Source organism: Hydra vulgaris, chromosome 14 (assembly GCF_038396675.1).
Source record: "Hydra vulgaris chromosome 14, alternate assembly HydraT2T_AEP".
NCBI lineage: Eukaryota > Metazoa > Cnidaria > Hydrozoa > Anthoathecata > Hydridae > Hydra > Hydra vulgaris.
In genome coordinates, this window is record NC_088933.1 from 40226665 (window position 1) to 40370843 (window position 144179).

The 144179-nt window shown below is 28.1% G+C and overlaps 3 protein-coding genes across 4 annotated transcripts; 1 reads left to right on the forward strand and 2 right to left on the reverse strand.

Moving 5' to 3' along the window:
• Positions 1-28591: 28591 nt before the first annotated feature.
• Positions 28592-29644, reverse strand: LOC136091116 (uncharacterized). Its single transcript, XM_065818102.1, has 2 exons — positions 29594-29644; positions 28592-29536 (listed from the first exon to the last, which is right to left on the reverse strand). Exons 1-2 carry the CDS (start codon positions 29642-29644, stop codon positions 28592-28594), a joined length of 996 nt encoding a protein of 331 aa, XP_065674174.1.
• Positions 29645-50824: 21180 nt separating this feature from the next.
• On the reverse strand, positions 50825-111100 carry LOC105845605 (solute carrier family 41 member 1). Of its 2 annotated transcripts, none has more exons than XM_065818400.1 (10): positions 110931-111100; positions 91007-91340; positions 78624-78731; positions 77572-77643; positions 76641-76932; positions 67678-67825; positions 64126-64199; positions 57227-57352; positions 56117-56265; positions 50825-51247 (listed from the first exon to the last, which is right to left on the reverse strand). In XM_065818400.1, exons 2-10 carry the CDS (start codon positions 91334-91336, stop codon positions 51086-51088), a joined length of 1461 nt encoding a protein of 486 aa, XP_065674472.1. In that variant the 5' UTR covers positions 91337-91340; positions 110931-111100; the 3' UTR covers positions 50825-51085. The 2 variants fall into 2 exon arrangements, with proteins under 2 accessions (XP_065674472.1, XP_065674471.1); XM_065818399.1 differs by having other exon boundaries at positions 110844-110978.
• Positions 111101-127334: 16234 nt separating this feature from the next.
• LOC136091239 (uncharacterized) lies at positions 127335-128123 on the forward strand. The gene is made up of 3 exons (XM_065818466.1): positions 127335-127492; positions 127595-127651; positions 127786-128123. The coding sequence occupies exons 1-3, from the start codon at positions 127483-127485 to the stop codon at positions 128121-128123; spliced, it is 405 nt and encodes a 134-aa protein (XP_065674538.1). The 5' UTR covers positions 127335-127482.
• Positions 128124-144179: the final 16056 nt, after the last annotated feature.

Below are 144179 nucleotides of genomic sequence, written 5' to 3' on the forward strand. Positions count from 1 at the left end.
AGGATATTGAATTATCCGGATAATTAAATTTATTTTGACTTTTCTGGTTTTCCGGGTATCCGGTTATTTTATCATTATATAGTTAAAAATATTTTTTTCGGTCAAACTTTATCTGAGTTTTTTACTTTGGAAAAAAACTTAATAATTCATGACCGAAAACCGCATTATGTAAATGTACATTTGGTAAAAAGTTTGTTTTAACATTAATATATTGTGGTTGTTTTCTGGGTATAAGCAACTACGGAAGTTTTCATAAATATTTCAAAAATTGAAAACTCCTAAAGGAAAATGTCTTAATATATATAATTTATATTTTTACATTGCACCATGCATCGTAAAACAAAGCTATTTAAACAATCGTATTCGTAAGAAACACGATGAATTTGAATGATAAAAATTTTTATGTACAAAAATGTGGTAAACTTTTCGTATTCGCTAAATTACTTATTATATTCGGACCTATAATAGGCGGCACTGATTACCAGCTACGGATCCAAGAATTTTTGGTTTGTGTGTGATGGAGGAGGAGAGGGGTTAAATGTTGAAATATTTTTGTATTTTGTACCATACTTGAAAAACAATAAAATATAATCATAATTATATTTTATATTCCTCCGTTCCGAAATACTGTTTCGATTTTTTTTGATCCAAAATACTATTCCAATTTGATTTTATTGCTAATTTTGATGAGAAAAAGATTTTTGCAAAAAGATCTTCTTTTTTTTTTAACAAATTACGTTTTTTGCGGTACTTTATTTATTAGTTTAGGTTTTTTTGGAGCAGTATATACCGAAGCCTTCGTCTTCGGTACGTGCATATACACACAATTACGTAGTTATATACCACAATAACACAACTATCTGTCTTATTTTTGTATATCTTTTTGTCTACACATGTTTTATATATGATAATATAATAAAAATCAAAAATTGAGATTATTTATTGGTGTAAGCTAAGTGTTCTTAAAACACTTAGTTTGACAAAAGGAGATATTGGTAAAATTTCTTGTCCACGATGCCAAAGATTTCTGATTGTATTAGTGCACACATTGAATTCTTCTACAGTATATTAAAGTAAGCCATTTTTTAGTTTTCCGTTTATGCTCATAATAAATCACTCTACGTTGCTCGTTTGTAAGTTCACGCGTATCTCTTTTATTCATTTTAAAATATTCAAAACACATTTAAATTCTTTTTAAACCAAAATGTTGTCTGTTTCTAAGTTTATTGTTATTGCAGTAAATACAATAAAATCACTAGCATTTAAACTCCTGACTTTATTTGTTACAGATTTAAAAACAATAAAGTCATCTATTAAGCATGAAGCATTTAAACTAAATGGTTTTAACCATTATTAAATAAATAAATACAAAATTAGAACTTTTCAAAAGCTACTACTATATGTATATTTTTTCCACTTGAAACGTTACAATGTTTTTAAATTTTTAAGTTTATTATTCATTTTTATCAAATCAGAACAGTATTTGGAACAAAATATTTCATAAAAAAAAACATTCTTTTTAGAAATTAATGGTGTGCACAGTGGGACAGAGTGTGCCAAAATACCAAAAAATCAATATCAGCATAGCACGGTGAAAATTTGTCATAATGGTGAAGACATGTACATTAGAGGAAATATCTAGTTAAAAAAACATTAAATGTTAATTTAAGCGTAATTTTATGCGGTTATTTACACGTTAATTTGACATGTGTTCCAAAACGCTATTTTGCATTTTTTTATCACTTGATAAAATCCTTTAACTTTGTTTAAATTTGTTTAACGAATAGACTATTTGGTATTAGCAACCAGACAATCTCTAATGGACTTATTATAAAAGGACAAAAATAGACTTCGACAAAGCACTAATTGCAACAATTTTAATTACAACTATCAAAAATGAATTGTCTATAAAAAATGTTTGTCTTTCTAGACAATCATTTTAAAAACGGACACTAAATGAACAATCTCGATTTTTTAATGAGGTATAGAAGATCTATTTAATATATAATTTGGACTTATAACGAGTAATTAAATTTTCACTGCAGCATCGTTTCAAAAACTGAAAACGAGCACAAAATTAAAAATACAATTTTTCTAACAGAAGTTCATTTTTTAATTGTCTATTTAAAAACCTCAAAATGGACTATTTTGTGCTCAATTGAAGTTCATTAATTACTCAGTTCAGTTGTTTTTCAATTCTCAGTGAATGTGCGTGAAAATTTATTTTTAAAATGCCCTCTCCAGTTTGGGATTACTTCAAAAAAGTTGAAGGTAAGTTTATCATTTAAAAAATTTTCCTTAGTCACTAAAATCTTTATCACCTTCAATAAAATTGTTTTAAAAATATGTGATCAAGGAGTTGTCCTTTATAAAATGTGGATTAGTAAGTAGAAGATTCCAATAGGTGTTAAAATTTATTTAGGTTTGTGAATAAAACAATAGTGAAAAAGAAAAATGTTTTTTACTTTCATTTTATTGATGAATATGTACGCAAGTTTTAAACAATAATTAATCATGGGCAATGATCGTCATTTGGAGTTTTGATGTCATTTCAATATTTTTTTAATATTATAAATTTACTACATAACAATCTTCAAATAATACGGTAATGAAAGATTTTTGGTTTTATGAAATCAAGTAAATTTAGACAAAATCATAGACACCAAATAGACAAAAAATTATGCTTTGTAGACTTATGAAGTGAAAATTATTTTTTAACTGAGCAATCTTAGGACACCATCAAAAATTTGATAGACACAACAAGGACAAAAAATTAAACATTTGTTGTGTCCATTACAACATACAGAATTGTCTATGTCTGTGTTGTAAGTCTATCCATAGACTAGTCTGGTTACTATTTGGTATAGACTATAACAATTATAGACTATTCGTTTAATGAATAGACTATTCGTTTAACGAATAGACTATTCGTTTAACGAATAGACTATTTGGTATAGACTATAGCAATTATAGACTATTCGTTTAACGAATAGACTATTCGTTTATCGAATGTTAACAATGCTCCACTTGGATTGTCTTCTGTAAGGGAAACTGATAAAAATGAGACACTTTTTATGCTAGTTCTTTTAAAACAATAAAGAAACAAAAAAATAATCTTAAAACGAATTGCCTATTTTTTATAACCGATATAACATTACACTTTTTTTTTATAGGAATTCATTTAGGTTTTTTTTCTATTTTTGGTCATAATAGTTTTTTTTTAAGTTCAAAATGTTATCAATCTCTTATTTTCTCCAAATGTTATCAATTCCTTATGACTTATTAATTTAACCCTCTTTACAATTGTGAATTAATAGTTATCGATGCCTTAACAACACTTGTGCCAAAGTGCCATTAACATTTTTTTTTTAAAGTTTTACTAAATTTGGACACAATATACAAGCAAATTTATAACATATTACTGATAAAATTATCAATTTAGTAAACAATTTTATTTTTAAATATATCCACAAAATGGACAAAAAAAAATAATTTAATGTTAATATGGTAAACATAGCAATATAATATATTATAATATATATGTATATAATATAAAAACCAATTTTCGAAATACTAGATAGTGATGTTCTATCTGCTGAAAGCATATCTGATACACTTAGCACATTTTATCAACATTTTTCACGTTTGCAAACTCTATCTAATATTGTGAAGAGTATATAACTGATGAGTATAACTGACGAGTGTTACAGTCGTATTATAACTGAAATGTACCACTTGAACATCTAAATATAGATTTTTATAAAGCAACTTATCCCAAAATATTAAAATCATAAGATTTTGGACGACATCATATTTTTTCGGCGACATGTAAAAGTCGTTATTCTTGTTGTTTGAGTCAGGTTATTCCTAAAACATTTGCACAAGTTAGAATGACTTCACAATCATTATAGTTTCAAAAATATACACATAATATAATTATATAACAGGAAAAAAATAGAATTGGTCGTTTATTTTGCAATTACATTTAAAGGCCGATACTTTTGTTACTAACAGGCGAAAGTATCAAGTCACCTCCATTATCAAAGTCACCGATACTTATTATAATGTTAATAATGATTTCAAAATAGTAATATCTTTATTATTATTTTTACCTTGTTTTTATTATTGTAACCATTGTTATATTTATTTACTTTTTTTTTTTTTACTAAATTTGCTTTGAGTATTTTTGTCTATTTGTTTATTTAAAATATTCTTATAATTATAAACTTTCTTATAATTAAATTTTATTCTAATTATTTCAACTATTTTATTTTTAATGTTTATATTTTTTTCCTCGCCATATTACTTTAAAAGTCTCTGTTCAAGAGAACCAATAATCTTTACTTAATAAACTTTTATTTATTAGAAAATTTAGCATTAAACTTTATGGATGACCCCGACATTAAAAAATTACCAATTTATAAAGTAAAAATTGATGACGTTAAAGAATTACTAATTATAAAGTAAAAATTGTGGCAGTTATTCTTTTCAACGATTTTTTCAACTCCACCGTGCTATAAAATAAATTTACAGTTGCTATTTTGATTTCTGTATATATTTATTTCGCGGAGAGCAATTAAATTTAAGAAATATTCTTTTATAAGTGGATGTCCTAAAGATAAACGAATCAAAAAACTTCTGAAAAACGTGCTATTACTTGGAAGACAATTATTTGAGAAAACATTTTTTTTTGAAATTCATTTTTGATTTTGCAATCTCTTTAAAAATACTATATTTCTTATTTATGCAATAAGAATTACAGTAATTTGAATAAGCGTTATGTCAGATTTTTTTTAACAAGCTAAGTTCCGTATTGGAATTTTATTGTTGCAGATGAACGTTCTTTTAAAACTTCGGCCGGTAAGGGTTTTGTAAAATTGTGTTCAAATCTTACTAATAAAAATTATAAATCTCCCCATCCATCTACGCTTTCACGTAAGATAAATGACTTAAAATAGTGTTGGAAAGTAAATTTAAAACATTATTATTTGCGGAAATGTCAAGTTGTAAATGTAACAAATAATAGTAAGTACTTAGTTTTAACGGTACATTATGTAACTCTAACAGAATGGAAGCTAAAATAACGTTGCTTATCTGTGGTAAATCAATGCAGATCATATTTCTCAAAAAATAAAAAGGTTATTGTTAATCATCAGCATAGTTCAAATACTGAAATAGAAAACGTTCTCTGTGCAACCACAGACACAACAAACGCAATGCCTGTCACTGCTTGTCTTTTAGGAATTACATGGCAGCCATATGCTGCACATGTTCTTTAACTTTGGGCAATTCTCGCGCTACGTGTGTGACTCTGGTACAAATATTTTCAAATGAAAGGGGCCATAAAAAGTAGTTTACTACAGATAAGCAAGATATGTATTGCAATTATTATAGTAGAAGATGTGTCTGATATAAAATAATATTTCTCTTAAAAATATGTTTATTGCACATACTAGTAAAAGAACTGATTAGTTGCGTTACGTGTGTGACGCGTACAAAACTACAAATTTCAATTTTAAACTTTGAATAAATATTTCTGCTAATTGGCTATGATTAGTTTAATGACTTTTTTTTTATCTTGATGTTTATAAAAAATACTTTTATTTTTCAAAATTTCAAAAACATAATATTTCAAAATAAATTATACATAACATTTCAAAAATAAATTATAATATTTAGTGTTACGTGTGTGACAAATTTTGTTACGCGTGTGACACTGTACGAACTTTTAATAATTTAATAAATTTGAAATAATTTTTTTTTTTAAATTTTTTTAACATAACTAAAATAAAAATTAAACTGAGTTGCACTTTTGTTATATATTTTTTTTAAAGTTTCATTTTTCTAGGCTTTATTATATCAGGGTACATAGTTTCATTGTTCTTCACAAGGCACCAATCATCAAAAGCCATTTCTGGAGATTGCAAAAATATTTCGGGAGCTTGCATGATATTAAAATAGTTTATTTGAAAATCGGATGACTTTGAGTCACCGGTTTTGAAAAATGATTTATATTCATTGAAAGCATTGACATGGTGAATTTTTCGTATTCCGGTGTTAAATAGACAGCATAGAAACTTCTAACCGAGTTTCTATGTTGTCTATTTTACTAATGATTTCATAATTGCTTATATAGGGAACATTAGAAGCCGTCATTAATGGTTTGAAAATAGTAAAAAAATCCTTAGACGTTTATACACACACTTTCTCATTCTTGTTCATACATTTCATTCAAACAAGAGACTTAACTCTTCCTCCAACACCATCTACAGCCCCTTTTCTATTTGAAGTTGCAAAAAATTTCCACTCAATAATTTTATTTCATTGCAAAGATAATTCGTTGAGTAATTTCATCATAAACTTATTTTAATACTCTGATAATGGGCCATCGGTGAAAAGAGTTTCAATATCATTATTACAGTTTTTAGACATAAGTATCATATGTATGAAAACTGTAATAATTAACCAACAAAGCAATACACACTCTCTTTGCCCTTGTCTCTAGTGTCTGAACAGATAGGATAAATTTTGCAATTATTTTGGTTAAAAACGATACCAGTAAACAATTGAGCAGTGTTCCTACTCCACAGTGCACTTTGTACTTCATTTGGATATTCGCAAATATATGTCATTGAAAAATCCACGTGAAGAACTCTTTCTTCTGCCCCCTTTTTCATGTTCAACTGCTTAAACTTTTTTTATATGAACGTGTTCTTGAAATCTTAGATAAAGTGAATAGTAATTCCTGGATTACTTCTCCTATGCACCATTTTTGGATTATAATTGAAGACACCCAGAATAAACTATTATAGTTGATGTCTATTGCTTTAAGTAATAAGCAAAAGTTCTCTTGCAGTTTTCACTTACACTGGTCTGTGGTTGTTTCTTCTGAAAAAAATTATATTTTTTGGCCTAAGCTTACAAAATGTAGAGAAATAAATTGCCTCCATAGGTTGATTGAAAAATAGAGTAAGGCTCTCTCAAAAACATTGTCAAAAAATATTTTCTCAGCTTTTTTCTCTTTCCCTTCTATCAAATCATTTAGTTGGTCTTTAAATTTTTGTCTTCTAATTTTTGTTTGTTTATTTTTCTATATGAATCCTTTTTTGTGCTGTTCATTTTGCAACTTTCATTTTTCACAGAAAAATTTCTTTCTTTGTCAGCTGTTCATTTTCCTCTAACGTTTTTCAATCTCTTAGCTCAAGATATTTTTATTTTTATTATATATTAACCTAAACTTAAAATAGGAAACTATTAAAGTTTACAAAGAATAAAATCAATAATTTATAGAATTATTTAATTCATCTTTTCAAGTTATTTCAAATACTACTATGGTTGTTTTCTTATTAAAATTTTAAAGAAATTGAGAATAACTTTTAAAAAAGTAATTTATATCAATTTTATATTCCTGTTAAAAGCATTTATATTCAAAAAACACGTTGGATGGCGGTTTTAAAACCACTTAATATGCCTTTCCTAAAAAAGTTATTTGATACCAGACAGGAGCATATCAAGGATGTAGCAATTGTCGTATCTGACACAGTCAGCTCAATTTTTTTCCCCTTTTTATTTGTTACATTTTTTTTTAATCCAAAAGAGAAAAATAATTTAAACAAGATATGGAGATTAAAAGTAGTCATGTGGCTCTTCAAATATTTGTTCAAAATCGGAGCTGAGCCAAGTTGACTATGTTACGGAAATATTTCATTCAAAAAAATGAAATGCTTTACTGAAAAACCCATGATTTTAACGGGTTTTGTCTCGCAAGTCCATAAATTTTCGAAATAATTTTAAACATTTTGAAGCGTACCAACTTAAATTGAACTGGGAGTTAAATAAAATGGCAAATCGACTGTAGCAGCTGTAACAAAAGTTAGTTTGCCATGTTTTTAAGCGACTCTATACACACCCCCGATAATTTGTTAAATATTTAAGCTATATAGCTGCAATCATTTTATTAACAAGAAGTTCTTATATAGTGTCTAAAAGTTATCAAGCGAGAAACTGTAGCAAAACAGACTTTGAGAAGCAATGACAGAAAATCTGTTAAATATCCACTCTCCGTTTATAAAACTTTTTTTAACGAAGTGAACAGTAATCATTAAATGAAAACGATAACTTTTTAATTGTTGATTCGCTTATTTAGTTTATTATAAAAATGGTGAAATCTGTTTATGTTTATGAATGGTGAAATGTGTTTATTGCTGTTCTACGAATTATTTATCATTCAAGGAATCAATCGATTTAAAAACGTTTTAAAAATTTATAGATTTCCCAGAGACAATAAGAGGAAAACACGTTGGATACAGTGTTTACCTTATGCGAGTTTTAAAACGTCTAGCAACACTTTAGTATATTATCTGGGTGGCATCAAAACATCAAAAATGTTAAACAAAAGAAATATTTTGCATAATTTTCCTCTTAGATAGATTTTTAGTTTATTCTAAAATTGCAAGGAACTTTCTACTGCTTTTTTTTCTTTTTTAAAAATTTCAACAAGGAACTAATATTCTCTGTCACAAGGTGTATGTTACAAAAATGTTGTTTTATCAGGAAGTTGCTGTTTTTGGAAAACCATTGACAGCAATTCCAAAGCATTTGACTTTTGACAAAAAAATGTAATTTTCATAAACTTTACTCTCTTATATCTTTTATTATAATAAAGCTAGAACCTTATAGTTTTTTGCATTAACACCTTTTTTCAAAAGTAGTTTTAAGGTAAGATTACCTAAGCACCAAAACACATCTAATTTGTATTGTACTTTCCATATAAGTTAAAAAGGGGACGTGGATTCTGGAACCTAATGGAATGAGGACTCTTTTTAACATTCATACATAGTTTTTTAGTTCTAAAGTACTTTCTTTAGTTCTCAGCGTTTAAAAACTTCAAGGTTGATTTATATAGAAAAACAGTGCTTTTCGAAAGAATCCATGTGGAAATGGCAATTAAAGTCTTTCCTCAATTTAACACAAGTATTTATTTATGTTTTCTTGAAGAAATGGTACTTAAGAATTTCGTTTAGAAATTATGTTTACAATGTTTTAATTCCTTTGCGCTTTTTGCGCTTTATTTTTGATGTTTTTTAATTTTATTTCAGTGCCATTTTACGCCAAATTTTCCATACATAGGGACGAGGCGTTTTGTCAAGAATTCATCAGTTTTTTAAAAAATGCATTAACTTTAGATCCAATTAACTTCTAAAGTTGAAAAACCTCTCATTTTTTATGTCTTTTAAAGCTCTATAGAATCTATGTTAATCATATATAAATATATTGACAAAAACAAAATCCTCTGGAATGGCTACCATTGATATGAATTCTTTTTCAAAAAGTGTTTTAGATGTTATGATAACTTTTAATACAAGTTATATGTTTGTTGGTCCCAAATTTCTTTTGAAATGTAGTGAAAACCTGTAAACAAATAAATTCCTAATTTTTATGTAAATATCAAATATCAAAGCAAAGGAAATTATATGTGATAAAAATCTAACTCTAACATTTTATGAAAAACCTTGTTTAACTACAGATGGAACTCATGTCGTTTGACTTTTGTCCACGTTATCAAAAAGATTCGAAATAATGGACTCAGAAAGAAAAGGTTTTTTTTCTAGCAATGCTTACAAGGCTCTACTTAATCACCTTTAACAAGAAGATTTTTTTAAACAGATAAAGTTATAAATATTCAATATTTTTATGCTTTACTGCATTACTTTATTAAAATTAAGTGTTATCATCACAATATACTTTCCGACATATTTTTATCAAAAACAATTGAAAACTCTCTACACCATCAAATCAAACAAAGAACTATGTTGTTTTATTTATTGACACTTTTGTCTTTATATTTTGCTGAGATTTGTTTATTGTATCGTTGTTAATTGTAAAATACCTGAGGTTTGCTGCTTTTGAATTTTAAAAGCATTTCTTATTTATTTGAAGCAATATATTTTTTATTTATTTGAAGCAATATATTTTTTATTTATTTGAAGCAATATATTTTTTGTTTAAAAAGTTTAGTTACTTTAGCTCTATTTTTATTTGATTTGAAACCTGTTTCTTTTTTCATTATTTGAAAAGAAGTTTATTGTAATGAAGTTTATTAGTAAAAATATGAAAATATTTATAAATTTATATAAATCGTTTCAGTGTCTATTTTAATTTTCAGATATTATATAAAGGAAGGCATTAAATAAAGCATAATGTGTTTTAAAACAAATTTAAATTAAATTAAAAAATTGAAATTTGAATTCTTTTTAATTTTAAATTTAGATTTAATGTCACTTTCAATTTCAAATATAATCCCCCACATTTTTTGCATGTTAAAACATATTTTAACAACCACAAGTATTTTATTGATTTAAATATATAGATAACTTGATATTAATATATTGATATAATGATAATTTTTTGCGTATTATTTAGCATAAATACAATAACTGGCAATAGGAGTACCAAAAATTAAATGTAAATACATCGACTGAGGATAAGGGTTCGGTCAGAGTTTTAGTCAAGATTAAAAGTCATAAAAGCAAAAAATATTTATGGAATTTTTGCTACAGTCAATAAAAATCTTGAATTCGCCCTTGCCAGATGATAAGCAAATTATGATGCTGTACGATTCTTAAAAGTTGTCTAAACACAAGTGAAGTCTACGCCGGATACCATGTGTCAAGATATGTCTTAAAACCAGAAACACGACTTGAAACGGCGAGATTAAAGATATAATGAGTCATCATGAAACATTCAAAATAGTTCAAACTTTGTCAAAACTTCTGAGTAGGTTCAATTTAAGTAGCAAGTACTTACAATCCATTGTGGTGTTGAGATATCAATCTCAACACCACTACGGAGCTGCTTTGTTTTTTGGGTGATTTTGTTTATTCTCTTTGGAGCCTATTTACAGCAATTGAAAAGGAAAGAAAAGATCTTGGTACCGATTCATACAAATGTGAAGCAAAGCAAATACGCAAGAGAAACCATAAATGGGATAATGATGACTCCGAAGACCTAAAGATGTTTCTTTCTGATTATTTTAAAGTAAAATATTTTTTGCCTATAGTTGTTAATTGATTGTGTTGAACTGCAAATGTACACATTTCTGGTTAAGAATAGTTTGACAGATACTTTTGTGTATGTCTACACTGTTTTGAGATTTTTTTCGTCTCATATGGTCACAAACTGTACTGGAGGAAATACTTTATCCGTTTTTAAAAGTGTTAAGAATGAACTTAGATCAACAATGGGTCAACGTCGCTTAATTAATTTGGCTTTATTTTGCATTGAAAGTGACGTAACTAGATCAAAAGATTTCTCAGTGTTGCTCAAGAGGTTGCTTCAGATAAGGCCATAAAAGTCAATATATAAAAAAAAAATATTTTTAAATTATTGAAATTACTAAATCGTACATAAATTACTGAATAGTACATAAACTATGTTATTAGTTTCTTTGTTTGTATACATTCAAAAAAAATGCGAGAGAAAAAACAACATATGTTGATACCAAAATGAAAAAAAAATCTGGTGGGGGAGGGGGGGGGGAGAAGTTATATACTCTTATCCCCCCCCCTCCCCCTCTTCCCCCTGGATCTATTATTGATCAGTTCTCTTCTATCAACATTATTCTTGACGCTGAAGATCCTGTAAGAAAAAATCTAAATAAGCTTCATAAATTTGCAACATGTCTAGATGATATTTGCATGATGTCAATAGCATTAACAGAAGAACAGTTTCATAAAGATTTTAATAAATTGTTGGCAAATTGCAAACAAAACAGTTAACAATTACACCAATTAACAGTTGTAAATCTGATGTCGACTTAAAAAGAGCTCGTCAATTGTGTAAAAACAATCCAAATACAAAACAAAATAATTAGAAACGACTAAAATTTATTACAAGGAAAATATGATGAGTTACTGGAAACGTGTAAAAAATTGAAAAAAATCAAAATACTTTACTTGTTAACGACTGCTATAAATAGCGCTTTTAAAACCGCCAAATACTGAAAAATCTTTTGTTTATGTTTAATAAAAATTCATTCCTCAAATACAAAAAATACGTTGAATTATAAACCTTCGCGTTTCCTTCATTTTAACCAGGGGAAGACTACTTTAAAGACATACGGTAACGAAAACCAAAGTAGAGTCACTTATGCTAAAAATTTCAAATAGTACCACAAAATTCTATTAAACTACACGAATAAAGAAATAGATATTACTTCTTTAGACATTAAACTTAATAGAGAAAACATGTACAACTGTTCTTTCGTAAAATTTAATAGTACTGAAAAAGGAATGGTACATACACCCGATGTTTGGGATAATAACATTATTGTTAAACCGCTTAGAATGCAACGAGAAGCACTAACAATTGAAAAACTACATCAAAATACCAAAAACCATTTGCCACAATTCCTACACCATTCTTCAGCATTCATGCGACAATCAAATTTTTAATCATAATGAGAAAAAAAGAACTAAATTTAACTAACACAAATATAACACTTTGTGCATAAAACTGTCAAAGCTTTAAATCGAATTTATATTATATTTTTAAGTTGTTAAAGTCTTTCGATATTATTTTTATATCAGGGCACTGGCTTTTAAATGTCGAGAGTTTTCTGTTAAATAACATTGCATTACTAACACAAAATTTTTTTTTCATGCAGCAGAAAAAAATACACACGGTAGACCATATGGAGGAATTGCTTTCATTGTACAAAAAAAAATTTCGTCTTTTTACATAATACATGAAGATGAAAACATTCTTGCTATTGAAGGCACACTTAACAATCGTAACTTAATTTTTATTGGTGTTTACCTTTCATTCTGTCGTAATAATAACGAAGCATACGCAAAATATTCTTCTCAGTTATAAACAATTACTTCAATCATAAATAACTATGAGGATGAAGGAGGTTGTATTCTTTCTGGAGACTTTCAGTCATTTTCATATAACATATATGGTTCAGAACTTCGTAAAAACAAAACAAGGAACAATCTCTCAAAACATCTCACTAATTTTATACAATCAAATCAGCTTGTTTTTGCCAAAATAATCAACGGGCCCACTTATACCTATCAACATAAAACTCTTTCTAATTCTTCTTACATTGACCATATTGCATCTTATAAACAGATAGAACTTTGTTTTACAAATTGTCAGGTTATGCCATCTTCACCGTTTAACCTTAGCGATCACATTACGGTATCTACGAGTACTACCTTTGAAGGTACGGCTGATCACACTAAATAAATAATATAATGCAAAAATATAATTCAACACCAAAACATGAATGAAAGAATGAAACGTTTATAGATTTTTATAATCTCAATCTATCTAAAGCATTTACCAGTTACGCATTTAAGGAAGAAAAAATAGAAGCAGATATTAAAAAAACATGTTTCTATATCAAAAATGCTGCTCTCTAGGCTGTTAAACAATGTTTCGGACAACAATAATTTTATAAGTATTCACAACCTTGGAGGATACCGGAGCTTAAAAAAATTAAAGATAATCTCTCCTTTCACTTTAGACAATGGCAAAAATCCGGTTATATTAAGTCAGCAGAATGTATAGTCTACAAAGATATATTTATTTCAAGATAAATTGCAAAACAAAAACGAAATTGTAGAAGAATTTAGCCATCATTTTCAAAAACTACTTAACACGCTACAATATACAAGTAACGAGTTCGATCCTCTCCTAATTCCACATTTAAGTAAAGGGTCTAATTCAATAGTTATCTCGACAGTTGATATTGAAAAATGTATTTTAAAGCTTAAAAATAAAAAATCTTTCGATTGCTGTGAAATAAGTGCTAAACATTTTAAAAACTTTCAACAATCTTCTTATGTTACTTTCGTCGTTTTATAACAGTATGTTAACAAATGGAAAGGTTCCACAATGTTTATCAACCGCCACAATTATTCCATTAGCCAAGTCTAATAAAACATCACTGGAAAATCCAAATAACTATCGAGGAATAAGTATTTTACCAATTTTTACAAAACTTCTCGAATATCTTATCATATACATATCGATGGCTCCGCGCAAAATCGGACTATCTGCTATCTCCGCCCATAACAAAATTGATCTATCTGCAATCTCCGCGTAAAACAAAATTGGCTTATCTGCGATCTCCGCGTAAAACAAAATTGGACTATCTGAATTTTTGCTAGATGCATTTTTGGACTATCTGCGTTTTTCGGGTGCATAAATTTTAGATGGTGTTTTTTTTAAATATTTGAAGTTTTTTATAAAATTCTAGAAATGTTTAAATAATAGCGATTATTTAAACCTTTATTAATAGCGATTATTTAAAAACAAAACCTTGATCATAACTTGATTAAGTTTGTGAGTAATCAAGTAGTTTTAATTAAGATAAATATGTTAAAAATACTTATGTTGTTAATAACAACATAGCATATGTAAACAAAACATGTTTGTTATGTTACATACTAATTGACAAATTCATAATATATACTTTATCAACTTTATTTAGTCTTGTTGTTGTGACTAGTAACTTTAGATCAAATAAAATTCTTCTTATGTTATGTTGCATCGTTGCTAAGTGGTCTTTATATGCAAGATCTGCATATGAAGTCCACTCCACTTTCTATAAATGGTATATTCTTATAAATGTATTTTCTAAAATTGAATTAAATTCCAGACGCTTTTAGGATTTTGCTGTAGTAATAAACATCCTCAGGAGGTTCACTACTACTGGAAATTCCAGAGAAATCAATCCTAGAATATTCTTCATGATTATACAAATATCTAAAAAAGATTCTAGAAAAGTCTTCAAAAATGCTATAGAATCTTGTATTACAATACTGCATTAATACTTTTTTATATGTTTGCAGTATTCCATAATTAATTTTTAATATTTTGGTGACCTGAAAATGTTATATATATATATATATATATATATATATATATATATATATATATATATATATATAATATATATATATATATATATATATATACAGGATGTCTGCCAAAGCAGGGAAAAGTCAGGGAATTCAGATATCTGCAAAAAAATCAGGGGGTTATCAGGGAAATTAGGTTAAATTTTAGAAAAATCAGGAAAGATGGCTCTTCATCAAGTTTACATAACTTAAATAAGTTGTATATGGTACACGTGATATAAAAGTTTATTTGGCAGATAGTTTTATGAACTTTTCTTGATATATTTAATGTTAGTTGTATTATTGTTTATATTCTTGCAGTTTAAGAGCATTTTTCTAAATGAATTTAGGTCAATTTTTGTGAAGTTGAGTTTGGGTAACTTTAAATTAAATGTCTATATATATATATATATATATATATATATATATATATATATATATATATATATATATATATATATATATATATATATATATATATAGACATTTGGGTAACTTTAAATTAAATGTATATATATATATATATATATATATGTATATATATATATGTATATATATATATATATGTATATGTGTATATATATATATATATATATATATATATATATATATATATATATATATATATATATATATATATATATATATGTATATGTATATATGTATATGTATATATATATATATATATAAATATATATATATATATATATATATATATATATATATATATATATATATATATATATATATATATATTTATGTTTGTATGAATATATTAGTATTTAAGCAAAGTATAACAGGTTTAGTAAACATAGTACAAACATTCTACATTTTTGCAATTAATATAACAATGATTAATTATTAGAATTGTTGTTTTTTTATCATCTTTCATTTTACTTGTTATTATTAGTTTAGTTCAGTATTTATTAAAAATTTATGTCATGTAATTTGTTTCAATTTAAGAAAAACTACAGACCAATGTTTGGCATGACCCACTGCAGTCTCTATCTATACTTATTAAAAGTTGCTGATATTGTCTAAAGAAAAGATTGTAATTCAAAAGTGATATATTTTGTGTTACAGCAAATTTAACATATCAAATGCAAAAATTATGCTCGCAGCACTTACATAATCCAACATAAAGTCAAGCTCTTCATTATTTTAGTAGTAAATAACTAATTTTGTGATAAAGATATAGAAACAGAAATACTTTGCGAAAAGTATTTAATAGATGGTATAAATAGGATTTTCAGTTTTGGAAAAACAGGGCAGGACAGGAAAATGTGACTAAACGTTGAATGTGTTAAACTTGTAGATTTACATAGAAATAGAAAATTAAGAGTACAACTTACTTTGCAAGTAATACTAATGTTTGGCTATCAGAAAACTGTCGATATATGTAGAAAACTTGTTTCAAGTTTTAAAATCAATAATATTTATAGTAAACTAATAACAAGTTTCAAGTTTTAAGTTCAATTGTTGAATATGTCTAATTTCTTATAAGTGATACAAACTTGTCTTTAGTTTATATTTGTTTGATATTTATTTTAATAAAGTTTTTTTCTCAATTTTACATTTCTTATTTGTGCAAGTTATACAGTTTTTGATTATATCATTTTTTTATTTTGCTATAGTAGTATTATATTAAAATATTTATTTATATTTACATCTTTAACCTCATGTAAATACAGGTTTCATATCTAAACTTTTTCCCTCAGATCATTAAGGACTAAGAAGCCAAATGCACAAATATTTTTCTCTTGTAGTAAATAAAATATTTTTTTAAATTAATTCCATAAATGTAAATATATGATTTTTTTTCAGTCATAAACCTTATCTACTTTCAAACATAAACATTTTCTTTCAGCATACAAACTTAAAGTTTTTAAAAAATAAGTTTTAATATTATAGAAACAGTATATTATTTTTCATTTACAACTTGTAAATGAAAAATAATTTTAGACTAACAAAGATAAAATTCTGTTTACTTTAAAATAAATTAATATACAATATTATAGTATATTAGTAAAAGAAAAAGAATTTCCTAGTAGGATGGGAATGACCCCTGGATTTTGAAAATAATCCTAAGCGTTACTAAAAACACAATTTTTACATAAAGTGACAAAAATAGTCAAAACTGAATAAACAATATAAATAATACTAAATTAATTTAGTATGCTAATTAACAGTGTCGGATTTGACATTGGCTTTAGGTATTTTTACACCCATTAGATATTGGTCAGCCATTGAAATTTTTTTTTATATCTAGAATAATTTAAGGGTTGATTCCTTACAAATCAAATTTCAAAAACCCCATTTTGGACTTTATTTTTTCTACTTTTTTTAAATCTGTTATTGGGCAAAAAAATCCAGCACTGTAAATATTACCATAAATATAATTTTTAAATATAACATCAAAAGTATATTATGCAGGAAATCATTTAAGTTGTTATTTTGGGGTTATAAGGCAAATCGGCGTAGAATTCCCAAGCAGTTTTTCTCACAAATGTTTTAAGATTCATCAAGTCTTTATATTTTGACTCTCCTATCGGAATTCTGGATTGATAAGTGTCAACAAGTTCAATTGACGTGTTAATGTTAAGATTTTGCGGAAGAGGTTTGTAATCTTCAGTGGAAGAGTAACTTAATTTATAAAATATTTTTGGCTCCGGAGTGTATTTCAGACATCTTATGTTTGTAACTGTTGCATCACCCTTTTTACTACCTGGTCTGATTTCTGTGTAATATTTAATATTTGAAAAACTTTTAAAAAAATCGTATTTGAGAAATTTTACTTTATACTTTGGAAAAGAAATTTTTGCATTTTCAATGAAAGCAATGTAGTCGCGAGGCTCGTGTACTGCTCTTCCTTTTAGATTTCTTTCAATATTAGCGTGTACACTGTCTCCTTCCATATGTGTATGTCCTTTTTCCAAATATTTCTGTTCAATTATTAAATTATTTTGAAAAGAAAACAAAAGAAGTGAATTTGCTATTACAGTACAACGATTTTGGTAGGTACAGCCGTCAGAATATATTGTCACTTTATTTAAGTTTTGATTTTTTTCTTTATATTCTAATAAGTGATAAAATAATATCGAAGCAAACACATCACTTTCCAGCCCCCCCTCGGTTTCATCCCATAAATAATTGGTTGCCTCTTTTGTGTGGAGGTTATAGATAGTTTGATTATGAATTTTGATCTTCTTTTTAAAGTACAAAGCACCAGCAGATAAAACTGGGCATAAAAGAGTTTGCTGGCAATCCATTGTTAAAACTAGTTCATTAAGGGCAACGTTTTTTTTATCAAAATCTTTTTGTGCTTTCCATTTTATTCCCGTTGAAAATCCAGATTTTAAGGCTCAAGCTTTTTTTTTTTTTTTGAATTGTTAGGGCTAGTGCATAATTGGTATTGATATTATTATTAATAATTAATACGTCTCTGATTACTCATTATGTTATTACTCAATGTTGTAATGATGATTTTTATAGTTACAACAGTGCATTGAGAATTTAAAAAACGTGGTACAATATTTTGAGCCCCGATCTCGAATTTCAAGTATCTTAAGCATGAATTCTTTCTAAGCAAACGTCAAAATCTTTTGTCAATCGCATTATTAAAAATGTATTGTATTGAAGTAAATGTAGGAAGTAATGTATCAAAAGTTAAAAATTTTCTTGCACCTATACTATAACACACTGACATACGCAACCCCCCCCCTCCCCACTCACTTTGAACATACGCATTATCAATAATCAAATTGTGGACCATAATATAAAATCAATTTTATATTATGGTCCACAGTTCAGATTACGGAACTTAGAATTGAAAGTTCAAATAAGACGCTAAACTTAATTAAACTTTGTGTAAAAGAATATATTGGCCCAACAGCTATAAACCCTTAATCAAAGTATATTGTACCTGAATGTTTCAGCCTTAGACGTCCAGTTATCAACAAGGTAGAGTCTTTTGGTGTCTTTTCGACAGTAATGAGACTCCAATTTTTCTAACGAATCAATAAACTCATCAGCATACTGCTTACTCAATTGAAAACTATCAAGACTAGTAAATAAATCTGGTTTAGATAATACGTAAGGATTTGCTTTTGGGAATTCTGTTAGACAAAAACGTCTTACAGTGCTATGAGACAATGCCAGAGTGTTTAAAAAAAATTGCTTGCATACAGGCTGTATAGTATTTTTAACTTTAAGGTGGTATGCATACTCATTATTTCTTGTGTATTTATCGTATGGGTTAAATACTGTTCTTCTTTTAGTATCGCTTATACAAACTAACAATTTAACCATTTCAATTTTCAGATTTTTATCAAGTAGACAGAACTCGGTTAAAATATGTTGTCTTGTCTCGTCATTAATGTCACAACACCGCAGATTTTTTTGAAAACACATAGTACTTTCGCATCTTGGACCAAGTTCTTTGGCATTTTTTTGAATTTTTTTTCGAACCCCATCAACTAGTTTAGTACCGGTATATTCTTTACCTTGCTCGCGCAGCCTTTTGTTTACGTTCACAAAAGTGCTTTTTTTTATACTTTTTTTTAATGCGTTGTTAAGATCATTCCTAATATTTAATGCATTACTTGATTTGTCAAAAATATTAGGTAGTTCAAAGTTATTTTGGAGTTAAAAACTGTTAAAAATGTTCTTTCTCTGTCCGATAAACCATCATCATTTACTATTTGAGCCATACTGCAATCAAAATACGTCATTTTAATAAGGTTATATGACATTAAACTTATGAAAACCGGATGCATTTAATACCTTGGTTGACTGTTTCTAGTCACTCTCCTTAATTTCCGTCAAATTTAATTGAACACAAGATTTTTACAAGGGTACTGCCGCGTATAGAGGTTAAGAGCCTCCCCCTCCCCCTAAAAGGCCTAAAAATTTTAAATGCTAAAAAAGCCCTTAACATTGTAAAACGACCCTTAAATTTGCAAGTGGGTCTCTAAATTCGTTAGAACCCCTAATTTGGGTGTGGGGCAGCCTAGTCACACCTCTATCCATAAGTATTATTATATGATACCTTTATTAAAAACTAATACTTTAATGTGTCCAAAGAAATTTGCTAAGGTACGAAAAATTGTTTTTACAACATTAAAATTATATAAAAATTTTAAATTTACTCACATAATAAATAGATTAAAATTATATTAAAAATAGATTGTATTAATTTCCATTAATTTCCTCAAATATATATATATATATATATATATATATATATATATATATATATATATATATATATATATATATATATATATATATACTTCTAAAAAATGTCACAGCCCAAGGACCCTGACAATATGGTGGTTTCCATAAATCACCAAAAATTATTTATCTCCGAAAGTATATTAACTTGGGTCTCAAAAGAAGTGGTTTCATATATATAAAAAGTTTGTTAAGAAGCGTATTAAAAAAATATAATAATTTTTATTAACATTTTTATTATTAGGCCTAGAGAAAAATTTTTATTATTAGGCCTAGAGATTTTTTTTTTTGATCAAGATAATAGTTAAGGTGACATCTGGTTGTAGTTTACTTTGGGTTGAGCTTCAAACTATAGTTTGAAGCTCAAACCAACTACAGCTCTAACCTAACTAAACCAAATGCGGAGAAACTGATTTTAAACCAGATAATTACTTATGCATGTGTTTGAAAGCAGTTTGTGTTTAGCAAAGTATCATCTACAAAAACAAAAGTTTATATATGGACAATAAGGAAAATTTACCATGGCCTGTTTCTTATGGAACCAAATTAGATTAACAATGATAATTTTGTTAGTTATGAGCTGGCCTCAAAAAAAAATTGTATGTAATTATTTCATTTTGTTTAATTCACTTGGAAAACTTGAGTATAAATATAAATTTTTTTATAGCTTTATACAAAAGATATGTCTCTCCATATATATATATATATATATATATATATATATATATATATATATATATATATATATACATATATATACATATAAATATATATATATTTATATATATATACATATGTATATATATATATTTATATATTTAAATAAATATATATATAAAGTTAGCGTATTGTATATAGTAACCCAGATCGTATAGTTACGATCTAGGTTACTATATATATATATATATATATATATATATATATATATATATATATATATATATATATATATATATATATATATATATATATATATATATATATATATATATATAGTAACCTTTATCATAACTAACGAAATTATTGTTATTAACTTATTTTAGTTCAATAAGCAATCAAACCAAGTGGAGTTTTCTTTGTTGTCTACTTAAAACCATTCTTTTTTGGAGATGCTATTTAACTAAACACAAACTAGTTAAAAACTCATGCATGAATATTAAACATTATTGTTACCAACTTTTCTTAAATTTGGTTTATCAATAATTAGAATCAAAATCAAACTGAACCTAAGGTTCAGTTGGATTTGAGCTCTAAACCATTAAACATTGGCTTAATCAGATGTCACGTCAACTGTAGTGATGATCAAAAAATATTATTTGATAATTTTTATATACCCAAGTCTTTGGGATAAAATGATATATAAAAAGGGTTGTTTTTTTTACTATGATAGTAATAACTATGATACTATCAAAAATAGCTGTATTTTTTCTATAAAAGAATAATTACAAAATAACAAAAAACTGCTGTTTTAAATAAACATATCCTTAACTTGTACATTGATCTGAATATCAGGCTTTTATTACTTTTACAGTATATCTAATATAATAAATCATCACATTTTTAATAGACAATATTATTTACTTGAATTTAAATTATAGTCACATTTAGGTAACTATTAGGTAGCTTTAGAAATTATAATTTAACATACTAACACAACTTATCTAAAACATCTATAACTTTGTAGTCCTAACATATTTTTAAGATCTACCATATTTTATTTGATGATAGCAATAATACACTTGAATTAATTAATTTTTGAAGCTAAACAAACCAACTTGTTATTTACACATTTAACCAAAACATGACTGACTGCTATATACTTTATAGTATACCATAAAAAATATAGATAACACAGTAACACTACTTGTTTTTTTTCTGTTGAAAATAGTCAAACTTGAAAAACACCAAACAATGTCTCGAATAAGCCTCGTAAAATTGTAAAACGCTTTCTTAATCCAGTAGCATTCTAATTTGAACACAAAAAGGTGGTTTGCGATCAGCTACACATTGATCAATTCATGATGTATACGCTTACTAATTAAGTTCAGAATTGAGATTAAAGTAGATGCAGACTGTTCTTATTTTAGGTGCTAAAATGACGTTTTAAAAGTATTGTAAATTTTTCATTTGCATTAACATACTATATGTCATATAACTATTTAAGATAATTACTTCTAAACAAAATCAAATGTGGCACGTTAAACTTTGTGTTAAAACTTAAACAGATTTATATCTCAGGAATAGATGGAAAATAATGCCATTACTGTTTTCTTATTAACAACTTTTATCATCAGATCTGCCATTTGTAGTGAAATCACAATTTGTCAAGGCGCAAAATTTCATGCAATAAAAACTTTAAACGCCCGGAGAATGCAGATAGTTCAAAAATGAAGCTGGCGGAAAATGCAGATAGTCCAATTTTGTTTTACGCGGAGATTGCAGATAGATCAATTTTGTAATGGGCGGAGATAGCAGATAGTCCGATTTTGCGCGGAGCCATCGATATGTCCAGATATAACAGTAAGTCATTCCCATCAATTCGGTTTTAAAGAAAATAGCCCTACCCTCCACGCAGAAATTCTTCTGAGCGAAACAATAAAGCACTACAAACATAATAACTCACCACTATATGTATGCAATCTAGACGCCAAGAAAACTTTTGACAGTAGTAATTGAGAATTACTATTTGAGAAACTTTATTACCAGAAAAAAATTCCATTATCTGTAGTTCATACAATGGATGTACATCAAAAAAATTTAGGCTATTTCAGGGAGTGCGTCAAGGATCCATATATGGATCAACTTTTGATTCTGAAACAATTCTCTCTAGAAGATTTTCAGTGTAGATATTGTAGAGATGAAGCAACAGTATACTGTTTACAATATCTACACTGAAAATCTTCTAGAGAGAATTGTTTCAGAATCAAAAGTTGGAACTTTAATAAATTGGGTATACACAGGTGTCATTAAGTATGCTGATGATATAGTTTTACAAAGTTTCACTATATCTGGTCTTCAGAGTCTTACTAACATTGTTCAAAAGTATGGAATATCAAACTTTATTAAACTAAATACAGAAGAAACTGAATTTTTAATATCTGGAATGAGCACGATTACAAATAGCATTATTTATATTAACGGTGCTCCTATCAAGTCTCAAAGAAATATAAAATATCTTGGTTTCCTTTGGGATAATAAGAACAAAAATATGATAGCAACACTCCAAAAAATAAACATAACTGAACGTGTAACGCAACTTTATCTGTCGCAAGAGCTCTTTTAAGAGATGGACTTTGCTTTTGCCAGCCAGCTACCATAATCCATTTATTTAATTCCTTAGCTGTTCCAACGTTGTTATAAGGGTTAAAACTGTGTAGAAGCAACAATAAGTTTCTAAATAGCATTGATATAGTTGGACAATCTGTCTTAAAATCGTTTTTTAATATTTCCAAGCAAAGTAGAAATTACCTGCATTCTTATTTCAAAGTAGACGCTATGTCAGCCATTCTTTTTCGCAACAAATTAAACCTATTTATCAGGCTTCTAAACAACCCCATATGTTACTCGACTATACGGATTCAGATGCCGTTATTGAACAATTAACGATCATTTGTGGGTAAGGTATTGACAATATGCAAGAAAGTTGATATATACATGCTCCAATGTATGATCGAGGGTAAATTAATTATAATTGCACGCCCTCAAAAAGTATTGGAGGCCAATGTTGCTTTTATGGTTAATGGTAAAAATAATGAAGCAATAAAAAACCCAAAAGAAAAGCCTAGAATAAAGCCTATTTTCAAAAACAAAGTTGTTTTTAACAGAAATTCAATTGTAGATAAACGTAGGGTGCGGAGATTTTATAACTTTGTAGGAGCAGTCTGTAATTCAATATGAGAAGAGATTCTGTCTAACCACATCAAAAAGGTATCGAACATGAAATAGGTATCGAACATGAAATAGGTATCGAACATGAAATAGGTATCGAACATGAAATCGAATTGATGTTAAGCTTAGCTGTTAGAGTTACACGCACAAGCTCTATTCTCCACAAGCTCTATCAGGAAAATCAAATCTAGTCATATTTGGTCTCCAGGAGTGGTTATAATTGCACAGGTAGGTGTGGTCATGGGTTGTCAAGATATTTTCGTGATTTTTATTTATTTTATGTACTTAATCTCTTTGATATTGTGAATATAAACAAATAACGTTCAACAAAGTTGAACTTTGGTAACATATTTATATATATATATATATATATATATATGAGAATCTAGGTGATGACATATATAATCCATTAGTACATCAAGAGTCCCTTGGCCTCCTGAGGTTGATTGGAGTCTTCGACTTTTACCTGACTCCTCCTTATTTTGGACGCCTTAGTAACGTAGCTGCATAGCATTTTCATCATAAGATCGTAATTTGTTTGAGGCCTGGAGAATTTTATTGTGTTGTGTGTTCTCTCTTGTTTTTTTTTAAACATTAATATTAGGGCGTATGAAATGACTATTTTTCACATTTAAAATACTGTTTTTCTATTTTATGGGCGTTATTTAAATAAATAAAACACATTTGATACATTTAAAGTAAAATTTTCTCGATGAAAACGCCATTTTAGAAAAGTTATTTAGACGACATTAAAACTAAAAGTACTAGATGATATAGTTTTCTCGCTCTTAACACAACGAGAAATTAAAAATTTTTTTTTTTCTCGTAAACAAGCTAATTTTAACTCTTGACTAAACTAAACTCTTCTTTTTACATAAATAAAAACTTTTTGCATACATAAATACAAATAATAAATATTTGCTTCAGTGACGGATCCAGCATTTTTTGGTGTTTGAGATGGAGCAAACTCCAAATATTTGTATTTTTATATTTATGTCAAATAATGATGCTTTGCAAAAAATTGCTATGATTGGAGGCTGGGAACAAATTTGGGAGGCTGGGAACAAATTTGAGGCTGGGAACAAACAAGCCCCAAAATTTCGTCAACTCCTCCCCCACCACCCACCCCAAACGTGAAGGCAACAAGTTGATAAAATATTTTTTGTACTATTCTTAACTAGACTTATATTCATCGATAAATTTTAAGTTTCATAGTATTATCTCTCAGTGCTCATGACCGTATAAAGTTCAAACCCCTCAATTTGAGGAGATTACAAATTTTATATGGTCATAAGTTTTGAACACTGAGAGATAATACTATGAAACTTGTGCGGCCATGGCGCAGTGGTTAGAGCGCTTGCTATAGAAGCAGGAGATCTAGGCTCAAAACGAGCTCTGGACATATGTTCGCGTCACGGTTAGGAAGGAGGCGTGAAATTCCTGGTTAAATGCACTTCCGCGGTGCTCTGTGACAAGACCATTAGGTCTTCTTGGAGCACCTAAATTCAAAAAAAAAAAAAAAAAAAAAAAAAAAAAAAAAAAATAAAATTTATGAATGAATATAAGTTTAGTTAAGAATAGTACAAAAAATATTTTATCAACTTGTTGCTCTCATGTTTGGGGTGAGGTAGGGATGAAATTTTGGGGCTTATTTGTTTCTAGCCTCCAAATCCTTATTTGTTCCCTCCTCTTTCATAAAAAGTTCCATAACTTTTCACAATAACATTAAAAATGACATTTAAAACAGATTTAGACAAGATTTGAATGATTAAAACTGTTCTTTATGTGTCTTCTTCAGTTTTAAAAGCAAGATCTACGATTGGGTATCATTTATAATAAAAAGCCTAGCACTCGCTGCGCTCAGCTGAGCTCAGAAAATTTGGTTGTAAACTTTTATCTATCTATAAGAGTGTAATATAAAGTAGATCACATGTGCAGCCTAGTGTTTTTCGGCATGTGTAAGGGTAAATGTTAAAAAAATGTTGCGCATTTTAAGGGGTTTTATTGAAAAACAATTGAAAAAAAGCAAGCACAAAAAATAAATTTTCATATTTCTTCTTCTTACTTGAATATATGATGTCAATGATATGATGTCAATGATATGATGTCAATGATATGATGTCAATGATATGATGTCAATGGACTAATATAAACTTTTAGGAAATTAAGATGTTGCAAAATTATCTTCCTGACCTCATATTTCATTTTTATAAGATTTTTTACATTTTCATCAATATTTGAAAAATAAAATATTGCTATTTTTGTAGTAAAATTGATATACTGAGCTCAAAAATTACAGTAGGGAAAAAATTATATCTGTTTTAGAGTGCTGGGGGTCTCTAGTTTACATTTAAAAAAAGAAATTACTCCAATATAAATGTTGGTTTTGAAGGGTTTTGCTCACCTCCAGCCCACTGTGCAGTGTTTGGTGTTTCAAGAAATAAACTTGTGATTTTTATGCACTAGACTTTAAAATGCAAATTGGGCCAAAGCCACCCCAATTTACAGTATTACAATAAAATTTTTGTTGAAACTTAAAAACCGCAAAAAAATAAGTAATGACATTAAAATTTATGATGAAACCAGATTTTATTGTCGTGAAACTATTAGCAATTAAACTAAATATTTTTTTTGTCTCAATCTGACCAATTAAAGCTGTAAATCTGTAATGTTGTTCTTTTTTTTAGATCATACTGATGATTAACTAACAAATTCACCAGCACCAGCAATTTTCAACTTTAAAAAAAAAAAATATTTCAATTAAAAATTCATGGGGAGTACCTTTATTAGACTATAAAACTATAATGTGCAAATTTTGAAAGTTGCAAGTCTTTCCAATTCTTATTATAATTTAATTTTTTTTACATATAATTCACTATGAAACATAATCTAGAATGAGTTATACTAAATGAATTTTTAAAACAAGTGTTGGTGTAAAACATTTTTCCGCTTATAATGAAACGTAAGCAATTTAATTTTTTTACATTTTACAACATTTATGACATGTTTGGGACCTGTAAAAATGGGTGGTTTTGCATAAAAGCCATATAATTAAATGAACTTATGAAAATGAAATATCTATAAAAAAACATGGTTTGAAATGTTGCAACTTATTTAAGTTTAGATTATTTTAAGTTAGAAAAAAAAAGTCATTTTTTAAGTTAAAAAACTTTAAATTAATACAGAAAAAGTAAATAAACCGCTTTAGTACTTTACTTTAAAGTTTTAGTTTTGTTGATGTTTACTTATTTTAATGATGCACAGTGGGGCCAAGGACGTAGGAACTGGTCCTGCAAGTCCGGCTTTCGCCGGACCTCTTTTGACCAGCTCATATTTTTATTTATTCATTTATATAAATTTGGGTCTATTCATTCTGCTATATACCAATATACCCATTATTACGATCGCGAATTGATTAATTTACGCAGTTGTTTAAATGAATTATAAAAAAAAGCGTAGTTATTTCTAGATCGTAACTATTATTTTGTGAGTGTCCGTGGTGTCATTTAGAAAGCTGTCCGTTTGCAACGATTGAACCAGTTCCTGATTCCTGTCATCTCCGATTGGCATTTGCTTTGATCCGATATGGCAAAATGTTATACTAGCTCTTCTGAGGGTTTACCTTCTCAATCTCATGTATCCAATCCACCTCACCAGCCATCAGTAGGTTTTAAGTTCCCTAAGCGTTTTTTGGAGTCAAAAAGGTAGAAGTTTTAAGCCACAATGGTTTGCTAAGTGGCCTTTTTTTCATTATGATGATGCAAAGGACGAAGTATTCTGCCATACATGTATTGAAGCCTGCAAGCTTAAATGAATTACTGCTAAGAAACCCGAGGTAGTATTTGTAAGTATTTTTGTATACTGTTTGTATATAACATTGCAATTAGACTAAAACAATTGACATTAACAAATCATCTTTTTTTACATACCCTGTAAAAAACTATTTTATTGTTAAAAATATCTTTGAATTCATAAACCGTCTATGAGTTTCATCGTTGTGATAGCTGGTGGTTGGCTTCTCTATTTGGAAAGATGCTACAGTATTGTTCAGGAGCCATGAATCGAGTTCTTTCCACAGAGAAGCAGTCATGGTGATGGTAACTATTCCTTCTACAACACCAGATATTGGGGTGCTTCTGTCAAAGCAACATGCTACTCAAAAAGAGAATAATCGGCACTGTTTGTTTGAAATCATTCAATGTATTCAGTTTTTGTGTAGACAAGGATTGGGTCTCAGAGATGATGATGATGACCAAGATGGAAATCTTAAATAAATTGTGTGTATGAAGGCTTACAGTAATACTCTGCTTAAAGACTGGCTTGTTAAAAAGGACAATGTTTACACCAGTGCATAAATACAAAATGAAATTATCCAAACAATGAGTCTCCAGGTGCTGAGAGAAATTATGGCTTAGCTCCAGTCTTCTTCTTTTCTGACCATTAACAGGTGATGCAGAAGTTATCGGACAAAATAAAAACGTCAATAACTTATTTATAAATAAAAAAACAAACTACTATTATATTTTTTTTAAATAAAGCATTTATCTTTTAATAAAAATATATTATTTTTTATATGAAAAAAAACCACCATCTGCAATTGATCTCAATTTTGCTCTGACGCCTTTCATATGCGACTGTAAAAAGTTTAAATCAATTTCTTGTAGTTTTCGTATAATGCGATCAATCAAAACTTGCTCTGTTGAAGCTTGCCAATCTCCCTCGTAAACCTTCTGTGCCAAATGTCCCCAAAAATTTTCAATTGGTCGTGCTGGAGGCACATTCGGGGGATTGGATTCTTTATCAACATAATAGACATATTGGTCCATCCAATTTAGAGAATCTTTAGAATAATGAGAACTTGCTAAATCTGGCCAAAATAAATAGTTAAAGTCTCCATGATACTTGTGAATAAATGGAAGAAGTCGTTTTTCTAAACATTCATTAATATAGATTGATGAATTGATCGCAACAGCCTTGGAAGTGCGAAACAATGGCTCGGACATACCACGGTCAGATATGGCTATCCACATTAATAGTTTTTTCGGAAATTTCTCTTTTCCTATAAAACGAACACTTTCTGGGCATGTCTTTTTGTTGTTTGTGTAGTATCCAGAATTTCCTGGCATGTTGTCCCCTGCAAAACAAAAGTATTTTTCGTCATCGATAACTAGAAGCGATTTTGTGTTATAGAGTTGGTTAACTAGTTTCCTGCTTCTTTTCTTTGCCTTTATTTGTTGTTCTACTGTGTATTTTTGAGTCTTCTTACGTTTTCTATATTTAATATTCATTTTTTTTAACTGACGACCAATTGTCGATTGATTTACACCAAATTTAATACCTATTTTTCTCGGACTGACCCCTTTTCGATTGTTGACAAGTCTCGTTAATTCGGCTTTCTTTTCTCTAGTCCAGGATGTCGGACGACCAGGGTGCTTTCTATCAGAAAACAATTGAACAGTTTCAAGTCTTTTTAGGTTATCATATATTGTACTTCGAGCATATCCTTCCTTTTCAAAATGATTCCAAATTTTTTTATTTTTATATTAGGTTTATTTACAAAAAACATTTTTTAGTCGCTTTCGAAAAGATTCTCGTTCAGCTGTATTTAACCTCATTTTAAATAATTGTGTTTCAAATAATAAAGTTTATATTTTATAAAACGTTTATGCCTGCGCATAAAACCACAAAAACTAACTATTATGCTCAAATAATGAAATTAGGATTTGTCCGATAACTTCCGCATCACCCGTTATGATAGATGAAACTACTGATTCATCCAACATGGAGCAAGTTATATGTGCTGTAAGACATATCACTGAAGTACTGGAAGTTTATAAAGAGTTTTTAGGTGTATATGCTGTGGATTCGACTAATGCAACAACTTTGGTATCTCTTATTAAGGATGTGATGATACGAATGAACCTTCATATAGCAAAACTACGAGAACAATGCTATGATGGGGCAAGTGTAATGAATGGGATAAGGAGTGGCGTTGCGAAACAAATTGCAGACATTGAACCAAGACCAATATACACTCATTGCTACGGTCATGCTTTAAATCTTGCTGTTGGCGACACTGTAAAATAACCCAAGATTGTGAATGCATTAGAAACTACATATGAAATCATAAAACTTATAAAGTATTCCCCAATGAGAGAGATAATGTTTAAAAACATTAAAGCAAACTTGTTTGATGCTCCTGCTGTTAGAATCAAAACACTATGTCCTACTAAATGGACAGTAAGAGCAGAATCACATGCTAGTATAATTAGCAACTATAAAGTTTTACAGATGATATGGGAAGAGGCAGTTGATGTAAGCAAGAATACTGAAATTAAGGCAAGAATTCATGGAGTATCAGCTCAAAAACTTTCAATTACTTGTATGGAGTTATTTTAGGTGAGACCATGTTGAGGCACTCAGATACACTTAGTTAGACTTTGCAATACAAGTCCATGTCTGCTATGAAAGGACATCAAATTGCTCTTATGACTATTGCTACATTAAAAAATCTCTTTAAAATGATGCATCTTTTGATCTTCTGTGGGGTAGGGTTAATTTTATGGCATCCAAATTAAATGTTGATGAACCTCAGGTTCCTAGAATCAGGAAAATATTTAAGAGGTTTGATATTGGTAACTCTGATGGTGATTATCATGCAGACCCTAAATCCTTATACAGGCAAAGTTATTATGAAGTAATAGATTTTATCATTGCTGCCATACAAGAACGCTTTGATCAAGCAGGATATAAAAAATATCAGTAATTGGAAGCTCTCTTGATAAAAGCAATTAAGCGTGAGACGTTGGAAGATGATGTAAATGGTATTTGCACCTTATATGGTGATGATTTAAACAAAGGTCTACTTCAGGCACAGCTTGTCACGTTTGGACATCATTTTCAGCATGTCCTTAAGGAGAAAAATGAGTCATTGAAAAATGATATAAATATCTTTGATTTTAAGGATTACTTCACCTCTCTCTCTCTCTCAGGGTCAACAAAGTATTATGTCTGAAGTGAAAAAAGTACTTCAACTTGCTTTAGTAATGCCAGCAACAAATGCAACATCAGAAAGACCATTCAGTGCTCTTAGGAGGCTTAAAACATATCTCAGGACAAAAATGTCTCAGAAACGGCTGAATCATTTATTAATACTTAATATTCACAAAGAAAGGACAGATACACTTGACCCGAAGGAAAAATTTAATAACTGTTAAGGGTTCACAACATCGGTCAAATTCCGTGATCAACAATATCGAATGCCTTAGAGAGATCGATAAATACTCCAAGGACTTGCTCCCCTTTATCAAAGGTCATGTAATCATAAATTCTATTAAAAATTACCTTTCCAAATATTTTTGAAAAAACAGGGAGTAGTGATATAGGGCAGTAATTGGAAACAGAAGAACAATCACCATTTTTAAAAACTGGGTGAAATTTAGCTAATTTTAATTTATCAGGAAATATACTATTCTCAAATGAAAATGCTATTAAATAAAATATGGTTTACTTATACTATCCATAACATAGATAGCTACATTGCTAGTAATGTCGTCATATCCACATGACTTGTTACGCTTTAGTTCAAATAGTGCTTTGTTAAACTCGTGTTTATTTATTTTTTCATTAGATATGCTGGTCGCGGGTTTATCTCCTAAGTATTCATCAAACACTTTAGCCGACTGAACAATATTAGATGCAAGAGAGGCGCCTACATTACCAAAATATTTGTTAAATTCTTGACATATATTTTTTTCACTTGTTATAGTTTTGTTGTTAATAATTACTTGTTTTGGTAAGCAAGAGAGTTTCTTTTTCTCTTTTCCAGTTACTTCATTTATAATAGACCAGGTTTTCTTGATATCAAACTTGTTTTTATCCAGCTGGTTAGAATAGTACTTTTTTTTAGCTTGTTTTAAGGTATTTTGATAAAACTTTTTATATGATTTGTACGCATTTTCGTCAATTTCCTTTTTAGATTTTAGAAATTTTATATAAAGCTTTTGTTTTCTTTTTAATGATTTTATCAAATTATTTGTCATCTATGGGTTTTTAAGTTGTTTATTTTTTATTTCAGTGTTAATTTTGGGCAGACATTGTCATAAACATTTTGAAAAGTATTCAAAAAGTTGTCAAACGCGCTATTGGGATCTGCAGAGGAATAGACATCTTCCCATCGCTCTTCGTACAACTTCTTTTTAAGTTTATCTAGGCTTTTAATACAAAGATTTCTTTTAGTAAAAAATACTTTTTTATTGCCGTTGTTAGATGAAACTCCGTGCGCAATGTGATAAATAGGAAAATGATCAGAGAAATCTGAAATAAAAATCTAAAAAATTATTAGTTAAAATATTATCAATTGAGGACGAAGTAGTTTTTGTAATACGCGTTGGCTTAAAAATGGTAGATATAATGTTAAATTTAAGTAGTAAATTAAAAAAGTTTTTTGTATTTACAAACTTTTCATAACACATAGCATCTAAGTTTAAATCACCAGCGAAAAAAATATGCTTATTCTGAATGCTCACTTGCGATATAATTGCTCTAAGGCTACTATGAAAGTTAATTTGCTTACCGCATGGTGGTCGATAAAGCGAGGAGATTAAAAAAGGCTTACCAGTTTTATTTAGATTTTCAATACACAAAGTTTCAATATGTTTGTTTGCTTTACAAAAAGTTTTTTTTGCTTTAAATACAAACTTGTCGAGAATATAGATTGCAACGCCGCCTCCCGTACTTCCAACACGTGGTTGACTTATTATTTTATAAGATGATAAATTGTACAAAGAATTTTCTGACAAAGGCATTTTTACATCTTCCCAAGTTTCTGAGATACATATAACATCAAAAAGATAGTTTATAGAGTAATAAAAATGTTTAAAAGCCTCAAAGTTTTTATTCATTGATCTTAAGATACTAAAATCTTTATTGTTTTTTTCTCTATTAAACTCGTCAGGTTTATAGTATGAGTTGGCGAGACAACTAATATTTATTTCAGCCAAAAAACTATATTCATTTTTGTTAGTTCTCAAAAAGTTTAAAACTGGAGACTCTAAGTTTTCAATATTAATTGTTATATTATTCTTGTTAGTTGAACTCATTTCTTAATAGATTGTTTAAAAAATTTTAATCAAAGTCAATTAGTAATATAAAAAATAAAAACAATAAAAATAAATTTGTTTTCACTCATCTTTGTTTGACGTCGCATTGCTTATACTCGGCATTTCTCTTACGATCAGGCGGTTGTATACTACCTTCGCATATTTTCCTTGACTTCAATGCATTTTTGCTTGTGCAAATAATTCTTTGCGGATTCTCATAGTTTCTTCACTAAAGTCTTCATAAATGAAAATATTTTTCCACTTAAGATTTCTTGCCCTAGCCAGAACGTTTTCTTTTTCCTGCCAGTTTAATAATTTGCAAATAATTGTCCTCGGCTTGTTTTCAAATTTTCCAACCCGATGGGCTTTTTCTATGGTTTTTGGTTCATTTATTTAAAGATCCTCTTTAATAAGCGTTTTCAGTTTTTTTAAAACTTCCTCGCTTGTCTCATTGGGTCCCTCTTCAACACCCACAATTCGCAAATTGTTTCGGCGATTTCGATCTTCCAAGTCAACTGTTTTTCTTTTATTCTCGGTAGATTCGCTGACATTTTTTCCTTGAAAAGATTTGATTCCGATTAACGAAGTTTTAATTTCGTCCATTTTTTTGTCAACTTTGCTTATCTTTGTCTCAAGTTGATCACCGTTAAAATTTAGGCCACGTTTAAGGTCTTCATCATCTCTTTCTGAGCTATCAATTTTTTCTTGAAAGCATCTGAAAGTTTCTTTAAAACACTTTAAAATTGTTTCAGATTGAATTGACATTAATTCCCTTAGCATTCCCATAGTAACTTCCTTTTCATTCTCCATAACAATAATCAAAAAAATATAAAAGTCAAATATATAAAAATATCTCTAACTTTCTTCGTTTACGCGTGCGCTCTGTAGCACTTGCGAAACGAGCTCTTACTCTTACTTGTTAGACTTGGGAAAATTACTCTATAGATTTTTAAACATTTATTTACATTTGCCAGACGTTTTTAATGCATTTTCGAGTAACTTCGAGTAAAGTTTTTTAAAAAACCTGGAAGTTGTAATAGAAAAAAGAAAAAAAAATCAAAAGATTGCATGAATAAATAATACTAAAACGTAATCTAATCAGTTCACTAAAATAAATTACAGTAATTGGAATTTAATGTAAAAAGTCACTCAAAAAAAGTTACTCAAAAACTCGATTAGTTTTGTTCGTTTAAATTTGCTCAAAACAAAGGTTAGCAGACTTTAACATCCCTCAAAATTAGGTCGTATTTTTCGGTTACCGGATTATTTTTTATTCTATATATTGTCGCAAAACTTTCGCGGACTCTATGTCTCTAAGTCCTAGGGATGTAAGAATTTTTTATTTATTTAATTTAAGTTACAAGTACTAACAACATTTTTTTAAATAAAGCGAGTACCATCACTTTCCCCATTTTTATTTTATATTGATTTTAATATTTTTAACTTTATTTTAAACTGGCTCATAGTCAATCCATTAACTCTATTTTTCTATTAGATCTAATAGATTTAATATAAACTTCTATATTTATATTTATAAAATTTCTTTCTATATTTCTGTTTATAAAATATCAACAGGGAAGTCGTGGCAAACAAGCTTTAACCTGGAAAAACTGCTCAAAAATGTTTAATTCAGATCTACTCTGATTAAATCTAAGTTTAATTCAGATCTACTCTGATTAAATCTAAGTTTAATTCAGATCTACTCTGATTAAATCTAAGTTTAATTCAGATCTACTCTGATTAAATCTAAGTTTAATTCAGATCTACTCTGATTAAATCTAAGTTTAATTCAGATCTACTCTGATTAAATCTAAGTTTAATTCAGATCTACTCTGATTAAACCTAAGTTTAATTCAGATCTACTCTGATTAAATCTAAGTTTAATTCAGATCTACTCTGATTAAATCTAAGTTTAATTCAGATCTACTCTGAACATTTTTGTATAAATAGGAGTCGGTCTAACTGTCTGCTCATACTCATAGTGCTTGATTTAACAACAATAACAAAAATTTTGATTTTAAGGCAAAAACAATAAGTAACAAAAAAAATTCTATATACTTCCAAAATATTCAAAATATATAGATGTTAACAATTTTTTTTACTTATTACAGTAGTTACTTGTTTAATCTTCGCTTCTGACAAGGCTGCAAGCAACTAGAGTTGGAAGTTACTGGAAGAGCCAAGATGAAGTTTATAAAGAAAGATAACGACTCACAGATGATTGACAGATTGCAAATTATATGAACCAGAAAAACAAGATGGAGGGAGAGAATTCCAAAGAACATATGTTCAAGTAAAAAAACTTATATTATAAGTTATTAATATATTTATATTGTCTTTATGATTCTATAAAGCTCTTACTTATTATAAGATTGTTCATTATAAGTTGAACTTTCTTATTATAAGACTGTTTGCTCATCATAAGTTGAACTTTTTTATTATAAGACTGTTTGTTCATTATAAGTTGAACTTTCTTACTTATTATATGATTGTTTACTCATTATAAGCTGAATTTTTTTACTTCATTTATGTGTGAACTCATCTAATAACTATAGTTTTTGAACATAATTATAGATTTGAATAAATTAATGTTAAGTGAATATTTTATTATATTTATAGTGTCAACTTTTTCCCGGATCAATGATGCGACAAAAGAAATTGAATCGAAAGTGGCTCCATGTTTTAACAAGGCAAGAGATCGCTATGATGGTCAAATGTGGTGAGGTATGTAAATAACTGATGTTTCAATCGATGAGAAAAATAACAATAGTTTGAAGGGGATTGAAGAGGATGGTGAAAACGATCCTCAACAAAAAATCGGCAGATTTTTTTAAATAAATATAAATATCATGTTTTAAATAAATATTTATATGAATACTTTAAATAAAAATTTCAATAAATAATAATATAAATTATTTAAATGATGTTTTTAAAACTTTATTAATAAAAAAAATTTCAAAAGAGCCACGCTATACTACTCATCTTTTGATTAGTAGCGTGTGGTGTTATTTTGTTGTCGCAATAGGACCATCCCTTAATGAACCCTTATATTTGGTGCAGACATTTTTATCAGGTTCCCTAAAGTATTTTTAAGGCGGATGGTGGTGCCGAATATAACTTTTTTTCTTTTTTTTTTTTTAATTCTGATTCACTCCCAACAAGGCTGCAAGCAACCACTACTAAGTTGAGATTTACTTTGCTGTTTGATGGACAACGCGTGATGTTGGTATGAGTTATCTGGGTTTATATGTTTCAGTGAAATAACATTTTTTAAATGAGCCATGGGTCTAAACTTTAGTTAGGGGCATATGGATTCTTTTTTAGTTTGATACAATGTTTATCACGTAAATAAACCTTAATCACGTAAATAAACCTTAATCACGTTAATATATCTCTTTCGCCAAGATGTTTTGTTTGGTTAAAGAAAACTTTTTTTATTGCATAGTATAGGTTTAAGTTTATGCATAAAAATAATTTGCTTTGCAACACAATAACTTCATTAAATGGTTTTCATGCACTTTTGAGATTCCCAAAAATAATGGAAATGCGCCAAAAAATATCTGTATTTTGAAGTAACTAAATCCTCAGCGATATGTTTACATATTCTTATTTTTTTTTAATATCTGAGCCTCCATATGCTTACATGTGTTACGCTTATGCAAAAAAAAAAAATATAATATGTTATAATATAAGTGTTATGCTTATGCAAAAAAAAAAAAAATCATGAATTTTCTAACAAAAATATTATTTTTATTGCCAACCTTTATATTACGTTGAATTTCCTGTAGACACCAGATTTAGAAGTGCATGTGCATTTTTTTTGGAACTAAAGAAGGCTATCCACGTCCACTATTTGTAGTATAGTTTTAATTGAAAGCCAGAGGAGTTTTTAGTAATTTCTCAGACAAAAACGAAATTACATATAATGTATATATACATTTTTTTTGTCTTACAAATTTCTCGAAGCATCTCTGATTTGCTTTATACTACACAAATTAGTGGATGCGAATAACCTACTTTAGTTCCAAAAATATTTACATGCACTTCTAAATCTGGTATTTACAGAAGATTAAACGTAATATAAAGGTTTGCCATGAGAAGAATATTTATTGTAGGAAATGTTTTTTTTTTGTAATGTGAGTTAAATCAATATACCAGCATATTGATAATATCAATATGCTAGTATATTGATTTGATTCACATTAATAAGCTACAAGCATTGCATCTGGTCTCACCGCAATATAAATAGATTAAGTTAATTTGAAGTTTTAAATTCCATGTTCGGTTTTGTCTTTCTTTTTTTTTTTAATTTTTATTTATATTTATTTTGTTTTTTTGCCTCCATAAAGCATCATTCATAGAGCACTGCGAAAAAGCATTTAACAAGAAGTTCGCGCGAATCACGGATCCCAATATTTAAATTGTGGAAGGTTTAAAGTTATATCGATTTAAAAGATATTTCTAAACAGTACTTTATAGAAGGTGGTAAATCATAAAAAATAATTTGTTTTATAATAAAATTATAGAGTATTTAAAATGTCAGTCAATTTATGTAAGAAAGAGAGAAAAGGTCATCAATAGAGACATTTTTAAATTGAAAAAAAGTAGTTATTGGGCGGGTCTGGACGGCATCAAAACCTATATTGGATTAAAAGGAGAAATGTTGAATTTTAGTCCTACGTATTTAGATTTTTACAGAAACATAAAGAAATTACTTAAAATCACATTCAAGTGAGCTATTATTTCTATGTCTAAAAAGTTACTTTTCCCTGCATTTTTAAGGTAAGAAACATAACTATATAAAATATTTTTCTTTTTACTCTGAAAGCTTGATTAATATTCTATTAATTGATTGGTGTACAATAGCTAAAACTGGTTTGTGATACACGTTAAAACGATAAAAGTTAAAAATTATCGTTTTTTTGCTAAAAGATTATTTATTTTTTTTAATGACAACTTTGAACAGCTGCCGTTTTTTGATTATTGGAAATAATCAAAAAACGGCATGAATTCCAAAAATGGAATTCATGCCGTTTTTTGTCTATTTCCAATAACTGTGAAACGGATATCTCCGTTAATTTAATGGGTTATTAATTCGACGGATTATATCCATTAGGGTAAAGTGTCCTAATTCCGGCCACATCTTTACAATTTCGTTTCTAAAAAAAATGCCACATCTTTGCAATTTTTTTTTCTAAAAATATGTTAACAAATAGGTCTTCAAGACAATCATACACTGTTAGAAAGATACACCTTTTAGCACTCGGGTCTTAATTTTATTTTTTATAATAAAAACTGCGTAGACAAACAAAGATAACAAAGGTAAAAGAATTCGACCAAATTACACCAAATTTGACGAAATATCAGCCTGGCTTTGAATTTTTTTCGATTCTATTTCATATCGAAAATAATACAAATGCTCATACTATAAACGATAACAAAGTTAATTCTTAAATATATTAATTAATTCAAAATATTAGATAATTTTAAATATTATAAAGCGAAAAATGTTTTTTAAGTTTTTGTTTTAAATATTCAGCGTTTATCATGCAAGTAACATAAACAATTTATATTAAATGATGTAACCTTATAACCATAAATATCTTACTTGCCACAGGTATTACATTTCAAGATTTCAAATTAAAGTTAAAATGGAACTTGGTAATTGACTTGAATTTGGTCGCTTTACCCTACACGATTGAAACATACCGTAAGTTTAACTGATACAAAGTTGAAGTCACAGGATCCTTCGTAGCATTGAAATAAAAAACTGTTTCGGTTATCCTGACCTAATTGCCATGATATTTAACAATTGCCCGTAATTTTTTTGTAACAAAATAAACATAAACAAAACATTTTGTAGTATTTATTTTAAAAGGAACAAATTATTTACAGTGATATTTATAGTGATACACTAAATATAAACTAAACTTTTAGCTTTATTTAGCGAGTGTTAACCTCTGCTCAACGACTCCGTAGTCAATTTATCGTACTGTAAGGCATGAACATCTTGCATAAACTGCCAGGATATGATTGTTGATAGATTGATAACCAATATATTCTACTTTATTATTGGGACTGAAACGGGTTTTAATGTCCTCCATACAGTCTGAACATTTAAGTAATTTCTCTTTAAATTTTATTAAATATGAATTTGAATAATGTTGAACAATGTGTCAATAAATGTGACGCTAAATTTTATGAAACATGAACAAACAATTATTATATAATACATTGAAATCTATGGAAACAAAAAAAAATTTCTACACGCGTCAACTCCGTGAACTTAACAAAAGTATTCCGATAATTTGTAGCAAAAGGAGTAATCCATTGTTCTATTCTCTCATTTCTTAATTAAATCCATATCTGTTACGAAGTTACTGTAAACTGTAATACTGGAGATACTCCGTTAACATTTTTAACAGTTTTTTTTAGAGTGTATTAGCATTGGAAAAAGAATCAAGTGTAAGAAAATAAAATAATTGTGACATTGCCTTGAAAATATAGTGCAATGACTTAACTGCTTTGACATTATAAAAGATAAATTTGGAAAAATCTAAACAGGTAACAATATCACTGACAATATTGCAAATATACAATAAAAAAACCTTACAACACACTTATCTTATCACAACGTTATTTTTTTGACTTCTTAAGACTATCAATCTATTTGCTGTGTGCAAAGGTAGACAATAGGGTGGAGCGATTTTCATAGCAAAAAAAAAGTTTAAAAACCAATATTACTGAGACACGAATCAATGTCTATTAATTATAAGATAAAAGTAAAAAAATATTTTTTGATTTTGATGAGATCTTGAGGGTCCTCTTTGGAATTTAAATTCTTGACAGGTCCTAATATTTTTGAATTTTTTTTTTTCTAAACCATATCAACCTTGGACTCAAAAAAAGCAGAAAAAAATGCTTGTTTCATAAATAATAATTTTATTAAAAAAATTTTTTAGTAAAAAAAATACTTGCAAAAATTTACCTTAAAACCTTCGTTTTGTTGAGGACGGGGGTTTTTAATGAAAAAAACAACTCTACTTTTTAATTTTAATTTTTTAATAAAAACAAATCAGCATATTATTTTGCTTCTTTTAAGTATCAAGTTGATATAGTTTAGAAAAAAAAAATTTAAACGATATTAGGACCCATCAAAAATTTAGAATCCAAAGAGGAACCTCAAGAACTCATCTAAACTAAAAAAAAAAAGAGTAAGGTTCTTTTTTCACCAAAAGATATTGATTTGCTGCTCAGGCAAATCAAATTTCAAAAATTTTCAAAATCGCTCCACCCTAGTAGACAAGCATCTAAAGAAAATATATTATTTAATATACATGTAAGCATCATATAATGATGAATTAAATGTATCTCATTATAAACTAATAAAAAATTTAACTTAACTTCTTTAATCTTACTATCCTTAGGCACTCTTATAAATTAACAGATGTTCAGCTCCTATAATGTTTTAAAAAAAATTTGGCTATGAAAATAGCCGTTTTTTGAAGTAGCATCGTTTATCATTTGTTTATTTTTCTCCCCCAACTCTGGAAAATGGTCTCTGATTTGCTTTGCTGAAATATAAGACTTTAATATGGTAATGGTAAGAGTTTAGTATGGTCTAAATATAATAGAAAATGCTATTAATAACTAATCAGTACATTAAATTTTGTGTAGAACTCAACTTAGTTCTAGTAAAGGTCATTGAAAAAGCTTTGTGTAATTATAAACTTATTAACCAAGTCATTAGTTATTTGCCAATCTTCTGTAGCAATCTTGACATTTCCAAAGTTCATTTTTATTATCAAAACAACTCTGCTTAATTTTTTCGCAATCTCGATGAAACCAATTTTATATTGATTTAGCAGGACACATGAACTTTTAATTATCTTGTAAATTAGTTCTTTTGAAAGCAGTGATCATCCATCTATAATCAAACAGTTATACAGTACATTTAAGGTGGATTATGCAACTTATTTTTCAAAATTTATTTTGATTTTAAAAGTTATGATACCAAAGATTTAAAAGTAATGCATTACGTTAGTTTTTCTTTTCTTTAGTTGATAACTTTTTTTTAATGAAATATTTCTGTTGAACCCATGATGACAATCTAAAACTTTACGTGAAACTATAATGAAAGGCATCCCAGAATAAGGAATAGCAAAATCGTCCCAAAGTACATTATGAGTCTTTGTAAGAATGTCTAAAGCATAACTTTTTTTTTATTAAAATATAAAAAAGTTGAAAATAAACTTACTTAAAATAATTTAAAATATATTATTTTGAACATTTTTTATATCAAAAAAACCAGCACACCAGTCCTTCCAAAATTATTATTTGCCTTAAACACCACAAATCACGTTGTTGTTGCTAACTCATATTTTTTTACATATTGAAGTGCTTCTTTGTGGGATTTACAATGATAAATCAGTTTTTTTTTCCATCTACATAAAATTATTAAACAATTATAAGAACATTTTAACATATATATAAATAAATAAATAAATAAATATATATATATATATATATATATATATATATATATATATATCTATCTGTATATATATTCAATGGTCTACCCTAAGTCAAACCCTTGATACATTTCTACAAATTCACACAAAAGGGTTCAATAAGTGCAAAAAAAAAACACGTGGATAAGATGGACCAGAGACTCTTTTATACATTACCACCAAAAAGGTTTTATAACGCCTTTTTTCATTTTTTTCAAATATCCAGATTTGAGACAATTCTGCCTCACACTGTGACGCATTTCTTTGTAATTCTACAAAAAATGGCGTCTTTAAAACGGTTTGTATATGTTGATTTTTCAAACTTATTTTTCAAATAAGATAGCTGCAAGTTAAATTTATTTAAACTTTTTTATTTTTGAGTTAACTCTTATTTTCTGATCAACTATCTACTCCAACTTGAAGCAACTTAATATCAAAAGTTGTTGCGACCTATTCTCCAGTTAACACGTAGCATCACTGACTTGTTGGAAAAAAATCGCTTGAATGTCCCTTTATTATTATGGAATACAGATACTGAACATAATCTGAGATATTCTAAATTTTATGCACATTTTCTTTTATGTTAGATCTTAGGTTTCATCAAAAAAATCGTCTGTTACTTTAGCCATTATGGTAATAACGACATTATTAATAGTTATAAAACAATAATAATAAAAATAGTAACACCAATAGCTTAGCGATAAAACTATTTTTGTCTTCTTTTTGCCCTGGCCATGTAATTATTTATTTATACAATGTGGTATTGTTGCATTTTTAAACGGCGAAATATATACATGAAAAAAAAAAAATAATAATGTTAAGAAGAAGAAGTATACAGCACTCATGGCCTACTATAAATACACGGCTTTGTTGGTTTTTACGGAAAAAATTAGGAGGCCAGTTTTATTTGCTGTAATAAACGATATCTTTAAACAGAAAGCTTTGTTTTTCTTGTTATATATAATATTTTTTGATTATATATGAATTTTATTATCAGTTTAGTTATGAAGAACTTATTAATTTTGATGTTTTAAATAAGATTTTAATTAAGTAACAATATAAATTCAATATTTAAATTAGACACATTTATAACAGCTTGTCGCTTTTGAGATATGATTATTTTTATTGTGCTTCAAAAATATAAGAATAACTTTTATTTTCAAACCTAGAATTCTTAATACAATGCCAAACAAGTGTGCAGTGATATACTTTTGCAGTGGATACAAAAGTAAATCATCAAATACAAATGTGAATACTCTAAAATTGACTTCAGAAACAACAGTTTAAAACAAAGAAAATAGTGTTTTTGCGTTTCCTGATGCTCTTAAATGACCTGAGTTAAGAAAAAATTAGGTTTGTTAATAGAAAAAATTGGTTTCCTACAGAACATTCAGGTGTTTGTAGTGCACACTTTGATCCAAAATTTCTAAAGCACGGTGTTAGAATGACTCTTATTTATGATCTTCATCCAATACCAACTATTTATTCAAATGATGCAACAAAAAAAATCCACCTTCTCTGTTATTATCTATTCCAGGTCCATCAAGAAAATCTCCAACTAGATGTATCACAAGCATTCAAGATGAATCAGATATTTTTATGGAAAAAGATTCTATCAAAGACCTAGAAATGTTAAATTCATCTTCAAGTCCTGTTGGCTTTATTTTTCAAAAATATGACTCCCATGTTTTGTATTATCGTATTTTTAATGTGGCATCTATTAATAATGCTCCCTGTATTAAATCAATACAAGTCGATTCTACTTTGCATGTAAATTTGCATCACAATGGATGTCAAATTCCTCTTCCAAAATGATTTAAGCAAAACCAATGTTTACTTAAAAATATTAGCATATTAGAAAACCTTGCCTCATATATGCGTATTTTTGTTGCAGAAAAAAAAAAATACTATTTTAGATGAAATTCATAGTATCCAATATTATAAACCGAAAGGCAGGAAACCATATTTATCTGAAGTTCTTCGTTTTTCATTATTACAACGCTATACTTCAAAGCAAGCATACATTCAATTACAAGAAAAAATACCTTTACCGTCATTGTCAGTTTTAAAAAAATTAGCAGCTGGAGGAATTGAACCCTTAAAAGCTATTAAGTTACTTTTGGAGGAAGGAAAAGTAGACCCAGACTGTATTTTAATGTTGGATGAAATGTATTTACAGAAATGTAGTGAGTATAGTAGCGGTAAATATGTTGGTTTTGATAAAAATGGTAACTTTTTCAAAAGTATTCTTGTTTTTATGGTTGTGAGTTTAAAAAAATCTATCCCTTATGTCATAAAGTCTTGTCCACAAACAAAAATAAATGGAGATACAGTTTTCCTTGAAATTAAAGAAAGTTTGTCTGTTTTGAAATTAGCAGGATTTAATGTACGTTCAATAGTTGCAGACAATCATTCGACAAATGTATTAGTATATGGACAGTTGATTAAATGCTTCGGAACTGGTAAATCTGAAGAAGATCATTTTACTGTGTACGAAGAAAAAAAAATTTACCTTATGATAGTGTTCATCTCTTAAAAAATATTCGAAATAATCTACTTAATTCTAAGCGATTTATGTTCCCTGTTTTCCATTTCGATGGCCTTTATGATCCTATTTCAGTTACTGCTGGTGAAATATCTTGGCATCTTCTCCATAAAAGTTACGAAAAAGATGAAAAACTTAGTGCTAATTTACGTAAGGCACATAAACTCACATTTCAAACTTTACATCCAGGAAATGATAAGCAAAGTGTTCCTCTTGCTTTGAATGTTTTTCATGAAACAACGTCAGCTGCCATTAAAAGTTATTTTTCACAAGATTTATCTGCAGCTGAATTTTTACGCCTTATTAATAGTTGGTGGTTAACATCGAATTCAAAGTCAAAATATTCAAATAACTATATTGGTTATGCAGTTGAGAGGGAAGATAAAAAACCTGAATTCTTACATTGTTTTTCGAAGTAGATTAATGAATTGCAAATAAAACAGTTAAAGGAGTGTGGAAAGTTTACTCTTAGCAAGCAAACAGCAAATGATATGATAAAAACATTAAAAAGTTCTGCTGATTTGTGTGATGATTTACTCAATGAAGGTTATACTTACATTTTAACAAGTCGTTTCCAAAGTGACCCTCTAGAACCTCGATTTTCAAAATACAGACAAATGAGTGGAGGTCGTTTTCTTGTTGGTTTACGTGAAGTTGAATCTTCTGAGAAAATACTTCAAATTAAATCTCTAATGAAAGAAGATATAAATTACTGGGATTTAAATCTTAAACCAGAGACAAGTCCAGATCTTTCATGTGAAATCGATTTTGAAAATGATTTTGAAGAGGTTGATTTAGACGATGACAGCAAGGAGGTGGCAACCTACATTGCAGGATTTATTATGAAAAAAGTCTCTAAAAATTTGTTTGTTCTGAATGTGAAGCGTTATTAAATCATGAGAAGGTCACCATTTGTGTTGAGTATACAAATTTGCTCTCTAAAGGATGGCTTCAATTACCTGGGAAACATCTTGCATCATATATATCCCATTGCTTTGCTAAACTAGATTTAGCTCAAGAAAATTTATTTTTAAATGCTGATAATATCAGATATGCTGCAAGAAAGCTCCTGAATCTGGGAAGAGGAGGGATCTTCATGTGTCCTCAGCATTTTAATAATGCTATAATATTTATTAATAATATAATTATAAACATATACTTTAACAACAAGCAAATAATTATCAATGGTGGAAAAAGAAAAGACGAGATTGTTGCTTTTAAATCAAAGAGAACAAAAAGAAAGCATAATGATTAATCTATTTCTTGTTGTTAGTTTCACAGTATTTTAAAATTTATTGTGATTTTATGAATGTTTATATTACTTTAAATAAAAAAGAATTTTAAACAGTTGTTTATTTGTTTTAATAATTTATATTTTTATTATTCCAGCATTTTCTATGAAAACTCAATAATTACAAAAAAAAAAAAAAAAAACTGGCCTCCTAATTTTTTCCGTAAAAACCAACAAACTCGGCCGTGTAGTAGGCCATGCAGCACTACAGCAAAATAACTTACGTTTAGAAAATAGCGAAGAGAAATTTGAACAAAAAGAGTTATTAACATAGTGACATCAAGCTAATTGATGTTTATTAATAGTTTTAATAAACAACAATAATAATAGCAACAGTAACAGTATTTAAAGATGATAAAAGAAAACTATTTAAAGAAAGTAATCAATGATAATAGTCAAACTAAATTAAGAAAACGAAATATAAATAAAGAACCAACAATAAAAACAACAACAACAATAAAAACAAAAAAAACAGCGATAGATACGAATTACTAAACAAAATTGTTATGATTTACTGTTTACTATATATATATATATATATATATATATATATATATATATATATATATATATATATATATATATATATATATATATATATATATATATATATATATATATATATATTTATATATATATATATGTATATATATATATATATATATATATATATATATATATATATATATATATATATATATATATATATATATATATATATATATATATATATATATATATATTAAGGCTGTTGACAACTTTTTTTGATGCTTGAGCTTAGCAACTTTGAAACATGAAAAAATTTTTTTTTTTTTTACTATTAAACTTTCTTTATATTCATCGACAAATTTCAAATTTAATGATCAAAATTTAATCTACTCTACTACATCTACTACAAAATATGCGGTAGTGGTAGAGCGCTCGCTTCATAAGTGAGAGGTTCCGAGTTCGATTCCCACCACGTCCCTGGTAGTACCGCGCTCAACTTATTTCTACGCGCAGCGTCCTTGTTCGTCAAGGTTCGTGTTTCGGAGTTATAGAGATGGGAGAGGGTTATAACCACGGTTATATAAGTAGCCTCCTCATCTGTAGTGGCCTTCTTGGCCTTAGGGGAAGTGAATTACAAAAAAAAAAAATAATCTACTACTACTACTACTACTACTACTACTACTACTACTACTACTACTACTACTACTACTACTACTACTACTACTACTACTACTACTACTACTACTACTACTACTACTACTACTACTACTACTACTACTACTACTACTACTACTACTACTACTACTACTACTACTACTACTACTACTACGGAGAAACAAGTTAAGCGCGGTACTAATTACTATGAAAATCTATTACTATTACCATTTATTTTTATCATAAATGATGAATAAACTTAAAAGAAAAGAAATATGACGCTTATTTTCTCAAAAAACTGATATAAACAGATTTTTTATCAAACTTTTTTTGTAATTTTTCACCGTGTTCCTATTTTGACATGTTGACGTCGTATTATATATATATTTCAAATACGTCGTATTTGAAAGCTTAGACGGAACAGTACCCGATCTTTAACTTTTTTTTAGTAATAGCAATATTCGACAAATAAAAGAAAAGAAAAAGCAAGATCAGGAATTATTTCAAGTTCTCCTTACAAGAATAGTATTCAAATAGCACAGTTTAAAAACTCCGATAAAAAGAACAGAATACAGAAAAAAAGGAGCACAATTGAAAAAAATGAACATTTGAATTCTAGTCTTCGTTCTATTTCTGGATATAACACAGACTAGTCCGCTGATATATAAAAAATGAGGTTGCAGTCACTACTAAGGAAAATGCCGACTATTTGTCTGCGGCAGAAAATATAGCGAAGATAAAAGAGGAGAGGTTAATGTATGAATTGTGGGTTCACGCTGCTTGTGTGGTTATGAAATTCGGTGCGTATATATGTGATAATTGTCAAAAATAATTATTAAAGGTTATTTTATCAAAAAGAATATTTAATTTATAAATAGTTTACTTATGAATGCCAATGAAAAAAAAGCTGAAATAGTATATTCTAAATTATATTAACCTGTACCTCAAGTAAAACCATACTTTTGGAGATTTTTGTTTCGATAGAAATTTTGGATAAGGTTCCTAATTTTTGTTTTATTTGATTTTTCAGATTATTAAAATGATATAACTTTTCCATAACTTAGTGTTTTTTTTTTATTAAACTAACCCATTAACTTTCCTATACATTCCAAAAAATAAGTATTCCAAATAAGCTGCACTTTCTCTATTAAAACATAAATTTTAACTAAAAATAAGCTAGTATTCCAAATAAGCTGCACTTTCTCTATTAAAACATAAATTTTAACTAAAAATAAGCTAGTATTCCAAATAAGCTGCACTTTCTCTATTAAAACATAAATTTTAACTAAAAATAAGCTAGTATTCCAAATAAGCTGCACTTTCTCTATTAAAACATAAATTTTAACTAAAAATAAGCTAGTATTCCAAATAACCTGCACTTTCTCTATTAAAACATAAATTTTAACTAAAAATAAGCTAGTATTCCAAATAAGCTGCACTTTCTCTATTAAATCATAAATTTTAACTAAAAATAGTTAGTTGCAACGTTTAATGATAAAAACCGGGCTGTTTAACGCAAAAAAATGTAGTGCTTTAACATGAGAGGCTGAATAAGTGCAAATTTTATAAGCGCGGAGCAGTTACAAAAACTGGCATAAGTGCAAACTAGGGGAGTCCCAGATAACATTTTTTGATTATCCGACCGGATATCGAATATCCAGATACTTAAAAATTATCCGAATATAAATATTGAATTACATTATGCGACCGGATAATGTAATTCATATCCTAAAATATATATTTTTTATGACAATATATTACCGTGATAAATCTTCAAAATGGCGAGTTTTGTTCGGAAGCTTTTCAAAATTAATGACAGCTGTAATTTCACAGCAATATGCATTCCATGTAATATGGGGATTCCATTTAATATGGGGATGTAATAAATCTGGTCAGAAGTCATTTTGTTCCTCTGCATAATCACGCAAAAAATTTTTTATTGTAAATTATATAAAGTGGAAAAAAAAAAAAAAAAATGAATTTTCTTTAGCCGCAAAAGGAAGTTCAAAATACATTAAACTCTGATCAAGGCTCCTTTTTAAAAGCTACTCAAGAAAATGTTTTCTTTAATCAATGGATTATAGAAAAAAATAATGACATTTTAAATTATTGGAAACATGAAGAGAAGTTTTCACTGCTAAAAAGAGTTAGCACTTAAGTTACTAGCACCACCTGCATCGTCTTTATTTTCGAAAGATTTTTTTCATTATTTATTAGAAAAAGCGATTGCGGCTAGAAATGTTAATTTCTCCACGTTCAGGTAAGAGAAATAGAAATAAGCGATAAACTGATGTATTTATTGCACAAATATAATTTTGGTAGTATTTTAATAATAATAATAACAAAGTTTAATGGAAACCATCAGCATTAGATTATTTAAAAATATAACATTTCTAGATTTCTTTCAATTTTCCAATTGCATTAACATGAAACATCCGATATATAAAAAACCGGATAAAGTTATTTTCCGACCGGATATCGAATACAAAATAATACTCATATCCGACCCGGATAGCTTATGCGGAACAACCATAAGTGCGAAGCATATTTGTGAAATATGTGCGCCGATAAAACTTGCAAAAATTGGCCCAATGCACCAAAAGAATTTGAAAACATTATCAAAGGATTCGCACCTATGCCAATCTTTGCAAATGCTTTCGGCGCACTTATGACAATTTGCACATACATCAATCATCTTTTCAAATTCTTTCGCCGCACCTATTTCCGTTTTCACAACTGCTTTGCACCTATGTCAATGTTTGCAAATTCTTTCAGCGTACTTATGCCAGATATTTACACGGGGTGAGGAATATTTTTGCCGACTAACGATTTAATGGCAAAAAAGCCATTTATTTATTTTTGTTTGCCGACTGGCGCCTAAAGATCTAAACTTGCTCACTCAGGGTTCCCACTATTAAAACTGAGGCTAAAAATAAGGATTTTAAGGAGATATTTTCCTAATATTCAAGGAGATTTGGTCACAAACGATGCTTTTTTTAAGAAAAAGTAAGGAGAATTAAGGTGAAAACATAAGAAACAGAACTTTTTTCAATAAATTTTAAATATACACAGAAAAATTATTATAAATTAATATATTACTTTACATATATATAAATATATATATAATAGAAATATAGGTTTGCAAACTATCAAAGAACTATATATTTTTTCTTTGTTAATAAGTATAATCCTTCACTTTAATAAAATTTCCTAGATGATTTAAAAAATAAATAAAAAATAAGGAGAAATTAAGGAGAGCAGTCAAATTTTATATATTGTTAAGGTTATTTAAGAACTTTTAAGGAGAATGTGTTTTTTAAGGATATTTAAGGTTTTTAAGAAGGAGTGGGAGCCCTGTCACTGCATGTCCAAATTTGCCGACTAATTTTTTAATGAAGTTTTCGTTGGGGGTTAGCCCTTAAAAAGCGGCCATGCAGGCACATCAATGTTTCCAACAATCACATTGACGTTATTTTAACGTTGGTGTGCTTGCAGGAAAAATGCTTGTTAAACAAAGAGATAACTAAAGTATTTGAAAAATTTAGAAAATTTTAGTCTTACTGCAATATTTTATTTCCGTCTGCTGATAATTGATTTTCATATATTGATATCATTTATTTATATTAGTTATAGAAAAAATAATTTAACAATCGCAAAAAATGTTCATATACTTGTAACTCTATGAGGTTTGTTAAATAGTTTGTTACACTTTAAAACAGAAAACTAAACTTCAAGTAAATCAAAAGATAAGTTTCACTTTATTTTTAGCCTCATATGACAAAAGTGATAAAAAATATATTTATAATTGATAATATATAATAGACTATAATATATATTATATATACGCATATAATACTACTAATAGTTATAATGTCATTAAATATATAATATCTTAATGAATTGAGCAATAGTATTGAAACTTTTTCACTAAATGTTATAAACACATTTTTTATAATAAAAGTACTAATTAAATTAATTATAAAAGTATTAATTATTAATAATTTAATATTGTTAATAAGTCTTTAACTTTTTAATATTTTTAGATCTATGACTAAGATACTACGACAGATTTTAAATTTCAAAACGTTGCAATACTTGTTGAAACGTTGCAATACTTGTTGAAACGTTGCAATACTTGTTGAAACGTTGCAATACTTGTGACTTTCAAAAAATTAATAACTGGATCTCTGCTTCTTTTCATCATCTCTTTGCCTCTAAAAATCTACCGTTGCTTAACCTCATCAGTCTAATTTCTTATTTAAAAAAAAAATGAAAAGACTCGAAAAAAAAAGCTAAAACAATTTTAATATAAAACCATAACCAAAAAATATAAAACTATAAATCATGAAAAAACGTTGTAATTTAAAACAAAATAAATTTAATTAAGTATGCCATTTAAAAACAATGTAAAAACACAAAAACGCTTCATGTAAAAAAAAACTGCCTAAAATATCAAAAAAATTATATTATTTTACTAAATTGCTTAGTTTGAATGCACCGGTCAAAAGAGCAGTTCCAAAAAGATCGCCTAATGCAGTCAAAATAGGTATTGCACAATTATCTGGATCGTGCTTTTTTTTCCATAAAAAATGAACACAAATATTACAAGTGAATAAAAGTATTCCAACCTAAAAGAAATAAAGTGTAAAAATACGAGCTTTTAGTAAATAAAAAAGTGAAGTAAAAAAAAATAAATAAATAGAGAATCAATATCGTTAGTCTATCTTGTAAACCTCAAAAATCCATTTCAAATATTTTTACAGAAGAAAGATAAAAACATTCATTTTTATTATAGGGTGAACTTGATTTTTGTGTTTTGATAATAATAATTCTTTCGTCTTCCTGGTGACAAATGTGCTTCTTACCTTACTTCCTGAATTCAGGCTGGCATGAAATTTCTTATTCGACTTGACGATTTCAACTCAAACCTCACTCTTCTACATGGTTTTCTCCTCATTGTGCTCCTGCAATTTCCAATCGTAACCATTAGTTTCATATCTATCAGCAAAACAATTCTCCAGAAAACTGATGTCTGTCTACTATTGCTAGAAACCATCGTAAAAAGGTTTTGTCTAACGCCAAAGCCCACGACTTTCAGGTCACCAAATCTTGTATGACATCTTGTGACTTCTTAAGAATCTTTAACAGTATCAATAATAAGGACATATCTGTTATTCAACCTCTCTTGTATGTTCAGACTTTGTCACCTCACCTAAAGACAAAACTGAATTGCTTGTTAAGAACTTCTCACCAACATCATCTCTTGATTCTACTAGTCGCATTCCGCATGATATAACCAACAAACAGATTGCTTGAGGTTCGTATCACTCCAGCTTCTGTATCTAAAGTGATTTCATGCTTAGACTCTTCTACAGATTGTGGTCCAGACAACATACTTGTTATAGTCTTACAGAAGTGTTCTTCGGAGCTGTCGTCTATACTTTCAAAACTATTTAATAAGTGCTTATTAGAGCTTCCAGTTCAAACATGTTCAGGTTCGAACGTTTAAACTTTTGTTATTTTTTAAGAGGTTCAAGTTCGAACTCTAAAAGTTCGAACATGTATATATATCAAAACTTTATAACCATTTTTAACAGCTAAACCAAAACCTTTTTTAAACTGTAACTTTTTTAGACTGTTTTCATTACTCTTTAATTTTGTTGTGCAATACTCTTCTCAAAAGTAACACTTTTAAAGTTTTAGTCACAAAGGAATATGTAACAAATGATTTAGAAAGTTACCTTTAAGTTTTAAGATTAAAATAGTTACGTCCATTACATATTTTTAATTGTTAAAGAAATCCCATGGTGATAACCATAAAAAAGATAGTAAAATTTCTGAATAAAAAAAAAAGACGAATAGCGTTGACGAGCTAATAAAAGTTTTAGTTGTACGAAATAAAAAATATAGATAAGTTTAATGATGTAAGTACAACTTAAAGATCAGAGGCATGGGGATATTTCGAATTTTCCGAAGAATTACAGAGTTCAAAGTGTAAACTCTGTAAAATTCTCAAAACACCTGGCTCAACAACAGCAGCTAATACAAGGCATTTAAAAACAAAACACAAAATTGAAATTCTTAAATGTAATAACTCTGGGCCCGAGGCTGCAGCAAACATTCCTGCTGCCAAAATACTGCAAATTGAAAGTTTTTTCAAAAATGAGCATAAAACTCTACCTGAAACTTGAGTCCAGTATCAGCTATTGATGGAATCAGCTTTCACACGATTGTTAAAAGTGAAACTTTGCAATCAGCATTTCGTACCCAGGGATACCAAATCCCTCGGTTCTCAAACCGTTCGTGATCTTGTCATTAAATACTTCACGTTAGTCAAGAAATATGTTATAAGTTCTTTGAAAGTGAAACTTGAAGATAAACGTAAATTTAGTCTTACATTTGATGAGTATACTTCAGTAAAAAACAGAAGATATATGAACTTAAATCTACATCATAATGAAGGATTTCAATCGCTTGGAATGATAAATATCCAAGGTACAATGCCAGCAACAAAAGCTATTAAGTTGATCAGCGATAAGCTTAATAAATTGATAAGATTTAATTTTGAACAAAGATATTGTAGCTTCTGTTACTGATGGTACTTGCTTAATGAAAAAAATTGGTCATGACACTAAACCTGAACATCAAATGTGCTACAACCTCATCTCATCTATGTGAGATTGAATTGCTCTTTACAAAAAACATAGTTAATGCACACATGTTAATAACCCTGTTGAAGGTGATATGGAAGCTTTAGATTATGATCAAGGTTACAGTGATGATGAAGATGGGACTGAAGTTGGTGATGATATCCAAACTGTTCATGAAGTTAGTGAAGATTCTATTCCATTATTGAAACTTGAATAGCAAGAAACTGTGGCAAAAATAAGAAAATTGATTAAACATTTCGTGGATCACCAGTGAGCAATGATGAACTTTAACCAAATATAATTAAAAAGCTTGGAAAAGAAAAAGCTTTGATTTGTGATTCACGGACAAGATGGAGCAGCACTACTGATACGCTTGAACTTTTTTTGGAGGTGCAAGCAGAAGTAAAAATAGCTCTGATTGGTATGAATATTGATTTTCTTCTAACTAAAAATGAACTTGATGTCATTACTGAACTATGTGTTGCTCTAAAACCACTAGAATTGGCCATTAATGCTCTTTCAAAAGAAGATGCTGATTTTTTGTATTCTGAAACTTTGATTGAATTTACAAGAAAAAAACTTTATGAAGCTAATACACCTATAAGTCAACTTGTTAAGCAGATATTTGAATATAGAATAATGAAAAAAGAAACATTCATTTAATTTATCTCATGAAATACTTGTCCAATCCGAATGTTTTAAATAAAAATGACCAGTTTGGCAACAAATTAAAAAGAATACAATTACTAATCTTGCTACTAATCTCATTCGGTGATTATTTCAGTCATCTGGCTATAGCTCTGATGATGACAAGGAAGTAAATAGTATAAATGATAACGTAAAAAGTGATAATCAAAAATGAATTGAATTTAGCTCAACAACTCACACTTTTTATTAAACAATCAGACACTGAAATAAAACTTGACCATCAGGAAATTGGAACAAACCTCATTCAAAAGGAAATGGCTGTTTTTGAAGCTAGCAAAGCTTGGCCCAAGCATTTAGATTTACTTTTCAAAGCTCTTCAAACAATTCCTTCTACATCCGTAGAAGCTGAGAAAGCTTTTTCTAGTCTTGGACTTTTTGCTACTAAAATAAGAAGTTCTTTAAATGACAAAACTTTAGATACACTAACTTTTTTGAAGCAAACTATGAAGAGTACTCATTGATGTTATTTATTTTAGTCCTAACTAATCATGATAAACAAACGAACACCTTTATGCATACTTTGTATTTCTTTTGTCTGATTTAACATAACTAAAATAAAGTGCAAAATAGTTCAAACTTTTTTCCGTAATAGTTTAAACATGTTCAAGTTCGAACTTATAAAAAAAAGTTATAACTGGAAGCTCTACTTCTAGTATTAACTTTTACTTTCGATCTTTCTTGGAAACCATATATCAAATCCATTGCAAAATTAGCATCTGCTTAGGTTGTAGCTTTTTATTGTGCTCGCCACTTTCTAACTTAGGATTCTATTCTTTATCTATATAAGTCTCATATCTGGGTTAGATCTTCCAATGAGGTCCTTTCTCTTTTAGACAAGGTGCAAAATGCATTGTAAACAAAGTGCAAAACGCATTGTAAACATAATGTCTTTTCTCTTTTAGAAAAGGTGCAAAAAAGCATTGTAAACATAGTTGGACCTGTACTTGCAGCTAACCTCCAACCATGTTCACATGGTAGTAATGCTGCTTCTATTTCTTATTTCTATAAATATTATAATGGGCACTCCTCTAAAGAGCTAGCATCTCTTGTACCATCTACTGAAATTCATTCTTGTGTTACTTGTCATTCAATCAAGTCAAATCTTTTTACTGTGACTGTTGCTAAGTGCTCCAAAAATTCTTATTTACCTAGTTTTATTTTTTAAACATCAGTTCTTTGGAATTCGTTCCCTTCACCTTGTTTTCCTGATTCATAAAACTTGCAATCTTTTAATTCGTCTGTCAATTGTTATCTTGCTCTATAAACTCTTTTTCTTCCAGTAATTTTGCAATAACTCTAATAGTGGTAGCTTGCAGCCTTGTTGGAAATGAAGATGCTAATATATATATATATATATATATATATATATATATATATATATATATATATATATATATATATATATATATATATATATATATATATATATACATTTATATATATATATATATATATATACATATGTATATATATATATATATACATATGTATATATATATATATATACATATGTATATATATATATATATACATATATATATATATATATATATATATATATATATATATATATATATATATATATATATATATATATATGTATATGCATATATATATTTAGCATATCATACTAAATTTAAATACATTGACAAGTTTTTTATTTTATTTACAACTTTCAAAATTTATGACCATGTAAAATTTCTGCCCTTCCAAAAAATGCAAATTTCACAAGTTTAGAACATTATAATAAAAGATTATAAAATGAAATTAAAAACCTGCTGATGATTTAAATTTATAATATGCTAAAAATACTTTATTTACTTGAGTGTTATATCTAAAATATAAACAAATCCAGCATACTGGATGGCATTAATATGAGCAACCAGAACTTATTTTACGTACAAAAACAGATTATATATATATATATATATATATATATATATATATATATATATATATATATATATATATATATACACATATATATATATATATATATATATATATATATATATATATATATATATATATATATATACATATACATATATATAAATATATATATATACATGTATATACATACATTTATTACTAATTTATAAAATTTATACCAGTAAAAAACCTGTTACAAAATAAAACCTGTATAAAGCATGCAAGCAGATAAAAACACATAAAGGCATATGTTGGGTGTGTACTGGCTGTGTTTAGATGCGAAAGCAATACTAAGAAAATAATATGACCAGGTATGCACATGGCTAACAAAACACGTGAAGTTTTTGATAAAACACCTAAAAATAAAAAAAGTATTTAAATGCAATTTCAATAAAAATTCTTTTTTTACATTACAAAGAAATTTTGACTTTTTTGCATTCATTTCAAAATTATTTTAACAAGTAATTGTGATTAATAATAACAAACTAATTTTTTTTTTTCTTTCATTTATACTTTTTTTTATAATTTTAGAACACCTTAGTTTATTTTTTGTTTATAAAATTTTTAACATATTACATCATTAATTCTATAACTAAATTCAACTAAACAACCAAATATAAAAAAGGAATTATCAACTTTTGTTTTAAAATGTTATTTTTTGTATAATTGAATTAATTGATTTTAATTTAAAAAAAGCTTTCGAAGCTTTTTCATACAGAAAACAAACTAAAAAGTACTTTACTTACACTTACTTTTGCTGATTAAGGTTGACACTGTCCTAATATGAAATGCGATAGTGGTGTAGTGGTAAATAAATGTGGTAGTGGTGTAGTGGTAGAGTGCTCGCTTCATAAGCGAGAGGTTCCAAGTTCGAATCCCACCACGCCCCTGGTAGTACCGCGCTCAACTTGTTTCTCCGCACAGCAGCCTTGTTTGTCAAGGTTTGTGTTTTGGAGTTATAGAGTTGAGAGAGGGTTATAACCACAAATAAGTAGCCTTCTTGTCTGTAGTGACCAGATCAGCATTGAGGAGGTGAATTAACAAAAAATATATATATATATATTTAGCATAATTGAAGTTTAAAAAAAACAATTGATGGCATATTTAACATACAATGATGACTAATATATCATATTGAAACATCCATTTTTTGAAGCTGTTTCAATATATTATAATATGTCATTAATCAAATATCTCACTTCTCTAATACTCAATACGTTATGCCTTCTTTAAAATTAAATATAAGCTTTCTCAGTGTCATCTGCTTGCTTTTTTTTATAAAATATTAATTTTAACTTTTAAAAAAAATTGACATACTACATGTGCAAAAAGTAGCAATAAATCCAAATTTAATTCCTTCTGGTAAGGTACCAAGTTCAGAACTGCGATGGAGATTTGTTGACAAACGACTTGCTTGAACAGCAACTAGATTTCCACCTACTCCTGTTTAATAAAAATTTTATAGGAAAAAGATGTTAAAATAGTATAAAAAAATAGTATGAATTCTTATATGGAATACAGTAAAAATCAAAGAGAATAGGATTAACAGTTTGACTCAAAAAACCAAACGTTTATTACATAAGTGTATTATCTATGTAGTTTCAAAAAAAATTCTAAAATTAAAGTGAAATCTAAATCTAAAATCTAAAGTGAAAACTAAAGTAAATCTAAAAATATCTTTCTAAAACTTAAGTGCCTTGCAATCAAACCTTATTAGCTATAAATATATTTTGAAATAATTTATATAGAAGATAAATCATTGTATTATAGTTATTCCTAAAAAATGTCTAAAATATGAAATAACCATTTGCAAAGGTTTCAGAACAGATATTAACTAAGGGTTGAGATTGACTTAAATCAAAAAACTCACTAAAACTTCAAAACCGATACCAACTGAAGGTAAAGGTTGATTCAAAACAAAAAAATTTGCTAGGGCTTCAAAACAGATATCAACATATTTCATTTGATAGTTGTTTTTTAACAGTTTTAGAGTCAACAATATATACTAGGAGATTCAAAAATGGTACCATTCTGTTAAAAAGTAAATTAAATCCATACACATCTTTAGTGACTTCTCATGTGATTCTATGTTTTGCTCCACAAATATTACAAGCTGAATCCATAAAGGAGAAACTCAAATTATTTAAAATCCAAAAAATTTCCATGCTTTTTAGTTAAGAAACGAACTTTGTGACTCTATGTTCAAGTAAGGATTACATACTGCAGCACTAAAGTCTAATATAGGACAAATGTGTATAACTTTAAAAAAATATTAGAATTCCAAAAAAAGAGTTATCTCAGCAGTTTTCAAGTGAATTATGTAATCCTGATGAATCCATCATAGTAAAAAAAAACATAGAAATATTAGGGTTATTACACACATATATATGTGTGTAATATATATATATATACACATATATATATGTGTGTGTGTAATATATATATATATATATATATATATATATATATATATATATATATATATATATATATATATATATATATATATATATATATATACATATATATATATATATATATATATATATATATATATATATATATATATATATATATATATATATACATATATATATATATATATATATATATATATATATATATATATATATATATATATATATATATATATGTAAATTATGTTAGTGTATTTTACAAATAGAGTGCTCAATGTTCTTAAAGAACAGAGCAATAATTAATTAGTAAAAAACACTTTTCTAACTTTTATCTTCGACTTGAAGTTTCACCATTGCTGGATCATCATTTCATTTAAATCAAGAAAATTTATTAAATAAAAAATCTGAATTAATTTCTAAATGTAGGCACGAAAATAAATACCTCTTAAAAAATTATAAAAACAAATGACCAAATTAAACTATCCCCATTCCAAAGAAAATTATTTCATAATTACTTTCTGTAACTTCCCGTTAACAAAAAAATATAGTAATTAAAAATTTTTTATAATAATTTATAACTTCCTGTAAAATATTTTTTTCTATAAATTGAATTTTTTTTTGAGATTTAGTAACTCTTCCTGATGATCCAGCAATGGTGAAACTTCAAGTCGAAGATAAAAGTTAGATAAGTGTTTTTTACTAATTATATATATATATATATATATATATATATATATATATATATATTATATATATATATATATATATATATATATATATATATATATGTATATATTAGGGTTATTAAAAAATGTCAAAATTTTGATAGGAGCCGCAGTTTATGACCTGCCTAGACTCCAAGTTTGTACATATAACTTTTTACAAAATATTTTTTGATCAATTGAATCTCAGTTTTTCCATGAACAAGCATGTCAAACTAAGCTAAGACTTCTCTGTAACTAGTGGAACTATGCTGGAAGCCCATCCGGTGAAAAGTTTAGGCTCACTAGAATGTCTTTATCCAATATCTGTCTTTCTAAATAATACTCCTCAATAGGAACTCATTTTAGACAACAATTGCTATAATCACTATGGATCAAGGTAAAAAGTAGGTAACATGGATTTAAAAATAGCTTGAAACCCAGCTTTATTCCATTCCTCAAACTTTTTTATCTCCCAGTATACTTCATATCCTAATAATTAAGGCTTAGATTTAAGTTTACTTCCTTATTGTTTAAATTAAAAATAAATAACATAACTAATTTATGTATTATGTATAAAAATAATTATTATGTTATTATAAAAAGAATAGTCAGATTGTGTATCTGAGCCAAAGCAGCTGAACTTTTTTTTTTTTTTTTTGTTAATTCATGTTCCCAAGGCTGAGAAGGCCACTACAGATGAGGAGGGTACTTAATTGTGGTTATAATCCTCTCTCAACTCTAAAACTCTGAAACACAAACTTTGACGAACAAGGCTACTGCGTGAAGAAACAAGTTGAGCACAGTACTACCAGGGATGTGGTGAGGATCGAACTCGGAACCTCTCGCTTATTAAGCAAGCGAACATAGCTGAACTTAGCAAAACTTAGCAGAATTATGAACTTAGCTGAACTTAGTAGAAAGGAACTTTGTCAATTCAGTGATTTAACCCTGCTTTCTTCATTAATTTTAAAGATTTTTTTCCAAAAGTAGAAACAGTTTTAAATAAAATAAATCCATAAATCGGACATGATGAACAGCTTTAGGATTATAAAGTTTAACTCTGTTGGTGGGTGATTAAAGCAAGTTCTAAACTTTTCACCCTCAAAAATTTTTTTTACTATGTTAAGATGAACTTAAATAACTTTTAAGTTATTTAAGTTCATCTTAACATAGTAAAAGAACAAAACTATTAACTGAATAAAACTAGAAAATTGCAAGTGAGGAAAGGGAAAACAAAGAATTTCACTAAAAACTTTCCTTCTTAAGAACCTTATTGCTAATTACGAATCTACAAAATTGAATAGCCTAATTACCTATGATGAATATAGCATCTATACATAGGATTTATAAATATGCACACACAGATATGTATACATATATACACACATAGATACCCATACAAATACAAATACACACACACACATATATATATACATATACACAAATATGAACATATACATACATACACACACATATATACATATACCTATATATATATATATATATATATATATATATATATATATATATATATATATATAAATATATATCTATATATATATATATATATATATATATATATATATATATATATATATATATATATATATATATACATACATATATATACATATATATATATATACATACACATATAAAAACCAACTAGGGAAAATAGAAAGATAATAAAAATATTGATGTTGTAAGATCGAATTGAAATTAAGCAGTGGACTAATGTAGGTAAAACTCCATCCTCAGGGCCGCAATATATTCACCAATGATGTTTCGGAATGAAAAATGGCTAACATTGTTTGTCAGGGATGCATCCTTGCTATCTTTATCATTGCCTATAGCCTACATCATATAAATCATTATTGCAATAAAACGGACCCCACAACAGAAAAGCCAATCACCCACACCCCTTCCAAATTTGGGCAACACCAATGCTTTTTAAAAAAAATGGGGATATGGAGACAAACTCCTAACCCATAATTTAATGGTAAAAATACTAAATGATATAAATATTAAAAAACTACATGATTGTCCAATACATAATCAATGAAACAACAGCAAATTAAAGTCATCTGTTCGTGTATGATTAAAGTAAGTTCTGCCGAATAAAACTAGAAAGGTGTAAGTGAGGAAAGGGAAAGCAAAGATATTCACTAAAAACCTTACCAAATTAAAAACCTTATTGCTAATTATGAATCAACAAAATTGAATAGCAATCAGCTTTTATTAATCCAAGTGTCAGTAAAAGTTGACAATTTTTTCATCATTTTAAATCCTAATGTACAGTATCCAGATCATTTCAACGGTTCTTAAGAACTTTAAATAATTTATTCTCTGGTCCTGAAACCCCTAAAAATGGGTAACATGATGCTTTAAATTATGGCAGTTAAGTATGCAACAACCTAAGGCACTATGATTTCAAAATAATTCTATTACAAACTTCTTTTGATTTACCTGTGTTTGCAAGTGGTAAAAAAAGAAAGTTTTTATTATTATTTTATTATTAAAGCTTGAAACTTTATCATCGAAAGTTAGATATGAGTTTTCATAACTTTCGGTTAGATGATAAATAGCAGAACTCAAACTTCAGCAATTGATTCAGGTTCTGAAGAATACCAAAAATAAGCTAAAGATTCTTTAATGCTAGCAAAAACAGCTAACCTATCCTTTAAAAACTGCTTTCATTCAAATCTTTTTTTTTCAAAAGTTTCAAAAGTTCTTTGACAACTTTTCCATTCCAAGATAAAAAAAATACTTTTACATGATCCCTGATTTTGTTTGCACCTATAAACACAATGTTCTCTGCTGCTATGTATGTTCATCCAGACCTTCATAAACTTTTTAACCTTGATCCTATAAAATAGAATTGTTGTCATTAACGGCATAAAAACATGAAAATATATTTAGTGATTTGATAAGGTTATATAAGTTATTTCATCATTGCTTTTTCTGAACTGTAATTACTTACAGTTCAGAAAAAATCCACCATGTTGCCATGAAACTTAAAATTTAGATATTATGTAGCAATATAACTTATTGGTAGTACAATTTTGTGTGAATAATTCATTTTTATTAGGACATCCTATGTTAATACTCGATTTAAGATTTAGATTTTTTCAGAAAGTTAAAGTATTGAAAAATATTTTGTGTAGTAGCAAATTTTTATTAAAATAAAAGAACTTATTTTTCCCTTTTTAAATTATAATTGTAAATTTTTATTAAAATAAAATCTTATTAATAATATTTATGTTAATCAAAAAATATTATAATTATGATGAATAAAAGAATCATTTAAAATTATATATTGATATGGAAATATAATTTCAGAAAAAAAGTTAATTAAAATAAAAATAATTTTTTTAAAATTAGCAATTTTCTATTCAAAGTATATTATTTCTTTATTCAAAAAAACTTTGTTCAGCAAAAAGTTTTATCTTTTGAAATATAAAATTGCACACAAAAAAAATGACAAATATTCTGAAAATATTAACTAAAAACTTCCTTTTTGTGGAAAAAAACTGATACGTTTAATGGTTATTAGAGAAAAGAGCCCCTTAAACTTAAGTATTTGAACTCACTATCATTTTCTTGGACAATTTATTTTTCTAATTAGTTGATGTTAAAGTGGTAAAGTTTTCCTTAACCCCTTAACTGTGTCTGACGGATATATCTGTCACTGCAAGGTATAGCTCTCTGTGTGCCTGACGGCCTGTTCCATTTAATGAAACTTTTTTTTTAATAAAACATTTACAATTTACGGCACACTATACAAAAAAAAAATAAACAACTTGAAATGATCCTAAAAAAATATATATTTCTGTAATAGAGAATATAATTTTTAAATCTACGCCACAGTTAAGGGGTTAAAAAAAGGAGCAAAAAATGACCCTTTTGCTCTCTGGGGAAACCGTCCTGAAATTCAAAAAAATTTTTTGTACTAACTTGGGATATAGGGAGATCATAAACTATAATCCTGCTCCTTTCAAAACTTTGATATGATATTTTTTTGGAAGAACCTCTCATACATATATATATATATATATATATATATATATATATATATATATATATATATATATATTTATTAGGTACCACCAATATTTGGTATTAAGTTGCTTCAAGTTGGAGTAGATAGTTTATAAGAAAGTAAAGGTTAACTCAAAAACAAAAAACTTTAAAGCTAACTAGTAGCTATCTTATTTAAAAAATAAGTTTAAAAAATCAACATAAATAAACTGCTTAAAAGACGACATTTTTTGAAAACAAAATGAAAACATTCAGGCAGAAGTTTACTATTTTTTCTGCATTAAATTAAAATTTTCAAGCTAAAAAGATATGGTTTTTTTTTTTTAACTTATAAACAAAAATATCTTGAACTTTTTTATTTTTTACTGTCTATCTTGACCCAAATAAGTTGCAACAATAAAAACCATGTTTTTTAATAAATGCTTTCTTTACATAAGTTCATCTAATTTTATGGCTTTTATGTAAAACTACCCATTTTTACAGAACCCAAACATGCTTAAAAAATCATAAAAACTAAAAAATTATCTTTCATTACATTTGAAAATACGCGAGAAAATGTTTTACAGCAACACTCATTTTAAAAATTAATTAATTACAAGTCACTCTAGTTTTCACAATTTTATGCAAAAATAAAATTATTCAAAATAAGAATTGGGAAGACTTGCAACTTTTCGATATTTGCCTAAAAATTGAATGGTCTAATAAAAGTACTCCCACTTAAATCAACTGATTTTTCTATAAACATTTGAAAATTACTGGTGCCTAATATATGTATATATATATATATATATATATATATATATATATATATATATATATATATATATATATATATATATATATATATATATATATATATATATATATATATATATATATATATATATATATATATATATATATATATATATATATATAAATGTATGTGTAAAAAAAGTAGCAAAAAATAAAAATAATGAAAAAACTAATTAGACATAAAAAGCCAAAAAATTTAACTCATTTATTTGAATTTTTTTTAAACAAACTGATTCATCAGAATTCATTAAAAATAACTTACCATTTATAACAGGACTAAATGCAGCTATTTCAGGACTATTAGGAACAACATTACTTAAAATAACGCCACCAGCACTAAATAAAAATAATAACAAACTTTCAAGAGAAAGCCTAATTCATACATTTATATCCATGTTTATATATTACTTCATAACTATATTATACTATCATAAAACTTTAAAATTATATTACATTATCATAAATCATGCATAGTAAGAGCATGCCAGTTTTTTTTTATCATTTGTGAAGAGGCCATCATATTTTATTTCCAATCAAGAAAATTGTTTCCAGAAATATCATATGATATGGAAGGTTGTTACCTGTTAGTACCTTTAGTGTGTAATTTCAAAACCAAATAAGAAGCTCTTTTGAAAACTTTGGACTGAATGAATGAGGAAACTGCATAACTTATTGCTTAGGGTATACTATCTATGAATGAGTCAAGTTTTCTCATAATTTAAAGGATGAATAAAGTACCTAATAATATTAAACAAAACAAAAAAACACCATCATTACCATCAAACTATTTCAATTCATCATTTACAAACATATTTGTGGTTATAGTAGTTAGGGTTAGGGTTCAGAGTTAGGGTAATAACGAGTCTTCTTCACTATTTTGATATACTATAAGGTCCAGCATGCTAGCCATCTCCACAAGTTTGCTTAATATGATGAACCTGAGAGAGTTTTTAAAATTACTAAATTTATAGATCATCCAGACTATGTTTTAAAAACCGGAAAATTGTTTGGGTAAGATATCCAGAATATATTTTCCTTATAATTTTGCTTTTAGCAGAGTTGTTTCTAATTTTTTTTCAAGCTTTCTATATGATCTGTGAAATTTTCTATAAACCTGTGTTGCTTTTATTATATCAATAATCTTCCTGACAATTTTAACTCTAAATTTTACAATGTTCATCTAAAGTTGTTTCTCCACACAGCAGCCTTCTTCATCAAGGTGTTTCGGAATTATAGAGTTGAGCAAGGGTTATAATCACAATTAAGTAGCTACTTGTCTGTAATGGCCCTCTCGGCCTTGGGGAGGTGAATTAACTTGAAAAAAAATAAAAAAGTGGCTTTACTTTCTAATGAAACAACTATATACTCTAGTTTTGACAAAATATCATTGCTTTTTGTTTGTTTAAAAAAGCCAATCTTAAATCTGATCTCTCCTCTGTGACAACTTGTTGTAGGTGGTCAATTTTAACCTTAAAAAAGTAAGCTGTTTACAACTAATATTAATTTGAATATTACTGATTTTCCTGATGAATGGCAACAATCTTACTGAGTACTCTCTTTTATGACTTCTCAGAATACATTTTTACCTTCAGAATACCTGATTACTGCATTTTAAGGTTACATCTCTTTCTACTTTTTCAAATGTTCCATTAAACTCAATCTTGCTGAACTTCACTTTTTTTTCAACTAAGCAATTTTAATGTATCTAAGCCTTTATGCTTCAAATAAATTTATAAATTTTTTCCTTTAAAATTAGTACTTTGAAACTCTTTTCCGAACTCATGCTTTCCTGAGTCATACAGTTTCTTAAGTCTTTATAACTAGTTTTATAGATGACTTTTCATGCAACATCACATCTTTTTGTAAACAACATGCGCGCATACTTGTAGGCAGAAAACATTAAAACTTAACAAGTATACATCCTTAAGTTCATAATATAAATACACTTTATAACTATTTTCTGCATTTCTATTATATCCTTAAATAAAACTTTGTTTTCTTTTTGAAAAATGATTGAAATAATTAGCTACATAAAAAATATCACCAATTACATAAATAGTTACATTTTTTATTTATATTGTATAAATAAAAGTTTTTTTAATTATTTTTATAAACATTGATTGCTATTAAAATTTTTTATATATTTTATGTTCAGATTCATCTCGTACAAACAACAAAAAATTCTTAAAAACTTTTTCAATTCATATTGCTTTTAAAAATCTTTTGAAAGTTAATAAATAGCAACATCAACATTGTAATTAAATATTTTCAAGTAGTAGTAATTTAGCATCCAAGGTGCAGAGGTTATAGACACTTAATATTGCTAATTGTAACAATAAGTAATAACAAATGAACAGAAAATGGTTGGAACGTTACCAGCAAATGATATAGACCTAGTTCTAAAAAAATTATAAAATTGTAAAAAAATTCGGTAATTTTAAAAACTTTACACTGTGTTGAAACAAAATGAGTTCAGTACAGTACAAAAAGGAAGTGAAAAGATTTTTAAACCAGACAATAGATTGCAAAAAATGCATTTTTAAAGTCTCATAATAACAACATTATTTAAAAATGAGAGCACTTTTGAAGCTTTTGTTCATTTTTTCGGGTAAAAATAAAAATGTGAAATTTTTTGTTGCACCGTATGTTAAAGTTTTTGGGAAAAGTCATGAAAAATGAACATGAAAATTTGCTGGTCACAATGATTAAAAAAATATTAAAATGATCAAAGGCATTCATCTTCATTTAATCCAGTCTCTATGTCTTCTTCTTTAAAAAGCTGATTTTCGAAAAGAAAGTTTATAAATTATAAATCCACATTAGTTTTCACATCTTTATGAGCAACTATTGACACAACAACTGGTTAAAGTAACTTTTTGTTAAAACCAATAAGTGAATAAATTTCCTAACAAAAAATTCAAATCCTAATGTTTTTTGCTAGAAAATTTGTTTTTTCTGCAAAAATGTGTGCATGTTTTTTGAAAACAAGAATGTAAACATTTGCAAGTCATCTATAGTATATACCACAGTTTTATAGTATACACCACTATGCTATTCTTTAATTCTCCTGTCTGTTTCCTGTTAAGTCCTGACAAATTATTGCTTGTAACCTTGTTGGAAGCTAACTTCATGATAACTCCTGACAAATAAGTGCTTGAACTGTTTTACAATACTAAAACTGCCACTAATAAAATATTATATTATATTTTATAAGTGTTTGTAGCCTGATAGGGAGTAAATTAATTTTAAAAAAAGCAAACTGATTTTTAGGTACACTATAATGATGAAGGTAATTGTTACACAGTTTTAGATGATAACTTTAATTAATAATGCAGGTGGAATATTTGTGTAACCAAATTTTTTCTTAAAAAATTTAAAATATTTAGTATATTAAACTCCTTGTTGATATCCTAATATATTTCAAAATTTACTATAAACAACTTTTTTAAAACTCTTCATGTAAAGATACGAATATTAAGAGATTGAATGATATAGAAACTTGAACTTTGTATGGAATCAAAAAATATTGTTTTAATTAAAAAAGTAATGTAAAATCAAAACTTCAAAAAAAAAGTTTTTTTTAAAATAAATGTAAAAGAAATACTAAAGAAAAAATAATTTCAGAAAAATGTTGAAAATATTAATTTCTTATCATTAATAAAATATCATAATTATTTATTAATAAAAATTATAACAAATGTAATATTTTATTATTAATAAACATTCAAACTTAAAAAAATGTTTTATATTGCTAAATACTTACTTTTTGATCTTTAATTTAATTTTCATAAAAATTTAGAGCAAGAACATTTACCTACTAATAATCATTGCAAGTATTACAGGCCACCATCCGGTATACAAAATATGATGTGTGTAACTGTTGTGATGAGAAATATAAAACCAAAGAGGCAAAATTAAAAGAAAAAGGCCACAAATAAGTGGAGAAACCCATTGATGAGAATCTATAAAAAAAGTTTATATGATTTAAAAATAAATATATAATTATGGAAACATAACTTTATTTTTTCTCCATTTTATAAATTTTACACAAATACACACACACACACACACACACACACACACACACACACACACAGATATATATATATATATATATATATATATATATATATATATATATATATATATATATATATATATATATATATATATATATATGTAAATTATGTTAGTGTATTTTACAAATAGAGTGCTCAATGTTCTTAAAGAACAGAGCAATAATAAATTAGTAAAAAACACTTATCTAACTTTTATCTTCGACTTGAAGTTTCACCATTGCTGGATCATCAGGAAGAGTTACTAAATCTCAAAAAAAAATCAATTTATAGAAAAAAATATTTTACAGGAAGTTATAAATTATTATAAAAAATTTTTAATTACTATATTTTTTTGTTAACGGGAAGTTACAGAAAGTAATTATGAAATAATTTTCTTTGGAATGGGGATAGTTTAATTTGGTCATTTGTTTTTATAATTTTTTAAGAGGTATTTATTTTCGTGCCTACATTTAGAAATTCATTCAGATTTTTTATTTAATAAATTTTCTTGATTTAAATGAGTAATTATTTCAAATTTTTCTTGCAAACATAGCATACATTTTTTGGAAATGTTATTATAGGCAGGGGCAGATTTTAGAATAGACCATTGTAAATTAAAATTTTTATTTTTTTCTTTTAAATCCCAAATATATTTTGACAGCATAGTCTCTTTTGAATATTTTTTGTGTTTAAACGATTGTTTGTGGTTGGCATAACGTTTTTTCCATTCCCCCTCGGTTAAGCCAATATATTGTTTATCAGGGTTGTTTTGTGAGGAAACAATGCACTTGTAAATTACATTTTTCGAAAGGCATTTTCCATTTAGAGGGCAATCTATTTTTTGTTTACATAAAAAATCTATTTGATACTTTTGATCTATTGATAACGGATTCCATTTTTTTAGGATTGGTCTTGTGTGTACCTTGTTGGGACCAATAATCTGTGGAGCTTTCTTTTGTAAACATTTTTTTCTTTATAATTTTCTCCACATTGGGTAAACTTAAGCCTTTGTAATGTTATTTCTATATTTTTTGCGCTACCAAATATCATTATTTTTATTTTTTCAGGATGAAGTGATAGTTCATTCGCTAAAAACCGATTACTAATTTTTATAATTCCCTGCAACATATTTTCTGTAACTATTTAATAGAGTCAGCCTTTGCAATCATTGCTGTATCATCAGCAAAAAAGATAGCGCCTAACTATGCTGCACCTGGTAGGTCATAAATATAAATTTTGAAAAGTAATGGATCCATACATGTTCCTTGACCAATACCCAACTTTACTGCTCTTTCTTTTGATGTAAAACCTCCAATAACTGACTGCCTTCTGTTTGTTAAATATGAATAGATGAATTTTAAAGTTTTTTCAATGGCACTAATATTTTTGAGATTTTTGTAAATAATGCTATGGGCACAGCTATCAAAAGCTTTTTTTACATCAAGTAAAATGACTGCAGCTTCCTTTTTTGTAAACAGATTTTGTTATAGCTAGTTTTAATTTTTGTGGGAAACATCAATTACTAATAGAATCATTGACCATTTTTGTTAAAAAATGAGTGCACCTGAATGTTAAGTTAACTTATTACTTACTAGATCAAAACCACAACTACTTTTTGGAGCAAGACAATTAACAATTTTTGTAATTGATTCATTAGATACTGACTTTAAATCCCAAGTAACATCGTGAAATAGAAGATATTTGGAATAATTTAGGAGGTTAAAGTTGTTTGCTCTAAGCTCAAGTGAAGCATCAGTAAAGTGATCTATAAACAAGTTTGGTATTTCTTGTTCCGATTCAACTAAACAGGAATTTTTTTCAATTTTTATCGAATAATCATCTTTAGTAGATATATGAAGGGTATTGTTTCGAACAATCCAAGTTTTCTTACTGTCCCCTTACAATGTATCAGCTGGATAGTTTTTTTATGTACTTTTTTTTTTTTAACTAAAAGAAGCTTTATGTCATCTCTTCCTCTACTACTTTTTTTTTTTTAACTAAAAGAAGCTTTATGTCATCTCTTCCTCTACTAACCTTTGAGCCCAAATTCGCTATAAGCTTTCTTAAATTGAGCAATTCCCTGGTCATCCATTGGTTTTATAACTTAATATTTGGTCATCCCTGGTCATCCATTGGTTTTTATAACTTAATATTTGGTCATCCCTGGTCATCCATTGGTTTTTATAACCTAATATTTGGTCATCCCTGGTCATCCATTGGTTTTTATAACTTAATATTTGGTCATCCCTGGTCATCCATTGGTTTTTATAACTTAATATTTGGTCATCCCTGGTCATCCATTGGTTTTTATAACTTAATATTTGGTCATCCCTGGTCATCCATTGGTTTTTATAACTTAATATTTGGTCATCCCTGGTCATCCATTAGTTTTTCGCTAAAAATTGCTACTTACTCACAAACTTTTTTTCTGCAATCTCTAATTCAATATGAATTTTGTTAATAAATTTTTTGTAACTTAGATCAAGGCTATCATTTGTGAAGTAATTTTGATTTTTTTTATGTTATAAGACTCTCTGTTTAGTTTCCTAAATTTCTGCTGTATTATTTTCATATCATTCATATATTGTGAAATATAAAAATCTTCAAAATATAAATCTTTAAAGTTTCCCCCTAACTAAAATTGGATTATAATATTTTCTACGATGTGAAAATAGCTTTAGAAAAAGTTTTAATTGGTTGATTTTAAGATTATGGCGCATATTTTTCAGATCTTTACTAATTATTATTTTAACTTTATTTTTAATTTATAATACTTAAATTAACTGGTGTTTAAAAAAATAAATAATTATTTAAACAATAAATTAAATTATGCAAGTTTTGATTATTATTTTTTTGCAGTCATAATTTTATTGCATTATTTTTTCATAAATTTTTCCAATATGATGAATTAACCTTTTCATTAAAACAGTGTTCATTAAAAGCCATGAACACTGTTTTAATATAACTCCAGAGCATTATGACTTATGAAACGCTCTGAGATGCTCCACTAATGCTCAACTACTCAATCATTAGTCACAAGAGACAACTCACAAGCCAGGAGTCGAAGGACAAAACCAGTCACTCATGTGATAAAAGGGGATTCACAATGTTTCAGTGTATTGAATAAAATCTAAAAACTTTTCTTTAAAAAATATAAATAATATATAAATAATTTTTGTCATTTGATGCTTTAGTTATTCAAAACTTCTTTTAAACTGTAACTTGAAACATAAATTTTAAATTTAAATTAAAGTTTAAATTAAACTTCTCATTTTAAATTTAAATTAAAACTTTTGATTTAAAGGATCAGTTATGTAAAAATTTCACTTATTTAATAATTTCAGTTAATTAAAATGTCTTTAAAGTTATTTAAAAGATATTAGAGAAGCATGGAAATCGTTTAAAAATATTAAAATATATTTTAAAAAATATGCATAATTTATATTAAAATTATCTAATAGAGGTTATTTTCCGTTTCACATTTATAATATAAACATAAAAAAAGGAAAGTAATATATTTACTATGATATATTTTTATTAACATCTTTTCAAGTTTTTCAAAAAAACTTTATCCAAAAAAAAACTTCTGCAATTATGATATCAAACTCATTTATTCAAAGTTTAATCAAAATTAAATATTCTTTCTTTACAAGAAATACAATTTACAAGCAATTCTACTTTTCTACACAAAGAGCAAGTGACACAATAAGTAACCAAAGATTTTTTAAACGCTATCTTTTAACGCAGCAATAGTTGCATTAAAAGTGTTTTAACTATAATTTGACTCTTAACTGCTGAAGATAAAAAAAAGGAATGTAATCTTTTTTATTATTTTGTGTTTATCAAATATGAAAGTATATTTTATGCCTGCTAAGGTTTACACTCGGACCTAGAAGTAAGTTGACAATACATGAAAAATATATTTTACTATGGGCTACTCTGTAGCGTGCTTTTATAAAATAAACATGCTGAGTCATTATGAATAACACAATTCATCAAAATTCAAAATATTTTAGTTAGTTATACTGTAACATCGAAAGTGGAAGGTAATAATAAGATAATTTATCATCATTTTTTGTTTATTAGGGTTTTTACAAATTGGTCAGAATGTAAGTTGACAAAAATAATTTCCATTTAAATTTTAGAATTACACATTCAAATGTCTATAAAAAATCTATGTATTTAAAAACCTGTGTATTTAAAAAATTCATTGCAGGTATTTTTTTAAAATTAGAACGCATGCTATAACTAGATATTTATTCTTCAGTGCCAAAAGTTAGAGAACACCTCACCTGCGACAAATAATTTATGAGCAAAAATAAGCTGGTGATTTTTTGCAAAATATTGCCAACATATTCTATATTTCAAAAGAAGGTGTAAGTAAAATTTGCAAAAATATTTGTAGGACTGGAACCATTCCTTTTTTTTACTACAAGTGGCCGAAAACCTGAGCCAAAACCAAAGTCAAGATCAATTCATTGAGAAAAAGGCAAAGAAAAGACTGCTTATTTCAGCACGAAAGCTGAAAGATGTTTTAAATTTACAATTTGTTATACCTAAATCAAATCCAAAATTAAGTAAAGCTAAATTGGGTGGCCATCTGTGTAGAAAAAAACCATTTGTTTCAGAGATTAATACCGCTAAGTATCTGAGGCTCACCAGAGAACATGCAGATAAGCCTCGATAATTTTGGGAATGTATCTATTGGTTGGAAAAAGTAAATTTAAACTAAAAATCTCAAAATGTTGCCAAATGTTGTGGGGATAATGAGAAGGTCACAAGAAGTACATAGAAGTAATGTGATAATCTTTTTTTTTGTGATGGTATAGATAAATTACAACTAATTGATAGTAAGTTACTACTCAAGGCTATGTTGATGTTATAAAAATAATTTTTTAGATTCAGTCGATCAATTAGGGATCATGGGTAGCTACATCTTTTAATATGATGATGACCCCAAACATACTGTCAAAACCAAAAATTTTGGTAGAAAATCATATTAATTTTCTACCACCGCTACCTCAGAGCCCTGACTATAACCCAATGAAACAACTTTGGGACAAAGAGCACTGCAACCCTAAAACTCAATTCAAATGAGCTCTGCAGAGGAAATGCTAAATAGAGCACTGCAGAGAAAATACCTCAAGAAATCCTTAAAAAATTAATTGACAGTATGCATAACCAATTGCTAAAGGTCATTAAATCACGAGGCTTTCAAACAGGTTAATATCTTTTTTTAGTAATAATAAAACAATTAATTTTCTATAATTTTTCTTTGTTGTCAACATATTTTTCATTTGTGTTTTTGATTTGTAATTCATTTGTAATTCACCTCCCCAAGGCCAAGAAGGCCACTACAGATGAGGAGGCTACTTGTGGTTATAACCCTCTCCCAACTCTATAACTCCGAAACACGAACCTTAACGAACAAGGCCGCTGCGCAGAGAAACAGGTTGTTAGATTGGCTTGCTCGAAACCAAGACATCTATTTGTAATAGTTTTTTGGTATTATATGGACAATAAAGTTAATAGGGATAAACATAGGACTAACAAACAACTCTTTTTTAGTTTTGAAGCCAGCTTGATAAACAATTGCTGAAAAAATTTAGAAAAACTAAAGATAAAATAAAAAAGAAAAAAAATAAGTATATATATATATATATATATATAAATGTATATACAGGCTTCGGCAGGAGTAAATGAATACACAAGCTATAAATAGCCTGTCTAAACCTGTCTTCCCGGGCTATGTGGGCCACCCGTCTAAAAAAAAGTCTTACATGGGCTTTTTTGAAAAATTGAACTATTTCGATGAATTTTTTTTTATTCTGAAATTTTTTTTACTGATTCTTCATGACAGGTATAGTAACAATTTTAATTGTAATAATAAATGTTTTTTTAGTGATAAAAAGACAAAAAAACAACTTTTTTAAATAATTTTTTTAAATAATTTTTTTTAATTTAATTTTTATATAATAATCTAGCAATTAATTAAATAATAAATAAAAAACAATATTCAAACAAAATTCAATGTTAAAATATAATCAATCGTTCTAATAAGACAACAATATACAAAAAACTGTTATACAGCATATAGTTGTTTTATAAAAAAAGGAAGGTTCTTAATAACTAATAATAAGGTAATTTAATTATCATATCATTATAAAAGTTCATTCATTTCTCTTCTTCTTTGTGATTGAAAATGTCATCATATAAAAAAATTTCTACAATTGCTTTATTAACAAGTAGGAGAGTGACAAATTATTTAAAAAGACTTTGGTAATTAAACTTCGAATGGCGGGATACTTGTTAAGTTGAGATAACAGTTTTTCGTAGTTACACGGCAGTTTTTATCTTTCGCTCAGAGTCATTAGTGTGCACTCTACTTAGTGAGTTTTTGTTTTTATGTTTTTGTTTTGGTTTTGTTTCTTGATTTATATTCAGACTTTATTCTTTTATTCTCCAGTTTTATCCGTTGTATAATCGGATTTTAGTTGAGAGTTTTTTAATCGGAGTTTGTTTATTCCAGATATAGTCAAACCAATAATTTACAAGCAACGCAAAAAATGGCAGAAAAACAACCTTCACAACCATCATGTTTCTTTTACAATTATTTTTCAACTGTTTAGACTAAAATTTAATTATTACTATCGTTTCCGTTCAATTTACTATCATACTCTTTTATGAACTCGTAATTGGTTTTATATTCTTTTCGGAAATTAGGAAAAAATATATGTTATATTGATGTGATATGTAAGCTAAAATTTGAGGTAACCTAATTTTTAATTTCAAAGAGACTTAGTACAAATAGATTTTTTAAGATTTTGGCATATATACTTCTTGAATATATTCTTCTTAAATAATACAGGTGTGTATAAAAAAAAAAGCGCTACATGAATTAAAACAAAAACAAATCTTGTTTACAATTTTTTATGAATAGAACCAATAAAAGGGTATTAAATGCAGTATTATTTTATATATTAGATTTATTTAAAGGCTCATTCCACTGATGAGTTTGACCCAGATAAGCATATGATTAAACTTGCTATTTTGCATAAATTTGGGTACTCAGTCTGCCAGCTGTATTGTGGGCTGGTTCACCAAAGTAATTTACCTTTACAAAATTTTTGAATTTTTTGAATTCTTTTAAACAATTTGTAATTAAAAATCCTGCTTTATTAAAAGCGTACTTAAAATGGGCATAAAGTAAGCTTGCGAAGCAATTCTTTTTTATACTGAATACAGACCTTACACCATAGCTTTACAACAAATATTGTTCCATTTTCCACAATTGTTTCCTTTCCACAAATTTCATCTTTACCCCAACTCATATGATTTTAGTGCAACTCTGTTACCAGAAGATGCCATTTTCTTTAATGAAACTTTATTTTTTAAACTTGAAAACTTGAATAACTTGAATAACTTGAAAACTTGAATAACTTGAAAACTTGAATAACTTGATAACCTGAATAACTTGATAACTTTATATCAGACACTCAATTTATACTATAAAAATCAATTAGCAGTCTGTTGATTGTAAATGAGATATTCGATTTTTAATAACAAGTTATATATTAGCTTTATTAAATGCATTATTAGCATATTAAATATTAACATATTAAATAAAAATAAAAATATTATAGCATAAAAATATTAGCATATTAAATAAACTGCCGCCTTTTTCAAAAAAACCAGGAAGTTAATGTGGAAGTATACAGGGAAATATGCACTACTTTAAACAACAACTTTAAAGTATGACAAACTAGTTTATCAATCAATTAAGCAAAATGTGTGATAATAAAAAAAAGAAATTGTCTTTATTATTTAACAGTTCTTATTGTATAAGTTTACAAATTTCCAAAGAATACTGAAAACGCAGACTATTATGCTAAATTCTTTTGCAACACATGCATATTTAGGCTGCTTTTTAACATACTAATTATTTATCTTTTAACATAACACAGAATAATATGGAACTGTTATAGTTGTTTGAAATAATTTGTTCGATTATTATCTTTTATTTTCACATCAGAATATTCAAAAATTATTTTTTCAAAATTTTTTTAGCATATCCTGAATGAAAGAGTTTCGTTTTTTAACAAGTAACACAAACGGTTATACAAAATTAAATCATTTGAGAAGTTTTTAAAAGAATAACTAAATAAAAACATAAAAATATTTAACTTTATTTTTACCAAAAATTTATATTTTGCAAGGGCGCTATTTTGCACATGTAATCTGATTTTCAAGGGTGTGAAGGCAGGCGCGAGCTATAGCCTGCCATTCCAGACAAAGCCTTTATATATATATATATATATATATATATATATATATATATATATATATATATATATATATATATATATATATACATATATATATATATACGTATATATATATATATAAATGTATATTTATATAAATAAATGTATATGTATATATATGTATATATATATATATATATATTAATTATATAGAGATAACATGCAGTTATCTCTTTATAATTCTTTTGCAATATTTTTACGCTACTGGCAAAGTTTTAAAAAAACTTTATTTCAAAATACACACAAATGAGAAGCAACAGCATTAATTAAAATATAACATGTTATGATGATGAAGATTTAAATTACCATATGTTTTGTTAAGTATTATTTACATGAGTTGTAAAATAATTACTTGTATAACATTAAAATCACACATATAAAAGTATAATATTTACCCATTATTTTGTAAAGAGAGTTAGAAGTGACAGATAGTAAAGCAAGTGTAATAAGATCACCAAGGCTCGCTGCAATAGGCGTTGCAACATTATCTGGGTTAATACCACATCTACGAGAAAAAATAACAACTGCAACCATAAGCGCTCCTAAAAGTGCACTAGTAATAGATGCTGTAACAAGAGAACAAGCACACAGCAAAAATCCGTGATGGAGACTAAATTGATCACTTTTAATCCAACCAAGAGTGACAGCAAGAAGTGAAGCCAGAACTGCCACTACTAATGCTTGTGCCTAAATCATTTATAAATCCTTTAAAAAATAAATTTAAATAAATTAATTTTAACACAATAGGAATTTAAAAATTATAATTATAATGCATATTATAATGCATAACTTTGAAGCTTGTCTCCCTACAACAATATCTTTAAGATATAACAATCACAATCTATTCATTCTTACTATGTTTGATCACATATCATCTGCATTGACCAGCTACCATTGTGAACCAACTATAAACTCTTAAACACTTTTAATATAAGTACATATTTGGGTAAGTTTTAGGCATTGCCTAAATTCAGAAGTTAAGGACTTTTTTTTGTTTCCATCAATGTATTTTTACAGCGTGCATTGACTAGTGGAGGGGGAGGAGTATGGCTGCCCAAATTATTTTTCTAGAATAACCCCTGTTGTGGTAATACTTATATGTAATACTTTAATGAAAATTGTTAAATCTATTTTAAGTCTTTTTTTTATTTCAAAAATAATATAAAAAAATATATATATAAAAAAAAATTTCTAGCCTGATACCAACAAACTTAATGAGAAAATAAAGTCAATTTTTTAAAAATTTTTTTCATTTCTTTATTTTTAACTTTAACTTCATAATCTACATTTTAGTTTATTAATAAACAAAAATATTTATAAACAAACTTGTGTCAGAGCCATATTGCCGAAAATAATACTCCATTTTCTTTTTGGACATTCCATTTTACCAACATTCGCCTAAAATTTATAAAAATTAATAAATAAGAAATAATGAAATGAATAAACTGAATAGTCTGGTAGATTTTTAAAAAAAGTGTAGTGATAAGTAATTAAATTTTTCAAGAACTTATTTTCCTTTTTTTTATATAAAATAAAAAATAAATTGTTTTTTTTTTTCATTCTTTAAAAAACACTCATTTATCTACACTGTGTCAAAAAAGTTTTCATCCACCTGTTCTGTTCATTTTTCAGACGCGACAACTTTTTATTGAACAAAGATATAAGCAAAATTTCAACTAAATGATATCATTTAACCATTCAAGAAATATTGTAAAAAAAGATTTTACAAAATAAAGAATAGAAAATTAAATATAGCATTTTAAACTACAATAAAATAAATTTTAAAAATGCAATATTTAATTTTCTATTCTTTATTTTGTAAAATCTTTTTTTACAATATTTCTTGAATGGTTAACTGATATCATTTAGTTGAAATTTTGCTTATATCTTTGTTCAATAAAAAGTTATCGCGTCTGAAAAATGAACAGGGCAGGTGGATGAAAACTTTTTTGACACAGTGTATTTTATTTTCGAATTATAAATGTTTATCTACAGCAGTGATGGGGTAAGTAGGAGTCAACGGGGCAAAAGTAGCCCAATTTCAATTTGGCTTATATTTTCAAATTGGACAAAGAGCTTTCAATTTGGCCCATGTTTCTTTATTGCATCATATTAAAAATATAAATGAATATTACTTAACTATTTTTTCTAGCCCACACTCAAATTGAATTAGACCATATGATTTAATTAATGAAAACTTCCCCCATCACTGGTCTAAAGTAATGGTTCAAATATTTGTATAGTTTATTTTTAATATTCAAAATAATAAATTAACTTTATCTTAATAACAATATTTTTCTTTTGAAAGTTAATCAAAATAGCTACAAGCACCTACATTTTACCTAAATTTTTAATGATTATTAAAAAATAAAATATACTGCAGTTGATAATCTGGAAGCCAAAGTCATTTCTAAGTTTCCTTTTAGACCGAGCAATGCAGGTACCAATATGTAAACTTCAGGAATATCTTTAAATATCTTCCAGTTCTAAAAAGCAAAAAGACAATTAATATGCAAAGCAATAAAACTGGAAAAAAAAAGCTAAGATTTTGAAAAAGTTGTTATAACAAGAACAAAAGAAAAATCATTACAAACCTTTAATTTTTGTAAAATTGAGAGACATTTTTATTTAATTATTTAAGAAAAATACGGCTAATATAAGATTGTGTATGTGTAAACACTGGCGAATAGTGTTTTCATTAAATGAATAGCAAATATTACTATTTGTTAGTACTATTCATTAAACAAGTAGCTATATTCATTTAAGGAAAAGTATTACACTTTTTTTTATAATAGTACAAAGTTTTTTTGTAAATAGTAATAAATCTTTTTTTCAATTATGCACCTAGATACTTGAACTTGTCAAAAAAAATCTAATTCAGAACCAGTTTATAAAAATAGAGGAAAATTGTTCAACACAATTTTACATTTTTGCTTTGGATATATGTATATAATATTAAGCAAGGTTTCCCAGGAGACTGGTGCAGTTGCAGGCCTTATATGACTATGCGTAGAATTTTTTTTTGGACAACTTAGCCATGGTTTATTGCATATACTAATAATTTATGTGTTCACTAAAAATGTGCTGAAAAAACCGAATGAATGATAAAATAAATAGTGCTTTGGTTGATTATTTGTGTCATATATGAGGCCCAACTGTTATATCGACATTGGTCAAGGGTTTAAATCCTATGATTAAAATTTTGAAAATTCGATTTTGATATTAAAATCGAAATTTCAAAGTTATTTAATCAAAGATAAAACATATATTAACATTAAGCATTTATTTTTTCTGGTTTATACTTTATCTATTTTATCATTCATTTAGATTTTCATTTTTTTAGTTTAGTTTTGCATTTTTTATTTCTCTTCTCAGTTTATAGTTTGTTTATTTTTATATTTAGTATAAGTTTACATTTACTCAGCGGATTTTTTAAAACGCGCTAACTTAAAACATGCAAGGAGCCATGGACAAGTTATCAAAACAAAATATTATATGCATAACCATATAAGGTGTGAGACTGTATGTGTCTCCTGGGAAGGCTTGTTATGTAAAATTATCTATAATAAAATACTAAAAGATGATGGTAAAAAATTAAATAAAAAATAATAAAAGTGTAAACAGTGTGAATAATAAATAATAGTACTAATACTAGTATATAGTAGTAATATAGTAATAGTAGTAATAATAGTATTAATAATAGTACTAATACTAGTATATAGTAGTAATATAGTAATAGTAGTAATAATAGTATTAATAATAGTAAAAACAAAAAACAATTAAAATAATTGTAATAATTTTAAACAAGTGATTAATATGTAAATTAAAAAAAAATATGAAAAAAGACACCAAATTTTTATTTATAAAATAATATTAAAAAAAAAGAATAAAAAGTAAAAAATAACTCTTTACTAAAAAATCTACGCAATTTGTCATTTTATTTTGCATTATTCGATTTTTATGTACTATCCCTACAAACTTAGCCTGTATTCTCATATAAATTCCTTTATGCAGATATAATACCCAAATGAAATTATTTATGTTTCAGACATTTATAATGTTTAAAAAGCAGTATACCAAACGCTAATAATATACAAGGGGAATTATTTATTTAGCAACCTTTTAAAAAAAAACAGAAACTAAAATCAGATTCTTGAACTTTAAACTCGATTTAAAAAAATAGGAAAGCAAATAGCAAATAGCATATTTATTGTATATACACAATTTTATAAGGACATAATATTATGTGTTTAACAAATAGTACTACTCGTTTAAAAATTAGTATTTTACGCTAAGCGGATAGTACTATTCATTAAGCGAATAATATTCTATAAGTGAATAGTACTAATCATTAAGCAAATAATTTGCTTAACGAATAGTACTAGTTTTAAGGAATAGTACTATTCCTTAAGGAACTAAGTACTATTTCTTTAGGAAATTGCACTATTTGCTAAACGAACAGTAATATTTATTAGTGATAATTGTAAAGTGATAATTGTTATGTGACAGTAATAATTGTTAAGTGAATAGTACTATTGTTCAGTTTCATAAACTAGATTGACTGGAATTTTTTTTAAAAAAACCAAGAGATTTTTTGTGGTTATAGCAAATAATCTTATTCATTTTTAACCTTAAAACTTTTCAAACATTATTTAAGTTTTTAACTTGTTAAAAGACTAGTTTTTATTCTTTTATTTTTACCAAAAAACCGGGAAAATTTAATAGTTAACAAATTGAAGAAGGTATATGAGTAAAATCGGGAACATTGTTAAAAGGATAAAGTAAATAAAATATTCAAAATAATTATGTTTATATAAAATTCTATAATCAAATATCTATAATTCAAATAAGGACATTTGAAATTTTATATCTAAAATTTACTTTACAATTTTTAAAATGTCAGACAATGGTTTAGAAACAAATACTTTTTATTCTAATAACTTTCTGTTGCAAAACATTCATTAACTTTTCTTTTTCTGCACTTTTTTGTATGATCAATAATAGATTCCCTTACTATTTTGCACCATTTATGCAAAGCAATTTTTTTGAATTTATATTAAAAAAGCATTCTTCAACTTTTCTGATTTTCGAATGGAATTACATTTCTTTAATAAAGTGTTTGCTTGCAGTATGCAAATAACCACAGATGTTTTTGTTAAGTGGGTCATACAATATATCTCGCCTCTTAAAGTATGTGAGTAAAGTAAGAAAAGCAGCGTGGTCTTGTTTGCTATATATTCACTTAAAACTATGAGTTTTAAATGAACCTCTGGAATTTATAAAATAATCAAAAACTCCAGTGAACATTCTGACCTCTCAAAATATCGCCCAATCAGTCTTCTTTCTATTATTAGCAAGGTCTTTGAGCCTTTGACAAACAATTTTCTCACATTCCCTCACATCCCATTTTGATTCAAGTAACTTATTGTCAGACAATCAATTTGGTTTCCAATCCTCTTGCTCATAGGAAAGATTTTATCATGCATTAGATGGAGGTAGAGAGGCTAGGGCTATTGCTCTTGACATATCTAAGGTTCTCAACAAAGTTTGGCATGCTGTTTTCTCCATAAGCTTGTTTCATATGGTGTATGTGCGAAAGTTTTTGGGATTATGAAATTGTTTCTTTCTAACCACTTTATTAAAGTCATCAGAAGACCGACACTCTTCTCTATTTCCAATAACCTCAATGTTCTATCCTTGGCCCTGTATTGTTTCTTATCTACATTAATGATCTTCCTGACAACCTTACATCTAAAGTTTTCTCTTTTTGATCGCTTAAAAGAGGCAGCCGAACTTGAATCTGATCTCACTTTTGTAACAGATTGGGGCCCGCAGTGGCTTGTAAATTTTAACTCCAACAAAACTCAGTTATTTACTGCAAACAACTATTGCAGTACTGTCGACACTCCTATATTAATCAATGTCAACACTCTCACTGAGTCCTCATCTTTACTTCTTCTTGGATTATTGTTTACTACTGACCTTTCATGGAAACCATATATATATAATCAATTACTAAATTAGCATCTGCTAAGGTTGCTTCTCTTTATCATGCTCGCCATTTTCTCTCTCCTGATTCCATGCTCTACCTTTATAAATCTCCTTTTGGCCCTGTATGGAATACTGCTGTCATAATTGGGCTGGTTCTTCTAATGATGTTTTTTCTCTACTAGACAAGGTCCAAAAACGCATAGCTGCTAAGCTTAAGCCTCTTTCCCATTGTCATAAAGTTGCATCTCTTTCTCTTTTCTATCATGGTCGCTGCTCAATGGAACTATCATCTCTAGTTCCATCAACTAAAACTCATTCTCCCTTGACTCCTCATTTAGCAGAATCTTATTTATTCTTACAAATTTATCATTTTTTTCTAGTAACTTCCAACTTAATAATGGTTGCTTGGAGCCTTATTAGGAGGGAATCAAAATTACAAAAAAAAAAAAAAAAAATCATAAAATTGTATTTAAACATAACCATAAAATAAGCAAATTTTTTAAATAAGATATATATTTTTTTAATAATATTTTTTTAAAACTATTAAAATTTGTAAATTTTTTAAAAAAGCATTCAAGGCGTTCAATAACAACAATTAGAAAGTTTACAAAACAATAAAAAAAACTTTGTTATATTTTTGACTATATTAACTTTATTACAAATATAAATAAAATAAAAATATATAAAAAAAAAGATTATTGAAAATATTCATAAAAAAAACACTTTTTAAATAAATATTAACTTTCAATAATTTGAATAAAATGTTTTTTATAGTATACAACCATTAAAAACAATTTCTCGCTTTATTAACATATTAATAACATAATTTATTTGTGCCTTGTTGAAATGTTTGTTTTCGACATGTTTTGCAACAATTTAAACATTTTGAAATTAAGTTGTCACAAAAAAAAAAAAAAAAAAAAAAAAAAATAATGGTCAGCAAAAGAAAGCGATTGCCTTTCCTGTCCACGACTGGATTTGCTAAATACCATAAAACATAAAAATATAACATAAATAGACTATAGTATGGAATATAATGTAACAAACTGAAAGAACTTTTATTCATTATTTAAAAAAATTTCTACTAATGTCATAAGAGCACATGTTAATACACTTTGCATTAGTAAAATATTCATATTCATAAGTGCACATGTATCAACACTTCAAACTTGTAAAAATAAACACAGGTCATATTTTATCAACTTTTAATGGTCAGACTGATACTTAAAAATATCGCAATAATTTAGATCTTCCTATATTTATGAACGATAATGTACTCAATGAGTCATCTACCCTTAATCTTCTAGGATTAACTCTTACTTCCAATCTTTCTTGGAAACTGTATATCAAATCCATTGCAAAATTGGCATCTGCTATGGATAAAAGAATTTTTTTTCTTTTTCCAACATCCTCGCTTCCAACAAGGCTGCAAGCAACCACTATTAGATTTGGAATTTACTGGAAGAAAAAAGATGAAGTTCGTAGAGCAAGATAAGGATTGACAGACAACTTAAAAGATTGCAAATTATATGAATCAGGAAAGCAAGATAAAGGAAGCGAATTCCAAAGAACTGATGTTTATAGGAAATAAACTAGACAAATAAGAGTTTTTGGAGTACTTAGGAATAGTCACAGAAAAAGGATGAGACATAATTGAATGACGAGTAACATGAGAATGAAATTTAGTAGATGGTACAAGAGACGCTAGCTCTTCAGAGCAGTGCCCATTATAGTATTTGTAGAAAAGAGAAAAAGAAGCAACATTACGCAATGTGATAATGGTTGGAGGTTGGCTGCAAGAGCAGGTTCAACTATGCTTACAATGGGTTTTTTCACCTTGTCTAAAAGAGAACGAGCATCATTAGAATACCCAGCCCAGATATGGCTACAGAATTCCAAACAAGGACAGATTTGAGATTTATAGAGATAAAGAATAGAATCCGGAGAAAGAAAGTGTAGAGCACAATAAAAAGATGCAACCTTAAAAGATGCTAATTTTGCTATGGATTTGATATTCAGTTTCCAAGAAAGATTGAAAGTAAGAGTTAATCCTCGAAGATGAAGGAAAGATGGCTCATCAAGTACATTACCATTCATAAATATAGGAGGATCTAAATTATTGCAATAACAATTGGCTGAAAAGAATTGGGTTCTATCTGAATTAAAGTTTACCAGCCACTGTGAACCCCATGCTGCAGTGGAATAGAGATCCTTTTTTGAGAGAGTATTGGCTTCTTATCATGACAAGAATAAATGGTAGTATCATCAGCGAACAATACCACCTTAGATGTGAGAATATCTTGAAGATCGTTAATGTAACTTGAAAAGAGTATAGGGCCAAGGATTAAACTTTGAGGAACCCCTGAAGTTACAGGATATAAAGAAGAGTGCTGTCCATCGAGGACAACTTTTATACTACAATTGGAAAGGAAGGAGTCAATAATCTTAAAGATATTACCAGATGCAGTATATATATTATATTATATGTGGTATGGTATATATATTACATTATATGCGGTAGGGGTGTAGTGGTAAAGTGCTCGCTTTATAAGCTAGAGGTTCCGAGTTCGATCCCCACCACGTCCCTGGTAGTACCGTGCTCAACTTGTTTCTCCACGAAGCGGCCTTATTCTTCAAGGTTTGTGTTTTGGAGTTATAGAGTTGAGAGAGGGTTATAATCACTATTAAGTAGCCTCATCATCTGTAGTGGCCTTGAGGAGGTGAATAACAAAAAAAACAACAAAAAAACAAAAAACACCGTAACAAGAAAGCTTATGGAGAAGACCAGCATGCCAAACTTTACCAAAAGCTTTAGAAATGTCAAAAAACATTTGACATTTCTAAAGCCTTAACCTCTCCACATCTATCTAATACACAATAAATTCCATCAGTTATTACTGTTAACAAATTAGCAGTAGAATGAGAAAATTGAAAACCATATAGATGATCAGAAAGAAAGTTATTAGATTCAAGATATGAGATTTAGTATTTGTTAATTAAGGACTCGAAAACCTTGCTTATGATAGTAAGAAGACTAATGAGACGGTAGTTAGACAAGTCAGATTGCTCTCCAGAATTTTTAAAAATATGGTTACAGATGCTGCTTTCCAGCAGGCTAGAAAAAAAGACTCTGATAAGCAATTGTTAAATAGTTTTGAAAGTATAGACGACAGCTCCAAAGAACACTTCTGCAATGCTATAACAGGTATGTTGTCCAGACCACAAGCTGTAGAAGAGTCTAAGCTGGAAATCCCTTTAGATACAGAAGCTGGAGTGATATGAATGTCAAGCAATGGATCAACCTGTTTGATGGCTATATCAGGTAGATAGCAACTAGTGGAATCAAGAGATGATATTGATGAAAAGTTCTTAGCAAACAATTCAGCTTTGTCTTTAGGTGAGGTGATATTGCTTGAAACCTTTTTACAATGGTTTTTAGCAATAGTAAACATACATCTGTTTTCTGAAGGATTTTTTAGCTGATAGATATCGAAGTAACAGTTTTGATTGGATATTGCAGCAGAATAATGTGAGAAAAACCATAGAGAAGAGTAAAGCTTGACCTGAAATCATCGAGAGGGAATAAAAGATTCTATGCCAACATGAATCCACAATGTTATGTAAGAAGCACATTTGTTAAAAGGAAGATAAAAGTTTGCTACCCAAGGGCCATCACAAAGAAAATCATGGAAAGAGTCCCTTTAAAGTCAGCTTTAAGGTAATTGTAAGAGGTACGATGATAGGGGGATTCTGATGATGAAGAAGAATGAAATTTTACAGTTTTAGAGAGATCAAACAGTGATCAGAAGCACCTAAGGGTAAATGTGGAGAAACTAAGCACTGACTAGGGTCAGAAACAAAACATAAGTCAAGTAAAGAAAGTAAATGATTCGAGTTGTCTGGAAAGCAAGTTGGAAAGTTGACTATCTGAGTTAGAGATTGAGAAAGGCAAAAGTTATAGAACTTAACACCTGCAGAGTCACTGACACTAGAGCCAAGCCATTCGGTGTGATGAGCATTAAAGTCACCAACAACAACGATATTGACTGATGGATAAAAAGAAAGAGCATGGTCAATTTGATAAGAAATAACATCGAAAAGAGTGCAGTCAAAGGAGAGATGAAGGAGAGCAATATAGAACAAAGAGAAAGACGATAGAGTGAAGTGGTGCTAAACAAAAGCACATAAAAGAATAGTCTGTGGATTCAAACTTAGTTTCCCGACAAATGGGTGAATTGTTATGAATGTAAATACCCAGACCAAGCAAGTGACTATTAGAGTCTTTACGAATTAAAGGAAGATAACCATCAACACTAAGATCACAAGATGAGACAGCTGAACTCAAATTAGCCTCACAAAGAGCAAGTAAGTCTGTTGAACTTTGCAAGAGATAAGTCTCAGCAGAAAAAAGTTATTTCGAAGACCACGAACATTAGTGAATGAGCAGAAAAAACGTCATCTCTTTATTAAAAAAAAATATATATATTTTTGTAAAAACAAATAGAAGGGTTTGGCCCCTCCCACTGCCTACCACTGAAAGTGTAAAATTAGGTTGTTTTGGAACTAAGAATAAAACTTTTATATAGATCCACACAACATTTACTAGCATTTATTAAAATAAAGTACAATAAAGATTAACTCTTAAACATTGTCAAGCCAATAAGGTTTTGTTTCGATAGATTACGCGACATCAACTTCTATTACAACTCTAGTCCTTTAATCCAACCATCTCTTCTATCTTCTGTAAAAACATTTTTTTTACACATCTTTCGACAGCTTGAGTGTGGCAACACCAGTTTGGTACAATCATTGGTTTAAATAATACTCTTTGATGTCCTTAGTTGTCATGCAACAAGTCAAAGGTGGTTCAAAAGCTTCATTCCAATCAATAAAATCCTTGAGACAAATTGCCTTAGTATTGATATCTGGTGTCCTTCTTGGTCTAACAGATAGATCTCCTAGTTGTTCATTTTCATCACCTTCTCTTATTTCTAGAATTCTGAGTGCATTGAAACTTCTCTTCTCTTTATTTTCAGAACAAAGCATAGTTTGATGAATAGACTCAGAGAAGGCATACCAAGCAGATCGCTTAATAGTTGGAATGACAATATTCTGAATATCGAGTGACTGGTGTTGAAGCAACTTAGGCTGGTAAAGAACATGTTTTGGTCCTTCTGTCCAACTATGTTTAACTTTGATGTTAAACTAGACAGGAAAGTACACTCCTACAACGAACTCGACTAGTTTAAGAAGTTTTTGGGCTGCATCGCCTTGAAGACCATGATGAGTTACCCAAATTCTACATATTCTATTGGCTGTTGTTAGCCATCTGGCCATGTTAACAGGGCCAATTTCAAGAAGTCCTAGTTGCTGAGGAACATGACCACTGCTTATAGCGTTAACTATTTGATAGCCGTAATACTGATCTGTCTTTAACCACATCATTACTTAAGTTAATTAGAGGCACACCAGTTTCAACTTTACTAAAAAAAGGGTTAATTTCAAGATTGGTTGCTTCATCAAGTAAGCTTCCAATGGGTCCACTCCATTTTTTATTGCTTTTAGATTCTCCATCTAACAATTTAATTAGACGTTTGAGTAGTAATTCATTGGTGTGTAGAACACATACAATCCAATTTAACTTTCGCCTTAATTTCAGCTCCATAAAGTGCATTACTCCTCCCTCACAACCAGTGTTTACATTGGTAGAGTCTCCACCAATTGCTTTTAAGTGTACATTAATGTTCCTCATTGCTGATCCATCTACAATTAAAAATACTTAAGTAAGTTCTCTTTTTCCATCAAAAAATATGCAGTCAATAATCTCTTTATTGCAATAATCATCAAACTGAATAGCAACTTCATTCATTACTTTATCCCTAGCTCTCCAAACTTTACTGTGATCTATTATTAATCAAGTGTCACTTTGGGATACAAGTCCTCCATCTACCCATGCTGCAGTAGCTATGACTGCAGTTGCTCTTAAACCAACACCATATCGAATACTGGCCAATACAATATTAGCGATATCATCATAATTTCTAGATTTTTTAAAATATTTTGTACAAGGCTTTTGAATAGAAAAAATCTCATTTTCATCAGATTTAAACTCTTTATAATTATCATGTTCGTTATCTTGTTCATTTTGAGTATAATTTTCTTCTTGTGTCGTATGTTTTTGTTCTCTGGTTTATTTTTCTTCTTCTGTTCTTCGTTTGCAACTTTGTACTTTTTTGAACCTTTTGGACTCCATCAATTCAGCAGGTCCAAGTTGATATGAACTAAAAGATCCAATCTTTTCTCGTTGGGTTAAAAAAAAGGTAGCAACATTTTGCTTACAACTAGACAAATTAAAATAAAATTTTCTTTTTAAAATAATCAGAGATCAGTAAAATATTAAATTTGATTTTTCAGCTTTACTAACACTTTTATAATGATTGTCGTATATTCACTCATACCTTTTATATAAACCAGTTCAATAATTGGTATTTTTCTCTCCCTTGGACAGATGCAGGTAATGTGGGCACCAAATTTACAGTCAGGAGGACAGCATTGCTCAGAACAAAGAACTATTTTACAGTTACATTCCACCAAGTCAAATAGTTTGTCAATAACAAAATTAATCTTTTGTTTTATAACTTTACTTGCTTTGTTTTGGGAAATTAGACTAGCTTTGTTCCATGTGTCTTTAAGTCTTGTTACCAAATTATGTTTTAATCAAATTACAGGAGGCACAAATAAAACACTGGCCATTTGCCATTTTTCTGAAAGTTTATTATAAATATCCTGGATCAACTCAGAATTACTAGTTTCTTCTGTTTAGTTTGCTTGTTTCTCTTAAAAAAATACCATATCTTAGCACATCTCTCATTGTTGGCAGTTCAGCTGTTGGCAACTCTTTTCCAGATCCCAAATACTGACATAGACAAGAACCATTTTTCCATCTTGTACCAGTAGCCATTTTAATTTTAATATTATTTTTTATCTAGTAATTTTTAAAATTAGAAAGATATAAATATATACTATAAATAAATAAATAAATAAATAAATAAATATATATATATATATATATATATATATATATATATATATATATATATATATATATATATATATATATATACATATATATATATAACTTGCATAACAAATATTAAAGCAAAATACTTTTGAATAAAGTTTTGTGTGTAGCCATTCATCAAATAAAATGTATAAGTTAAATTACATACAAAACTTTGCAAAAATACTAATTTTTAAGTATTTTGAAACCAAAATTTCTGAAACAGTATAACTATTAAACAAATTTTGCTTATCCTGCTATAATTTCTTTTGATAAGGTTGTTGTAAAGCAGATATAACTCTAAAATATTGAAATTAACCCTGAAAATATGAAAATATCAAAAATTCACAATTTTTGGCAATTTTTAAGACAGTACCCTGGTAGCCTAAACTCATTTAAATTCAAATTTTTTGATAGTTCTGAATTTAATGTTAAACCTCACCCTTTTCTTAAAAATGCCACTGATAAGTATGAATTTTTAAATTTTGACCATAGTATGACACACCCTAGTATTCAGTACAATATTTAGTAGTCCAAGTTTTTTTTTTTTTTTTTTTTTTAGATTATTCACCTTGCCAAGGCCCGAGGGGGCCACTACAGTCGAGGAGGCTACTCATTTTTTTGTGTTTTTTTTTTTTTAGTTGTTATTCGTGGCGCAACCCTCTCTCAACTCTTTAACTCCGAAACACGAACCTTGGACTTCCAGGGACGTGGTGGGAGTCGAACTCGTGATTGCTCATTACTTTTAATAAACCCTAAGCCATAACAAATGGCTCCAAATGAGGCCTCAACAATGCACACCAAAAGTACAAACAGGAACACCATCTATGCGTAACGTGGAACTGTTAATATTGTGATATTTTTCAGCTGTTGATGGAATCAGCCTCTGAGAGCTACCACAGAGTTTAGGAAACCTGACTACCAACCGGCCTCAGAACCATAAAACTGAGTTTTTGAGCTGTACCCTCATTGGGAGATAATAGAATGAGTTGCCTAGTCATACAAACAGAGAAACAAGCAAAACCCGTTCATTGAGTCAAGAAGATCCAGCATTCAACATCATAAACAGGAAACAATGTATCAAAAATACATCTTGTGATAATATATCGCTCTGTGGAGCATAACATTTGGTAATATTTGATAACTTTTGATAACTTTGTATAAAAATCTAAAGGATTTTGATAATTCTTACTAAAGAATATATTTTTTAATTGTCGAGCCTATTTGACGTAAGCAATATCATTCTTAATTAAAAACTTAACGCTCAAACATCAGTGTTTCTTGAGACAAATAAAATTAATACCGCTGCAAGACGAGTATGGAAAATTCTGAAGGAAATTTGTTAAACTTAGAAAGAAGGGATTCCAAATATAAACAATTAACCAAAGAACAACATCAAGGTATATTAAAATATAGTATAATAAAGAAAAACTTCGTCGCGAAGGTGGACTGCTAGAAAAATATGTATGTTCCAAAGAAGCGTACATTAAAGCCAAATCAAATTTCGAGTGAAAAAAATCATTCTTATTTAATTAAAATGTTTCAAATTAAGTTAATATAATATACTTGTCATGTACATTTTTTGATTTATTTTATTTTTTCGCAAATGTATACCATATTTTCGGACAACAAAAATCGCTAAAATGTATACCATATTTCCGGACAGAGGGAGTAATAAATAAATTTAAATTAGTAATAAATAAAACTTACTTGTACATAATCAAGCAGCAAACCAGCAAAAACTGTACCAAATCCAGCAACAATAAATGGGAAAAAAATTTGCAGAGCTATCAAAAGACTAGTTTCCTTTGAACTTGATTGATCATTATTATTATTATTTTGCAATTGAGTTTTATGAGAAATATTTGTTTCGCCATATTTAACTTCAGGAACTTTATCTGCAGAATTTTGTTCATGACAAGTGTAACTTGCAAAATTTTCTAGTGATTTTGCCAGAAGAGGTTTTTCATTATCAGAAATACTGTTTTCATCATCATCACCATTTTTATGATGGTGGTTGTTATTCACCTTATCATGCATATAACTAAAAAAAGTTTAATTTAAAAACATACTTGTTCATCTCAATCATCATTATGATTATCATGATCATGATCATCATGATAATCATCGTTTTTTGGTTTATACATATAATAGAAACTACAAAAACACAATGATAAAAAAATATATATTCTAAATTATTAGTTCTGTCAGTGAACAATTTTACTAGAAACAAGCTTTTACTTTTTATGTCTAATTTTAAACAATGCGGGAGTAGACTAGCAGTAAAACACTAGGGTCACAATCTAGTGTTTCAGGGTTATGCTTCTGTAAGTACTGCAATTAGTCTCTTCTCCTTGCAGTAATCTTGTCTAACAAGGTTTGTTTAATGTAGTTTGTAGCAAGACATCACAAACTTAGATTTAAGAGAAAGAGTTACAAATAAAGTTACAAAAAAAAAAATTAAAAATAAAGTAGCCTTCTAAACTGTAGTAGCTGAAGGTAAAAGCAAAAAAAGCAATTCATTAGATATTAAAACTAAATTTTTGACAAAATAGTTTAAAACTATTTTAAAATGAGATTTAGTTTCTGAGGTGCTAGAATTAAAAATAAAACACAAACAAAAATTTACAATTATTACAAAAATAAAAGACTGAAAATTAACTAGGAAGGTATTTTGATAGACTTGCGTAGAGGAGTTGATTCTCTTTCTAGCAGTACTTATTTGTTTAAGCTTCTTTATAATACAGTAAATTACCATTAACTCGAACCTCTGACGCAACAAGGAAAACAGTTTGACTAAAGCAAAGTAAAACAATTGTTTGTGCTTTCAAAGGATAGAGAACAGTTTGAGATAAAAGTTAAAGTTAACTGTTGTTTGACTTACCAAGAATTGACTGTATTTTAATCAGTGATCAAAAAGATCCACCATTTTTACTCTAGTATAATTAACATCAAACATAATTTAAAGTCCATGAAATATATTTTAGGTATAAAAAAAGCTTGAAGATTGAGTCGAAAAATTTTTTTACTTTAAATTTCTATATAAGATTCAAGCTGCTAAATAGCTATAGCATTTTTTTTTAATTTTACTTAATTTTTTTAAACCTCTTCACTTCCAACAAGGCTGCAAGCAACCACTATTAGAATTGGAAGTTACTGGAAGAGAAAAGATGAAGTTTATAAAACAAGATAACAAATAACAAGTAACTTGAAGGATTGATAATTGTATGAATCAGGAAAACAAGATAAAGGGAGCAAATTCCAGAGAACTGATGTTCAAGAAAAAAAAACTAGATAAATAGACTAATTAAATGGCAAGTCACAGTAAAAGGATGAGACAATTAAATGACAAGTAACACAAGAATAAAGTTTAGTAGATGGCACAGGAGACACTAGCTCTTCAGAGCAGCACCCATAATAGGGTTTATAGAAAAAAGAAATTGAAGCAAAATAACAATGATGTAACAATGCTTAAGGGTGCAATAGCAGGTCCATTTGTTTACAATAAATTTTTGCACCTAGACTAAAAGAAAAGGACATCATTCCAAATGGTTGTATCATCAGCAAACAACGTCACTTTGGATGTGAAAATTTTTGTGAGATCGTTAGTGTAAATTAAAAAAATTATGACACCAAGGATAGAAACTTAAGGAACCCATGAGAATAATGAAGTTTTTAGCAAAGAAATCAGCTTTGTCTTTAGGTGAGGTTACAAAATCTAAAAAATGCAAGAGAGGAGGAATAAAAGATTTGCCCTTATTATTGTCACTGTTAAAGATTCTTCAGAAGTCTATAGAGGTTAATTTTTGAGATGAAATACTAGATTTTGTGACCTGGCCTGAGACTAATTTGAGTTCAACTATCTTATCTTGTGATCTTAGAGTTGATGGTTATCTTCATTTGATTCGTAAAGACTCAAATAGTCACATGCTTGGCCCAGCCATTTACATTCTTAAGAATTCTCAGATTTGTCTGGAAACTAGGGTTGAATCCACTGACTATTTTTTTTATGTTTAGCACCACTTCTCCCTATCACCTTTCTCATTGTTCTATATCGCTCTACTTTATCTCAAGACTCCACTCTTTTTGATGTTACTTCTAATCAAATTGACCAAGCCCTCTCTCTTTATCCATCACCCAATATCATTGTTGTTGGTGACTTTATTGCTTATCACACTGAATGGCTTGGCTCTAGTGTCAGTGACTCTGCAGATGTTAAGGCTTACAACTTTTGTTTTTCTTAATTTTTAACACAAATAACCAACTTTCAAACTTGCTTTCCAGACAATCCAAATCATTTACCTTCTCAATTTGACTTATGTCTCGTTTCTGATCCTAGTCAGTCCTCAGTTTCTTACCCTTAAGTGCTTCTGATCACTGTTTGATCTCTCTAAAACTGTAAAGTTTCATTCTTCTTTATTATCAGAATCCCCCTATCATTGTACCTCTTACAACTACTTTACAGATGACTAGGACTCTTTTCATGACTTTCTTTATGATGGCCCTTGGGTAGAAATCTTTTGTCTTCCTGCTGACAGATGTTCCTCTAATGTACCTTCTTGGAATCATGTTGGCATGAAACCTTTTATTCCCTCTTGGCGCTTCCAAGTTAAGCCTCACTTTACTCCATGGTTTTCCTCTAATTGTGGTGCCGCAATTTTTAATTGGAACCATTACTTCCATATCTACCACCAAATCAATTCTCCAGAAAACAGACGCCTGTTTATTACTACAAGAAATCATTGTAAAAAGGTTTTGTCTAATACCAAAGCCCAATATTCTCATCTTAAAAATTAGCTTTTAGGACTTCTTGAGAATCTTTAACAGTGTCCATAATAAGGGCAAATCTTTTATTTCACCTCTCTTGCTTGGTTCTGATTTTGTTACCTCACCTAAAGACAAAGCTGACATGTTTGCTAAGAACTTTTTATCAATCTAATTTCTTGATTTGTCTAATCACATATCACCTGATATAGCCGAAAAACAGGTTGATCCATTGTTTGACATTTGTATCACTCTAGCTTCTGTATCTAAACTGATTTCCTACTTAGACTCATCTACAGCATGTGGTCAGGACAACTTACCTGTTATAGTCTTGCAGAAGTGTTTTATGGAGCTGTCGCCTATACTTTAAAAACTATTTAACAAGTGTTTATTGTAGTCTTGTTATACAGCCTGCTGGCAAATGGTTATCACAATTTTAAAGAAATCTGGAGAGCAATTTGACTCATCTAACTAAAGTCCCATTAATCTACTTACTATCATAAGCAGGATTTCTGAGCCTTTAATTAACAAACACTTAATCTCTCATCTTGAACTTACTTTCTGATCATTAATATGATTTTCCATCTTCTTGTCCTACTGCTGATTTGTGGTAAAAACTGATAGTTTTATTGTGCATTAGATAGACGTGGAGAGGTTAAAGCAATGGCTTTTGACATTTCTAAAGCCTTTGAGAAAGTTTGGCATGCTGGTCCTTTCCATAAGTTCTCATCTTATGGTGTTTCAGGTAACATTTTTAATATTATTGAATGCTTCCTTAACAATTGTAGTATAAAAATTGTCCTTGATGGACAACAATCTTCTTCATTTCTTGTAACTTCAGGGGCTCTTCAAGACTCTATTTTCAGCCCTACACTTTTTAAATTTACACTAATTATCTCCAAAAAATTCTTACATCTATGGTTGCATTATTCACTGACAATGCTACCATTTATTCTTGTCTTGATAAGAAGCCAACACTCTCTGATTGCTTGGATGGGCATTTGAACTCAAAAAAGATCTCACTACAGCAAATGACTCTCAGTGGCTGGTGAACTTTAAATCAGATAAAACTCAATTTTTTTCAGCTAACTGTTATTGCAATAATCTACACCTTCCTATATTTATGAGTGGTAATGTACTCAATGAGTCATCTACCTTTCATCTTCTAGGATTACCACTTACTTTTGATCTTTCTTGGAAACCTTTCTTGAAAATCCATTGCAAAATTAGCATCTGCAAAGGTTGCATCTCTTTATTGTACTGGCCACTTTCTTTCCTTTTTTCTTTTTTATAAATACTATAATGGGCACTGCTCTAAAGAGCTGGTGTCTTTTGCGCCATCTACTAAAATTCAATCTTGTGTTACTTGTCATTCAATTAACTCTCATCCTTTTACTGTGATTTTTCCTATGTGCTCCAAAAATTCTTATTTGCCTTGTTTTTTTTCTCAAACATCAGTTCTTTGGAATTCACTCCCTTCATCTTGTTTTCCTGATTCATACAATTTGCAATCCTTCAAGTCATCTGTTAATCGTTATCTTACTTTATAAACTTAATCTTTTCACTTCTAGTAAATTCCAATTCTAGTGGTTATAGTAGTAGTGGTTGCTTGCAGCCTTGTTAGAAGTGAAGATGTAAAAATAAAAAAATAAAAAATTGAAAACATTTGATAAATTTGTGACTCTATTTTGTAACATAAAACTTAACTGTTAACAACTCAATGATATCCAAGCGAGTGGAGCTTAAGCATAGCTAGACATTTATCAATTTTATTAATCTGGCAGATAGTGTAAGGTGACCATACCAAAAAAAAGTATTCTAGCATAGGACATACATAAGTACAGTAGGCTTTTACTATTAGTGATCAATCTTGTGAATGGAAAGGTTTTAGAATTAGATAGACTATCAACATAGCTTTATGTACAATAAGATAAATATGCTGATCTAATTTCAGGTGACTATCAATTATAATTCCAAGATCACGAATACTATTAACATGATCAAGTTCCTGGTTATTTATTTATACTACTCGCTACTTTCTTACTCGGGATTCTATTCTTTGTCTCTATAAATCTTAAATCTGTCCTTGTATGGAATACTATTGCCATATCTGGCAATAGTATTCCGTAAAGAGTTGAGTTTTGACTCAGGTTAGTAATAGTGCAAACAAAGCATTTTTCTGTTGCTATCTGAAGTTGCCAAGTTTGACTCTAATCATACAAATCCATAACAGCTGTGGTAAGGTCTGACTGAGAGCCCTGTATATCATAAGCATAGTAAAGTTTTTTTATCATTTTATCAGACCTTGCTTTAAAGCGTTAAGCTGCCGACAATTAACATACACTTAAAGCAATTTTATGTACGCCTAAACCAACTTATCATTTTTTAACTTTTAAATTATTATATAAGTGGTAAGATGTAACTAATTTTATAAAAAATCTTTTAAATGACGATTATGTAAAAAAGTTATCAAAGTTTGAATGAATATTTGATATAAGGTGCTATTTACTTATGAAAAAAACTCAAATAAAATTAAAAACTAAGAAAACTTAATCCCTATTAATCTCTATTAATTTTTATCGTAAAGTAACAGAAAATAAAGTTGTTAATAGTTAACTACAATTTTTTTTTTGTATACGCTATTAAGCGATATGCCACAATCTACAGACTTAATAATTAATGCAAGCACGTTTTATTCCTAAGAGTTTTAGTACATGATGTCATTGACTTTTTTGCTTGTTTACATAATTGATCTTTTACACAAACAAAAAAAAATCAATGACGTCATGTACTGAAACTCTTAGAAATAAGATGTGCTTGAAGAAATTATCAAGTCTATAGATTGCGGCATATATTATGCTGACTTTTCGGCCGACAAAAAAATGGAGAAGGCAAGGTATGACTAAAACAAAAAAGTTAGTTTTTCTTAGTATGCATTTATTCTTTTGTTTTAATCAAAAAAATTTAGACCAAACATTTTTTTTATCATTCTCTTTAATATGAACACAACTTGTCTCAGAGGTTTGGGATCCCTTTAAGTACTTGTAATTATCAATTTAAATAAATTTAGGGTACTTTTTATATACCTGTTTTTAATGCTCAAGAAACCCATGTGGCCTTGATAATACCAAAAAAAATTACACATTATTCTATATTTATTGATCTTTCAAAAAATATAAAGATTTTGTTCTGCAAGTATATGGATTTCCATATATGGATAACGGGACATGGTCTCCACTTTTTTTAGAATATTGCAATTGATTTTTCACTGCCTTTCAGACTAGCTGGAGCTCTGAAAGTTTTGGCATTTCTGTGAAGCCAATGAATAAAGTTAAAATTGTTTCCAGGGTCCCAAGACATTAGGGGGGGCAGGGGAAAGTGTCCCATCTTTTTGTAGTAGAATCTTGAAATAGATTTTTCACTACTTTCCAGACAAACTGAAGCTCTGAAACTGTCAGCAATTTTATAGTTCTGATGAATGCCTGTTAAAATTGTTTCCAGGGCAGACGACCAGAAGCTTCATGGCCCGGGGTGGTGTCAAAGTACATATATGTCCAGTTGTTGTCACAGGTACATCAATGATACAAATTATGTTGGTAATTGGAACCCGACACTTGTCTGCTCTAGATGACCAGAAAAGTTTGTTAAAAGGACTGTGCGGATGCATAAATGTAACCATAACAACTTGCTCAATATTATCAATTTCATTTATTATACCAATATAATGAAACATATATATTCACAGAATAAATTGACCAAATTTCAATGTATTGATGTTAATTTTCTGATCAGGTTGATTACTTTGACGATCTGAAAAAAACAACAACATGCCTTTTATATTAAAATTTTCATTTGTTGATTTTAAGTTAACAGCATCTATAGATTCTGGGTTAAATTGATGATAATTTCTAGTTTCAAGAGCTGCTCTATTTAGCTGAAAATTTTTTTTTCAAGGCTGAGCGCAATTCTGTCTTTCTTTTTCAATCTTGAAGAAAATAATCTCTTCAATTCAATATCTGGTCATTTAAGGACCTTAGTAGACTTGCATTTGCAGTTAATAGTTGTACAGTGCCACCAATACCATCACATGGTGACTTACCATGACTTGTAGCAAAAAATCAATGTCAAAATCAACTTTATGGAAATAGATAATGTAAAAGTTTTTGTGGTTTTTATACTGTGCAGCACAACCACCTAAAAAATTAAAAATCTTTGAAATATTAGGATGATTTTCATTTATATACTTAACTATTTGATCTGAATTTCATACACATAACCAATGTCATGCTCACTATTTTCTACCATGAAGCAAAATGATTTTTCTTAAAGCAGGTCATTTTCCTTTAATAAATAGAGGGCAACCAGGTGTAACTTGCATTGACTTTGGCACCAATGCTAACTTTAGATTTCATCTTGAATTACAAAGGTGTATTTTTCTGCAAAATCACCTGAAGCAATACAGCAGTCTTTTGCTAACTTTTCTTATTGTTGCCTCAGGCTTGACATTTTGCAATGTAGGAATGAGCTGTTAATTTGTTTATTGCCTCTGATAACAATAATTTGTATTCTTTAATTGTTGTTCTTTGACAGATCAATGTTGTTCTGTCTGTATTCTTTTTCAATTCAAAAAGTTTTAAATTATACAATGTAAAATTCTGTTAAAATCATTATTTTAGATTGATGAATGTTTTTAATCCATATACTTGCAAATTAAAAATCTTATAGACATGCATTTTCTTAAAACCTTTAAAAAGATCATTGAATACAAAATGTTCAAAAACTGTGTTGTTCCACTCAGTTTTTGAAACAAATTTTTTTTTGAAAACAATATTTTCAAAGTTACCTTTACTTTATTAAAAATGCAAAAAATTTTTTTTTTGAGGAAAGTGGGGCATCTCCCCCAGTACCCCAGCCCTCTGGTCATTTGCCCTGGAAACAAATTTAACAAACATTCATCAGGACTACATAAATGATGAAATTTTCAGAGTTCCAGTTTGTTCGAAAAGTAGAGAAAAATCAATCACAAGATTCCGCTATAAAAAAGTAGGCCCAAAGACACCAGGGGGAGGGCCCCTGGTGTCTTTGGCCCTGAACTTTAACACGCACATTCATTGGCACTATAAAAATGTTAAAATTTTCAGAGCTCCAGCTAGTCTGGAAGGTAGTGAAAATCAATTGCATTACACCACAACAAAAAAATGGGGACCCGTACCCCATTACCCCATAAACGGAAATATACTTGCAGATCAAAATCTTTATATTTTTTAAAAGATCAATGAATATAGAATGTGTAATTTTTTTTTTGATATGATCAAGGCCACATGGGTTTCTTCAGTATTATTGCTTAAATCTATTTAAATTGATAAATACAGGTACTTAAGAATAATTTTTTGCCTTTCTGATCATTTCATTGGATTAATTACCCCTGAAAATAGCAAGGTACAAATTTTTAAGTAAAAATATTAAATACTTTTAGAGTTATGTTTGAAACCTTTAAATAAGCATTGCTATTCTGAATGGATAAGAGGGGTCTGGCTAACATCTGTTAAAAGTAAAATGGACATATTTCAGGATCTTTATGGAGCAAGAAACTAAAATTTTTAAGGAATTCTTATTTACTAATTATTCTCTGTAATTATAACTGTGTAAAAATCAGTAAAATCTGAGATATAGGGTGACATTTTTAAAAATTTCTGGGTCATTCCACATGGAATTACTCTTAAACTTTTTTTATAACGCAAGTTAAAGGGCAGCAATTATTTTTTAATAAATGATATATACAGCAATATAATTTTAATAAATGGTGTTTGGTAAAATAATCTTTGCATTCACAACAAAATCCCTTATGAAATAATGAACTTTTAATAAAGTAAATAAATTAACGAATTTTTTTTATTTGTTACTCACTAATTTTTTTTAAACAAAATTTTGTCTTTAGTTGCAAAGCTACAATTAGAAATTTAAGAAATAATCTAAAAAAAATTCAACATATTTTAACTCATTTATTCAAATGTCAAGAAAAGAAAAAAATTTGTTTATATCAAACATTTTTAAAAATGTAATAGGGTCATTCCATATCAAATCACCAAATGGTCCCCAGGGTACCACCTCAAATTTGCTTCAAATTTTGACCACCGCTTTTATGAAAAAAACATAATTCTGAAAATTTCAGCTTGATTGACCAAACCGCTCAAAAGTTATAATTGAATTAATATTGACCAAAATTGGAAACATTTAAGTATCTGGAGCTTACAGTAGATTTTATTGATTTTTAACAGATCATAACTTTTTAAATAAAGTAGATGATCACCTGAAATTTTTAAAGGTAATAGTTTTTCACCCAAATTATCTATTTATTGTAGGTGTTTTTGACTGATTTTAAACAATTTTGAGTTCTTGTACCTCAAAGTTGCTTAATAATGCAATATTAAAAAAACTTTTGGAAACTTTAATGTGCTACAGTTCAATACCAACAGACAAGCTATGCCAATTTTTTGTTACTTTTGTGTTGTTAGAGTAACCGCTTGTGGAAAAAATTAAAATTATGATTTAAAAGTTATTTCAGCACTTGCAGCAGCTTGTTAAAATACTGCTTTTTTAAAAAAATACGATAAATTCACTTTGTAGGCATATAAAGTAGCGTAAACAGTTAAAATAAATTATGAAACTTTTTACTTGCAACGTTCTATATATAGTCAACCACTACAAAAAATTTAAAGACCTACACTCCATTTTATAACATAATTTTAGCATTTTAAGTGCTATGCTTTTTTAGTTTAAAGGGATACCTAATAGCGCAAGTTATACTATATTTGAAAAAAAAAAAATGCTGTAAGAAGAAGTGTATATACACATGAAACACAAGTACACTCATTTCTTTATCTCTGATTTACATAACTTATAACACTGTCACAATAATTATTATCAACTTTTAGCTTTTTTTTTCGACATATTACTTTGTCAAATGAAACCCAACACTGACTTAATCATGCATTATTAGACCATTTTAAATTTAATTTGTTTCTATGCATGAATTTTACATTAACATCTTGGTTTTCATTACAAATCTCAAGCACAAGCCCTATGTACCATTCATTATCATAAAATGCAATCTATTTACCAGGATGAAAGTTTGAAGGATCTTTTTTTGCTGTGTTAATATTATTCAGCAAGTGGGTATTGCTAGAGATTTTCTGTAAAAATAATTTCTCTCCACCTGTTACAAAACTGTGATAGTTTCTTGTACCTGGGAATGTGCTTATCTCTTTATATCATTTCTTTAGGTTAAAACAAGTTTCATGGTTATTGATATCATCACTTGAAATGTAAAATATATTAACACTTTTAATGTTTTTTTCAGCCCATGTAAACAGTTTATTTGGTGTAAGAATCTGGTTTGCATTTGCTGCTCGTACTTGCTTTTGCTGCTTCTCTTTTTATAGCTCCTCCTATTCCATCACATGGACTTTTGCCATGGGATGTAGCAATTTATAGTGTGATCTTCAAGATGGGACATAAAGTTTAACAGACATTTGTAATTTTTGTACTGTGACACAGCACCATCACTGAAGTATTTTACTTTATTGATTGTGGCTAGTTTGATTTTGATCATTGAGAGTAACTGTGAGAAAACAATGAACTGTTGGTAGTCAGAAACTGTACAATAGCATTCACATTTGAGTTGATTTTTTCATCTTTGAAATAAACAGCCAGTAAAACCCTTGCACAGCATTTTGCATCTTTGTATATTTTCATCTTTGAAATAAACAACAAATGGATGTAAGGTAGCTTGATCGGCTTGCCAGTAAAGCCCTTAAGCTGCATCTTGCACAAAAAAACTACAGTTTTCTACAAAATCCATAAGAATAAGACAAGTGTGTTGATCTAATGTTCATTTTGCCTCTAAAAAGTAGGAGGATTGTGCTTCTTTGATAAAGTGGTAGTGACAAAGGTCATACAAAGTTTCACTTAGATTTTCAATAATCTCAATGTTTGTTTAGACTGTGACAAGTGCAGTGTGGTCAGTTGACACCCATTGTTTTATGTGATTTGATCATCAAAATCAGAATCATTATTTTCAAACACATTCTCCAAGTAAGTCTTCAAATTAACTTTACCAGGGCAATTGGAAGATAGATGAAACATGCAGCTTTGACTATCTACAAACACATACTTTTATAAATTTTTTGTAATATATTAAATGGCCCTTAGGTAAAGCAGTGCACATAAACTTGGCATTTTGGTGATAAGAACATACACAAACTGAGTGACTTCCACAACTGTCAACTATGATGCACTATTTTGATCTTAGTTCACCGAACTTGCTGAATCCAACTTTGTGTTTAGGGTATAACGCCTTAAACTCAAGATAAAGTTCCTTTAATCGAACTAATATTAAATGTTTTTGTTTATAAACTTTTACACTATTTAAACACACAGAAACAAAGTCTTTGTTTCCTGGACATTGTCTTGTGAACACTTTGGATTCATAAACTTCAATGACTTGTTGTTTAACAATATCTTCCAAAGTCTGTCCTATTTTAGCCTCAGGTTTAGCAAATATTCCTTTTTCATTTTTCATCTTTCGAACTTTCTCAACAAAATGTTCTGAAACTGAAAATGTTTTGCAAGTTTTTTAATTGACCAACTATCAGGAGTTAGTGTTAGTAATTAAACTTTTTTTTCCTTCAAACTTATTTTTATTTCATTTTTAATTGGATCTAGCAGTTTGTCTAAATCATTACAGTTTATAAATTTTTGCTCTTTTTCCGATACTATATCTTTTGGGTCTATATCCAATGATGATGCTTCTAGGTTTATCATACTTGTTGTGATTTTTTAGCTTTTTGCTTTCAGCTTTTTACATTTGTGAGTGGAGATATATCCAATAAAGACATACTCTTATTAAGAACTCTCTTATCAAGGTCTGAACAACTAAAAACATCTTCAGCACCTTCATCTTGACTAACTAGATATGAAGTGCTTCATATCTAGAAATATAGGCTTTTTCATGGTGAAAACATATCTTCTCATAAGGTTTGAATGTGTATCCTATCCTTAGAACTAAAACTTCAATATCAGCATCTTCTAGTCTTATTCTTACTACATTCTTACTACATTCAGTCTTATTCTTACTACCATTTTACAAATGACATTTTATCACAGTCTTTATTTAAAACTCTTCCCACACAATATTTCTGTGACATTTTTTATTAATCTAAAAATAATAAAATTGAGGGTAAAACATGTAACATTATATTCAAAAAAAAAATTTTTCTTTATTTTTCCAGTGATAAAATCAGTAAAAATGAAATCTCAAGTACAAATGGGATTAAAACTGTCTAAAATGCAAGCAATAAACTATTTCTACATATAAATATTTCTGCATACACTAAACTTTTTGGTTTGGTTTTTGCATAATTAAAAACTAAAATAATAAAATTCAGAAAATACTGTTTAGATTTTAATACAAACTCTTGAAGCAATTGAAGTATTTTACACTCAAACTATAACTATGCAAAAATTATATCAATATAATTATATTATATGCAAAAAATTTAACAAATACATATTATAAAATCATATCAAATAAATTAAAACACTGATAATATTGTTTTAGAAAAAACTGATTATATTTATTCAGGGAAAGATAAAGATATACACCTAAGTCATATGGCTACAATCATGTCATAAGAGAGTATAGGTCTTTAAATTTTTTTTGGTGATATATAGAACGTTGGTGATATATAGATTGGTGATATATAGAACGTTGGTGATATATAGAACGTCTATATATAGAACATTGCAAGCAAAAAGTTTCATAATTTATTTTAACTGTTTACGCTACTTTATATGCCTACAAAGTGAATTTATCATATTTTTTTAAAAAAGCAGTATTTTAACAAGCTGCTGCAAGTGCTGAAATAACTTTTAAATCATAATTTTAATTTTTTCCACAAGCGGTTACTCTAACAACACAAAAGTAACAAAAAATTGGCATAGCTTGTCTGTTGGTATTGAACTGTAGCACATTAAAGTTCCCAAAAGTTTTTTAATATTGCGTTATTAAGCTACTTTGAGGTACAAGAACTCAAAATTGTTTAAAATCAGTCAAAAACACCTACAAAAAATAGATAATTTGGATGAAAGACTATTACCTTTAAAAATTTCAGGTGATCATCTACTTTATTTAAAAAGTTATGATCTGTTAAAAATCAATAAAATGTAAGCTCCAGATACTTAAATTTTTCCAATTTTGATCAATATTAATTCAATTATAACTTTTGAGCGGTTCAGTCAATCAAGCTAAAATTTTCAGAATTGTATTTTTTTCATAAAAGCTGTGGGTGATCAAAATTTGAAGCAAATTTGAGGTGGTACCCAGGGGTACTTTCGAAAAACTAGGTGATTTCATATGGAATAACCCAATATTAAGTTTAATTATTTAGTATAAAAAAAAATTGAAAGAAAAAAAAAAATTCCTATTAGTAATAATAAAAAGTTAAATAATATTAATCACGTTTTGTAATAATATTAAACACATATTAGTAATAATATTAAACACATATTAGTAATAATATTAAACCTGTATTAGTAATAATAATAACGTTAAATAATATTAAACACCTTTTGCAGTAATTAATATTATTTCAGTAATTTAAAAAAGTTATTGTCTTAATGGAAAATAAAAAAGTAAAGTGAATTTTACAACGTCAAATTATGCTTCTGCGTTAAGCTTTTTTTATTTAAAACTAGGTCTGCAATAACTTTTTTCTGATCATCAATATGGATTTTGATCTTCTCGTTCTACAGCTGATTTGCACAGTAATAACCAATAGTTTTTATATGTGTATTTATTGTTATATGGTCATCTTTGATGTGAACTATAGGTACATATTTTTAATATCATTTAGTATAGTAGTGAAGGTGAGCAATCTTTAATATTACTACATGGTAGAAAAATAGTATTCCAACCTAATGGTTTAAGAGATTGATTGATAGCCTGGTAATCTGCATTAATCTAACTGTAGAATTGCTGAACAAGAATTTTATAATTGAATGCAGGCAGCTCAAATTAGAATTTAGTTACGACTTTAAATTGTTGGTTTGATGCCATGATCCTTTATAAATGTAGAAGAAGTGCTCAAAATAAGATCTAAGATGCTACTTTTGCTAGTAGGTTGATTAACATACTGACTAACTCAACACATATTTTCATATAGTCAATAGCTTTTTTTTCCACAACCACAACTACAATAATAACATACAGAATAAAACTCAAAAACTTAAAATGACATATTTTTGAATGATAGCGTTACAGTTTAAACAAAATATTAACAGCTAAGGCAAGAAATAAATGCTGAAAATAAAGGAAAATTTAAAAACATTGATGCTAAACAAACTCGTGAAGATAAGACATAAATATATCTTTTGATGCACTAAGCTGTCATTGTAATTTTTGTTAAATGAGCTTTTACATTTGCTTTAAAATCTATTAAAAACAAGCTTTGAAAACTAGTTCAAAATTTGTTAAGAGAAATAAAAAACTCAAATATAAAAATATATCATGCTAAACCATTATAGTTTAATGGAATGTTAAAACTTTAAAAAGTAGCTTTTTACTTTAAATAATTTTAATTAAAAGTTTTTTTTTAATATTTTCTCTTTTTTCTACTTTATTTAAAATATTATCTGGAATTAGGTTTACATTTTTTGACTTTAAGTGTACAAAATAAATGAAACAGTGCTGACTTAAGTAAATATATATATATATATATATATATATATATATATATATATATATATATATATATATATATATATATATATATATAAAATAGTAAAAACACTTATCTAATTTTTTCTTTCTTCTACACAGTGTTTCACCATCAGTAGGTTCATCAGGGAGAATGTCTAAACATAAAAAAAATTTCAAACTATAGAAAAATTATTTCACAGGAAGTTAGGAATTGTTATAATTAACTATGTAATAGTTGTAGTATTTTGCAACCAGGAAGTTGCATCAACTACAATAGATAATTAAAAAATCATGAAAAGAATTCTTTAGAATTAAGATAAATTTGGACTGGTCATTTGTTTTTATAATTTTTTAAAAGGAACTTATTTTAATGTCTGCATTTAGAAATTAATTCTGGTTTTTTATTCAGTAAATTTTCTTGATCTAAATGAGTAATAATTTCAAATTTTTCTTGTAAACATAGTATACATTTTTTGGAAATGTTATTATAGGCAGGCGCAGTTTTTAGGATAGACCAGTTTAATTTAAAATTAATGTTTTTTTCTTTTAGATGCCAAATATATTTAGACAGCATAGTCTCTTTTGAGTATTTTTTATGTTTAAAGGATTGTTTCTGGTTGGCATAATTTTTTTTCCATTTGCCCTTGGTTAAGCCAGTATATTGTTTATCAGGGTTGTTTTGCGAGGAAACAATGCATTTGTAAATAATGTTTTTTGATAAGCATTTGCCAATCATAGGGCAGTCAAGTTTTTGCTTGCAGTTACAATTTTCAGTATTTTTTTCTTTGAGAAATTCATTTTTATTAATCAATGCAAAATAATGGCCTTTAAAAATTCTTTCAATATTTTTTGTACAGCTATAGCTTACTTTAATAGTGTTTCTGTTGAAAATTTGTGCAATTTATTAGAGGGAGGAAAATGTATTAGAGGGAGGGAAATTTTACATAAAATAAATATGCAATTTATTAGAGGGAGGGAAATTTATTAGAGGGAGGGAAATTTTACATAAAATAAATATGGAAACTAATAGTTTTAATTATTCCCTTAAAAATATCCTAATCCAAGACAAAAAAAGTTATAATATTTCTTGAAATATTATAACTTTTTTTGTCTTGAAAAAATTGAACACTTTAATTGCGTTGGAATGAATGCGTTGGAAAGCCCATTTTTTCTTAGAATCTGAAAACAAAATAAGTCCTTTAACTGAAAATAACCAAAAATAAAATTTTGGATTCAAAACAAAAAACGCCCCACCATTTATTCCTAACCTAGAAAACTTTGAAAACGATTTATTACACTTGATTAAAACAATAAAATTTCAAAATATTAACAATGATTTCCAAAAGGAACTCAAGTTAGACATTAATAGTATATAAAATCAAACCCTAATATTTTAGTTTTTGCTGAAAAGACAAGCAACATATACCAAATTGCCCCAGATAACCACCATAAATTACTGCGCCATAATATTTCTAATAACTATGCAAAAGCCCCCAAAAACTTAGAAAACTCAACTAATTTAGAAGGCCAAAACATTGCTAAAACAATTAATTTAGATTCTAGAATTGAATCAGTCGCACAGACGCAAGCGTTTATCACACTAAAAGATCATAAACCAAATTTTTAAAATAAATTCCTTTGTAGGCTACTAGTACCTTCAAATAATGAACTAGGGCACGTTAGTAAAATTAAATTAGATGAAATAAATAGTATTATTCGGAAAAAATTAAATTTGCAACAGTGGAAAAACACCCACTGATGTTATAAATTGGTTTTCTAAAATTAGTAATAAAAATGAATGCACATTTATAAAATTTGATATTAATGATTTTTACCCCTCCATTACAGCAGAGATTTTAGATAAAACAATAGAATTTGGAAAAATCCACACTGAAATTACAGATTACACTATTCGTCTAATTAAACATTGCAGAAAAACTTTACTCTATTTTAATATAGACACGGAAGAAAAAAACCACACATGAATGCTTTGATGTAACAATGGGAAGTTACGATGGAGCAGAAATATGTGAATAATGCAAAAAAAATCAGGGCTTAACTTGACAAAATCAGAAAAAAATATTATAGAAATTTTTAAAAAAATTGGCTTCAAAATTGAAATAAACATTAATTTGAAAATTGTGAATTTTCTTGATGTCACATTTAACCTCTTGGAAAATTCTTATAAACCTTATAAAAATCCTAATAATGAATTATCTTATATTAAGATAAATTCAAATCATCCCCCTCAAATCTTAAAACAAATTCCCATTTCAATTAACAATAGACTAAATCAAAACTCTTCTAATGAAAATATTTTTAACTCTTCTAAACGCGTGTTTGAAGATGCTCTTGAAAACAGCGGATTTAAAAATTTCGAGCTAAAATTTGAAACAAAAACTGCAAAAAAGCGAAATAGAAAAAGAAATATAATTTGGTTCAACCCTCCTTACAGCAAAAATGTTTTAACAAACATTGGAAAAGCGTTTCTAAAATTAGTTGACAAACATTTCTCTCCCTCTAATAAATTGCACAAAATTTTTAACAGAAACACTATTAAAGTAAGCTATAGCTGTACAAAAAATATTGAAAGAATTATAAAAGGCCATTATTTTGCATTGATTAATAAAAATGAATTTCTCAAAGAAAAAAATACTGAAAATTGTAACTGCAAGCAAAAACTTGACTGCCCTATGATTGGCAAATGCTTATCAAAAAACATTATTTACAAATGCATTGTTTCCTCGCAAAACAACCCTGATAAACAATATATTGGCTTAACCGAGGGCAAATGGAAAAAAATTATGCCAATCAGAAACAATCCTTTAAACATAAAAAATACTCAAAAGAGACTATGCTGTCTAAATATATTTGGCATCTAAAAGAAAAAAACATTAATTTTAAATTAAACTGGTCTATCCTAAAAACTGCGCCTGCCTATAATAACATTTCCAAAAAATGTATACTATGTTTACAAGAAAAATTTGAAATTATTACTCATTTAGATCAAGAAAATTTACTGAATAAAAAACCAGAATTAATTTCTAAATGCAGACATTAAAATAAGTTCCTTTTAAAAAATTATAAAAACAAATGACCAGTCTAAATTTATCTTAATTCTAAGGAACTCTTTTCATGATTTTTTATTTATCTATTGTAGTTGATGCAACTTCCTGGTTGCAAAATACTACAACTATTACATAGTTAATTATAACAATTCCTAACTTCCTGTGAAATAATTTTTCTATAGTTTGAAATTTTTTTTATGTTTAGACACTAACATAATTTATATATATATATATATATATATATATATATATATATATATATATATATATATATATATATATATATATATATATATATATATATATATATATATATATATATATATATATATATATATATATATATAAGTTAACACAAAGGTTGGTTATTGGTCCAGTACTGTTTTTGATATATATAAATGACATGCTAGAAATAGTCAAGAACTTTTGTCAACTTTTTGCAGATAATAGCCAGCTCATCGTTACGATCATAAACAATATGGATATCATATCAGTTCAAAATGACCTTGATGCCCTCATAGACTGGTCCAAGCTATAGGAGATGTCCTTCAATATTGAGAAATGTAAAATTATGAAATTCGGTGGAAAACCAAGCAGAAATCTAGATAACTGTTACTTCACTATGAAAGATGATATTGGAGCTATTCTTAACCTTGAAACAACAAAAATTGCTCGAAATCTTGGTGTAATTTTTAACAATAAATTAAAATGAAACTACCACATCAGACATGCAATAAATAAAGCAAATATAATCCTAGGTATGCTTAAGTGAACATTCAAATCTTGGACAGGGCCTATTTTTGTTATATTGTTTACAACCGTTGTTTGACCTCATTTGGAATACTGTGCATCTGGTTGGAATCTTTTTCAAATAAAAAACATAAGGGCTCTAGAAACCATAAAAAAAAGACCAACTAAACTTGTTTCAGCAATAAGAAATTTAGATTATAAACTCTAGAACAAAGAGTTCAAAGAGAAGCAACAAGGGGACATGATACAATATTTTAAAGCATTCAAGGGGTTTAGTGAAGTAAATTGGCTTCATATCAATGCCATACCACATTCCCTTTTAGCACAAGGACCTACAAGTAATGTTAGAGGCTCTAAATTAAGACTTTCGAGACAATTCCTAAGAAACCAAGCTAGATATTACTTCTTTACAAACAGGATTTCATTCTTATGGAATAAGTTGCCAAATCAAGTTATTGATTAAAGAAGTGTCAGCGAGTTCAAGAATCAATATGACAAGTTTATTGTCGTCGAACAAGCATCTGCTAAAGTCTGCTAGACAGACTTTATGAAAAGTTTAATTTTTTCTCATTGCAAATTATTGTATTATGTTATATTATATATATATATATATATATATATATATATATATATATATATATATATATATATATATATATATATATATATATATATATATATATATATATATATATATATATATATACAAATATATATATATATATATATATATATATATATACATATATATATATATATATATATATATATATATATATATATATATATATATATATATATATATATATATATATATATATATATATACAATATATATATATATATATATATATATATATATATATATATATATACATATATATATATATATATACATATATATATATATACTTAAATCAACACTGTTTCATTTATTTTGTACAATTTAAATCAAAAAATGTTAACTTAATTCCGGATAATATTTTAGATAAAGTAGAAAAAAGAAAAAATATTCACAAAAAAAATGTTTAACGATCATACATGATTAGGACAAAGTATTTGTGTGTTCGTATGAAAAAATATTGTGTGCGTGTGTATGTGCGTGTGTATGTGTGTGTAAAAACAGTAACAAATACCATGATTTATTATCTAAAACCATAAGTATAACTCAAGCTCTACTATAATTTTAAAACTTTCTATTCCACACCTGAGATTATCCTTTTTGTAAATCTTTTATATAAAAATTGCATTCAAAAACAACATAAAAGTACTAATTAACTTATTAAATGTTTACTGTATCTCTTTTGGTTGTTGACTTGATTTTGTTATAGCTTTTTTAGCGTTGTTTTGGTAATAAAATTTTAGTACCCGGTATCAAAACAAATACTCGGATACTACCAATTCCGCTAAGTAAACAAAAAACGAAAACATCGACCAACATTAATCTAAATAAGCCATAAACCTAAAATAATAAAAAACATAGCTCAAGTATAATGTAAAAATAAAAAAGTAAAAAAAAACTACAAAGTGTGTTATTTAATTTTTAACTCAATCAAGAAACAACGATTATGTAAAACTTTTGAATGACTTTATTTTAAGTTTAAAATTTTTAATTTGGTATTTCATTAATGTAGTGTAATGCACGCAAATAAGTATAAAATATATTTGACATATTTTATGTCAGCAGAAAACATTTCAGACATTAAATTTTGTCAAAATACGTTGATAGAAAATATGTCAGACAAATTTTATGTCAACAGAAAATACGTCTGAAAACATGTCGACAGGTCTCCCAGACATATCAGGGCACAGTGTGTCTGCCAAAATACCAAAAAATCAATATTAGCATTGCGCGGTGAAAATTTGTTATAATGGTGAAGGCATGTTTATTAGAGGAAATATCTAGTTAAAAAAACATTAAATATTAATTTAAGCGTAATTTTATGCGATTATTTACATGTTAATTTGACATGTTTTCCAAAACGCTATTTTGCATTTTTTTTTTTATCAACTTTCTTACGCTACTATTGTTTTAAATTAACTTTATTGATTTTCATTTTAAACTATATTATTTTAATTAAGAATGTTTTTTTCGCTCAGGCTTTTAAAAATAATTTAACGTAAATGTAATCATTAGTTTTTATGCATCGAAAACAGACAGTTTTCGATACTTTTTTTTTGCTACTAACCTTTACTATTAGGTATCAGATAAACTATCCTCCATTATCCTCCATTTGACTATGTAAATCTTATGCTAAATGTATGTAAATAGCCATGCAACAAATATTTTGCAACTTTTTGCAAAAAAAAAGTTATAACGAAAGATTGGTTGATGAAAAATACTGAACATAAAGATGCATACACGCATCGACTTATTTAGGGAAAGCACGCAAGGAGTAAATGAGTCAACTTATTGGTTGATTCGTATACTACTCTTGGTTTGGGATATTTGCGGCACTATTCCTTATCTACTGTTTGCGAAATTAGGCTTTTTTAAACATTTACCGCAATATGACATATTTTTCGAAACTATAACATCCGCCCCCCCCCCCCCTCCTAAAAAAAGAAGAAGTTGAAAACCAAATAATAAAAATAAACTGCGGGCTATACTTACTGTAGCGTTCAATGCCAAATAATGTTTTTACAAAGATGTGTGGCTATGAAAATAGCCATTAAGGTGGTATACCCCTCAGAAAAATCAAATTTTTCAAAAATTTTGTTGTTGTTTTATTTAATCTAAAATTTATCATAGAATCATATTCTGAAAACCATTTTTTAAAATTCAGTATGTAACTTGAGGAAAACAACCTTTACTGAACCTTACTTTTTAAAGCGCCCTTGACAACCTCCATAGCAACGGTTAAATTTTTACTTGGCCAAGAAATTCTCCCCAAATATAACTTTTGATACTGAGAAAAAGCTTGTTGAAATGAGTTTATAATTTATTTCTATTTTCCATTAATCAAAACATCTGTAAGATTAAAAGCAATAACTGGATTTCTCATAAATTTCTTCCAGAAGTTTCTTTAAAACAAATTGCCATCTTAAAGTTATATATCTAGGTATCTGTTTATGTTTATATAATTTAAACCTTACACTTCTAATGGGTAGAGAACGTGTGAAATTTGCTACTCAATACAATAAGAAAAAAAGATTTCATGGAAATCGATATACTTTAAATAAAACAAATTCAGCGAATACTAATCTTCTACTAACAGATTCACAGAGCTCAATAAATGTATCTAAATTGAAGGTAAACCCTAATAATACTTCTGCAAGTTCTAATAAAAAAAACATATGTGGATACAGAATAATTGATAGCACTTTATTAGCCATTGTTGTTCAGTTATTATGTTGTCCAGAATGTAAAACTTGTCGACTTAATTTAGCTGAAAATGCAAAAAAATTTTTGGACTTTCCAGCTCATTGATTATATTTTGTAAATGAGTTTTTTACATCCAAGAAGTGTGGTTCTGAAAGTTGTAGAGCCTTTGATATTAACCAAAGGTCAATTTATGCAACGCGTTCATGTGGACAAGGCCATACTGGCCTTAAAAGATTCTGTTATCTTATGGATCTTCCACCGCCAATGACTAAAAACACTTACATTAAAATTGTTCGAAAAATTGCTATTGAAGTTGAAGCAATTGCAGTAGAAACCATGTCTGATGCTGCACTTGAAATTATAAAAGCATCCCAACATACTACTGATGAATTCAATTTAATAAACACCAGTGTTTCTTGTGATGGTACTTGGCAAGGTTGAGGTTTTTCCTCATACAACGGTGTTTATACTGCAATATCAATAAGTACAGGAAAAGTCTTGGATTGTGAAGTATTATCCAAATATTGCAAACAATGTTTTTTGATTATAAAGAAAAAAATACAGACCCTGATGCATATAAAATGCTAAAAAATACTCATTTTTGTAACCTCAACTATACTGGCCCATCCACCGGTATGGAGGTCGCTGGAGCAAAATCAATTTTTGAACGATCTATTGAAAAATATAAACTTCGCTATACTGAATTTTGTGGTGACGGAGATTGTAAGGCATTTTCATCTGTTGAAAGAGTGTATGGTGATACAATAGTTTCAAAATTAGAATGCGTTAGTCATGTGCAAAAAAGAGTTGGCACACGATTAAGAAAATTGAAAAAGGAAAGGTGTCTAGGTGGTAAAGGAAGACTTACTGATGCAACAATTGACAGATTGCAAAACTATTATGGAATTGCAGTAAGAACCAAAAATCAGTCTGTTCATGAAATGCGCAGTGCTATACTTTCCTCATTGTTTCATGTTGCTTCCTCAAAAGAAAATAATTATCACACCTATTGTCCAAACGGTGAAAAAAGTTGGTGCCAGCACAATATTGATCGAAAACATCCCAATCAACCTTCTCTCTATAAACCTGGCCCTGGTTTGCCACGTGATATTATTGAGTAACTAAAGCCAACTTATAAAGAACTTAGCTCTAATGAATTACTTGCAAAATGTATGCATGGAAAAACTCAGAACCAAAATGAGAGTCTTAACATGATGATATGGGAACGAGTACCGAAAACTAAATTCTGTTCATTGTTACATTTGAAATTTGCAACATATGATGCTATTGCAAACTTTAATATTGGAAGAAAAGCATCAGTGATGACTTATGAAAAACTCAATATGATTCCAGGAACATTTATGATAGATGGCTGCAATAGAGAAAATAAAATACGCTTGTATCAATCGTCATACAAAAATAAATCCAATGTTAAGTTGCGTAGAAAAACAATCAGGGGCAATAAAAAGAACAAAAATGATAAGGAAAAGCAAAAACAAGGAACTCTTTATGCTGCTGGTAGCTTTTAAACATTTTGCTTTAAAATTTACAGACATTGTTTATCTTAAAAATATTTTATTGCATTTTTTTCTCTTTTTTAATTTTTAAAGTGTTTTTTTGCTAACTTCTATTTTTCAATCTCCCGTCACAGTTATTTCATTTTCTAGTAATCAGTTTTTAATCAAATTTTCAGCAATGATGTGTTTTTATATGATGTATGCAATCTGCCCAAATTTAATTATAAAACATTTCAGAGTTTGAGATATTGCTGTTTCAGCACTAAAAATTAACTTATTTAAAAATCTTCATAATCCGTGTAGTGCTACACGGAAACTAATAGTCAGATTTAAAAACATAGATCAAACTGTTTTTTATCATTGGGCCAAGTTTTACTTTGAATACTCTATTAGAATCTGAGATATTTTTGACAGTGCGACGTGCATATTTTCCTATATCCGCCATTTTAGGTGATTGTCATGACAACATAACCACCTGTAATTTTATAAATCGATTTTTCATAGGCTTAATTTTAATTTTGACTATAATATTTAACTTCCAAGATAATTTTGAAGGGGGTATACCACCTTAAACAAAGAGTTATTTTTTAAGATAATATGTTTATAATTTTTATATATTATATTTTTATTATATATTTTTTTAATTATTTTATTTTTATTAAAATTTTATTTAAAACACAACCTACTATTATTTATAGAAAACTTATTAATAACTTTTTCAACATCTATAGGTAACTCTGTGGGAATATTCATTAAAGCTAAACCATTTAGGCGGTCCTCTACCATTGTGCTTCTTTTATAATCTTTTAAACGTCAAAGTGAAGAAAACGTTCGCTCACATTCACATGAAGTTAAGGGTAAGGTAGCAAGTAACTTAAGACAAATTTTAATGTTTTCAAATCCAGGAAAATTTATTGCTTTTAATGTTTCGGTAATATTAGACGAAAGCTCATTTTTAAAATTAACCCAATTCACTTCCCACAGTTTAAGCTCTCCGAATAAAGCGAGTAGATTTGATTAGTCTGTTATATAAAAATCACTGAATAATATAACATGACCTTTCCAATTATTATCACTAGAACACTGAACTTCTGCAATCATTTTTAAGGAACTAAGACAAGTGCTTTATAACACTTCAAAATTGTATCATTAAACCTTGTGTTTAACTCAGTACTCAGATGGTCTAACAAAGGAATAGTGTCAACCAACTAAAAATAATGAGTGACAGATTCAAAAGGAGTATTATCTTTGTTTTTTGAAATAAATAAAATTCTAGGCTTTTCTTTTATAATATTTATCTTGGATGCAATTTTTAATGCTTGTTCATAGCATATTTGATGGTGTTCATCAAGTATATTTCTAAGAGAAGACACAGCACCTTTTAATGCCTGGATAAGATTCAAACCATTATAAAAATCATTACTTTTTGCCTCCAACAATCGTGTAATTGGAAGAGTTATATCGAAAACATTTCTTGTTATACAAAGTGCAACAATAAAATCAAAACCTGGTATTAAAGGGAGGGTACACCTTAAAACCAAAGTATGTCTTAAAATGGTACTACAGCCATGAAAGTTTCTTAATAACTTGATAAACAAATAAAATGAGTTATAAAAAAGTCAAATGTCAATTTTGACATTTGGTATGACGTCACCGCTACTTGTTACTATAAATAGTAACATAAATTTGGGAACAGATTTCTCAAAAAGTATACAAGATTTTGAGCTGTAACTTTGCAAATATGTGTATACATATATTATCAACATGCCCTACTAAAATTATTACATTCTGAAGTATATTACTCTTTGAAAATATATTCTTTAATTTATTGAGTTTTTTTTAAAGCAAAAACATCAAAATAAAATTTTATAAATGACCATAACTTAAAAACTTTTTTTCAATTAAATTAAAGCCAAAGTAATAGGGAGTGATCAAAACGTATTATTTTTATATGTGCCAAGTTTCATGAGAATATACAAAGAACTTTTTGAATAATTTGAATCAACATCAAGAAATTAGTCAAAATAATTAAAACGGAGAAAAATGAAATATTAAGGGAAAAATTCAAGTTTGTAAAATTTCTACTAACTTAATGACCTCCGCAGAGATATGAATCATCAGCCATGGCCTGCTCTTCAACTTGTATTCTTTTCTCTTGTCTATCTGCTGTTACTTTGTCTTTTTCTGTGTTTTTGGACCCTTTAATCCGTCTTTCGTCCAACGAGAGAAATCCCCTTTTACAATATTGTCCAAAATTAAGCCCTAATTTTGCAAATATTAAAGCTCTGCCAAGTTTCCCATCATTATACACAATTGCAGCATCTATTGCAGCAATGTTGACTCTATCTCTTTCATCAAAAACAGTCTTTGGACACCTATTTCAGATTAAGTTGTGGTAACTTAATCTGGAATAGGTGTCCATTCTGCGTACCACCATGAAGGCATTTTTCTAACAATGTGTCAGCAGACAAGTCTTGAAATACAGATTTGATTTCATTCAAAACAAATTGAGGTAATTTATTTTTGTCTTCTATGCTACATCTTTAGGACACCAATCACCACAGTCTTCGTGAAAGCCGCCCCGATGTTTCTATATTGCCATGATGGTATTGAAATTAAAAAACACTCTAGTTTTTATGATCTTTTCTCCATTCGAGAAGTTTTTCTGCTGAAAGTCTCTTTTAGCTTTGCTACAAGCATCACAATAATCTGCCATGTACCGTTACATGATGCAGTAATCTCATCTGAGTTCATGTTTTGTTTTACTTCATTAGCTGTTGACAACATGCTTGCTTTAGCAGTACTTTCAATTGCATGCAGAATTCTGGTTCTATATTTACAAGATTGGGCTGCAGAAATTGGAGGGGGCATATTCATATTGGCTAAGAATCTCTGACTCTTATCTCTATTGATACCTACACTATACATAGCTGGTTGAAACCTCATATTTATATTTTCATTGGGAGAATTTTCAAATAAAATTTCATCTGTACAGTGGTTGCACTGAAATTCTTACTTGAAAAGCCACACTTTTTTTTAGTCACAGAATAGTCTGGGGATATTATGGTTACACATGATCTTGATCCTGATTTTATAATTGATGAACATGCACAACATGGTAATAATTGTATCAATAAAATAAGAGCTTGAATGTCAACAAACCGATATCCTTCTAAATTAGAACTTTTGTAGGTCTACTCTCCTTAGTTATTGTTACATTATGTTCTAGTTTCGAACTAGATGCAGAAAAATGAACCGCTGTTTCATCAACAATATCACTATCACGATCGTCTCCTTTATTAGTAATAGTAATAGTAATAGTAGTGTCATTACGTTCAATACCGGTACTAGATCTAGTAGTATTAGCATCGCCACTAAGTCTAGATTGTTTTAAACTTCCAGTATATTTATTCGCTCTAAATTTACGCTTGAGTGGTTTATATCTTCTTTTATTTGAACACACTTTGAAATTTATATCCGTTTTATTGCAAGAAATAAACACTATATTAGCTGTGTGAACAAAAACATGCGTGCTGAAATGTTTCAGATAATTTTTATCATATTTAATGACCTAAATTAATAAGATTACATAATATTTTGCCAAAATTGTTTTAAATTGTTTTTAAACGTCTAATATAATTAAAAACACTGAAAAAGGGTAGAGAAATGAATAAATAATAACTTTAAACCATATTTGAAAAATGTAAAAAATATACGAAAATTGATATAATAGAGGTGAAACCTCCCCTTAACTTCAGTAAAGAGGAAGCAGAAGTTGATGTTGTATGATTAAATGTTTTATTGATATTTAAGGACATTTCATCAGGACAAGAGACCACAGGTACAAAAAGCTCTTGAAAAGTATCCATGCCATGTACTTCATCAATCTAACGTGTTCTACAAATATCTTTTAACTTTTTTTTGGAGGTTAATGGAGCAATTTTATCAATATGCTCTTCTAATTTTTGTTGCCTGGTTGGAGAATGATTAAAAAAGTATGATATCTCTTTTACATGAGCTAAAAGGTTCCTGTTAGACTGCAGATTGCATGATGCAAAAATTGCTAAATTAAGTGTGTGGCTGTAAAAGTAAAAATAGCTTTTTCATTCCAATTTAAAATACAAGCAGACAACCCTTTAATATGTCCAACCATTGCTTCAGCACCATCATAAGATTGTCCTCTACAATTTATAATATCCAAGGAAAGAACAGACATACTTTTTGTAAAACGATAAATAAACCTTCGCCAGTAACACCATTTGAACAATGTATAATTTAAACAAGTTCTTCCTTTATGTCTAAATAAGAATCAACAAATCTAATAACCAAAGAAAGTTGCTCTTTATTTGAACTTTCTGAAGCTTCATCAGAAATAATAGAAAAATATTGAGACTTTTTTATTTCTTCTATTATCTTGTTGGTAACTACTTCTCCGCAACAATTTATCAGCTCATTTTGAGATGTATTTGATAAATAAGATTTTTTTGATGATATTTTTAATGATCTTCAAGAATTTTATCGCCAGCTTTGACACAAAAATGAAGCAGTTCGATGAAATTTTATGCAGTAGGACTAGGAGATTTGCTTCTACCAAGATGAAATTTTGAATTATCTCGATGACCTCTTAATGGAAGACCAAGGCGTCCAGATAGAATAATTATTTCAATAATTGGTAACAACAGTCTACGATTTTTAGAAATCTGTGATTGAATTATTTTTTGAGAGGTTATATCAATTGGCTCTGTTTTGAAAGACCAATATGATGATAAAGAAAACAAAATTTCAGCAGTTTTAACATGCAATCCTTTATTTCTGCAGGTTAGATTATTATAATTTTTTCCAAATACATGCTTCTTAGAGTGAGCAGAAGTATCGTTCCAGTAGTTGAAGGGTTTACTGAACAGCCTTTCTACTATAGTACATTCTGAAGGAAAACTGTGACCAAAAAGTACACATGGCAAACAGAAAGCGCCATCAAATATCTTTGAATAAGTAAGCTATGGAAGTTTATCTATCCATGCAATTTAAAAGCTACGTCCATTTGAATTTTTAGGAAAAGTAGATGTTTTACAAGGTACAAACACAGATTGAACTAAATGTTAAACTTCAGAATTACTTAAAGTTTTAGCAACACTGGACTAACTAGCATAATTAGAAACTAAATAACCAATATCAAAATTATAGGAAGGGATAGAAAATGGTATACATTGAGTTACTTTACTAAAATTAGGTATTGGTAATTGGTTGTAAAGATGCGAAGATTTATTTTTTAAATTGGATTCCATAAGGTCATCATGATCTTTGAATTTGCTATGAAATATAATTTTAGTCTGTAACATCCTGCTACTTTCATTGGAAGCTTCAATCATTGATAAACTTTCACAACAAAAAAGAAGATATAAAGAGTCGTAATTTTCAAAAGAGGTCATACGAAGATAAATAATTTGGCTAAATAATAGTTTGCACTTAGTAAAGCCATTATCTCGGTAAAAACATTCTATTTTTTTCCACATATGCTTGATAATCCAAGAACACAAAGGAAAGAGGACCAGTTCTTATCATTGCAATTATGAACAGCTTCTTCTTGTACTAACTCTTTGCCTTCCTTTCTTGTATCTAAAGAATTTTTTGATACTGACAACAGCAGAATGTTTTTTAAACAAGGAAAAACTTTTCTATTGTTACAAAAAACAGATTGAAACGTTGGATGGTTTGAGTAGAAGTCTACAATTAAGAAAAGCTCAATTGATGTCAATAATCTTAAATCATTTACTACAGAATTATTTCCAGTTGATTGAGACCTGATATGAACATAAAAACATAGTTATACAATTATATTTTTCAATTGCACTGTTTTCAATAAAAAATATTTTTATGAGAAAACTAGTTCATTATTGTTATTGTTACATTGGATTTAATATAAAGATAAATTTATAAATGTTTAATAAAAAAAGCTTAACAATAATAAGAAGAAAGTTTAAAAAATTAAAACAAACTTGACAATAAAAAAAAAAATCACTGAAACAAAATTATATTTCTACCTTAAACAAATGAAATTGCCACAATGTTTTTCTGAAAAAGTCTTTGGTAAAAAGGTGTCTAAACATCTAATATTTTCTACAACATTCACATTTGGATTTATGTATTTAAAACAAGTAATATTTTTTTCCAATCTTTCTTTCCAATGGAACAACTACGATTGGCATTTTGTTTGGAGAGCTATATGAACTTAAGAATTAGTCAACACTTTAAGCAAATAATTAAACTGTCTAAATTTTATGTTTAAGAAATGTTTAATAAATACATACCAAACAGGGTGTATGTACTAAGGGAAGTCCGAATTTAATTTTTAATGTTTAAAACCCTTTCTTTCTTTTTATATTGTTCAAAATGCAATTGATTAAAAAGATACACAGCTTTGTATAAAATAATTAGGGATGCCCATTGATATATTTTAATATATGCTTGTTGTTAATTATAGTCTTTTCCTCGTGATGATAAATATCAATAGAATTTGACTAAACCTTTATTCAGGGTGTAGTTGAAAAGGGAAGTCCGGAATTTGTTATTTAAGAAATAATAGCCTTCATTTTTTTTAAATTAATAAAAAAAAAATTTTATAAAATGAAGTACTTTATAACTTAATAAAAAAGGTATGCCCATTCAAGTTTCTTATTAATTTGTTTAAGTCAAAAATTATAATAACCTCCGTTTAAATATATAAATCGTTTTTTTTAATAAACTTTAGACCGTTCTCGAATTGACAAGCACTCAAATAAAATACCAAACCGTAAATCTAACTTTTACCCCGGATTAATAACTTCTTACCATCCGTTCGAACGATTAACCTTGTATAGTTTGCTTAATTATTGCTTTAGTTCTCTATAATTATTCGCTCTGTTTGCTTTTATCTACCGACGCATCATATTTATTCAACAAAATATTGAAGAAAATATATATATATATATATATATATATATATATATATATATATATATATATATATATATATATATATATATATATATATATATATATATATATATATATATATTTATATATATGTATATATACATATACATATTTTGGGTATGTCAAGCGATGTAGCAGACATCCAATAGAAACACGCCCATATTATGTCGTAAAAACAATGCTGGAAATTACGCGATTTAATAAAAACCATACTTTTAATTCAATTTTTTGAGTTCGACTTAAAAGTATTTTCTAAAAATATTATTTTAAATATGATATATTTATTTTATCTACAATTAAGACGAATCAAAATTTTGAAAATTATGTAGTTTCAGCTATAATATTTAAAGTTTAGTTAAATTAAACCCATAAGGGTAAGTTGAATAACAATATATCTGTGGGTTTGACGATTTTTAAGCCTTTTTCGAAACTGTTGTAACAAAAGTTGTTTAAAATGTAGAAAAAGTGCAGCCGTAGCGCAGTAGTTTGTCTCAAAAGCGAGAGATCTATTGTTATTGTTGTAAGCGAGAGATTGTTCAATGCCACCTTTGGGTAAGTTTTATAACATCGGGTTGAATTTCCTTTCAAATGCTCTTTCGCGGTGCTCTGTAATAAGGCGTAAGGACTTATTGGGGCCCCAAAAAAAAATGTAATGCAGTCATAAATTCAGTAAACATTTCAGACATACATGAAATTTCACATAATAAAAGTATTGTAGCTTAAAGAAATTTCTTCCACCGATTGTCCACCGATATTTTCAGTATTACTTTTTCTTTAGTATAAGTATACAATTTATGCAAAGTAATACAAATAACAAAGTACCCAACTAGCAACATTTGTACAATATTGGTATAATATTTATCTCAATATTGGCTAAACACTGTTAACAATCTTGCACCAATATAAAATGTCCAAATTTTGGAATATAATCCCAACATACTAATTTTTTATCATAATCAATTAAAAAACGGAATAAAGTTTTGAACAAGTCATTTTAAATTGATTACAGGAAATGTATACACAGTAATAAAAAATACCCATTATATTTTTAAAAAACATAACGCTAGATTTCTTGTTACTGGGTAATTCCCGTTATGTTCAACATATAATTCGTATGAAAAAAACCTTACCGTATTTGCTGTTATGTTTTTTCATATGAATTATACATTAAACATAATGTTTTGTATGAATCTACAATTTGCTTGCTATTTTCCTCACTACAATCTTCTACTCTATAGATACACCCACAAAAAATTACTTCAGAAACTGTACAAACCGAGCATCATATTTACTCAATATTGTCAATATATAAATAACTATTAGTCAAATTAAAAATACTAATGCTTTCATGTTATAGTCATGCATACTCCATGCCCGCCATTAATCCTTTTGTTTTGTCTGTAAAAGAAGTAACTTGGAGAGTACTTTCCAAACTTTAACAAAGAAGACCCAACCTCTGTGATGATCTAATCAGTGATATGTGGAAGGGGAATGGGAAGGCTCTATATTGTAGAGGGAATAGTGAATCAGTTACAATATAAAAAAGTTCTGGAACAAAAATTGTTGCCACAATTGGCAGAATGGTTTAGTCCAGGTGAAAAAAAAACCTTCATGCAGGATGGGGCACCATTTCACACGGCTAAATCAGTTAAAAAATACAATCAGAACAAAATATTCTAATACTTGATTGGCCAGGAAACTCTCCTTATCCTAAATCCTATTGAAAATGTTCGGGCGCTCCTAAAGAAGCAAATATCTAAAGAAAATATTACAAATAAAGTGTATTTATTAGAAAAAATTATTCACCATTGGAACCATAATAAAGAATTGAAGGAAATGGCAGAAAAATGCATCAAAAGTATGCCAAAAAGGGTTCTTGCAATTATAGAGGCAAAAGGAGAAATCACCAAATATTGATCTTGAATATATTTATAGTAAATATTTGAATAATAAAATTTATTAACAATTTGTTAAATGTTTTTTATTTGTCAAAAAAATACTCATTTCTTAAATAAAAATTACTTTTGAGTACATAAATCACAAAAAAATATTAAAATAATAGACTTTGAAACTTGAGAATGTAAAAAATTGTGGGTGGCCATAATAAATTGTCACACGACTGTAATAATATAATGTAATACTATGTTAACTGACCCAGGGTATTTCACCATACATTTTAAATTTTGTTGATTTTTATGTTTTATGTTGTTGAGAGTACTTAGTAAAATAAGAATTCCTGAAAAGTTTTAGCCTCTGGTTCTAGATTCTAAAATTTTATATATTATTCTAAAATATTAAAATACTATTATTTTAGCAGGATTGGTCAGACTTCTACTGTCCCCTCAGAATTTAAACGTTCATATAGAATTTTTAAGTCACATAACTTTAAAAATATTTAATGTTTTTATCTAAAAATTTTTTACCTGGCAATATTAAAAAGTTATATAAAATTAATATTAAGTACCTGTATTTATTAATACAGGTACTTAATATAAATGTCGAGGCAATTTTTTATACGTGGATACATGAGTTTTTTATGCGGACAGGCCGTGTAATATTATTAAAAAAAGGAATTTTTTCTACTAAGAAAAAAAAAAAACTAGCGGTCCTGACCCGTAAAAAACGGGTCTTGATAAGTTTATTCAATATCGACCATTTCTATATTTATTAACTTCAATATTTTATATATAAAAGTATCTTTAATATAGATTAAAGGTAAGTAACATTTTTTCTAAATATTTCTAGTTCTTGAGTAATGGTCGGTCCAACTTTTGCCCTTTTAATAAAATACTTGAAAATAGGGAATCCGTTACCGGTATACCGGGATACCGAAAACCGGGATTTCGATTGATTTTGTCTAGTATCGAATACCGGTATTAAAAGGCTTAAAAACCGGTATTTCGGTGTTTGAATGGTTGTCTTTTTATTTATTATTTTTAGCAATATTTGTATACTTCATGTACTTTTTTAAATTGATTCATGACGAAATTTTTAAGGTGGTAGTCTACCTTTAAACCTAAATCCTAGAATTTTGTATAAAAAAACCAATTTTTAGCTGCAATATAAAAAACCTTACAAAACTAAGGAATTTAAATTTAAATTTGGTTTTTGAACACTGTTTTTTGGTCCGCGGAACAAAAAAAAGGCATTTATGCTGCGATAAATAACTCAAGAAGGATTAAAGATACAGTTCTGGATTTTTTTGTACACCATCTAATAAGGAAGTTGAATTGGCTGAATTAAGGAATAAAAATATTATTAAAAAGTTTTTGTTTAAATGATAATTCAAAATGGCAGCAAAATTTTGACCCAAAATACAGATTTTGAGCCCAATTAACTAAAGAACCAAAAAAGTTAAAATAATTTTTTTTAAGTCAGCTAATAGATTATATAAAAGAATTTTAATTTTAAATATATAGATTATATAAAAGAATTTTATTTTTATTTTCTGTTTTTCTCAAAATAAGGTTTTTAGAAACGGTGCGATAAATAACTTTTCTCAATTAAATGCTATGGACCTGAAACTTGGTACATTGGTACCAAGTTTCAGGTCCATTTTATATAGCATTTAATTGCATTTAAATAGCATTTAATTGAAAAAAGTTATTTATCGCACCGTTTCTAAAAACCTTATTTTGAGAAAAACAGAAAATAAAAATAAAATCCAACTCTTTTAGACTAATTTAAGCCAAAAACTCACAAATTGCATTAACAAAGCATTATTTTTGAAAAACAAACTGTTTCAAACCATCATTGGCTTTAGAAATGTTTAATTAAGACTTCAAAGTTTAAAAACCACTTTAAAAACAAGAAAAGAATAAAAATACATAAAGCAATAAAGTAGTAAATTTTAAATTAGTAAAACGCTATATATAATAATGTAGAAAAAATTGTATAATAACGTAGAAAAAAATAATTTAAAAAAGACCAGTCTCATATACTATTCCTTCCATTTCTTTATTGGCATCTGCAAATCCTTTACGCTGAGCTCTTTTTTTTTTCCGTTTAAGCTTGACTTTCGGAGTAGACTTAAGATTCATATTAGCGACTCTTACAAAATCTTTATTAGTGCAAAACTCTTGCGTAAATTTTCCATTATACATATTTAGCATAGCAAATACATTTAAAACTCCATTTATTCCCTCATTAAAATTTATGATTGCAGATGAGACACCAATTTCTAATGTGTCTCTAGCAACAAAAATATCCTTCGGACATCTTTTCCAAATAATTCCATTTAACGATTCATTGTTGTTTTGTGTTTGCCCTTGCAAACACTTACTTAGTAAATCATCATCACTTAAACTAAGAAAAATTGGTTTTATTATGTCTCTTACAACAATGGCTAGTCCTGGTTTTTCTTTATATAGGGCTGTACCATTTATTTTATCAGACTGGTATTTACTCCAACTTTCAGGGGTTCTTGGACACATTTGGTGGCGACTATCTAATGTAAGTGCATCTGAGCAATGGTGAAGTACTGCACCAATTTCTTTTTTTAACTGGTAAACTGTTCTACCATTCATTGACGTACTGCAATTCCAAAATAATTTTGAAGTTTATTAATTTCTCTTTCGGTAAGACGATTTTTTCCACCAAGTGGTTTCCCATCAGACAATTTTAGTTTATAAATGGCTTTAAATTTACGAAGTCTGCTACCAACTCTTTTTTGTATGTGTCCAACACATTCTACCTTTTGGACAATAAGATTTTTGTATGGATTACATTTAGCAACTTCTAGATAAGATTTTGATTCACCGTCACCAATATAATAAGCATAACGTAAATTTCTGTCTGACTCTGATGATGTAAAACATTCAGCAATTCCAGCTGCCTCCATTGCGCCTGATGAGCCCTTATGGTTAATGCTACATTCATGTGTACTAAGAAACTCATCATATTCATCAGTTCCTTTTTTTGTTTCCCATTTATCACATTGATGGCATAACTTAGATTTAATGTGGTAGTCAATGCATTGTCCAGTATCGCTTGAAATTCTAGTTACAACACCATTTAAAGAAGAGAATCCTCGCTTTTGCCAGGTGCCATCACATGAAACTGTAATATCTGTCTTGTTCTCACCAAGACCTTGCTTAATCTCAACAGCTGCTTTATTCATAAAGTTTAGAGCAACTTGCTTTTAAGCCACTAATATATACCTTTGAATATCATGAAATGTTTTTTTATGCATTGGTAGCGATTCCACGGCTTAACAAAAAACATTTGACGTTTTACAAAAAACACGCAATTTTCATAAACTTTGCTCTCTTATATCTTTTTGTATCAAGCGCCTTGAGGTTTTTTGCATCAGTTAGTGTTACTCAATCTCTTTCCAACCATATATAGAAAATACTAAGCTTTGCATGGCTTCATTTATATATTACCCATATCTTGAGACCACTTTTCATAAAAAAACTTGCCGCGGGAACATTTTTTTAAAACGAAGCTTTTGAAGGTAAGGATTCCTTAGAACTTAAACACATCTAATTTTTATGAAACTTTCCATATTTATTAAGAAAAGGACGAGGAATCTAATGGAATCTGGACGTTTTTTAACATTTATACAAAAAATTTTAGTTCTCAGCGTTTAAAAACTTCAAGGTTGATTTATATAGAAAAAAGTGTTTTTGAAAAACGTCCAGATGGAAGTTGCAAGTTTAGCTTTTCCTCTATTTAAAACAAGTCTTTATTTAAGTTTATCTAAAGAATTGGTACTAAGGATTTGCATATATAAATTATGTGTATATATATATATATATATGCTTTTCTTCGCGTATTTAATGACGTTATCTGTTTTGATTTTTGCGTTTGTTTTGGTTGAATTATGAACATTAAATTGAAAGTGAAAGTATAATTCCTAAAATTTTGATCAAATGAAAATAAATCTTTTACTTTTTCCCAGGTAAAAGGTCTGCATTCTTCAAGAAAGTTTAAATCTTGATTTTTACTATTTTAACAACAGGTTGCTCTTATTTAAACTGTTTTTTTCAAAACAAAAACCTAAAAATAGTATTCAACAGAAGCTTACGAAAATGGAGTTATGTGAGAAATTCTTTATTTCTTTTTATATTTATTTGCCTCTATTTGTTTGTTGATTAAATACAATGAAATCTTGTAATAATTATTTTAATTCCTTTTTATTAGGTGTTGACATTAACAATAGTCTCATTAAAATGGTTGCTCCATCTATAAGTCAAGAAAGTAAGTCAAAATTATAAATTAGGAACACTGTAGCACAAATTTTTTTCATTTTAATAATTCTATTTATTGAAACCAAAGTAATCCACCCTTATTTTTCTTTATGTCACTTAGATTAAGTTTACTTTTAATTTTAGTCTCTGACACTGTTTTGGATTATCTAAATATTAATGGAGGCATTGTATCCCTTAAAAATCCAGATTTGGTTTTAACCAATCACCATTTTTTACAAATTTGTTTAGAAAAAGATAAATTTAACTTGACATGGCCGAATCTTTCAGTATTTTTTACATCCTTGTTTAAATACCCTATATCTAGAGTTATGCTGACCAAGTGCCTTCAAAAGTCAAAAGATTTCATTGCAAAACTAAATCGTGCCAAAAATTTTGATTTAACAAAGTATTTTTTAAGCTCTGCTTTATCTTTTATTGGTGCTTTTCCGGATGTTGTTGGTTTGTCACCTTCTGATGCTTGATCTACCCCAACTTCTCTCCACAATAGTTAAATTGTTCCAAATCCAATTATTGTTTTTGTATCTTCTGATTTAAACTTGCAAATTGCTAATTATGATTTTTTGTGTTCTGTTACCCCAAACTCTATTGTATACACCTCTTTAGGATATGATTCTGAAAATTTTCTTCTTGATGCGCAAGTTAATGAAGTGAATCTGCCAGTTTCCAGTTCGAATAAAAAACTACCTATATTATCAGGTGATTTGACCTATCAAATAAAAAAATACAAACAGAGAATTAATCATCTTAAATAACAAAATAGACAAATTAATAAAAGATGTAATGAAAATAAAAGAAAATATCAAGCAACCTTGTCAAAATATAATGTCAGAAATGTCAATAAAAGATAAGTTAGAAAGGGTTGTAGGATTAACCAATTGTTGCAAAAAAATTTTAGATTAAAAAAAGAAATTGATTTGGCTAAAAAACGTTCACAATCAAATCGACAAAAGGCATGGTATTTTAAGAAAAAAATTAAAAACACTGTTTCGAAAACATCTGATGAAACGAATGATTCAATCTTAATGGAGAGTTTAAATTACTTTGAAAATCTTTCAGAAGAGCTGAACGAAAGAGTTAACTTTTTTGAAAAAAATGCAATTGATGTTTTTGAAGGAGGTAGATATAATAATGAAATTCGCTCTGTATATTATGACCTTTTAAGTAAAAATGTTTCTGTTAACAATGTTGAATCTGTTATCAGAACTGTACTACAAAAAATGGCTGGAATTTCATGTGGCACACTTCCAAAAAAATCTTTGGTTGCTGAATTTTTTAGTGAAGTGAACCTTTTATCAAAAGCTCAGGTTAGAGAGGCTATATTGAATAGTACACAAAATGTTCTTCATACAGATGGCACAAAGTATAATTTTAGAGAGATTGGTAGTTTTCAAGTCACAACGTCATCTGGAAGCTACACGTTTGGGATAGAAGATATGTTTTCAGGCGAGGCACAATCTTATTTTGGAGAGCTAAAAAATTTACTCACTGTAATGTCTCAAATATTTTCTCCTGAAAAGGAAAACTATGAGGATGATCTTCGGAAGCTTATTTTTTCATTTAAATCTTTGATGACAGATCGCACCATAGTTAACTCAAGTTTTTTTAGCCAATTTAAACATTGGAGAGAAGCAATTTTGCCTTTTGTTGTTAAAAATTATAATCGACTTCCTTTAAATGAAAAATGAAAAATTTCTCAAATGCATCATGTTTTTTGTGGCTTACATGTTATCCATAATTTAGGAATATATGCAGAAAAAGCAATCATGGAATGGGAAAAAGTGGTTGAGCAGGAAGGTAGTATTCATGGTGGTTTTATAAATTCTCAAAACTCACGTACCTTTGATATTTTATATGAACTTTCAAAACTTACAAGCTATAGACATGGCGATCAACGGAACGGGAAAGCTGATGAATGGAGGGCATTTTTGCGTAAAAAAGTTTTCATAAAATTTTATGGTTTTAATTCTGCATCATCGGTTTAACATTATATTTTTACTTGGTGGAGCAACGTATTTTCATAAAGATCATCTTAATGAATTTGTTTTTAATCTTGATGGTTCAAATTTCCTTCATGAATCAATACTTGAATCAAATTTCCTTCATGAATCAATAGAAGTTGGGGTAACAAAGCATGAAAAGTCATCATTAGCAATCTTCAAAATTAAATAAGAAGGTACAAAAACAGTAATTTGATTGGGAACAATTTCACTATTGTGGATAGAAGTAGGGGTAGAACAAGCATCAGAAGGTAACTACTTTTAAAGTTGGAAGTTACTGGAAGAGCCAAGACGAAGTTTATATAGCTAGATAACAATTAACAGACGACTTAAAAGATTGCAAAAAGATGGGTAAGTCCATCAAGCCAGACTTTATCAAAAGCCTTTGATATCCAGAGCAGTAGAATTTGCCTAACCACCTCTATCTAATGCTATGTAGTACCATTCTGTAAGAACAGTTAGCAAGTCAGCTTTAAAATAAGATGATTGAAATCCATATGTTTCTTATGTCATCTGCAAATAGAGCCACCTTTTCAGGATGATCACTAGTTTTGGTGAAAAGTTAACCCATTACTTAGTGACACTAGTGTGAATTAAGAGCGTTTAGTGCCACAGGGTCTGTGTGTTTTGTGATTGTGATGTTATTGTTGTGATGTTATTGTTGTGATGTTTTGTGCTGATAGACAACTAGGCTTACGTTCTTGATGGTGTCTATTGTTAAAAATGATTATTAGTTTGTTTCGTTCCTGAAACTTGCTACTTTTAATCATTCACTAAAAGCCAAGAAATAAGTTTTATAATAAAAACATTTTTTTATGTTATTTTCATTTTTTTTATCTTAGGCGTTTTCATAGGTTCACATAAACAATCTTAAAGAGTAAGTTTCTTATTTTATACTTATTTAGTTTTAAATGTTTTTAATTTATATATTTTTAAAATGAATTAACAAAATATTTTTAACACGTTATAGTGTATCTGTGCTTCTAATAATAATATTTTTACATTTTTAGATATAATTTCTGCTGTTATACCTGCCTATTGCAGTTGTAAGTACTCCAAATTTCAGAAAGTTCGTTTGCCGTAATTTATTTTCATTAAAAATTAAATTTTAACTTTATTGAAGAACCTTCTGTCTGTTAAATAGGTTATTCTGAATAATTTCGACAGATTTCAATGCCCTTTTACAGTAATTTACTGACCGGTCGTAAATTATACAATAATTTCAAAATGATGTATGATTTGGATTCCATGATTCCTTTATGCATATTTTTATGGTGTAATTATAATATAACCCCAAATTTTATTTTCCAAAACTAAGTAAATAAGTGAAAACCATCAGTCTGTAAAATAGATAATTCTGGTTAATCTCATCAGATGAATAAAATGGGACCATTATGAAAAATTTTGAGTCAAATTTAATAACGGTTGAAAAATATCAAAAATATTCAAAGTTATATGCCCAAAATATATGCCCAGTTGGTATATGCAGCCTATTTGCAGTAATTTACTGACCGGTCTGTAATTTATACAAAAATTTTAAAATGATGTACTATTTGGATTCCATGGTTCCTTTATGCATATTTGTTATTATAATATAACCCACAATTTTATTTTCTAAAACTAAGTAAATAAGTGAAAACCCTAAGTCTGTAAAATAGATGATTCTGGTAAATCTCGTCAGTTGAACAGAAAATTTAAGGGTATTTTATTTTCTTATACTTGTTGGATCACTATGGAAAATTCAAAGTCAAATGTAATAATGGTTTAAAAGTTATTCCAAAATCAATATGACACCAAAACTAAGTAAATAAGTTAAAACCCACAGTCTGTAAAATAGACAAATTTGGACATTCCCGACTGAATTAGATAAAAATATTTTGGTATTTTATTTTCTTATAGTTGGTGAATCAATATGGAAAATTTCAAGTCAAATGTAATAACGGTTTAAGAATTATTCAAGAGTCAATATGACACCAAAACTAAGTAAATAAGTAAAAACCCTCAGTCTGTAAAATAGACAGTTCTGGGCAATTCCGACAGAATTAAAAATTTTTTTTTTGTATTTTATTTTCTTATAGTTGTTGAATCAATATGGAAAATTTCAAGTCAAATGTAATAACGGTTCAAAAGTAATTTAAAAGTCAATATGATCCAAAAATACTCTCTATTTGGGTGCCATAACACTGCAAATTTTCCATACTTAAGCTCTATACCTTTCGTCAAAAAATCATCAATTTTTGCACTACAAAATATTCTATAACTTTAGATCCACTTAACTTTAAAGGTCGAATGACCCCTCATTTTTTAAGTCAGATCAGGCTCTATAAAATGATATAAATTATATATGCTTTTTTGAATTATAAAAAATCGTCTGGAATGGCTAGCATTGGTGGAGGTAAATTCATAAAACCACAAAATTCCTATTTCCCTCATAGCAATAATGGATATCATATTTACATCCGATTAATATTGCCCACGAGATTCATCATCAATTTCTTGGCTAGTGTAAACCCTTTTACTCCATGAGCAGACTGAGGCTGTACATGTAAACTCTAATAAAAAAGACAGTCTTTTCTTTCTTGATAAATCTGTAGAAAGTTCAATACTCCTCGTTTGACATTCAGGGCGCATAGCAATTTCATCTATGATGTAACAGTGTAGAAAATTCGATTTGTTATTAGGTAATGAAGTTCGTTTTGTTGATACTATTGTTGCTTTATGATATAACAATGTAAGTTTCTTTGATGAAGTTGAAGCATTTAAATTACTTGTTGAAGGTATGTTATTAACAAGACTATTTTCCGAGTAAATGTTGGGTTCAGGAGCTTTAAAAAAACTTTTGCCATGAAAACGTTGTTTTTTAAAAATTCTTGATCCTCCTGCCTTTCGTCTTTTTCCAGCATCAAGTTTTTTATTTTCCATACTTATTATTTTTTTCTAAATTTGAATAATAATCATAATCATCTAACTGAATACACAAGTAGGACTTATAGCACGAATCAAATAAACTATAGTAAATTAAGAACTATAATAATATATAAATACAAAATATATCTGCCAGCAGCAAAAGCATGCTTCTATTAAACCTATTCGAATATATTTCGAGTTATACTTTTGGTTATACTTTAAAACTACATGTGGATGTCCTGGATTACTTTTAGATGCTTACCAGTGATTAAAACAAGTTCAGCTAGGTTTCGTTTTTTAAATTTTTTAAAGATCCGATTTTAATTTTTTTTTTTGAAATCGCAAAATGTATGCGATTTTTATAAAAAAATTTTTTACCACCTATATCTAATGATAAAATCATATAAGTTGTATATATTTTTTTGAAAAACAAATATCATCATCATTTTCTACGTATATGATATTGGGTAAAACTGTACAATTTGAAATTTTGAAAGTTTTCATATTTTAAGGTAAACTACCACCTTAATTAAAGTATTACAACATTCAAGTAGATATTAAAATGCAAATATTTTTGAGACGTATCGCATTGTCGTATTTCAGATTATAAGTATACGAGAATTCGTAAACATTTGTTGCTTATTTTTAAATATTTTTATTCTATCATGTGTTTAAACTCGTTGTTTGAGTAAAAACCTAACAGAGCCGGAACCAGCTTTTTTTGGTCTTTAAGATAGCTAACTTCCAGACATGGAGCAAACTCCAAACATTTATATGTTTATACTTATGTCAAATAAGGATGCTTTGCAAAAAACTGCGATGATTGGAGGCTGGGAACAAAAAAGCCCCGAGTTTTGTGCCCCCTCCTGCCCCAAACGTGAGAGCAACAAGTTGATGAAATACTTTTTGTAATGTTTTTAACTTGACTAATATTCATCAATAAATTTTAAATTTCATAGTAAAATATTTTAGCTTTCAGCAATTTGTACTACTAGAAAAGTCAGGAGCCCTTGATATTACATGTGGAGTTCCTCAGGGTTCAATTCTAGGTCCATTATTGTTTTTAATATATATTAACGATATGCATAAAGCTTCCCAAAAAATACCTACAATTATGTATGCTGACGAAACAAATTTATTTTTAATCATCCTGATGCAAAGGCTTTGTTTGAAACTATGAATATTGAACTCAAAAATTTCAACCTCTGGTTTATAGCAAATAAATTATCCCTAAATTGTAAAAAAACTAGCTTTACTCTATTTCATAAAAAAAACAATCAATTAATCTTCCGTTAAAGCTGCCTAAACTGTTTATTAATAAAAATCAAATTAAACGTGAAAAATACACAAAATTTTTAGGAGTACTTCTTGATGAAAATTTGTCATGGAGAAACCATCTTGGTCTTCTTGAAAAAAAGATGTCCTCTGTAATAGGTGTTTTGTACAAGTCAAGACCTTTTCTCGATAGTATATCACGTAATATGCTTTACTTTAGTCTTGTACATAGTCAGCTTTTGTACGCAAATATTGTATGGGCCAGCACCCATAAAACCAAATTGCTAAAATTGCAAAGTCTGCAAAACCATACAAAGCAATTAATTATTTAAATAGGTTAGTAAACCCGGCCCCAGTGATGAAAAGCATGATGGTTCTAGATATTGAGAAACTTAACACATTACAGATATTTATTTTTATATATAAGTATAAAAACAATTTTCTACAAAGCGTTTTTTCAGATAACTTCCTGATATCATTTTCTGAAAAATATAATTTGCGTTCAAATACCAGGAACGACTATCAACTAGGAAAAATTAAATCACAGCAGTCGAGTTTTCTAATTACAAACCGTGCTCCATCAATATGGAATCGTTTCCAAAATAAAAATATTAAAGACCTAAAAAGCATTTCATCGTTTAAACAACAAACTAAAATGCATCTCCTTAATTCCTGACATATATATTATAGTTTACAATATTTGTTTTCAGATTTTTTTGTATTTTTTCTTTTTATTTATTTTTTATTTTTTTCTTCTTCTGTGTTTTAATTTTTTTTTTGTTTTCAATTTTTTACAAAAAAAAAAAAAAAAAAAAAAAAAAAAAGTTTTGCTTTATTAAATTTTTTATTTTACTTTAAAAATTTAAGTGTTATTTTTTATTTTTATTTTGATGAGTGACTAAAGGGGCTCTATGAAAAGGTTGTGATGATAAACGCATCATCCGTACCTTCTTTGAGTCCCTGACTAATTATAACAGTATATATATATGTATATATATATATATATATATATATATATATATATATATATATATATATATATTATAAAATAAAAAGATTAAAAACGTTTTTTATATAGGGTTTTTATGTTTACGATTTTATTTATTTTATATGAAAAATTGTAATATTGTTTAATCAGCGAAATAAAAGTTAAAATAATAATAATTATGACCACATAAAGTTTAAACCCCCCTCAATTTAAGGGGGTTATAAGTTTTATATGGTCATTATTTTTGAACGCTGAAAGATAATACTATGAAACTTAAAATTTATCGATAAATATAAGTCTAGTTAAGAACACCAAAAAAAATGTTTCATCGCCTTGCTTCTCTCACGTTTAGGGCAGAGGGGGGGGGAAGGGGCACAAAAGTTGGGGCTTCTTTGTTCCCAGGCTCTCCCATCATCGCAATTTTTTGCAAAGCATCCTTACTTGACATAAGTATAAACATATAAATGTTTTGCGTTTGCTCCATGTCTGGAAGTTAGTTATCTCAAAGACCAAAAAAAGCTGGTTCCGGCTCTGCCTAATTCATAAAAGTAAGTTGTCAAACTCTGATTGATTGACAACTCCTTGATGAAACTCTTCTCATTATTACTTGACTCATTTTTAAAATCAATTAAATTCACAGGAGGTGTATAATTACGGGTTGTTGTTTTTATTCTTTTTTGAAACAATCTTAAGTGCGTATACTTTAAAGCAATGCGTTAAACATTCTTTAGTTCTTGAGTTCTTGATTTTACATTTTTAGTTATACGGCGAGGATCTAAAAGTAAAAAACGAGTGCAGATTTTTCCAAATTAAAAAATCTTTATATACCTATTTCTTTGATAGTTTTTTTTAAATAATTAACATAAACAACTTTGGTAAGTTTAAAAAATTAACATTTTTAAGTTGAAACTTATATAAATTCATTTCATTTAAATATTAAATGTTTATATCAGTCACATTATGTGACTGATATAAACATTGTGAGGATAAAATATGTAACACATATTTACAAATTGAGATAATATTCTAATATAGCCGATGGAGAGTGAAATTAAAAACTTTATTGAGCATTCAAAAGGCGGAGATAAATATTCTGTTTGGTTTTTCTTTCTCAAAAGCCAAAAAGGGCATAGTACAAAGTGTAAGAAATGCGCAAAAATTATAAAAACAGCAGGTGGCTCAACACGCGGCCTTCATACACATTTAAAAACAAAGCACGATGTAATATTACAAAAACGTAATATTACATCATGCATTAATATTGTTCGAATGAATCAATAGACTTCGACTTATATTCAGATGCTGAAGAACACAAAAACTAAAATATTTAAAATACATACGAGGAAGGATTAGTGATGGATTACGATATACAAGAACAAGATACAAAAATAACGCATAGTCAAATTGGTCCCCTTATACAAAAAGTAAAGAAAACAGTGCAAATATTCAAGCGTTCACCATTAAAAAATGAGGAACTACATATTTATGTAAAGCTCGAATTTCGTAAAGAATACTTCTTAATTGCAGATTCCAAAACTAGATGGAATAGTCTATTAGGAATGCTCGAACGTTTTTACAAATTCAAGTCATGCATTCAAAATTCAGATATAGATTTAAAACTTAATATAAACTTTACAGAAACTGATTTTGAAACAGTTTCAACTACTATATCAGCACTTTTAACGGTAAAATTTAAGTCATTTTATAGTTTTTTTTTAGCCGTTGACTCACTTTGTTGCAAGGATGCTAACTTAGTTTTTGCGGATGCAGCATTGACATTTATATTTGACAGGCTATGTGAGATTAAGTCATCATTGAGCATAGAATTTATGAGTGCTTTAAAACAACGTATTATTGCAAGAAGAGCGCAGCTGTCCGATTTAATTTCTTATGTGCCGAGGTCGAGAAGGTGGTATTAGAAACTCAAACTTATTAAGTTTTAACTTACCTCGTGCATCAAAAGCAAGTAATCTCAATTCACGTTTGGGCATTGTAAATCAAAAGAAACTTTGGAATCAAAGCACTGCTGTTGAAGAACGAGCCCGGGAAATTCTTCACTTTGAGGTTAGTGAAGTTGAGATTGACGAAGGAAAAAGTTCTGAGAAATCAATGAAAAAAGACATGTTCAAGGCCATTTGTAAACAAATAAACTATAAGGTTGTCGGGAAACAAGCACAACACACTGGTGATACAATCAAGTGTTTAAAAAAAGAAAAGGGTTTCTTCGAAGATGATGGTGTAATAATAAGTAAAAGAAAAGAAATATTTAGTAACAGAAAAAAAATTGATTATAGTTAACGACAGTTTTTTTTTTTAATACGAAGTTATTAAACGGAAAAAACAAACAAAAAACTCTGTAAGAAATATATATAATAAAAACTTTTATTTATTATCTTGTGAGCACAAGAACATTTATGCAACTTTTGATTGCAATAGAATAAAAATTACTTAAGTTTATATATAATAATAAATAATTTATAATAATTTTTTTTTTTATTGTAATGATCGAATTTTTTGCTTGAAAAACTACCTTTCTGAGGAGTGAATTGGTTCACCTTCATTTTTTAGCAGATATATGATATATGAAATCCAAGATGTTCCAGCTCATGGATAACCAACTATAAAATTATCTGTACAAGTTGCTTGATATGAAATTGCATTTTCAACAAAATCTGGTGGAAGCCATCGACAAACTATAATGTCTTCTTGTATTTGGTATCTATGTGACCTACAACATGTAATTGTTATCATTATAACAACTGATACTTTGTTTTTTTATTTTATAAAATTCATAATAACAGAAACAGTTCATTATAATTTCAACTGATTTAACAATTTTCAAAAAATTTGTTAAATCATTTAATGCAAATGATAGTTATGTAATGATAAAAATCCTCGTTATTAAAAGGTTGTTTTCTTAAGTGTTTTCTTCGAGTAAATAAATGCTATTAGCCTAGGACGCTGAAAGGGAGCGTCATAGAGTTAAAGGTTCTACCAAATAGATCAATAAATTTGCATTCTTTTCAAGTTTTCGTGATTGTTAAATTTGTTTACTATGGTTTAAAAATTTAAAATATTTAATACCCGTTTTAATACCGGTATTCCTGTATCATACTGCTATAATACCGAAATACCGGTATTGATTTTTTGACCGGTATTGAATACTCTACTTAATTTAAAAAAAAAATCACAAAACCTGAGGACAACCCTTTCTTCGTCTGAAAATCATATAAGGGGGTAATTTTGCATTGTTGAAATAACTTTACGTTAAAATGATGCTAAATCTGTTTTTTTTTAAATAATTTTTACAATTGCAGACTTGGAAAATTTTTTTCCTGTAAGCATTTTTAACTTGATGTTTATTGAACATAATTAATTATTGTTAAGCATTATTTCTTAATTCACAGGTAATCAGTATGGTTTATTGAGCCTCTTCTTCGGAATTATCCAGAATAGAGAAGGAGCATTTTGTGCTAAATATACTTTAAAAAAAACACTTAGTTGCAAAAAATGTCAGAGCTAGAGGTTGTTGTTGAAAATGTTTGCAAAATTAATGATGTCAAGAGTTGACCATATTCTCGTTTAAATGAAAAAAGGTTATTCAAGATACAAGACCTGACTTTTGATGTCAAAGCACACTTTGTAAAAATTAAAGTAAGAAATGCTCTTAGCAGTTGTAAAAAAAAACTCCGTTAGCATCATATATTAGTGTAAAACGATTGTTGTTTAATTACCTCAGTTTACATTGCATAATATCTAAGTTTTATGTTTTTAGGTTTTAAAGGCACACTAAGAAACAGAATGGAAAGTAAAGTCACTTATAGAAAACTCAGGGTGCATATCAATTTCTGATAACGACTATATTGCCTTACCATAGATTTAACTTTGGTAAGAATTTGTTTACAACCGTATTTTAACATAAAAAAAATTTACACTTACCCTTTAAAAAAAATATTTCAAATTTTGATTTTTGTTAAGATCCAAAGTATTGGCTGGGTTCTTCCAAGAAGATGCTGTATCCCAATGCATGAATTAAGTGTTGGTAAAAAATCATCTGCTGTAAGAAGTATTTCTATAGACATGTCAACAAACGTTTCAAAACATTAAAACAAAAAGGTTCGCATTCTAATTCCAACTAAAACAATTCCTGCCACCAACAAAGAGTTATTTGAAGGCACAAGTGATTTTGATTTTGAGCCTAAAGAAATTTTACTTTCTGGAGAAAAGGTTAAAGGTGCTACATCTACTGGTAACAACTTATCAGAAGCACTTCAAATCAGCTCTTTTCAGTTTCAGATAAAGAATAAAAAGATATTTAATCTCACCAATGAAACCAAAAATAATTTACGAAGAAAATTTGAAAAAGCCAAGGTACAGCTCGCAAAGAGGTTCACTGAAGCTGTTGACTCAGATCAGAGTGAAGACTTAATCTCAATTGTTTTAAATAGATCTTTGGAATCTTTAGACAATGATGTAGTACCTGATGATCTAAAAAAATTGGTTAAAATTTATGAAGAAAGTGACTCTATGGGTAAACATACTGTTCTGTGTTTGATTGAATATGAAAAATTTACTAAGACGTTACTTAGGAAAGTTTTGTAATGCTCCAAATATAAGACCAAGTACGAAAAATGAAGGGTTCTAACATAGTTATAACCATTCCTGTCGAAAAATAAATTACGCGAACTAGACTAGACCAGAAAAAACCTAAACATTCCCTCGATTTCATTTTTAACAGCAGCTTTCTTCAAGATATTGCACATGGAGTCATCAAAATTAAATCTGACTCAAATGATGTATATAAAATATCTTGTGCAGATTTGACAGCTAAAATGAGTCATAGAATTGCATTTTATAATGAAGTTTGCAGAAGTGAGAATTACTCTCCTTTATCGGAAAGCAGTTTATGGCGAATACTTCATGCTGCTAGACTATCTCAACGAAAATGTTTAGCGGGAATGGATAATAGTACTGCTACAGGTGTGAATGGTTTCTCTATGTTGCAATAATTATCATTGAAGTACAAGAATAGAGAGCTGAGTAATATGTTTGAACGTAGCAAACGATATTACAAAACTAATTTCCAGTTTAACTGCAGTGCGACCTACCCTAATTCTCCCACTGCCCAATATTTGCTTTGAGTGATTTAACTGAGAAACAATTGCAACAGATTTCAATAGCACCTAATGATAAGATTTGTTATGAGTGTAAAAAATTAAGCAAATCCTTAGTTGAACTAAAAAAGTCAGCATCAAATAATTAAGCCAATGAGAATACTATTTATGATATTGAAATTGCTGAAAAAGATATCATTGATTATAAATCAATGGGTGATTGTCAACAGAAAAAAACAAAAGTTTTTGCTTTTGAAAGTCTTGGTGAAGAATCTGGATTTTGATTGAAAGACTATTGCCAAAAAGTTCTACCATCCAATTTCAGAGAAGGTCAAAAGAAATATTTTGAAAAAAAAAGAGATTTCACTGCGTTTAGAAATTTTTCTTCACTAAGAAAAACAACATTTTACAAAAAAAGATTTATTTTACAGCTCTTTAAAGGTGCGAGAAATGTTTATCGGAAACACTATCAATTGCCCAATTAGTTATTACGAAGTTTAAGCATGACCATTCTAGTGTTAATAAACTCTTTGCAAAATCTGACAATGCTTTATTGTACCATGGCAGCTTTATAATGGAAGTTCTTTTTATGTTTTGCAAAAATAAACAAATACAGCTTAGGCGTTACGATTATAATGAATCTTGTTGTGGCAAGGATCAGCGCGACAGAGAAGCTGCCGGAGCAAAGTCATCGATTCTTAGCCTTGTTGATGATGGTAATAATTTGATGTGTGCAGAGGACATTTATACTGCTTTACATTATGGCCATGGGATGAAAAACTCTGGTGTTGCCACTATAAAGGCCAAAAGCATGTTGAGTGGAACAAAAATAGCTAAAATAAGTGAGTATCATTCGTATGAGTTCTTTCATAACTACAGTATTGGACAAAAGATTTGCAACCCACATCGAACAATGCTAAAAAGTGTTCCTAATTTTACATGTCTTAAAAACAAAACGAACTATACTACCACAGCAAACAGTTCAGGAGTCTGGAGTCATAGCATGCCATGACATGAGCAATCAACTGACAGGTGACAGCACACAGGCAGAATTTCGTTGACAAGTGCCATTTTGCAGCGGACAAAACAAGTGCAACTTTTTTGGTTTGTTTCATTTTCTTAAGTCTGGTCCGTGTCAACATCACGGAGGTTTTTTAATAGTTAAAGGAAGTATCCAGAAGTTTCCAGAAGCATGCAGAAACTTCCAGAAAAATCCAGAAGAAGCATCTGGAAGCATCCAGTAGCATCCAGAAGTATCCAGAAACATTCAGAAGCATCCAGACGCATCCAGAAGTTTCCAGAAGCATCGAAAAGAAGCATCTAGAATCTTCCAGAACAGGTTCGCACAGGTTTATTTTACTATATAAGAGACATGTAAATCGACATGTAATTCAGTCAGTATATGGAAGTCAATCAGTCAGTATTATCAAGACAGTTTAACGAAGTGAGTTTTATCAAAGTGTTTTATCGAAGAACATCAATACAAGAAGTGAAATACAACAAGTGTTTCATTACATCAATACAGTCCACATCCAACCAAGACGTTGTGTTCCACAGAGCATTATTGTATCATCACAAGGTAAATGTAACACGGTAAGCCTTGAGAAGCGTGATTATTTATTTTTATTATTTTTATGACTTCAAGTGCAAAAATGGCTCCCGACAGTCTTCGATTGGAACTAAGAAAGAAAATTATTGGCGATTACGTAAGTGGAATATCACAAAAAGTATTTGTGATAAATATCGCGCGAAAAAATGAACCGTATCAAGACTATGTTCCAAATATCGTTCTACGGGGAAGTTGGCAGCAGATAAAAAAGGTGAAAGACCGCGTTCCACCACTTATAGAGAGGATTCTATGATCGTCAGATCCGTCAAGAAGGATCCCTGGATATCATCAGTCGAGATACAAAAGCAATTAGAGCTGCCTGTATCGGACCGAACAATCAGACGACGTGCTGTTGAAGCCGGATTATTTTCTCGACGCCCTGCAAAGAAGCCGCTGATTTCACTAAAAAACCAGAAGAAAAGACTCCTGTTTGCTACATCTCATATTGACTTGAATGTGCAGAAATGGCGAACTGACCTGTTCAGTGATGAATCGAAGTTCAACACTTATATGGACAATTGGTGGCCTGGGATTACAAATGAGGTACTTCATTTTCATTCAATGTTTAAAAAGAAATGTTTTTAATTTAAAGAAAAACTTTTTTTAAACATTATTTGATTATATCGATTGTGTCACTAAAATTTAAATGAAGTTTACTTTTATCAAATGAGAATCCGATTTATCAAACTATTTTTCAAATTACAAAAGTCATTACTCATATTAGGTTCTCAGTAATGGTTACATGGTGAGCTGTATGAAGTATGCTTCTGCAGTCAAGAACCTTTTTAAGTGGCCGGCTTTTTCTGATGTTATAAAGCATAAAGACAGTGAAATCTTTTGTGGAATTCTCCCACCATTACCGTTAAAACAGCAAGAAGACCATAAGCTTATATATGAACAATTTGAAAAAAACCAAAAGAAATTTCAAGCAACAATGCATAAAAATATAGACATAAGACATAAGGATAAGGATATGTATAACTGATTTATAACGCAAACAATGACATTGTAAGATAAAGACGTAATATAATATATTGATTAATTCCGCTGCGACATTCGGTTGTTTTTTTTAAATATATAAAAAAATTTAACTTTTTGTGGTGGAGTTATTTCAACAATTCAATATTATCCCCTAATTTTTTTTGCATTAAAAGAATTGTAATATGAAGTAATACAAAACTGTATCTTCAATCTTGGGACTTTTACAGTTTCCCATAATGGCTAATTTTCGACTGCTAGTTAAAACATTTTTTTAAACTTTTTAAACATTTTTTAACTTTTTTTGTGAACATTATCCTCTCAGTTTCTTTAGACCATTTAAATAACAATTGGATATTCTTTCCAAAAAGTATAAGATAAGTCTTTTAGGTTTCGAGATATATTTATCTTGAAACCTAAAAGGTGCCTATTTAAAATAGACCCTAAATTTAAAAATGTGGTGTCTATTTAAAATAGACCCTAAATTTAAAAATGTGTGATTTCAGCTTACGATTTTTAGACTAAGGCTGGATTGTCATCAGGTTTTTTTTTGATTTTTTTTAAAATTTTACCTTTACTTGCATAACATGAAGAGAAACTTAGGATGCAGTTGTCTCGTTGCCTCTAAACTTAATTTAAAAATTACAAAAACAATAATAACCTTTCAAGTATTGAAAGGCCAAAAGTTTGACCTATCGTAACTCAGAAACTTTAAATATTTTGAAAAAAAAACTTTACAAGCTTCTTTTATACCCTATCAGCATTACTGTATAAAAAATTGAGCGAAACTAAAGGATATAACTTTTGAGCCAACAGTATTTTTGCCTAGTTTTCTTAGAAAATGGCTCTTAAGGCTATAATAATTTATTATAGCCTTAAGAGCCATTTTATTTTTTTAAGTTATACTTTATTATTAATAAAGTATAACTTTTTCAAAAGGATTTTTTATTTAGATAGCAAAAGAGGACACAGAAACAGGTCACAAAACTTAGTTGTGTCAAATATGTTAGCTCTCTCTGTTTGTTATATCTTATAAGATTAACGAAAGTTCGCTTTATTTTAACTACAAATATATTTTAACTACAACAGCACACACATAGAAACACCTGCATAAACATTTACAAAATATAAATCCATATAACCTAATATAACACATTGACATATAATAAAAACATACATTACCACAACATATATATGACAGATTACAAATATAACATTTAAAATACAACATTATTTGTAATATTTGTGACATACCTTGAAATGCATTTTAATTAAATTAAAAAAAAAATTATTAAATTAATTGGCTCTGGAACGTGCTACATAGAATTTGGTTGTGTGAAAACCAAGGTTTTTTAAAATCAACATAATCTTTATCAAATTTATACCATTTTGAGTACAACTTTAATAAAAAACAAAACAAAAAAACTATTTTAAGTTAAACATATTAAAAAAACAAACAAAAAAACTATTTTAAATTAAACATATTAAAAAAACAAACGAAAAAATATCTGATCTACCAGTGTAACGTTGATCTAAAAAAAATTTTTTTTTTAAAAAAGACTTCACAAACTGCAAGCTAATAAACAAAGTTTTAATGAGAAATTTTTTTTTAAAACCTTAATAAAATCTACAAAAACATCTGTTTCTGT

Coding starts and splice junctions, on each gene's coding strand:
- LOC136091239 (XM_065818466.1), top strand. Junction 127,652..127,785: donor TCCATCTATAAGTCAAGAAA/GTAAGTCAAAAT, acceptor TTTTAATTTTAG/TCTCTGACACTGTTTTGGAT.
- LOC105845605 (XM_065818400.1), bottom strand. CDS start 91,336: ATGCATGATAAGGTGAATAACAACCACCATCATAAAAATGGTGATGAT. Junction 64,200..67,677: donor CTTGCAATGATTATTAGTAG/GTAAATGTTCTT, acceptor ATTTTTATTTAG/TGCTGGTGGCGTTATTTTAA. Junction 56,266..57,226: donor TGCTACTTTTTGCACATGTA/GTATGTCAATTT, acceptor TTTTATTTTTAG/GTGTTTTATCAAAAACTTCA.
- LOC136091116 (XM_065818102.1), bottom strand. CDS start 29,644: ATGAGGTTAAATACAGCTGAACGAGAATCTTTTCGAAAGCGACTAAAA. Junction 29,537..29,593: donor TTCGAAAGCGACTAAAAAAT/GTTTTTTGTAAA, acceptor CATTTTGAAAAG/GAAGGATATGCTCGAAGTAC.